At 40.0% G+C, this 142439-nt stretch overlaps 2 protein-coding genes across 3 annotated transcripts in view; one reads left to right on the top strand and one right to left on the bottom strand.

Annotated features, from left to right (window-relative positions):
* Nucleotides 1-31507: 31507 nt before the first annotated feature.
* On the bottom strand, nt 31508-116229 carry LOC128688723 (palmitoyltransferase ZDHHC16). Of its 2 annotated transcripts, none has more exons than XM_070084644.1 (10): nt 116180-116229; nt 90802-90877; nt 86947-87094; nt 81952-82143; nt 74099-74216; nt 71634-71887; nt 55431-55548; nt 52280-52401; nt 35060-35130; nt 31508-33904 (listed from the first exon to the last, which is right to left on the bottom strand). In XM_070084644.1, the coding sequence occupies exons 2-10, from the start codon at nt 90870-90872 to the stop codon at nt 33799-33801; spliced, it is 1200 nt and encodes a 399-aa protein (XP_069940745.1). In that variant the 5' UTR covers nt 90873-90877; nt 116180-116229; the 3' UTR covers nt 31508-33798. The 2 variants fall into 2 exon arrangements, with proteins under 2 accessions (XP_069940745.1, XP_069940744.1); XM_070084643.1 differs by having other exon boundaries at nt 31508-33907.
* A 21645-nt stretch (nt 116230-137874) lies between these two features.
* Arp3 (Actin-related protein 3) overlaps nt 137875-142439 on the top strand; it is a 115580-nt gene continuing 111015 nt past the window's right edge. Inside the window, exons 1-2 of the mRNA XM_070084645.1 lie at nt 137875-138032; nt 141576-141756. Of these exons, the coding sequence (XP_069940746.1) occupies nt 137989-138032; nt 141576-141756 (225 nt within the window). The 5' untranslated portion in view covers nt 137875-137988. The remainder of the gene's footprint in view (nt 138033-141575; nt 141757-142439) is intronic.

Genomic DNA, 142439 nt, shown 5'->3' on the forward strand with positions numbered 1-142439 from the left:
GAGCATGGACACGGGGGTCGTCCCACAGTTACTAAAAACAACAGACATAGCCCCACTCCACAAAGGGGGCAGTAAAGCAACAGCAAAGAACTACAGACCAATAGCACTAACATCCCATATCATAAAAATCTTTGAAAGGGTCCTAAGAAGCAAGATCACCACCCATCTAGAAACCCATCAGTTACACAACCCAGGGCAACATGGGTTTAGAACAGGTCGTTCCTGTCTGTCTCAACTATTGGATCACTACGACAAGGTCCTAAATGCACTAGAAGACAAAAAGAATGCAGATGTAATATACACAGACTTTGCAAAAGCCTTCGACAAGTGTGACCATGGCGTAATAGCGCACAAAATGCGTGCTAAAGGAATAACAGGAAAAGTCGGTCGATGGATCTATAATTTCCTCACTAACAGAACACAGAGAGTAGTCATCAACAGAGTAAAATCCGAGGCAGCTACGGTGAAAAGCTCTGTTCCACAAGGCACAGTACTTGCTCCCATCCTGTTCCTCATCCTCATATCCGACATAGACAAGGATGTCAGCCACAGCACCGTGTCTTCCTTTGCAGATGACACCCGAATCTGCATGACAGTGTCTTCCATTGCAAACACTGCAAGGCTCCAGGCGGACATCAACCAAATCTTTCAGTGGGCTGCAGAAAACAATATGAAGTTCAACGATGAGAAATTTCAATTACTCAGATATGGTAAACATGAGGAAATTAAATCTTCATCAGAGTACAAAACAAATTCTGGCCACAAAATAGAGCGAAACACCAACGTCAAAGACCTGGGAGTGATCATGTCGGAGGATCTCACCTTCAAGGACCATAACATTGTATCAATCGCATCTGCTAGAAAAATGACAGGATGGATAATGAGAACCTTCAAAACTAGGGAGGCCAAGCCCATGATGACACTCTTCAGGTCACTTGTTCTATCTAGGCTGGAATATTGCTGCACACTAACAGCACCTTTCAAGGCAGGTGAAATTGCCGACCTAGAAAATGTACAGAGAACTTTCACGGCACGCATAACGGAGATAAAACACCTCAATTACTGGGAGCGCTTGAGGTTCCTAAACCTGTATTCCCTGGAACGCAGGAGGGAGAGATACATGATTATATACACCTGGAAAATCCTAGAGGGACTAGTACCGAACTTGCACACGAAAATCACTCACTACGAAAGCAAAAGACTTGGCAGACGATGCACCATCCCCCCAATGAAAAGCAGGGGTGTCACTAACACGTTAAGAGACCATACAATAAGTGTCAGGGGCCCGAGACTGTTCAACTGCCTCCCAGCACACATAAGGGGGATTACCAACAGACCCCTGGCAGTCTTCAAGCTGGCACTGGACAAGCACCTAAAGTCAGTTCCTGATCAGCCGGGCTGTGGCTCGTACGTTGGTTTGCGTGCAGCCAGCAGCAACAGTCTGGTTGATCAGGCTCTGATCCACCAGGAGGCCTGGTCACAGACCGGGCCGCGGGGGCGTTGACCCCCGGAACTCTCTCCAGGTAAACTCCAGGTAAAACTCCCGTGGAAGCTGAACCATCCAGACCTACCAACTAATTACCGGGTGGCGTATGGACAATTAAAAGCTCAGCTCCGCGAACTGAGCAAGACACCAGAACTGTTGACTGCTTACGATGATATAATTAATGAGCAGTTAAATAATAAATTTATAGAAGAGGTACCTCCTGAGCAAGCCAAGATTTATGGTCACTACTTGCCACATCAAGGAGTGAAGAAGGATTCTAAGACCACTCCTCTGAGGATTGTGTATAATTGTCATGCCAGGAGTAACAAAAATGTACCTAGTTTGAATGATTGTTTAATGGCAGGTCCGTCGTTGATGGAAAAATTGGGAGACATTAAACTTCAGGGTTAAGAATTATGCCTTTACGGCAGACATAAGTAAAGCTTTTCTGAGAGTGGGTCTGCAAGAGGCAGACTGGGATTGCTCACCATGCTTATGGCTCGAGGATCCTAGTGACCCACTTAGTCCCCTGAAGACCTTTTGCTTCAGGAGTGTATTGTTTGGTACTACCTCCAGTCCGTTCCTACTCAATGCGATGATAAATGCACACCTTAAGCATACAGGTGGTCCACTGAGTGAAGTAATGGGTAAACAATTTTATGTGGACAATCTCCTGGGGATGACATATACATGCACACGAGCGCACAAATATATGCATACACACAAGCACACACACACACACACATACACACACACACACACACACAAACACACACACAAACACACACACACACACACACACACACACACACACACACACACACACACACACACACACACACACACACACACACACACACACACATACACACTTATAGAAGCTTTAGACCCTATTACCAATTTCTGCCAAACACACAAACACACACACATAAGCACACATATACACACATACACACACCTCTACTAGGCGAATACACACACACACACACACACACACACACACACACACACACACACACACACACACACATACATACATACACACATACACACACACCCTTACTAGGCGAGTATATACACACACACATACATACACATACACACATACACACACACACACACACACACACACACATGCACACACACACACACCTGTAAGGACTCCATTATCAAGCGGTCACTCTACCCTCAGCCTTCTTTCCCCTCCCCTCCCCTTCTAATCCCATCACACACACACACCTCCCCCACTTCTAAGGGTCACTCATCCTTCTCTCCCCCTCCCCCCTTAATCCCACCCCTCTCTCTCCCACACATGCACACACACATACACAAGCACACATACATGCGCATATATACACTTGACACAAACACGTACTCCCCTTCCCCTAACCACCTCTCCCCCTCCCCCTAGCCACCTGCCCCTTCCCCAAACCATCTAACCCCTCCCCCAAACCATCTAACCCCCTCCCCCAACCACCTCTCCCCCTCCAAAAACCATCCTCCCCTCCCCCATAACCATCCATCCCCACTCCCCCTAACCATTTATTCCCCACCCCCTAACCATCTCTCCCCTTTCCTTCTGTGGTGCAATGGGGCAACCTAGAACTAGGATGAGAACAAAGGGCCCGAAGGACGAATCTGGGAGGGAGGACTGGGAGGCAGAGCTCAAAAAAAGGGAGGAAGACTGGGGAAGGAGGCTAGATGAGCTTGCAAGGAAGATGGAGGAGAGGTTAGCAGCAGACTGCAGAAGGTGGGAGCAACATGCCACAGTAGCAGAAGCCAAGATACAGAGATTAGAAGAGGACCTGAGAAATCTGAAACAGCCTAGAGACAAAGATAATACAGAAGTAGCATCAGCAATGTTGACATCAGACACAGACAAAGGGTCTGAAGGGAGCATGAAAGCTAAACTGTATGCAGAGGTCCTGTCAAACTCACATGGGGCCAAAACAAAGACAGGGAGCACACTAGAACAAAAAGAGAGGTTGGAAGACATTGAAGGAACTAGGACATGTGCAGGGACCTTACCAGACACTTGTGGGGGCCAGGAACAGGTAAGCAGAAAGGACAAACCAATGAGCATAGGGGCCACAGCTAGGGAAGGGACTGAAGGAAGGAACACTCCATGGGAAGGAACTAAAACACCTCAGAGGATGCAGTGGGAGTCACAGTGGGAGGTGGAAAGGGAGAGATCAGTTTTTGTCTATGGGCTAGACGAAGCTGAAGGGAAAACTTATGATGAAAGAAAGCAGGAGGAGAAAAAAGCGATTGAAGTTATCATGAAGGCGATATGCGAGGGAGACATGACCCAGGTGGCAAATTTTTGGAGAATCGGGTGGGTCAAAAAGAAAAGAAATCGGCCTCTCAAAGTAATTTTCAAGGCAGAATCAACTCGAACCATGATCCTGCAGGAGAAAGCACAGCTGAGAGGCAAACAGGAGTTCATGAGTGTGTACCTCAATCGAGACAGAACACAGGAGAGGATGATACTGAAAGAGAGAGTGCAAAAACTAAAGGAGGAATGGGAGGAAATGAAAAAGGAGAGCAGAATAACCCAGGAACAGGTGGAAGAACAAGCACACCCCCCAGAAACACCTGCAGAAGGACTCCAGCCATGACACCCCCAAGGCAACTGAACAATCCAAACCAACCATCACACACGGATCCCTCTGTTCCCACCCCCCGCACCACGAACCCTACCCCTACAGCAACCCCCTATGGGAGCTCTTCCTCCACCTCCACTGCAACCCCCCACAGGCCCCCACCAGGGCTCCTGCTCTCCCAACCCCAGTATTCCCCCAGGACCACAGTTACAGTATTAGAACAGAAGTTGAAGGTTTGGTACACAAATGCAGATGGATTAACGAATAAATATGAGGAATGCAAGAAAGAATCAATGAGAAGTCCCCAGACATCATAGCAGTTACAGAAACAAAACTCATGGAGACAATAACAGATGCAATCTTCCCACCAGGATACCAGATCATGAGGAAATATAGAAGGAGCAGAGGGGGAGGAGGGGTTGCTCTGCTCGTAAAAAACTGATGGAAATTCGAGAAAATGGGAGGCATAGACGAAACAGGAGAAAGGGACTACAAAGTAGGTACACTTCAGTCTGGGGAGCACAAGGTGGTCATTGCAGTGATGTATAAGCCACCACAGAACTGCAGGAGGCCAAGAGAGGAATATGAAGAGAGCAACAGAGCAATGGTGGACACACTTGCTGAGGTGACAAGAAGAGCTCACTCCAGCAGAGCAAAGTTGCTGGTTATGGGGAATTTAAACCACAGGGAGATTGACTGGGAAAACCTGGAGCCGCATGGGGGTCCCGAAACATGGAGAGCCAAGATGTTGAATGTGGTGCTGGAAAACCTCATGCACCAACATGTTAAGGACACTACCAGAGTGAGAGGGGGGGATGAACCAGCAAGACTGGACCTTTTGTTCACCCTGGGCAGTTCAGACATTGAGGACATCACATATGAGAGTCCCCTAGGAGCTAGTGACCACGTGGTTCTGTGCTTTAAATACATAGTAGAGTTGCAAGCGAAGAGAGTAACAGGAGTTGAATGGGAAAAGCCAGACTATAAAAGAGGGGACTATATAAGGTTGAGGAACTTCCTGCAGGAGGTTCCGTGGGACAGAGAACTGGCAGGAAAGCCAGTAAATGAAATGATGGAATATGTAACAAAATGCAAGGAGGCAGTGGAAAGGTTTATTCCCAAGGGCAACAGAAACAATGGGAAGACCAGAACGAGCCCCTGGTTTACCCGACGGTGTAAAGAGGCAAAAAAAAGTGCAATAGAGAATGGAAAAAGTACAGAAGGCAGAGAACACATGAAAATAGGGAGATTAGTTGCAGAGCCAGGAACGAGAATGCACAGGTAAGGAGGGAGGCCCAGCGACAGTATGAAAATAACATAGCATCGAAAATCAAGACTGACCTGAAACTGTTGTATAGCCACATCAGGAGGAAGACAACAGTCAAAGACCAGGTGATCAGACTGAGGATAGAAGGTGGAGAACTTGCAAGAAATGATCAGGAGGTATGTGAGGAGCTAAACAGGAGATTTAAGGAAGTTTTTACAGTAGAGACAGGAGGGGCTCTGGGAAGACAGCACAGAAGGGAACATCAAGAGGGAATATACCAACAAGTGTTGGATGACATACGAACAACCAAGGAGGAGGTGCAGAAGCTGGTAAGTGACCTTGATACCTCAAAGGCGATGGGACCGGACATCTCCCCACGGGTCCTTAGAGAAGGAGCAGAGATGCTGTGCATGCCCCTAACCACAATCTTCAACACATCCCTTGAAACTGGGCAACTACCTGAGAAATGGAAGACAGCAAATGTAGTCCCCATATTTAAGAAAGGAAACAGAAACGAGGCACTAAACTACAGACCTGTGTCTCTGACATGTATTGTATGCAAAGTCATGGAGAAGATTATCAGGAGGAGAGTGGTGAAACACCTGGAATGGAACAAGATTATAAAAGAAAACCAGCATGGGTTCATGGAAGGCAAATCCTGTGTCACAAACCTTCTGGAGTTTTATGACAAGGTAACAGAAGTAAGACACGAGAGAGAGGGGTGGGTTGACTGCATTTTCCTAGACTACAGGAAGGCCTTTGACACAGTTCCCCACAAGAGATTAGTGCAGAAGCTGGAGGATGAGGCGCATATAACAGGGAGGGCACTGCAATGGATCAGGGAATACCTGACAGGGAGACAACAACGAGTCATGGTACGTGAAGAGGTATCGCAGTGGACCCCTGTGACGAGCGGGGTCCCACAGGGGTCAGTTCTAGGACCAGTGCTATTTTTGATATATGCAAACGACATGATGGAAGGAATAGACTCTGAAGTGTCCTTATTCGCAGATGATGTGAAGCTGATGAGAAGAATTAAATCGGATGAGGATGAGGCAGGACTGCAAAGAGACCTGGACAGGCTGGACATGTGGTCCAGAAACTGGCTTCTCGAATTCAACCCTGCCAAATGCAAAGTCATGAAGATTGGGGAGGGGCAAAGAAGACCGCAGACAGAGTATAGGCTAGGTGGACAAAGACTACAGACCTCAGGGAGAAAGACCTGAGCATAACACCGAGCACGTCACCGGAGGCACACATCAACCAAATAACTGCTGCAGCATACGGGCACCTGGCGAACCTGAGAATAGCATTCTGATACCTTAATAAAGAATCGTTCAAGACACTGTACACTGTGTATGTTAGGCCCATACTAGAGTATACAGTACCAGTCTAGAACCCACACCTGGTCAAGCACGTCAAGAAGTTAGAGAAAGTACAAAGGTTTGCAACAAGGCTAGTCCCAGAGCTCAGGGGAATGTCGTACGAGGAAAGGTTGAGGGAAATTGGACTGATGACATTGGAGGACAGAAGGGTCAGGGGAGACATGATAATGGCATACAAGATACTGCGGGGAATAGACAAGGTGGACAGAGATAGGATGTTCCAGAGAGGGGACACAGAAACAAGGGGTCACAACTGGAAGCTGAAGACTCAGACTAGTCACAGGGACGTTAGGAAGTATTTCTTCAGTCATAGAGTTGTCAGGAAGTCCAATAGCCTAGCAAGTGAAGTAGTGGAGGCAGGAACCATACATAGTTTTAAGAAGAGGTGTGACAAAGCTCAGGAAGCAGAGAAGGAGAGGACCTAGTAGAGATCAGTGAAGAGGTGGGGCCAGGAGCTGAGTCTCGACCCCTGCAACCACAATTAGGTGAGTACAATTAGGTGAGTACACACACACACACACACACACACACACACACACACACACAGTGTAGCGGGTCACAAGCGCTAGGCTCTGAGAATCTTAGTGTTTTTAGGGCATGCTTTAGCAGCTAGAAGCAACCAGTGTTAGTGGGAATGTCAGTGAACAACCCTACAAGTGATAACCAAAGTTATTAGTTAAAAAAAATAAAGAAAAGGCGAGAGAAAGCCTGAAATTATACAACAAAATTTCAAAGTGCCAGTTCGTCAGAGGCCTAGTTGGCACTTGTTGCCACATATGGAAAATACTGTATATATTTTCCAGAAATTCAGTATTTATATGTAAACAGATGGCCATACTGTATTTAATAATATTTATGTCATAGAAAACGGAAAGCCTGCGTCTGTGCAGACGAGACTCGCCATCTTGGTTTTGAATTTTGTACAAACGTTGGTGTAATGGGAAGAATTTTTCATGCTCTAGAGGTTAAAATTGTGTTGACACCTCTCAGATAGGAGGCAAAATTGGTGGATGTGCATTCTTGCATAACTTGAGATATCAGACGACTGGACAAGACAGCTCCAGGAACCTCAGATAAGCTCTCTAGATTTGTGTGTAATTCTGGCCAGCATTATTTTCATAGATTTAGTTAGAGTGAGGTTTTCTGAGTATGATACATATTAATCTCCAGTCAAATTGGTGAGTGATATTAAGATATATTTTCCTTCTGTTATGTAATTGTGTATATATATAACCATTTATTATTTTTAATATACAGTCCACAAAATTTATATATTTACCAGTATTCCTGGTGTATGTATATTTTATTTAATTAATAGGTCCAGAGCAACTTGTGGTTATGACAGTGGTAGGTATCGAAGGGGGACACTTTTTGCGACCTAGGTGTCCCAAATTCCTACTTGTCTAACTGATAAATAATAGTTATCATTGTTCATTTACTGTTATGTATATAATTATACATCCAAGTAAATGCAATTTTCCACATTTAATTAGCCCGTTGGTCCTTCTTGAACCGGAGGTAATTTGTGAAGCCATTAATTATTTAATTACTTAATAATTATATGTGAAATGACAGGAGGTGGATGTTAAATTCACAAATTTACTGAATGTGTAGTGGATTATAATTATTACAATATTAATTTTGATAAGACAATTCTGGCCAAGATTTATATCAGTGTATGTGTAATTGATAAGACAAGTGTGGATAAAGATTATATTGTGTATAATATTAATTTTGCTATGCCAAATTCTGGCAAGGATTTATATTTGTATAATATTAATTTGATAAGCCAATTTTGGCCAAGATTTATATCAGTGTATGTGTAATTGATAAGCCATGTGTACCTAATTATTAATGTGTATATTAAATTTGCTATGCCAAATTCTGGCAAGGATTTATTAATTTATATAATATTAATTTTGATGAGCCAAGTTTGTATTAATGTACATTTAAAATTTATATTATACATGTAATTGCTAAGCTCATGTAGCTAGGATTTATTCAAAGGTAAGTTGTATCAGTGTTGTAAGTTGTAATCAGTGTTATTAATAAAGTTGAATTTAATACATTGCATCATGGCTGAAAACGAGGAAATTAATATAGAAGACAAACATATCGAATATAGAGTAAAGAAAGCATCACTACAAGCTAGAAAAGGTCATGTAACCAAGGCATATAATAAGTGCTTGGAATTAATGAATCAAGAAACTGTGAATACTGATGATTTAAAATTGTATTTAGATGCTTTAGGTAATAGATATGATTCATACAAATTATATTACAACAAATATGAAGGAGATTTATTAGTAAACTGTGTAGATGAGACTGAAATAGATCTCATGATTAATCAGTATTATGAATTAGAGGAAAAGATTCTTTCTTGTAAAAGTCAGGCCTTGAATAAATTAAAATGTGTAAACCAGGCAGTTGGTCAGTCTGCTCCAACAAATAATATGTCTTTGCCAAAACTCCCAGAGCTATGTTTACCTGTGTTTAATCCTGGAGAAAACTGGGAGGAATTTTGGTCAATTTTTAAAGCAGCTGTGCATGACAGGAGTGACCTAGCCTGTGTAACTAAATTATTTTACCTAAAAGGACAAGTAAGAGGAGATGCTCACATACTCATACAAGCCTTTTCCAATGTAGATGACTCTTACAAGTAAGCAGTTGACTTGTTGAAGGTCACTTATGGTAATATAGAACAAAGTAGGTTGGATCTAGTGAATATCATTGTTAATTTAAAATCTCCAGATCACACTTACAAAGGTTTACAGCAGTTTAGAGTTAAACTGGAGAGCACTCTCAAAACTTTAAGTAATAAATATAATCTGAAGGAATCAGACTGGTTATTGAGTGCCATAGTACAGAATAAATTCAGCTGTAAAACACTTGAATGGGTCTCGAACAAGTATCACAAGAGTTATTTTGGTCTGGAGGAAATAAGACTAGGTCTACAAGAATTAATTGTGCAGTTGCAGACCAGCCAACCAACTCATTTTAAAGATGCAACACATAATAACTCTGAGATATCTGTCAAGTTTCACAAAGGAAAAAATTATCCCAGTGTTAATAATCAAGTAGCAAGAATCAGAAATAATGATTCTCCACAAGGTAAGAGGAATAAGTATCCTCCTAAGAGTAGCCCAGTTAATAAGAAACCAATCAAAGAAAAGAGAGATTGTATTTTCTGCAAGGGTACTCATTCTTCTAAGAATTGCAATGCATACAATTCATTGAATGATAAAGTTGAAAGATTGGAGGAACTTGACAAATGTATCAGGTGTTTAGGTAATCACAATGTAAAGGATTGTCATGCCAAATTAAACAACTGTTATCAATGTCACAAAGGAAGACACCATATAGTCATGTGTAAAGGTCTATATGTGGAAATTATTTAATTTCCGAAGCTATAGTGCCTAATAAGTGTTTAAAGTGTTGATTTGGGTCAAAATGTATTTGTATTTTGAATAGAACCAACCAGGTTCACCCTGCGCCTGCGCGGATGTGCGGGGGGGACAGATCGACTCAGGGCATGGGTTGGCGGCAGTGTTTTGAATGTAGTGAGGAGGCTGTGAAAACATGGCATCAGGAAATTAGCATTCACGGCGGCCTAAGGATTAATATAGGCCTCACTTCCTAATAGGAAGTGTCATAACTGTTCCTGGTGAAGAGTGAGGGAACGTGATTTACGTGACCACCGTAATAAAGTGGTAAAATGAGTGGATAATAGTAGGACCGGGGGTGACGGGTGCGCCGCCATGGAATGTGTCCAGGGGAAATTACCCGTGAGTTAATCCTCACTCATCGGTCTCAGATCTTAATGGAGTGACCTCTAATGTGTATAATAATTATGAGACGTTAAATCATCTTGTGAATGGTAATGTAATCAGTGATAATAACATTAAGTTAAGAGAATGCGGGAAGTGAAATAAATCACCCTGCTCCGAGTGAACGCGTGGTTCTCGTCCCGAGGATAGTGAAGTTTTATGGAATCACGACTTCTAAACTGGGACAAACCAACGGATACCTCGTCCTGCTGGAATAAGAACCGTGTCGGTGTAGCAGGACATCGAAATGAGATGGTGAATGGAGGAAATAAGGAGCATCAATCACCCACAGTTAAGTAACCTTTCTAGTTATAGCAGACTGATACTGGCCAGTTAGGTATGTTTTAATTGGATAGGTTATGGGTGATCCAGCCACATCAAGTGACCACCAGAGAATATCTGGTAAGTGGTGGGATTATGTACAAATGTTTTTCCTTGATGGATGTATCCATGTGTAACCTACCCCCCCTTATTCAGTTAAGCTAATATAATCTATACAGTCCACAATTAATTAGTAGCGCCGTACTTGAGGGTGCTATCCAATTTATACTGGTCTCGAATAGATATGGATAAGATTGTGAGGGTCGAGGGGCCACCTGCAGTGACCAGAGGTGGTTAAGTTTTCTCACATGTCTACACGGGTGACTACGGTAAACAATATAGTTGTTGTCTCCCAATGAGATTACTTGTATGCATGTAATGTTGAGGTATGTACAAGTAATCACCCCTATAAAATTTTCCATACTATATGATAATGTTGATAATAATGATAATGTTGACAATCCTGACACAACAGTGGCTAATGTAAAAATTGCTGCTAATGTTAATAATGATGGTTTTGCTGAAGTTGCCTTACCTGAGTTACAGGTAAAAATTGACGATAAAAGACATAAATCAAAAAATGTAACTGCATTATTGGACCTGGGATCCCAGCGTACTTTCATAAAACGTAAATGTCTTGATGGTATGAAAGTACAGATGGGAGATCCCACAACTTTAAAATTACAGTGGACCCCCGCATAGCGACCTTAATCCGTGCAAGAGGGCTGGCTGTTATGCGAAATGTTCGGTATGTGAATGAATTTTCCCCATAAGAAATAATGGAAATAAAATTAATCCGTGCAAGACACCCAAAAGTATGAAAAAATTTTTTTTTTACCACATGAAATGTTAATTTTAGTACACACAAACTGAAAAAGGCATGCACAATTACATGACACTTACTTTTATTGAAGATCTGGTGATGATTGATGGGATGGGAGGAGGGGAGAGAGAGTGTTAGTGTTTAGAAGGGGAATCCCCTTCCATTAAGACTTGAGGTGTCGAGTCCTTTTCTGGGGTTACTTCCCTTCTTCTTTTAATGCCACTAGGACCAGCTTCAGAGTCACTGGACTTCTTTCGCACAACATATCTGTCCATAGTGGCCTGTACCTCTCGTTCCTTTATGATTTGTCTAAAGTGGTTCACAACATTGTCATTGTAACAGTCACCAGCACGGCTTGCAATAGCTGTGTGAGGGTGATTTTCATCAAAAAAGGTTTGCACTTCAAGCCATTTTGCACACATTTCCTTAATCTTTGAAGTAGGCAATTCCTTCAATTTCTCTCTCCCCTCCTTTGAACCAGTTTCCCCAGGTCTGGCCTCTTGCTCTTGAAGTTGATCTATCAGCTCATCAGTGGTTAGTTCTTCATTGTCCTCCTCCACCAACTCTTCCACATCCTCCCCACTAACCTCCAACCCCAAGGACTTCCCCAATGCCACAATTGATTCCTCAACTGGTATACTCCTCTCAGGGTTAGCCTCAAACCCTTCAAAATCCCTTTTGTCTACACATTCTGGCCACAGTTTCTTCCAAGCAGAGTTCAAGGTCTTCTTAGTCACTCCCTCCCAAGCCTTACCTATAAGGTTTATACAATTGAGGATATTAAAGTGATCTCTCCAAAACTCTCTTAGAGTCAGTTGAGTTTCTGAGGTCACTACAAAGCACCTTTCAAACAGAGCTTTTGTGTACAGTTTTTTGAAGTTTGCAATAACCTGCTGGTCTATGGGCTGCAGGAGAGGAGTGGTATTAGGAGGCAAAAACGTCACCTTAATGAAGCTCATGTCCCCATAAAGTCGCTCTGCCACGTCTGTAGGATGACCAGGGGCATTGTCTAACACCAGGAGGCACTTAAGTTCTAATTTCTTTTCAGTTAGGTAATCTTTGACATTGGGGGCAAATGCATGGTGTAACCAGTTATAGAAAAAGTCCCTAGTGACCCATGCCTTACTGTTTGATCTCCACAGCACACACAAATTATCCTTGAGGACATTCTTTTGCCTGAACGCTCTGGGAGTTTCAGAGTGATACACTAATAAAGGCTTAACTTTGCAATCACCACTAGCATTGGAACACATCAACAAAGTAAGCCTGTCTTTCATAGGCTTATGTCCTGGGAGTGCCTTTTCTTCCTGAGTAATGTAGGTCCTGCTTGGCATTTTCTTCCAAAACAGGCCTGTTTCATCACAATTAAACACTTGTTCAGGTTTCAGTCCTTCAGTTTCTATGTACTCCTTGAATTCCTGCACATATTTTTCAGCCGCTTTGTGGTCCGAACTGGCAGCCTCACCATGCCGTATCACACTATGTATGCCACTACGCTTCTTAAATCTCTCAAACCAACCTTTGCTGGCCTTAAATTCACTCACATCATCACTAGTTGCAGGCCTTTTTTTAATTAAATCCTCATGCAACTTCCTAGCCTTTTCGCTTATGATTGCTTGAGAGACGCTATCTCCTGCTAGCTGTTTTTCATTTATCCACACCAATAAGAGTCTCTCAACATCTTCCATCACTTGCGATCTTTGTTTCGAAAACACAGTTAAACCTTTGGCAAGAACAGCTTCCTTGATTGCCTTTCTGTTGCCCACAATAGTAGAGATGGTTGATTTGGGTTTCTTGTACAACCTGACCAGGTCGGTGATACGCACTCCACTTTCATACTTATCAATGATCTCTTTCTTCATTTCTATTGGAATTCTAACCCTTATTGCTGTAGGGTTGGAACTAGAAGCTTTCTTGGGGCCCATGGTCACTTATTTTCCAGAAACAGCACCGAAAACACTGTAATAATACGAAATATTCCGATTGTATGCTTGAATGTTACCGCGGAGGCTGGCTGGTAAACAATGCCACCGGCGGAACATATGAGGCTGGCTCAGGCCGCACATTGGACGCGTCTCGGACGAAGGGCGCTGAGCGGGTTTTTGGGCGGTATGCGAGGCAAAATTTTAGCGATCAAAGCGTCCGGTATGCGGATTGTCCGTTATGCAAGGCGTCCGGTATGCGGGGGTCCACTGTACGTATCTGGTTTTCTCTCGGATAAAAGGGCTCAATTGTATGACACTGTTTATGTAACTGTCAGGTTGGGCAATGAGAAAAAACGTGTTAATGCAGTAATTGTAAATAGACTTCCAGAGAAAATATCTACAGTAGGGCTTAGTAAAGCTACAGAAAGACTTTCACATAATGTAAATTTAGCACCTTCTGGTGTAAGTGATGATTCTGTAGGCCCAATAAATATTTTGATAGGTAGTGACTATTATGCCTCCTTTGTAAAGGGTATGGTAGAGAAATGTGGTGTCACCCTTTTCAAGACTGCAGGAGGACATGTAATGTATGGTAGGATTCCTCATAATAATAATTCATGACTAGAGGAAACTACAAATACCGTAACTGTGTGTCTTACTCATGAAATCGTATCCCAGTATAATTCTTCCATAGAGGATGGTGTTGAGCCAGTGCATAAATTGTGGGAATTAGACAGCATTGGAATAAATGTAAATGAAGAAAGTCCAGACGATTCTTTTACTCAGGAGCAGTACCTGAAAGATGTAAAATTTGAATCTGGACAATACTGGGTACGACTTCCATGGAGACTGAACCATCCAGAGTTGCCCACTAATTACAGAATGGCATATGGACAATTAAAGGCTCAGCTCTGCGAACTGAGTAAGACACCAGAATTGTTAACTGCCTCCAGGTAAACTCCAGGTACATAATGATATAATTGCTGAGCAGTTAATTAATAAATTTAGAGAAACTGGGTACCTCCTGAGCAAGCCAAAATTTATGGTCACTATTTGCCACATCACGGAGTGAAGAAGGATTCTAAGACCACTCCTCTGAGAATTGTGTTTAATTGTAGTGCCAGGAGTAACAAAAATGTACCTAGTTTAAATGACTGTTTGATGACAGGTCCTTCGTTGACAGAAAAATTAGGAGATATCTTATTAAATTTCAGAGTGAAGCATTATGCCTTTACGGCTGACATAAGTAAAGCTTTCCTAAGAGTGGGTTTACAAGAGGCTGACCGGGATTGTACCCGCTTCTTATGGCCTGAGAATCCTATTGACCCACTTAGCCCTCTGAAAACCTTTCGCTTTAGGAGCGTATTATTTGGTGCTACATCCAGTCCGTTCCTACTTCAAGCGACGATAAATGCACACCTTAAACGTATGGAAAGTCCATTGAGTAAAGTAATGAGCAAACAATTTTATGTGGACAATTTCCTTTGTGTGACGTCAACTGAAGAGGAACTGTTAATGACTTATGGAGAGGCTAATAAAATAATGCAAAGTGCAAATATGCCTCTGAGGGAATGGAATAGTAATTCATCCAAATTAAAGGACAAAATAAGTAAAGATTACCCTGGAGATGAAGTGCCAAAATGTAGTAATGTATTGGGTTTAACTTGGGATACTGAGAGAGATTTGTTAATGTTAAAACCTAATAATTACAGTATGCCCAATAAATTAACTAAGAGAGTTTTGCTTGCTGAAGTTTCCAAATGTTTTGATCCACTAGGTTTAGTGTCACCCCTTACTATAAGAGGGAAATTATTAATTCAGGAAGCATGGAAACTTAAATGTGCTTGGGATGAAATTCTACCTGAGGAATTCATTAACAGGTGGGATGAATTAATTGGTGATTGTGAAAAAATTCCAATGTTGGAGATCCCATGCCAGGTGGCCAATCCAAATGGGAAAAATGTACTCCACATTTTTTGTGATGCTTCAAAATTGGCATATGGAGCAGTTGCTTACATTCAATGTAATAGTGTTATTTCTCTTGTTATGTCTAAGGCTAAAGTGTCTCCAATTAAATCACGTACCTTGCCTCAGTTGGAATTAACAGCCATTTATGAAGGTGTCAAATTAGCTAATTATATAAGAAATAAGTACAGGAGGAAATCTATGGAAATGAGATTAAGTAACCTTTCTAGTTATAGCAGATTGATACTGGCCAGTTAGGTATGTTATAATGGGACAGGAGTTGAGGGTGCTACAACGATCTCCAGTGACCACCAATGAAATTGGGTAAGTGGTAGTTTTGTGTTCCCATGTAACCCCTTCACCCCTGTTTTCTAATCAGTCCAATTTATCCATACAGTCCACAACTAATTAGTAGTGCCATACTTGTGGGTGCTATCCACTTGTAAGTTGTAGTACTGGTCTAGGACAGATGTGTTTAAGGTGTGGGATATCGAAGGAGCCCCTTGCAATGACCAGGGGTGGCTTAAGTTTTCTTACACGTCTACACGGGGTAACTACTGTAAACAATATATGGTTGTCACCTCCCAATGAGATTACATGTATGAATGTAATGTTGAGGTACATGCAGGTGATTTAATTTCCACAATATTCATACAATGGGGATGAAAAATGTGCATGCGTAATCAGATGGTAGTGGTGCCATGCGCATTGAGGCACCAGCAGTGGCCCATGCTGCTACCCACACCACTGAGTCAGCTCAGATACAACAAAGCCCACCCTCACCCACCACACCAACCCCCACAATCACAATCACCTGTCAATTTCCAGTATCCATCAGTAGACCGCACGTGGGATTGGCAGGAAGCTGCCAATTTTGTTCCCAATCTCCTCACTTTGATAAAAGTCAAAGTGGAATACGGCCATCTTGTACACTTGGGAACAATGCCAATGAACTAGAATGTTTCAAGTTATTCTTTGGCAAACCTCTAATGGAAATTATTGTCAGAGAAAGCAACACATACTAGGAGTACACCATGGCAAACACAATTCTTTCACCAAGATCACGTCTACACCAGTGAAAGGAGACAACTGTGGCTGAGATGTATCTTTTCTTTGCCACAATAATGCTTATGCCACATGTGTATAAGCACAGTGTCAAATCATACTGGTCGACAGACCGCCTGATTGCAACCCCAGCTATCAGTGATATACTAGTGAATCGATTTGGGCTATTATTATGTATGCTACACTTCTCAGACAAAATCAGGCCTGACAAAAAAGACAGGTTATATAAGATTAGGAATATGTTTATGTATCTGAAACAGAAATTCTCTATGTACGGTACTGAAAAACTACTTAAGTCCAGACAAGATAAGAGTGGTTATCTTGTTAATAAATCTTTATTTTATCTTAATACTAATGCTAGGTAGTTAAAGATGGAGGTTTATAAGAATAATAATCTTGAAGTTGCACATGACAAATTACAGTACAGTAAAACCCCGAGTTTCAGCTGTAATCCGTTCCAGGAGCTAGGCCTAAACTAGAAACAGCCGAAAGGTGAAGCAATATTTAGCATAAGAAATAATGTAAATAAAATTAATTCGTTCCAGACCCACAAAAAATATTCACAAAAAATACATTTTTTAAAGAATAACTGTAATTTTACATGCAGTAGGGCCCCACTTATACAGCAGGTTAGGTTCCAGGCTACTGCTGGAGAGCAGACTTCGCCAGAAAGCAGAACTCCATTTTTTCCATTTATAAATGCATTTAAATGCCAAATAACAAGTTTACACTAACATATTAAGTTAGCAATAGAACTAGGCATTAAAAAGTAAAATACACACACAGTACACTCATTATTTACCTCAAAATATTTGTAGTCTTAAAGTAGGGCAAAAGGTGAGTAGTATTTACTGTAAGAAGTCAGGTGTGGTAGCCCTCCTGGCCACCCCACCCACACATACTATACAACAATGCTTAAAGCTCCCTAGAGTGATAAAATGCATATACAGTACACTCATTACTTACCTTAATCCTTTGACTGTCGCAACCCCAAATCCTGAGGTGTCTCCTGGTGTCGCAAAATATTTGAAAAAAAAAAAAAAATTTTTCTTATGAAATGATAATCTTTTCCCGATGGTAATGACGCCAAAAGTACGAAATTTGATGGAAAACATGGAATTACGCTCTCGCAAAGTTAGCGACCTTGGCTACATTTACGAATTGGCGATTTTGCCCACTTTGAGCCCTATTTTCGGTCAATTCCATTGTTCCAGTCGACCAAACTCATACCTATTTCTTTAGAACTCCATTTATTCTATCGATTGAGTACAAGAAATGTCCCATTTACCAATTTCAACTACCCAATAAAGTGGTCAGAAATTTGCAATTTGGCCAATTTCATGCAAATTAAAAAATATGCCAGTTTCAAAATAGGGTCCAGAATGAACAAATCAGACATTCCTGGCTCTAAAATAACATTTTCTTTGTTCATCAGCCATGTCTCCAGGCCCCTCTTATATTACTCTTGCTTTCTATTTTGAATTTTTATTCAAACAAAAAATAGTAGATTTACTGTTATGCAGACTACTGCAGTATTGTAATAATTGTATAAATAATGTCAACCCATTCATGACTGCATATTAGAATGGCTAGCTGGACGTTTATTGGACAATGACATCATTTGTTTACTCTTGAACATTGGCAAAAATCAAACATTTCAACTACTTTGAGCTCCATCTCAAGGTCCTTTTCATAGTAAAACCAGTCAAAATCACCTCTATTTCTATAAAATGTTTTCCATTCTATCAAATGTGACTATGAAAATGAGAATATAACCATAAAAACTATACGAAAATACACCTCACAGTGATCATTGTTGTTATTATCATTGTTAATATGTCATCTTCAAGACTAATAAGACACTCTTAGTGATTTTAATGTGTACCTGCATGCCAGCACAGTGTATAAGTTTACTTAGGTACAGGTACACATAAGTATAATTATCAGTTATAATAATAATATAGGTATGTAGTCTGCCTGGGCTACATACCTATACCTACCTACATAGCTACACGATATTTAATGTTGCCCAGAGCCATGTTATTACCATCCACATACCATGTTCACTGAATTTAATCGTTTCTATCACTACCTTTAGATGCCATTGTAAACAAAGGGAGAAGTAATGAATAATGCATGCTGAGAATTGTAAACAAAAGCGTTATGTATGAAGGGGAGTGACATAATGTTTTCCCTCCGCCCGGCTACCACACCTCCATAGTACATAAACATAAAATGTTTATATACTATGTAACGTGTTTCATATATAATTTTGAAGAAAATATCATAGATGGATTAATGAAAAATGTCTATATTACGTAAAATAAGACATTTAATGTGCCCAAGAGTGATTATTATTACATAATATAGATATGTGCTCACGGAGAATGTAAACAAACCAGGTGGTGTGTGCCGCATTTGAAAGACTGCTCGCGCTCGCTGTATACAAAGTTTTGGTCATAATTTGAAATCGCCATATTGGCGGAACGCCGTAAGGTGAAACACCGTAAAGCGGGGCCCTACTGTACACACAACACAGATAAATAGATATACTAGTATACAATAGATAAATTAAAATATAAATAAACATTTAAAATAACATTTACTTACCTTTATTGAAGAGACTTGCTGGCATCTGGAAGATGACAGCACAGAACAAAAAAGTTAGCCTGTCTTTCATAGGCTTGTGTCCTGGCAGGACCTTTTCCTCCTGAGTAATGTAGGTCCTCTTTGGCATTTTGTTCCAAAACAGGCTGTTTTGTCACAAATGAACACTTGTTGGGCCTGAATTTTTCAGTCTCTACGTACCCCTTAAATTCATGCACAAATTTTTCAGCTGCCTGGCTGGCTGGTTGCCTGGCTGGCTGGTTGCCTGGCTGGCTGGTTGCCTGGCTGGCTGGATGCCTGGCTGGCTGGTTGCCTGGCTGGCTGGTTGCCTGGCTGGCTGGTTGCCTGGCTGGCTGGTTGCCTGGCTGGCTGGTTGCCTGGCTGGCTGGGTGCCTGGCTGGCTGGTTCCCTGGCTGGCTGCCTGCCTGGCTGGATGGATGGATGCCTGCCTGCCTGGCTGGCTGGCTGGATGGATGCCTGCCTGGCTGGCTGACTGGCTGAATGGATGCCTGCCTGGCTGGATGGCTTGCTGGCTGGATGGATGGATGCCTGCCTGGCTGGCTGGATGGATGGATGCATGCCTGGCTGGATGGATGGATGCATGCCTGGCTGGATGGCTTGCTGGCTGCCTGGCTGGCTGGATGCCTGGCTGGTTGGCTGCCTGGCTGGCTGGTTGCCTGGCTGGCTGGTTGCCTGGCTGGCTGGATGCCTGGCTGGCTGGTTGCCTGGCTGGCTGGATGCCTGGCTGGATGGCTGCCTGGCTGGCCAGTTGCCTGGCTTGCTGGATGCCTGGCTGGCTGGTTGCCTGGCTGGCTGGATGCCTGGCTGGCTGGTTGCCTGGCTGGCTGGATGCCTGGCTGGCTGGATGCCTGGCTGGCTAGATGGCTGCCTGGCTGGATGGCTGCCTGGTTGCCTGGATGGCTGGATGGCTGCCTGGTTGCCTGGATGGCTGGCTGGATGGATGGCTGCCTGGCTGGCAGGAGGAGCACACAGGGTAATGTTCACTCAAGGATAAACAACACTAGACTGGATCACGACACTGTGCAGGGAGGCACGCAAGCGCGGGCAGGCGGACAAGTCTGGTATGCTGGCCGAAACTCTGGGCAACGGCTGAAACTCAGGACAAAATTTGGCCGACAAGCGATCAAAACTCGAAGTGGCCAATACTCAGGGTGGCCGAAACTCGGGGTTCCACTGTATTACAAATAATGATTCGAACAGTACTATTTTGTTGATTGGCAAATGCTTTAATAGCCTAGATGTCGTATAATATTTGGGAGAGTTGCTTCAAATCGATTAGATGTTGTTTTGGTTGATTTGGTTAGGATTGAGAGATGAGATGATTTTTAAGCATAGCCCTAAATTTGTATGCAGTCAAGGGATCTTTTACTGGTTCAGGTAGTGAATTCCAGATCTTTAGGCCCTTTATGTTCATTGCATTTTTTGCATAGTGTGAGATTGATATGAGGGATGTCGAAGAGTGCTTTATGCCTTGTATTGTGACCGTGCATTCTGTTGTAGCTGTCAAGGAGAAATTTAAGCGGAGGGTTTATATTGGAGGTTAATGTTCTGTATGTATAGTAGGCACAAATAGTATGAATGTATGTCTCATATATTTAGTAGGTTCAAGATTTTGAAAAGTGGTGGGGTGTGCTGTCTGGCACAGGAGTTGGTGATCATCTGCACAGCAGCTTTTTGTTGGGTTATTAAAGGTTTAAGGTGGTTGGCTCTGGTTGATCCCAGGCACAAATACCATAGGTGAAGTAGGGATATATTAAAGAGTGGTATATGATAACGAATGTCATATGGGGGACCACAGTGCTATATCTTGGAAAGGATGCCTACTAATTTGGAAATTTTCTTGGATATAAGCTGGATGTGGGAATGAAATTTAAGATTATAGTCAAGGTGAAGACCTAGAAATTTACCCTCAGTGTGTCTTGTAATGGGGGGACCATTTACCAATATGTTAAGTTGGAATGACTGGTAAGTTGAAATGACTGGAACACAACTTATCCATATGTTGGGGATTCTGTGTTTGTAACTGAGCCATTCTTAATAGAGTAAACCTTCTATATATTAGACCATAACTGAGGGGAGCAGGTGGCCAGTAATGATGATTGTTGTGGATAAAAAAAAAATTGTTTTGCCATGATTGTAACAATAATTAACAGGTCTACAACTACAGGACTTTGTGCATTGGCTCCAAATTTGATGATCCAGGAGATTGTTCCATATTTCTGAAGTCTGTTGAATGGAGAATTTACCTAACTTCATCCTTGCTTATTTCTAGGTCTTTTGTTTTACATTACTGTACCTGAATCTCCTGATGTGGTGCAAATATCAGGTTTACACTTCATTATTTTCTAAACTGCTTGATTATTTTAGAATGCCTTTCAACTTCCATGTCCACCACACAGTGTCAGCACATTTATGCTGTATCAAATATTGTATAGTATGTACATCACACAGCATTGTACATGTATGCACCATTGCACAGTGTCAGCATATCTTTGTTCCATCGCATGTGCGTGCGCTCTAGCTCTCACTCTCACTTAAGGGAATTTAAATACTCAGCCTGATTCAGACTGACAGAAAGCTTTTATGTACATACTAGTTCTCTGTGTGAGAAATAAAAATGGTTGCACTTTAGCTTAATAATATGTATATGTATTGCTTTTCAGCCTTTTTGTGAATATAAGCAAGCCAATGCCATGAGATACACCTACAATGCTGGTCTTTGTTGTTGGAGGGGTGACTCCAGGAGAAGTATTTGAAATTCAACAAGTTGTAACAGCTGTGAATCCTCCTTGTGAAGTAATTGTGGCATCAACACATTTTGCACATCCCACTGATTCTGTTATTAATACTTTACAGCCCAATCCATTTCTTAGACGTGTTTAGCGTTTCTTCCTCATTTTACTCATAAGATTTATAATAATTTTCACATAAGTACTGTGCTAACCATTTAGAAAACTGCATTCCAAAACTAGTATTTTTATTTGTTTTAAGTGTTATAAACCCTGATAAAGGAAAAAGTAAATCCTACATGGACAGAAAATAAAATAGACTGAAAAGGATCTGTTTAGTTCAGCAGATTTAATTGAAATAAAAATATACTGATCCTTTCCAGTCTGCATTTTAATTTCTGTCCATGTGGGATTTAACTTTTCATATTGTTATATATTTATTATGTTTATGCTAAATAAATTATATGACTGGTACATTATATTACATTGCTCAGTACCAAGACTTCTTATTAGTTTAGCACTGGCTCCTACTTTTTCACTATACAGTACCTACGTTAAATATAATAATTTTTTTCAGTATTTAAGACTAGTCATTATTATTTTCATTGTTGTAGTAAAGGATGTTAACAACTCAGTAGTTTGTATGTATAACAGAGGCTTAAAGAAAAGACATGTTTCAGAGCAAGCACTTATTGGTACAATGTTTCACTTTGTTAAAGTTTTAACTAGTTGATATTATTATTATTATAATCAAAAAGAAGCACTAAGCCACAAGGGCTATACAGCTAACTAGTTGATAGGATAAATCTTTAACAAAGTAAAATGTTGTCCCAATAGAAATTGGTTCTGCAATGTGTGTTTTCTTCAGTATTGCTGGCAATATACCATTTGAATCCAACACAGGATTAAGGCAGCAAAATACTGAAGTCAAATACTCATGGTTAAAAAAACTTTACTAACATGACTGAGGAAATTTTTGACAGTGGATAAAATAAATTATATAGTGCTGTAGTTTATAATAAATAGCTGCTGATATTTCACATGCCTTCATATCTTTCTAGATTGTCTTATAATAATAATAATAATAATAATAATGATAATAATATCTTTATTTCTACACGTACAAGGTATACAGGCCTAGCGGACATCAGTGACATACAGTGGAACCTCAAATATCGAACTTAATCCGTTCCAGGAGTTAGTTCTAAATTCGAAAAGTCTGAAAAGCGAAGCAATATTTCCCATAAGAAGTAATGGAAATACAATTAATCTGTTCCAGAAACCCAAAAATATTCACACAAAAAAAATACATTTTATAGAGATTAATTATAGTTTTACATACACTCAACAAATATAGTGTTCAATTATGTATTAATAAATTTAAATAAACATATAAAATAGCATTTTACTTTCCTCTATTGAAGATTGGTGATGGCATCTGGAAGATAAGGAGGAGGAGAGAGGGAGTTGGTGTTAGTGTTTGGAAGGAGAATCCCCCTCCATGAGGACTTCAAGTATCAAAGCCCTCTCTGGGGTTACTTCCCTTCTCTGTCTTTTAATGCCACTAGGACCAGCTTGAGAGTCACTGGACCCCTGTCTCACAAAATATCTGTCGACAGTCCTCTGTTTCTGGTGCCTCTTTAAGATTTCCCTAAAATTGGACACGATTCTGTCACTGAACTTGTTGCAAAGATGGCTTGTTTCAGCTTGCTCAGGGTGGTACTTCTCCACAAACATTTGGACATCATTCCACTTCTGTATTATTTCCTTCACATTTATGGTGTTTCTCACTTTCTTTACCACAGGGTTACCACTAGCAATGTTCTTTGGGCCCATTGTAGTTTATTTCACAGTCCCACAAGCACTAAACACAATGAAATAATCGTAAAATGTTTGAATGAGAGCGCAGATTAGTGTTCACTCAATCATCATTATTATTATAATCAAGGGGGAAGCGCTAAACCCGGAGGATTATACAGCGCCTGGGGGGGGGGATGTGGAAGGCATTCAGGCTTAATTCGGGGAACTGGAGCACAGATCCAATTCTCTAAATCAAGAGCCCCTCACCAACATCAAGGAACCTTCCTTGAGGGGACTCAATCATCAACTAAACCAGACTGGCTCATGGCGCCTGCATGGGGACGCGGACAGAGCAGGCTGCCGGAAATGTCCAGTACCCGGCGGTTCAAAAATAGGGGCGAGTTCGATAATAGGGACGAAGTTGGTTCGAAAAAAAGTGTTCTATTTTCGAAGAGTTCGATAAGTGATTCGTTCGAAATTTGAGGTTCAACTGTACTACTATATAGAAAGCTGCTTTTTATGCAAAGCATTTTGAGCAAATTAGGTCATTTTTGTCCCAGGATGTGACCCACACCAGTCGACTAACTCCCAGGTTCCCATTTTACTGCTGGGGAACATAGACATCCGGTGTAAAGAAACATGCCCAATGTTTCTACCCTTGCTGGGAATCGAACCCAGACCCTCACCGTGTGAAGTGAGAGCTTTAGCCACCAGGCCACGGGGCACCTTAAATTTTCCTTGCCAGTAAGTTCATCACACTACATTTCCTTCTCATATATTTTTTTTATATTGTACAATATATTCTTTTCTTAACCCTTAAACGGTCCAAACATATATATACGTTCACCTGCGCAGCGCCCCGAATATTTTGAGAGAAAAAAAATCGTTTTTTTTTTAGGAAAAAAGAGCATGTGGTACCCAGGCATCCCCAATTTTTTCATATGGCACACACTGACTGTGCACACCCATTCTCTCATGTCTAGGCAACTCAGGCCTATCATGCCAATGTTGAATGAATGACAAATGAAACGTATATATACGTTTGGGGTGCTACACGAGAGAATGTATATATACATTTAGACCATTTAAGGGTTAATTAAACATATGAGGTGACTAACAAGATGTAGAGCATGGACAGTTTTGGCCATTTTTTTCAGATTAATAAAGTTCAAGCTCTTCTCTGATCATTAAATTGTAGAGGCACATACTTATGTAATATATTTTATGGTCCCCCCCCCAAAAAAAAAAAAAAAATTGTCTTAGTGGCATCAAACAATATTATGGGTCTACTACAGGACCAGATCCTCAGGAATAGGACACTTTATATGGCTGTTCTCAGGGAAAGTTCCTTCATGGTGGTGAGGGCTGCTTTACCCAAATTGGGCCTGATCTCCCCTTCCTTTGATTGCCTCCCATTTCCCTAAGTACTGTATAATTCCAACAGGCTTACCGCTCTTCCCATGACTATAGTAATGTACATGGCTGTCTTTCCTAATAATGTGATTCAGAGTCATCTCTCGGATTTAGTTAGTATCTTCACAGCATATCTTTGTATTATACAAATTTTGATTCATTTATAATTAATATTCTACTGTATAACTATGAAATAATTACTATCCTACTGTACAACTATGATATACTCCTTAGTATTAAGTAGACTGTAAGCCAATAATGTTAAGTTGGCCCATAATGCCTAGGTATAATAGAGGCTCTCTCTGCATTGCAACCCACTATTGTAAATACAAAATCTCGATGTACTGTTTGCAAAGACAAAATAAATAAATAAATAAATAAAGAAATAGTTGTATGCTAATCTTGCTGTTGGTATCCAGATTATTACTATGCCTCCCTCAGTGTTTGTCATAGACTTATTCTCAAAATTCAGATCTTTGATTCATCCTCATGGCATTCATAATCAATGTTGACTATATTGTATCTTAGTTTAGCACTTTCCCTAATGATAATTTATGATTGCTTTAGAGAATTGTGTTACTGTGTATTGTTATTGTGTGTGTGAAAACACAAAACTCAGACAATTTTTTATTACAGTATTAAATTATAAAATATTTAAAAATGTTACACAGAGGACTAGATCATTTTACTACATACACCTAGTAAACAATAGAACTTTGGTATTGTGAGCCACCAGAAGTAAAAAAAAATAAATTATTATTCAGCTTTGAAAGGTACATATACAGTACAATATGGCAAAATATTGCTTCTATTAGTAATGAATATACAGTTGGATTTTTTTTTTTTTAACACATGGCCATCTCTCACTATTCACTTATTCAAAACCTGTCCTGCCAGAAGTGTGCTGACATCACAATTCAAATGACCCTGTAAACTGCAATGTCCTGACCTCTCCAGAGTGTAGGTTCCTGGATAACCTGGTTCCCTGAATCCCTTCATGTTACCTTGCTCACACTTCAACTGAATAATGGATTTCTAAAATGTTTTCTATAGGTACAAAATGGACATAGTAAGGAAGGTCCTTACATTGAGCAAAATGATAAGTGTTCTATTTTTAAACTAGTTCATGGAACTCCTTTGTGTACATTATAAAGAGACATTAAGTAATTCTTAAATGTTATTTTTTCTGCCCAGACTATCATTTTTCATGAACCAAACATCAGCCATCATCAGGTTACGATTCAAGATTATCAAATTTTGCGGAGTCTGCAAATGAAAAACTCAATAGCCCTGCAGGCTGCAGGTAGCAATAACCTGGCTAATCACACAGTTACTAGGGAAGAAAATCTCTCAAAGCCCATCACAAGACACTTATTTTTTCCCCCCATATTTAAAACACAGCTTACTTGAAATCTTCTAAAACACAGCCTATATATGCATACTACACTCTAAAAAACACTCATATATTTTGGTCTTCAATTTTCACTAATAGCAAGCATTTTATATCAATACAGGTACAATTGTAGAGTCAATACTGTACCTAATAGTCACTGTTGACTTCTATTAAAATACTGTATCTGCAGACAATGGCAAACTTCCTCTCATGCACAAAATTTATAAACTAAATATTGTGTTATACATCCTAAGCCAAAACATTTTTACATTTTTTTTTTTTCAACAAGTCGGCCATCTCCCACCGAGGCAGGGTGACCCAAAAAGAAAGAAAATCCCCAAAAAGAAAATACTTTCATCATCATTCAACACTTTCACCTCACACACACATAATCACTGTTTTTGCAGAGGTGCTCAGAGCACAACAGTTTAGAAGCATATACGTATAAAGGTACACAACATATCCCTCCAAACTGCTAATATCCCAAAATCCCTCCTTTAGAGTGCAGGCATTGTACTTCCCATTTCCAGGACTCAAGTCCGGCTATATAAAATAACCGGTTTACCCGAATACCATTCGTCTCCATTCACTCCTATCGAACAAGCTCATGCACGCCTGCCCACAAAACCTCCCTCACCCCTTCCTTCCAACCTTTTCGAGGATGACCCCTACCCCGCCTTCCTTACCTGGAGATTACCTGGAGAGAGTTCCGGGGGTCAACGCTCCCGCGGCCCGGTCTGTGACCAGGCCTCCTTAGGTCAGTGTCCCAGGATGCGACCCACACCAGTCGACTAACACCCAGGTACCCATTTTACTGATGGGGAACATAGACAACAGGTGGAAAGAAACACGTCCAATGTTTCTACTCTGGCTGGGAATCGAACCCAGGCCCTCACCGTGTGAAGCGAGAGCGTTAACCACCAGGCCACCAGAGCCCCTACAGAGCCCCTTCTACAGATTTAAATGCTCTCCATGTCATTCTACTTTGATCCATTCTCTCTAAATGACCAAACCACCTCAACAACCCCTCTTCAGCCCTCTGATTAATACTTTTATTAACTCCACACCTTCTCCTAATTTCCACACTCCGAATTTTCTGCATAATATTTACACCACACATTGCCCTTAGACAGGACATCTCCACTGTCTCCAACCGCCTCCTCGCTGCTCCATTCACAACCCAAGCTTCACACCCATGTAAGAGTGTTGGTACTACTATACTTTCATACATTCCCTTCTTTGCCTCCATAGATAACGTTTTCTGACTCCACATATACCTCAATGCACCACTCACCTTTTTTCCTTCATCAATTCTATGATTAACCTCATCCTTCATAAATCAATCTGCCAACACGTCAACTCCCAAGTATCTGAAAACATTCACTTCTTCCATACTCCTCCTCTCCAATTTGATATCCAATTTTTCTTTATCTAAATCATTTGATACCCTTATCACCTTACTCTTTTCTATGTTCACTTTCAACTTTCTACCTTTACACACACTCCCAAACTCATCCACTAACCTTTGCAATTTTCCTTCAGAATCTCCCATGAGCACAGTATCATCAGCAAAAAGTAACTGTGTCAATTCCCATTTTGTATTTGATTCCCCATAATTTAATCCCACCCCTCTCCCGAACACCCTAGCATTTACTTCTTTTATGACCCCATCTATAAATATATTAAACAACCATGGTGACATTACATATCCCTGTCTAAGACCTACCTTTACTGGGAAGTAATCTCCCTCTCATCTACACACCCTAACCTGAGCCTCACTATCCTCATAAAAACTCTTTACAGCATTTAGTAACTTACCACCTATTCTATATACTTGCAACATCTGCCACATTGCTCTCCTATCCACTCTATCATATGCCTTTTCTAAATCCATAAATGCAATAAAAACTTCCCTACCTTCATCTAAATACTGTTCACATATATGCTTCAATGTAAACACTTGATCTACACATCCCCTACCCACTCTGAAACCTCCTTGCTCATCCACAATCCTACATTCTGTCTTACCTCTAATTCTTTCAATAATAACTCTACCGTACACTTTTCCTGGTATACTCGATAAACTTTTTTTTTTTATTATCACACTGGCCGATTCCCACCAACGCAGGGTGGCCCGAAAAAGAAAAACTTTCACCATCATTCACTCCATCACTGTCTTGCCAGAAGGGTGCTTTACACTACAGTTTTTAAACTGCAACATTAACACCCATCCTTCAGAGTGCAGGCACTGTACTTCCCATCTTCAGGACTCAAGTCCGGCCTGCCGGTTTCCCTGAACCCCTTCATAAATGTTACTTTGCTCACACTCCAACAGCACGTCAAGTATTAAAAACCATTTGTCTCCATTCACTCCTATCAAACACGCTCACGCATGCCTGCTGGAAGTCAAAGCCCCTCGCACACAAAACCTCCTTTACCCCCTCCCTCCAACCTTTCCTAGGCTGACCCCTACCCCGCCTTCCTTCCACTACAGACTGATACACTCTGTAAGTCATTCTGTTTCGCTCCATTCTCTCTACATGTCCGAACCACCTCAATAACCCTTCCTCAGCCCTCTGGACAACAGTTTTGGTAATCCCGCACCTCCTCCTAACTTCCAAACTATGAATTCTCTTCCTTATATTCACACCACACATTGCCCTCAGACATGGCATCTCCACTGCCTTCAGCCTTCTCCTCGCTGCAACATTCATCACCCATGCTTCACACCCATATAAGAGCGTTGGTAAAACTATACTCTCATACATTCCCCTCTTTGCCTCCAAGGACAAAGTTCTTTGTCTCCACAGACTCCTAAGTGCACCACTCACCCTTTTCCCCTCATCAATTCTATGATTTACCTCATCTTTCATAGACCCATCCGATGACACGTCCACTCCCAAATATCTGAATACATTCACCTCCTCCATACTCTCTCCCTCCAATCTGATATCCAATATTTCATCAATAAACTTATTCCTCTATAATTTTTACAATCTCTTTTGTCTCCCTTCCCTTTATATAAAGGGACTATACATGCTCTCTGCCAATCCCTAGGTACCTTCCCCTCTTTCATACATTTATTAAAGAAAGTACCAACCACTCCAACACTATATCCCCTCCTGCTTTTAACATTTCTGTCATGATCCCATCAGTTCCAGCTGCTTTAACCCCTTTCATTCTCCGTAATGCCTCACGTACCTCCCCCACACTTACATTCTGCTCTTCTTCACTCCTAAAAGATGGTATACCTCCCTGGCCAGTGCATGAAATTACCGCCTCCCTTTCTTCCTCAACATTTAAAAGTTCCTCAAAATATTCTCGCCATCTACCTAATACCTCCCTCTCCCCATCTACTAACTCCCCTACTCTGTTTTTAACTGACAAATCCATACGTTCCCTAGGCTTTCTTAACTTGTTTAACTCAATCCAAAATTTTTTCTTATTTTCATTAAAATTTCTTGACAGTGCCTCTCCCACTCTTTCATCTGCTCTCCTTTTGCACTCTCTCACCACTCTCTTCATCTTTCTTTTACTCTCCATATACTCTGCTCTTCTTATAACTTATAACACTTTTGCTTTGTAAAAACCTCTCGTAAGCTACCTTTTTCTCTTTTATCACACCCTATACTTCATCATTCCACCAATCACTCCTCTTTCCTCCTGCCCCCCACCCTCCTATAACCACAAACTTCTGCCCCACATTCTAATACTGCATTTTTAAAACTCATCCAACCCTCTTCAACCTCCCCCCACTACTCATCTTTGCACTAGCCCACCTTTCTGCCAATAGTCACTTATATCTCACCCGAACTTCCTCCTCCCTTAGTTTATACACTTTCACTTCCCTCCTACTTGTTGTTGCCACCTTCCTCTTGTCCCATCTACCTCTTACTCTAACTGTAGCTATAACTAAATAATGATCCGATATATCAGTTGCCCCTCTATAAACATGTACATCCTGGAGCCTACCCATTAACCTTTTATCCACCAATACATAATCTAACAAACTACACCTACCATCTGACTTACGACCTACTCGACTTACGACCGTGTTTTTTATACCAAATTTCTGGGAAATAAACAACTATTTGTGTTGTACACAGTGTTTATCCTAAACCTTACAGCATAAAATACGGTACTAACAGCATAAAAAGTAAAGTAAAACAAGAAATACCAAAATAAAACAATAAAATAAGGTCATTACAAAAATGTTACATTGATATTCAGTAGTAAAGTTTGACTTACGACCATTTCGACTTACGACCGGTTTCTCGGAACCGAACTCGGTCGTAAGTCGGATGGTAGGTGTACTTTCATTACGTGCTACATCATACCTTGTATATTTATTTATCCTCTTTTTCATAAAATATGTATTAGTTATTACCAAATCTCTTTCTACACATGGCTCAATTAAAGGCTCCCCATTTATATTTACCCCTGGCACCCCAAATTTACCTACTACTCTCTCCACAACATTTTTACCCACTAATAAATTTTGTTTCAATCCAGTTTAGAACATTCACTGTATGCCTAATATTTTTTTTTTTCAACAAACTGGTCATATCCCACCAAAGCAGGGTGGCCCAAACAGAAAAACGAAAATTTTTCTTTTTACATTTAGTATTTTATACAGGTGAATGGGTTACTAGGCCCTTGCTATGCCTAATATATCAGGTGTAAATCAATCCATTTGGATTTATATGAAATTTTTACTTGATTTTAAAATTTCCCTGCATGCAAATATTAAATATTTATAACTTAATAAATTAATGCACATTGTGTGTATGTTATAACCCCATTGCTAAAAAAGACTAGACAAAAAATCATGTACAATAAAAATTACATATTTCCACACTGACTAATATTATAAAATATTACATCATTAGTTAGCAACGAGTAATGCAACGTTACTTAAATATGTCTAAACCCTACAATTATAAGATATTCATTCTGCCATACATTTATTGAATACAAAGCGAAGTACCTGCATGATGAACAGTGTTGCATGATCTATATGGAATTTGCACTTGTGAATGTGCCAGTTCATTACAGACATTTTACAAAATCTGAATAAACTTACAAAGTATATATTAATATATTATTTCTGCTTATCTCAAGATGATAAAAATCTTTTAAATGTGGCAAAGTCTGCTAAAAGTTTATTCCTCTAAAAAACAATGACTAGTTGACTGCATCAGTGTCTTTACTAAAACAAAAATATACACTATTAAAATGTCTTGTTACATCGTTGAGGGATACCTGGTGTATAGCAAGATAGCTCAAGGAAATTAAACTAAGAACCTTGAACCATTTCTACAGATTCAGATTATAAAATTTTTTGAAAAGCTGAATAATTTTATAGTTTTTATATGGTAAGATATATGTTACTCATAAGTACTTGCCTACTTAACCCTTTGACTGTTTTGGTCGTATATATATGTCTTACAAGCCAGTGTTTCGGAAGTATATATACTCGATAATTCTAGCGGCTTCAAATCAAGCAGGAGAAAGCTGGTAGGCCCTCATGTGAGAGAATGGGTCTGTGTGGTCAGTGTGCACCACATAAAAAAAATCCTGCCGCACGCAGTGCATAATGAGAAAAAAAAACGGACTTTTTTTGGATTAAAACGCCAACTTTGAGGTGTATTTTCGTATAGTATTTATTGTTGTATTCTCATTTTCATGGTCTCAGGTGATAAAATGTAAAACATATTGCAGAAATAGAGATGATTTTGATTACTTTCACGATGAAAATGACCTTGAAATTCAGCTCAAAGTAGCAGAAATGTTCGATTTTTACCAATGTTCAAGAGTAAGCAAATCACACCACACGTCCAATACATGTCAACTGGGGAGTCTAATATTCTTTTGCTAGTGCACTGATATTATTTATACCATTTTTACAATAATGCAGTAGTCTGCATAACAGTAAATTTTGTATTTTTTGTATGAACAAAAGATCAAAATGGAAAGCAACAGTAATATAAGAGGGGCCTAGAGACGTGACTAATGAACAGAGGATATGTTATTTTAGTGCCAAGAATGTCTACATTGTTTATTCTGGACCCTATTTTGAAATTGGCATCTTTTTTAATTTGCATGATATTGGCCAAATTGCCAATTTCTGACCACTTTATTGAGTAGTTCAAATCGGTAAATGGGCAGTTTCTTGTACTCAGTTGATAGAAAAAAATGGAGTTCTAAAGAAATAGCTATGAGTTTGGTCAACTGGAACAACGGAATTGGCCAAAAACAAGGCTCAAAGTTGGCGAAATCGCCGATGTGTATATGTCGCCTAGACCGCTAACTTCGCGGGAGCATAATTCCGGGAGTTTTCGACCAAATTTTGTGCTTTTGGTGTCATTACCATCGGGTAAAGATTTTCTATCATTTCATAAGAATTTTTTTTTTTTTTTTCAAAAATGTTGCGACAGAATGACAGTTTCAGAAAGGGGCCTGCAACAGTCAAAGGGTTAATTTATAGCTATTCTCTCATTGTTATTGTGTGTGTGTCTGATCAGGAATATACACCCTACCCTACAGTGCTGTATGACCATAGTGGGTTTAGTGCTTAGTTATGATGGTAATAATAATAATCTCATTATTATTACACTCATGGGGAAACAATTAACCTGAAAACATAAACACATGTTTCCATTGCGTCGGTATTTTACACCATTTATTTTCAACAATTAACCTAAAGGGAGTCAGTGTCTGTCTGAGGGAATGGGCAGCAATAAGGCTCAATCTGAGGAAGGAGGGTCAGGTTCAATTCCTTGGATCAAGAGCCCCTTATTAGCATCAAGGAACACCTCCCATGAGGGGGCTCCATTCTCTCAGCATGTATCTGTGTTACTGTATGTCGCTACCTCTTCTCTTTCATCATTTATAAAATTAATACATCACTAATTATTTCTACAAGTTCACTAGTGAAATTTGATTTAAAAAAAAAACAGAGGAAGCTTTGTTTTCTCTGTATCTAATTGGAAGAAATTGATTAAAGCAGATGCTATAAAATGATAAATACAGCACCATTTTCTGGAAATGTAAGACAGTCTTCTGGTAAAAATACTGGCATTGGTTCCTGGAATGTATGAAAGTCTTGTGGCTAAAAGATATATGTAATAATTAACATTCTAGTTTAAAAGAACAAATAAGGTGTCTGTCATGCAGCTTTGTCGTGACTTGCAGCAGTGATGATAGCATTGGGCCAAGTTAATCCATTTCCATCAGGTAAGTGCCACGATGGAAGAAGAATGTGTCTCCATCCTCTGCTCGAATGGTAAAGAGAAAAACTACACAATTATACAAATATTAAGTTATATAATAGTAATACTGATTAGAATCAACACCACTTGGTGACTACTGTTTTGCCAAAATATACAATTTAATAAAGCCAAAAGTAAAATTTTAATTATTGGCACAGGTTACTACTTCATGTCCACTGCAACATTTATAGGACCTAGAGAACAACAAGTCACTGTCACTGTATATATAATCACTGATGTAACCACTAGCAGACAGATAAAGCACAAGGACCTCAGAATATGCCATTGTGCCACACTTAGTGAAACATTCATACAGTAACTTGATTCAGTCTAAATGAGTTGTCTCTCACATATTTGTGATGCATATTGCAAATGAAAGTAAATCATCATCATCTTTCAACAAACCGGACATATCCCACCGAGGCAGGATGACATGAAAAAAAAAAGTTTCTCTTTTTAACTTTAGTAATCTTTCTTTCAACACACCGGCCGTATCCCACCAAGGCGGGGTGGCCCAAAAAGAAAAACGAAAGTTTCTCTTTTAAATTTAGTAATTTATATGGGAGAAGGGGTTACTAGCCTCTTGCTCCCGGCATTTTAGTCGCCTCTTACAACATGCATGGCTTACGGAGAAAGAATTCTGTTCCACTTCCCCATGGAGAAAACTTTAGTAATGTATACAGGAAAAGGAGTTACTAGTCCCTTGCTTCTGGCATGTTAGTCGCCTCTAACGACATGCATGACTTAAAGAGGAAGAATTCTGTTCCACTTCCTCATGGAGATAAGAGGAAATAAACAAGAACAAGAAATAGTAAGAAAATACAGAGGAGTGTGTGTATATATATATGCTTGTAAATGCATGTGTAGTGTGACCTAAGTGTAAGTAGAAGTAGCAAGACATACCTGAAATCTTGCTTGTTTATGAGACAGAAAAAAAGACACCAGCAATCCTACCATCATGTAAAACAATTAAAGGCTTCTGTTTTACACTCACTTGGTAGGATAGTAGTACCTCCCTGGGTGGTTGCTATCAACCTACTACCTAGGATGAAAGTAAATATGCTCTAATTTACAGGTGGTAAATGGTACGGACATTACTGGCATAAAACTGATAAAAATTGAGAAAACTCACAACATACAAAAAAAAAAAAAACTTACCTGCCATGCGTTAAACCAAGAAAGAGTTTCCAATTCTCTGATGGTCCAAAATCATATGGATTCTTGTATTCCTGTTTAGAAAGTAATGTCAGTATTGATAGCAAAATATTTTGTAACATTCATGACAACATTTCTAGGAGCTGGGTTAATACAAATAATTTTTTTAACACTCCAACTGTCTCCCATCAAGGAAGGGCGACCCAATAAAGAAGAAAACACTTTCACTGACACTCAGTCAATCTCTGTCTTGCTAGAAGTGCTCCAGCATCACAGTTCAGATAGCCCTCGAAACCACAACATCCCCACCACACCTTCAGAGTGCAGGCACTGTACTTCCTACCTCCAGGATTCAAGTCTAGCTAATGGTTTTCCTGAATCCCTCCATAAATATTACCTTGCTCACACTCCAACAGCATGTCAGACATAAAAACCACTTGCCTCCAGTTTCTCCTGTCTAACACACTCATACAAGCTTGCTGCATGTACATCTCTCTTAATACTCAAGACCTCCTTTACCCCCTCTTCTCCAATCTTCCCTAGGATGACTCTTACCCCTTCTCTCCACCCAAGATTTATTCACTCTTCTAGTTATCCTACTTTTCTTTATCCTCTCTAAATGTCCAAACCACCCTGATAACCCTTCCTCGGCCCTCCACACCTCTTCCTAATCTTCAAATTCTGAATTCTCTGAATAATATTTACACCACTTACTGCCCTCAAACACGATATCTCTACTGCCCCCAACTACTTCCTCGCTGCAACTTTCAAAGCCTGAGATTCACACCCATAAAAACAATGTTGGTACCACTATTCTCTAATTCATTTACCTTTCTTGCTTCCATAAAGTTCTTTGTCCCAGCAGATTCCTCAATGCATCACCCACCTTTTTATCTTTGTTCACTTCACAGTTTGATACCCTCATCAGCTTACCCTTATTTATGTTCACTTTCAATTTCCTTCCTTTACACACCCTCCCAAACTCATCCGCTAACCTTTCCAACTTCTCTTCAGAATCTCTCAAAATCATAGTATCATCAGCAAAAAGTAACTATGTCAACTCCCATTTTGAATTAGAATCCATATATTTTAATCCCGTCCCTCTCTCCAACACCCGAACAAACACTACTTTTACAATCCCATCTATAAATATATTAAACAACCATGGTGATATCATGCATCCCTGTCTAAGACCTACTTTTACTGGAAAGTAATCTTCCTCTCTCTGAGCCTCACTGCCCTCATAAAAACTCTTTAAAACATTTACTAACTTACAATCTATTCCATACACTTGCAACATCTAAGACATTGCTCCCCCTATCCACCCTATCATATGCCTTTTCTAAAACAATAAAAGCAATGATAACTTTCCTACCTCTATCTAAATACTGTTTGCTTATGTGTGTTAACCCTTTCAGGGTCCGTGCTGTAGATCTACGGCTTTACGTTGCGGGTCAAAACCGAAAGTCTACGCCATGAGCTCAGCTCACTCTGATAAGCTGCGAGTGGTAAATTTGGGCCTAGATACGAGAGAATACATCTATGTGGTATGTGTGCACCACATAAAACAAATCCTGCAGCACACAGTGCATAATGAGAGAAAAAACCGAGACCATAATTTTCGATTAAAACAGCGACCTTGCAGTGTTTTTTCGTATATTTTTATAGTTGTATTTGCGATTTCTTGGTCTCATCTGATAGAATGGAAGATATATTACAGAAGTATAGATGATTTTGATTGGTTTTTAGTACTGAAAATGGCTTGAAACTGAGCTCAAAGTAGCAGAAATGTTAAATCTTCTATTTTTTGGTTTGAATAAAAATTCATTATGTGAATAAAAAATCAAAATGGAATTCATTTATAAAGCCTGAAAACATAACTAATGAACAGAGGAAATGTTAGTTTAGTGCCAGGAATGCCTGTATTGTTTATTCTGGACCCTATTATGAAATTGGAATATTTTGAACTTTGCATTAAATTGGCTAAATTACCAATTTCCAATCACTTTATTTTGTAGTTAAAACAATTGACTTGGTGATATCTTGTGCTCAGTCGACAGAATAGAAGGAATACTAGTGAAATAGCTAAGAATTTGGTCGACTGGAATAATGTAATTGGCCTAAAATGGGAGTCAAAGTTGGCAAAATTGCCAATGCGTAAATATTGCTGACACATCAAAATTCGCGAGAGCATAATTTCGTCAATTTTCCATCAAATTTCGTACTTTTTGTTTTATTACCTTCAGAAAAAGATTCTCATCCATTTCATAAGAAAAAATAACAAAATTATTTTTTGAAAATTCTTGGACCCTGGTGCACACTTTGAAATTTGGCCTCTGGACCCTGAAAGGGTTAATATAAACACTTGGTCTACACATTCCCTACCTTTTCTTAAGCCTCCCTGTTCATCTGCAATCCTCCTCTCTGTCTTGCCCTTAATTCTTTCATTAACCCCTTGACTCGCAACCCCAAATCCTGAGGTGTCTCCTGGTGTCGCAAAATTTCCAAAAAAAAAAAAAAAAAATTTCTTATGAAATGATAATCTTTGCCCAAATGTAATGACACCAAAAGAACGAAATTTAACGAAAAACTGATGGAATTACTCTCTTGCGAAATTAGGGACCTCGGTGATATTTACAAATCGGCAATTTCGCCCACTTTTAGCCCTATTTTCTGCTAATTCCATTGTTCCAGTCGACCAAACTCATAGCTATTTCTTTAGAATTCCATTTTTTTCTATCAATTGAGTACAAGAAACTGCCCATTTACCAATTTCAACCACCCAATAAAGTGGTCAGAAATTGGCAATTTGGCCAATTTCACAAAAATTAAAAAAATATGACAATTTCAAAATAGGGTCCAGAATGAACAATGCAGACATTCCTAGCTCTAAAATAACATTTTCTTTGTTCATCAGTCATGTCTCCAGGCCCCTCTGATATTACTCTTGCTTTCTATATTGAATTTTTATTCAAAAATAAATAGAAGATTTACTGTTATGCAGAATACTGCAATATTGTAATAATTGTATAAATAATGTCAACCCATTCATGACTGCATATTAGAATGGCTACTTGGACATTTATTGGAAAATGACATCATTTGTTTACTTATGAACATCAGCAAAAATCAAACATTTCCCCTACTTTGAGCTCCATTTCAAGGTTCTTTTCATAGTAAAACCAATCAAAATCACCTCTATTTCTACAACATGGTTTCCATTCTATCAAATGAGACCAAGAAAACGAGAATACAACCATAAATACTATACGAAAATAGACCACAAATTCGGCATTTTAATTAGAAAAAAAAAAACTCTGACCATTTTTTTATGCACTGCGTTATGCAGGATTTTTTTTATATGGTACACACTGACCACACAGACCCATTCTCTCACATGTGGGCCTACCAGCTTTCTCCTGCTTGACTTGAAGCCGCAAGAATTTATGAGTATATACGTGTAAGTCAAAAATGGTGGCTCGTAAGATGTATATATACAACCAAAACAGTCAAAGGGTTAATAACCCTACCATACATTTTACCTGGAATACTCAGTAGGCTTATTCCCATATAATTTTTACTCTCTTTTGTCCTCCTTCCCTTAATGTAAAGGAACTGTGCATGCTCTCTGCCAGTCCTTAGGTACCTTTTCCCCTTCAATACATTTAATGAACAAAAGAACCAACCACTCCAAAGCTATATCCTCACCTGCTTTTATTTTTCTCAACAAACCGGCCATATCCCACCGAGGCAGGGTGACCTAAACTGAAAAAAGCAGTTTCTCTTTTTTAAAATTAGTAATGTATACAGAATGGATTACTAGCCCCTTGCTTCTGGCTTTTAGTCATCTCTTACGACAAACATGGCTGATGGAGGAAGAATTCTGTTCCATTTTTCCATGGAGATAAGAAATAAACAAGAACAAGAAATAGTAAGAAAATAGAAGAAAACCCTTCTGGGTATATATGTACACACCCCAGAGGGGAGTGTATATATATACAGTGGAACCTCGTTTTTCAGCAGTAATCTGTTCCAGAAGGTCAGCCTAAATACAAAATGGCCGAAATTCAAAACAGTATGAAAATCATTAAAGTCACTAAGAGTGTCTTATTAGTCTTCAGGACGCCATATTAATAATGATAATAATAATACACAATAATAATCACTCTCAGGTGCATTAACCCTTTCAGGGTTGATGCCGTACTAGTACGCATAAATTCTAGTGCCTTCAAATCTAGCAAGGGAAAGCTGGTAGGCCTACATATGAAAGAATGGGTCTATGTGGTCAGTATGCACAGTATAAAAAAAATCCTGCAGCAAACTGTGCAAAATGAGAAAAAAAAAACTCCATGTTTTTGGTTTAAAACAGCGACTTTGCAGTGTATTTTTGTATGCTATTTATGGTTGTATTCTAGTTTTCCTGGTCTCATTTTATAGAATGGAAGATATATTACGGAAATTGAGATGATTTTAATTAGTTTCATAATGAAAAGTATCTTGAAATTGAGCTCAAAGTAGCATAAATGTTTGATTTTTGCCAAAGTTCAAAGGTAAACAAATCATGCCACACGTCCAATACACAACAACTGGCGAGTCTAATATTCTTTCACAAGTGTGCTCATAATATTTATACCATTTCTACATGAATGCAGTAGTCTGCATAACATAAATGTTCTATTCTTTGTGAGAATAAAAATTCAAAGTGGAAAGCAAAGGAAATGTAGCAGAGGCCTGGGGACGTGAGTAATCAACAGAGGAAGTGTTATTTTAGTGCCAGGAATGTCTGTCTCATTTATTCTGGACCCTATTTGGAAATTGGAATCTTTTGAAATTTGTGTGAAATTGACAAAATTGCCAATTTCTGACCACGTTGTTCATTAGTTGAAACTGGTAAATGGGTGGTTTCTTGTACTCATTCGATAGACAAGATGGAGTTCTAACAAAATAGGTATGATTTTTGTCGACTGGAACATTGGAATTGACCGATAATAGGGCTCAAAGTGGGCGAAATTGCCAATGCATAAACATCGTCAAGACCGCTAACTTTGCAATAGCATAATTCCGAAAGTTTTCCATCAAATTTCATACTTTTGGTGTCATTATGATCAGGAAAAGATTCTCTATCATTTCATCAGAAAAAATATTTTTTTTTTTTTTTTTTTAAAATTTCCGACCTTCAGAACAAGTTTAGGAGAGGGCCTGCCGACCCTGAAAGGGTTAAATGTCATACATGTATTTTTTTTTAACAAGTCAGCTGTCTCCCACCAAGGCAGGGTGACCCAAAAAGAAAGAAAATCCCCCCAAAAAAAACAATACTTTCATCATCATTCAACAATTTCACCTTACTCATACATAATCACTGTTTTTGCAGAGGTGCCCAGAACACAACAGTTTAGAAACATATACGTATAAAGATATACAACATATTCCTCCAAACTGCCACTATCCCAAACCCCTCCTTTAAAGTGCAGACACTGTACTTCACATTTCCAGCACTCAAGTCCAGCTATATAAAAATAACCGGTCTCCCTGAATCCCTTCACTAAATATTACCCTGCTCACGCTCCAACAGCTCGTCAGGTCTCAAATAACATTCATCTCCATTCACTCCTATCTAACACGCTCACACATGCTTGCTTGAAGTCCAAGCCCCTTGCACACAAAACCTCCTTTACCCCCTCCCTTCAACCTTTTTGAGGACGACCCCTACCCCGCCTTCCTTCCCCTACAGATTTATAAGCTCTCCATGTCATTATAATTTGATCCATTCTCTCTAAATGACTGAACCACCTCAACAAACCCTCTTCAGCCCTCTGACTAATACTTTTATTAACTCCACACTTCTCCTAATTTCCACGCTCTGAATTCTCTGCATAATATTTACACCACACATTGCCCTTAGGCAGGACATCTCCACCATCTCCAACTGCCTCCTCACTGCAGCATTTACAACCCAAGCTTCACACCCATATAAGACTGTTGGTATCCCTATACAGTGGACCCCCGCATAGCGATATTAATCCGTGCAAGAGAGCTCATTGTTATGCGAAATTATCGTTATGCGAATGAATTTTCCCCATAAGAAATAATGGAAATCAAATTAATCCGTGCAAGACACCCAAAAGTATGAAAAAAAAAATTTTACCACATGAAATATACATTTTCCTACACACAAAGAGAAGGATACATGCACAATAGTAGAGTAGTACATGCACAATATATATTGTGCATGTACTACTCTACTAAATGAAGAATAAATGACACTTACCTTTATTGAAGATGCAGCAATGACTGATGAGACACTGTGTCCTGGGAGTGCCTTTTCCTCCTGAGTACTGTAGGTCCTGTTTGGCATTTTCTTCCAGAACAGGCCTTATCACACTGTGTATGCCACTACGATTCTTAAATCTCTCAAACCAACCTTTGCTGGCTTTAAATTCACCAATATGAGCACCAGTTCCAGGCATTTTTCCCTGTTCACCTGGGTGTTAGTCGACTGGTGTGGGTTGCATCCTGGGAGACAAGATTAAGGACCCCAATGGAAATAAGTTAGACAGTCTTCGATGACACTGACTTTTTTGGGTTATCCTGGGTGGCAAATCCTCTGGGGTTAATTGTTTCTTGGTATTCTCAATAAGCCACACCAACAACAGTGCTACAGCAGCAGCAGCAGCAGCTGACAGTGCTACAGCAGCAGTAGCAGCTGACAGTGCTACAGCAGCAGCAGACGATGCTACAGCAGCAGCAGATGATGCTACAGCAGCAGCAGACGGTACTACAGCAGCAGCAGCAGCAGCAGCAGCAGCAGCAGCAGCTGACGGTGGTACAGCAGCAGCAGAAGCAGCTGACAGTGCTACAGCAGTAGCAGACGATGCTACAGCAGCAGCAGACGATGCTACAGCAGCAGCAGACGGTACTACAGCAGCAGCAGCAGCTGACGGTGGTACAGCAGCAGCAGCAGCAGCTGACAGTGCTACAGCAGCAGCAGACGATGCTACAGCAGCAGCAGACGATGCTACAGCAGCAGCAGACGGTACTACAGCAGCAGCAGACAGTGCTACAACAGCAGCAGCAGCAGCTGACGGTGGTACAACAGCAGCAGCAGCTGACAGTGCTACAGCAGCAGCAAACGATGCTACAGCAGCAGCAGACGGTACTACAGCCGCAGCAGCAGCTGATGGTGGTACAGCAGCAGCAGCAGCAGCAGCTGTACCACCAATAGTAGCGATGGTTGATTGGGGTTTATTATACAACCTGGCCAGCTCGGAGACACGCACTCCACTTTCATACTTATCAATGATCTTTTTCTTCATCTCTATAGTAATTCTCACCCTTATTGCTGTAGGGTTGGCACTAGAAGCTTTCTTGGGGCCCATGGTCACTTATTTTGCAGATAAAATCACCAAAAACACTGTAATAATACAAAATGTTCCGATTGTATGCTTGGATGTTACCGCGGAGGCTGGCTGGTAAACAATGCCACCGGCGGAACATGTGAGGCTGGCTAAGGGCGCACATTAAACGCGTCTCGGACGAACAGCGTTGAGCGGGTTTTTTAGCAGTATGCGAGGCAAAATCTTGGCAATAAAATGTAGCGGTATGCGGATTTAACGTTATGCAAGGCCAACGGTATGTGGGGGTCCACTGTACTTTTATACAGTGGACCCCAGGTTAACGATATTTTTTCATTCCAGAAGTATGTTCAGGTGCCAGTACTGACCGAATTTGTTCCCATAAGGAATATTGTGAAGTAGATTAGTCCATTTCAGACCCCCAAACATACACATACAAACGCACTTTCATAAATACACTTACATAATTGGTCGCATTGGGAGGTGATCGTTAAGCAGGGGTCCACTGTACATTCCCTTCTTTGCCTCCATAGATAATGTTTTTTGTCTCCACGTATACCTCAACGCACCACTCACCTTTTTTCCTTCATCAATTCTATGGTTAACCTCATCCTTCATAAATCCATCCGCTGACACATCAACTCCCAAATATCTGAAAACATTCACTTCTTCCATACCCCTCCTCTCCAATTTGATATCCAATTTTTCTTTATCTAAATCATTTGATACCCTCATCACTTTACTCTTTTCTATGTTCACTTTCAACTTTCTACCTTTACACACACTCCCAAACTCGTCCACTAACCTTTGCAACTTTTCTTTAGAATGTCCCATAAGCACAATATCATCAGCAAAAAGTGACTGTGTCAATTCCCATTTTGTATTTGCTTCCCCATAATTTAATCCCACCCCTCTCCTCAACACCCTAGCATTTACTTCTTTTACAACCCAATCTATAAATATGTTAAACAACCATGGTGACATTACACATCCCTGTCTAAGACCTACTTTTGCCGAGAAGTAGTCTCCCTCTCTTCTACACACCCTAACCTGAGCCTCACTATTCTCATAAAAACTCTTTACAGCATTTAGTAACTTACCACCTATTCCATATACTTGCAACATCTGCTACATTCCTCCTCTATCCACTCATCATATGCCTTTTCTAAATCCATAAATGCAATGAAAACTTCCCAACCTTTATCTAAATACTGTTCACATATATGCTTCAATGTAAACACTTGATCTACACATTCCCTACCCACTCTAAAACCTCCTTGCTCATCTGCAATCCTACATTTTGTCCTGTCTCTAATTCTTTCAATAATAACCCTACCGTACACTTTTCCTGGTATACTCAGTAAACTTGTTCTTCTATAATTTTTACAGTCTCTTTTGTCCCCTTCCCTTTATATAAAGGAATTATACATGCTCTCTGCCAATCCCTAGGTATCTTTCCCTCTTTAACCCTTAAATGGTCCAAATGTTTTTTTATAGAAAAAAGAGCACATTTTTTTAAGTGTTTTAGAATAAAAAAAAAATTAGGGTCAGTACTTACAGAGATATGAGGCCGAGAAGTTGGCACTGGATACTCACATGACAGCAACATTGAGTCCTGCCACTTGCAGAAGCGTTGCCGATATATCTTTTTTTCTATTTTTAATATTATTTTATATAATTTTTATGTCCTGATAATTAGAACTTATAGTAGTTCTTGTCATTTCATAACCAATCTTTGTTCTGACACTAGTATGAGGTACTGAAATTGTACTTAAATTGTCACAAACACACTGACAGGTGGACATTTGCACCTGCCTTGGTCATTTACTATTGTCTTGGAATATATACAAAGTATTTGTATGTCCCAGCAATGTTTTGGATATGTGGAAGAACTAGTAGCAGTAGTACTAGTAGTAGTAGTAGTAGTAGTATAGTAGTAGTAGTAGTAGTAGTAGTAGTACTAGTAATACTAGTAGTAGTAGTACTAGTAGTAGTAGTAGTACTAGTAGTAGTAGTACTAGTAGTAGTACTAGTAGTAGTACTAGTAGTAGTAGTACTAGTAGTAGTAGTACTAGTAGTAGTAGTACTAGCAGTAGTAATACTAGTAGTAGTAGTAGTAGTAGTAGTAGTATAGTAGTAGTAGTAGTAGTAGTACTAGCAGTAGTAGTACTAGTAGTAGTAGTAGTAGTAGTATAGTAGTAGTAGTACTAGTAGTAGTAGTACTAGTAGTAGTACTAGTAGTAGTACTAGTAGTAGTAGTACTAGTAGTAGTAGTACTAGTAGTACTAGCAGTAGTAGTACTAGTAGTAGTAGTAGTAGTAGTAGTATAGTAGTAGTAGTAGTACTAGTAGTACTAGTAGTAATACTAGTAGTAGTAGTACTAGTAGTAGTAGTACTAGTAGTACTAGCAGTAGTAGTACTAGTAGTAGTAGTACTAGTAGTAGTAGTACTAGTAGTAGTAGTACTAGTACTAGTAGTAGTAGTACTAGTACTAGTAGTAGTAGTACTAGTACTAGTAGTAGTAGTACTAGTAGTAGTACTAGTCATAGTAGTAGCACTAGTAGTACTAACAGTAGTACTAGTAGTAGTAGTAGTAGTAATAGTAGTAGTACTAGTAGTAGTACTAGTAGTAGTACTAGTAGTACTACTAGTAGTAGTAGTACTAGTAGTAGTAGTACTAGTAGTAGTATTAGTAGTAGTAGTACTATAGTACTAGTAATAGTAGTACTAGTAGTACTAGTAGAAAATAATGTATTTTCCGAAAAATCCAGCGTGTATTTTTTATGAAAATTAGTGTAATATGTACATTGTACATGTATTTAATAAAAATTAATTTGTAAATGAAAAAGAGAATGGAGAGGGAAGCTCTGCGCCTGCGCTGAGGAGCAGGGGGGAGTTGCCAATGTTTTTTGAATGTGGTACAGGCACGTTAATGAAATATGCTCAATTTTCGTCACTCTAGGGGTTATATTGGGCTTAAAACCTCTCAAATAGGAGCCGAAATTGTTGAATGTGTAGTCCTGCATAACTTGAATATTAAGTAGATGGGCAGGACAGCTCCAGGAACCCCAGCTAAGTGTCTATGTTTATGTTTAGAAGTTCTGGCCAGTAAATTCTTCATAAATGTATACAGGGGTGGTTTTGAGTATGATACACAGTAATCTCCAAACTAATTGGTGAGTGTTATGATTATAAATTCTCCTTCTGTTACATAAATGTGTATATGTAGACATTTATTAATTTTTATAGTCCACAAATTTATATTAAATTTTACCAGAATTCCTTGTAATGTACATTTCATTTGCAATTAACCTTTAAACGGTCCAAACGTATATATACGTTTTTTCAACATCTGAAAGTATGTAAAAATACTGTTCACTTATATGTTTCACTGTAAACACCTGGTCCACACACCCCCTACCTTTCCTAAAGCCTCCTTGTTCATCTGCTATCCTATTCTCCGTCTTACTCTTAATTCTTTCAATAATAACTCTACCATACACTTTACCAGGTATACTCAACAGACTTATCCCCCTATAATTTTTGCACTCTCTTTTGTCCCCTTTGCCTTTATACTTGTATACTTGTATTTATGTGTACCTGTGAGATAGAGATAGACAGAGACAGATTGAAAGAGACAGAGACAGAAACAGAGACAGATAGACAAAGGTAGACAAAGATACAGAAATACAGAGATAGACAGAGATCAACAGACCCTAAGCTTGGGGTTAACATCACTTTCCTCTTAAAAGAGGAGTGTTAATATGACATTACATCAGTGAATCCTTGGTGTTTGCTCTAGCTGGCACTCAATTTAACTAGCACTCCCACAAGGTACTAAGTGGTCCAAGATTTTTTTAATATGGTGCACACCGAGTGTTAAGACCCATTCTATGCTGACCAGGCATCTCAGGGCAATCGTGCCAAATTTGGAGGCAGGAAAATTACGCCATATATATATGTTTGGGGTGCACGTTTAGACTGTTTAGGGGTTAATACATTAAACAAAAATACCAACCTCTCCAACACTATATCCCCATCCCCCTGCTTTTAACATTTCTGTCATGATCCTGTCAGTTCCAGCTGCTTTACCCCCTTTCATTCTACATAATGCCTCATGTACCTCCCCCACACTCACATCCTGCTTCTGTTCACTCCTAAAAGATGGTGTACCTCCCTGGCCAGTGCATGAAATTACCGCTTCCCTTTCTTTGTCGACATTTAAAAGTTCCTCAAAATATTCCCGCCATTTACCCAATACCTCCATCTTCCCATCTACTAACTCCCCTACTTTGTTTTTAACTGACAAATCCATTCGTTCTTTAGGCTTTCTTAACTTGTTTATCTCCAAAATTTTTTCTTATTTTCATCAAAATTTCTTGACAGTGCCTCTCCCACTATCATCTGCTCTCCTTTTACACTCTCTCACCACTCTCTTCACCTTTCTTTTACTTTCCATATACTTTGCTCTTCTTATAAAACTACTGCTTTGTAAAAACCTCTCATAAGCTACCTTCTTCTCTTTTATCACACCCTTTACCTCATCATTCCACCAATCACTTCTCTTTCCTCCTGCACCCACCCTCCTATAGCCACAAACTTCTGCCTCACATTCTAATATTGAATTTTTAAAACTATTCCAACCCTCTTCAACCCCACCCACTAATCATACTTGCACTAGCCCACCTTTCTGCCAATAGTTGCTTATATCTCACCTGAACTTCTTCCTCCCTTAGTTTATACACTCTCACCTCTCTCTTACTTGTTGCCATTTTCCTTTTGTCCCATCTACCTCTTACTCTAACTGTAGCTACAACTAAATAATGATCCGATATATCAGTTGCCCCTCTATAAACATGTACATCTTGAAGCCTACCCATCAGCCTTTTATCCACCAATATATAATCTAACAAACTACTTTCATTATATGCTATATCATACCTTGTATATTTATTTTTTTCTCTTTTCATACAATATGTATTACTTATTACCAAACTTCTTTCTACACATAGCTCAATTAAAGGCTCCCCATTTTATTTACCTCTGGCACCCCAAATTTACTTATTACTCCCTCCACAACATTTTTACCCACTTAAGCATTGAAATCCCCAACCACAAGTACTCTCACATTTGGTTCACAACTCCCCACACACTCACTCAACATTTCCCAAAACCTCTCTCTCTACACTTCTCTCTTCTCCAGGTGCATATATGCTTACTATAACCCACTTTTCACATCCAACTTTTATTTTACTCCATATAATCCTTGTAGTAATACATTGATACTCCCTCTTTTCCTGCCATTGCTTATCCTTCAACATTATTGGTACTCCTTCTTTAGCTCTAACTCTATTTGAAACCCCTTACCTAATCCCATTTACTTCTCTCCATTGAAACTCTCCCACCCCCTTCAGCTTTGTTTCACTTAAAGCCAGGACATCCAGCTTCTTCTCATTTATAACGTCCACAATCATCTCTTTCTTATCATTTGCACAACATCTGCACACATTCAGACATCCCACTTTGACAATTTTCTTCTTCTTCTTATTTTTAGTAATCTGTACAGGAAAAGGGGTTACTAGCCCATTGTTCCGGGCATTTTAGTTGACTTTTACAACAATCATGGCTTACGGAGGAAAGATTCTTATTCCACTTCCTCATGGATATAAAAGGGAAAAGTAACAAGAACAAGAACTATTAAAATAAAATCAAAGAAAACTCAGATGAGTGTGTATAAATAAACATGTACATGTATGTGTAGTGTGACCTAAGTGTAAGTAGAAGTAGCAAGACGTACCTGTAATCTTGCATATTTATGAGACAGACAAAGGACACCAGCATTCCTACCATCATGTAAAACAATTACAGGCTCTTGTTTTACACTCACTTGGCAGGACAATAGTACCTCCCTGTGTGGGTGCTGTCTACCAACCTACTACCATGCCTGTATTATGTTAATATAAACATTTTCATTAATCCATCTATGATATTTTTGTCAAAATTATATAATGAACACGCTACATAACATATAAACATGATAAATACAACCCACAGTGGAAAAAATTAACAACCAAAACCAGACGCATTCGTCTGCTTGTTTACATAATTCTACGTCTCTCTCGTCTCTCATGTACTTGTTCTCTCTCTCTCTCATTTATTCGTTTTACCTCATTTACTCACCTCTCACCTTACATTAAGACTACAAATATTTTAAGGTGAGTAATGAATATACTGTACATGCATTTTATCGCTCTGGGGTGCTTTAAATGTCGAAGTATATTATGTATGGGTGGGGTGGGGTGGGGTAGGGTGGAATGGGGTGGCCTGGCTGGCTACCATACCTCCCACACCTGACTACTTACAATAAATACTACTCACCTCTCAACCTACATTAAGACTACAAATATTTTAAGGTAAGTTATGAATGTACTGTGTGTGTATTTTACTTTTCGTTGTTTTAATGCCTTGTTCTATTGCTAACTTAATATATGTTAGTGTAAATTTGCTATCTGGCATTTATATGCATTTATATGTGGAAAAAAATGGTGTTTTGCTTTCCGGTGATCTCCACTCTCTGGCGGTAGCCTGGAACCTAACCTGCCATATAAGTGGGGCCCTACTGGGTATTAGCTGACTGTTATGGGATCTAATCCAAAGGGAGAATATTAGTACAGTGGTCCCTCGTTGTTCGTAATTAATCTGTTCCTGGAGCCGTTACTATAAACGAAATTTACGATTTACGAATCAATTTTCCCCATAAGAAATAATGTAAATGCAATTAATCCGTTCCTGACACCCAGAAGTATTAAAACAAAAAAATTTTTAACATGGAATATACATGTAGTACATAAACAATACAATGGGAAATGATGAATGAAACATTAACAGCATAACACTTACCTTTATTGGAGATTCTTCTTAGTGTATGGGAGACTGGAGGAGGAGAGAGAGTGGATTGTTTATAGTTTGGAAGGGGAATCCCCTTCCATGAACACCTCAGGTACCATTTGCTTTTCTGGGGTTGCTTCTCTTCTCTGTTTCTTAATGCCACTAGGACCACCTTGAGAGTCACTGGAGTCCTGTCTCACAAAATAACTGTGGAGAGAGCTCTGTTTCTGGCGTCTCTTTAACACTTCCCTAAAATGGCCCAAGACTTTGTCACTGTACATGTTGCCAACCTGGCTTGCAACAACCTTGTTAGGGTGATGTTTCTCCATAAAGCTTTCCATCTTACCCCACATAGTAAAAATCTCTTTAATTTCTGAAGAAGGCACCTTCTTCCATCTCTCTTCCTCCTCCTCTGCAGCAAGATTCTGAGCTGCGATGTGTTGCTCTTCCTGCTGAAGCTCTTGCAGCTCCTCAGTGGTGAGCTCTTCATTGTGGTCTTCCACCAATTCTTCCACATCCTCCAAACTCACATCCAACCCCATGGAACTCCCCAGTGCCACAATTGATTTTACAACAGACATAGGCTCATTAGGGTCAGTCCCAAATCCTTCAAAATCCCTCTTGTCGACACACTCTGGCCACAATTTTCTCCAGGCAGAGCTCAAAGTCCTGGTAGTCACTCCCTCCCAAGCCATACCTATAAGGGTTATGCAGTGGAGGATGCTGAAGTGTTCTCTCCAAAATTCCCTTAGGGTCAAGTGAGTGTCTGTGGTCACAGTCAAGTACCTGTGAAACATTGCTTTTGTGTAGAGTTTTTTAAGGTTTGCAATAACCTGCTGGTCCATGGGTTGGAGGAGAGGAGCGGTATTCGGGGGCAAGAACTTTACTGTGATGAACCCAAACTCATCGAAAATTAGGTCATCCAAGTTTGGAGGATGAGCAGGTGCATTGTCCATTACTAGCACGCACTTGAGATCCAATTTCTTTTCCAGGAGATACTCCTTCACACTAGGGCCAAACACTTCATTGAACCACTCGACAAAAATTTCCCTCGTGACCCATGCCTTACTATTAGATTTCCAAAACACACACAATTTACTCTTCATAACATTGTTTTTCCTGAACACTCTGGGATTTTCAGAATGGTACACTAGTAATGGCTTCACTTTGAAATCCCCACTAGCATTAGCACAACATTAGCGTCAGCCTGTCTTTCATAGGCTTATGTCCTGGCATTGCCTTTTCCTCTTGTGTAATGAAAGTCCTCTTTGGCATTTTCTTCCAAAAGAGGTCTGTTTCGTCACAATTGAACACTTGTTCAGGTTTCAGTCCTTCAGCCTCTATGTACTCCTGGAATTTATGCACATATTTTTCAGCCACCTTGTGGTCCGAACTGGCAGCTTCACCATGCCTTACCACACTGTGTATGCCAGTACGGTTCTTAAATCTCTCAAACCAGCCTTTGCTGGCCTTAAATCCACTCACTTCACCACTATTTGCAGGCAATTTCTTTACCAAATCTTCATGCAACTGCCTAGCCTTTTCGCAAATAAACGAAGTCATAAGAGTATCTCCTGCTAATTGTTTCTCATTTATCCACACCAATAATAACTTCTCAACCTCTTCCAGTACTGGTGATCTCATTTTTGTCAGCATAGTTACTCCCTTTGCAACAACAGCATCCTTTATTTCATTTTTCTTGGCCACTATGGAACAAAAGGTTGTGTAGGGTTTCTTATACATCCTGGACAGTTCGGCCACACTTGTACCACTTTCATATTGTTCAATGATGGTTTTCTTAAATTCAATTGTATTTCTCACCTTCTTTACCACAGGCTTGGCACTAGGAGCTTTCTTTGAAGCCATGGTAGCTTATTTAGTACTTGCAAGCACTAAAATAAATGGAATATTATGAAATATTTCGCTGGAGCATGCGAGGGGACCTTCGCTCACTGGTAAACAATGCCAGACTGGGTGCCGCCCTGGCCCACGCCGTGCGTACGCGTCCCGGACGAACTACGACTCGCGAGTCAACCTATGAAAAGCGAGTCCATGTTTATACGAAAATACCCCTATGATTGGCGAATTTTACGATTGCCGGGAACTATGAAAAGCGGGGGACCACTGTACATATATCTTAGGACTGAGTTTAGAAATGAATCAAAGCAGGAAACAGTTCTGAGCCCATAAATTCAATGTAATTAAAAATTAAATGTCATAGGTAACATTTTCTTGTAAGAGGCCCAGAGGTTTTATTAAAATGCTCAAGGAAAAAGTTTGCACTGGTATGTAAGATGAACAGTGTAAAGGGTGAATGATGTTTACATTTAGAAATTTGAAAGCGGTATGTATTGTCTAAAATTACTGATTGATGTAGTTCAGAAGGCTGACTATTACTGTCTAATGTTTGGTTAGTGACAGTTTAGTGCTAGTAGCCCAAATACATATATGTATAACATATGGAAGATCTTGGCAGATAAATGCACACGAAAGGGTATGCAATGAAAAGTAAGGTAAGTAGTAGTGATCTTTAAAAGTTTAATGGATAAAACAGCTTTAACAATATTTTTAAGTACTGAATATGTGTAGTGAATCTTAATGTGTGACTCCCTATGCTATTACTTCTTTATTTTTTTTATTATTTATTATCACACTGGCCGATTCCCACTAAGGCAGGGTGGCCCGAAAAAGAAAAACTTTCACCATCATTCACTCCATCACTGTCTTGCCAGAAGGGTGCTTTACACTACAGTTTTTAAACTGCAACATTAACACCCCTCCTTCAGAGTGCAGGCACTGTACTTCCCATCTCCAGGACTCAAGTCCGGCCTGCCAGTTTCCCTGAACCCCTTTTACTTCTTATCTGTACCATTTATTTTAACTAAGGTTTATTTTGATAGTTGGTTTGCATGTCACCTACTGAAAAATTCAAACTTGACTGACTTAAAGCCAGTGGTGGTTTAATAAAGTTGTAATAACTAACTTGGTTGATTTTTGCTAATCTTTCAGTCTCCCTTTGGTTGATGTGAGCTTCAATACTGGTCTCTCCTCTTGATATTAGTCTTCCATGCCAAGTGGCCAGTCCACCAAGGGAGAAAAATGCACCTGTGAAAATGTTAAATGTATTAGAAAAACATAACACAAAGGTCTGGCTAAATGCACATCCTTTATATTCTGACACTATAGCATGACATAAATGCTAATAAAACATATGTAATTGTTACTGTACAACATAGATTTATTATAATATTACAATAATAATATTTCTTCAAATACTGAACAATAAAAATAAATCATCATCATCAAGATAATAGATAAAATTTCTCTCTCCTCTCTCTCTCTTTCTCTCTCTCTCTCTTCTCTCTCACTCTCTTCTCTCTCTCTCTCTCTTCTCTCTCTCTCTCTTCTCTCTCTCTTCTCTCTCTCCTCTCTCTCTTCTCTCTCTCTTCTCTCTCTCTCTTCTCTCTCTATCTCTCTCTCTCTCTCTCTCTCTCTTCTCTCACTCTCTCTCTTCTCTCTCTCTTCTCTCTCTCTTCTTTCTCTTTCTCTCTCTCTCTTCTCTCCTCTCTCTCTCTCTTCTCTCTCTCTCCTCTCTCTCTTCTCTCTCTCTCTCTCTCTCTTTCTCTCTCTCTCTCTCTCTTCTCTCTCTCTCTCTTCTCTCTCTCTCTCTCTCTCTCTCTCTCTCTCTCTCTCTCTCTCTCTGCCTGTCTCTCTGTCTCTCCTCTCTCTCGTCTCTCTCTCTCTCTCTTCTCTCTCTCTCTCTCTCTCTCTCTCTCTCTCTTTTCTCTCTCTCTCTCTCTTCTCTACACAGGGTTTGACAAGGTTAAGGATCCCTAGCTTTATTGACAGCTATATTACAGGTTAAGGATTCCTAACTTTATTGGCAAGCCAAGAGCTGTTACCTACATCAGCTCATTTGAAAGCATTTTTATTGTTATGAGACATACAAGTAGGGAACAGGATGAAGTTGGAGCCATCTGTGGGCCAGCATTTTCATTTGATCAACTGACTTTATCTCGTTGACATCATTATGCTGTACGAATGTGTTCCATACTCGAGTCATCCTGGGTATGTATGATCTCAGATGGAGTGATGTTCTGGAGAAGGGTACAGCCAGAGTGAAGTTGCTGCTTTCTACCCGTCTTGTGGCATAAAAGCTTGTTTCACGCTGTCCTCGAAGTGGATCCAAGTGTGGTATTTTGACAATATTGGCCTTGTACATAACAGTAAGGCCACCCACATCCCTCCTATGTTGAAGGCTCTGCTGAAATGACAGATCTATCCAGGATGGGTCCAGGCGAGAGATGAGACGTCTTGCTCTGTTCTCTACTCTGTCAAGCAGTCGCAGATGAGAGGGGGGGCAGGCAAACCAAGAAAGTGGAGCATACTCAAGGTGTGAGCGTACTTGTGCCTGGTACAGAATCTTGCAACCCCTACTGTCAAGCAGATGCGAGATACGGCGAAGTGCTGTAAGCTTCCTGGCTGCCTTGTTTGCAAGATTTACAACATGGTTCTTCATGGTTAGTTTGGAGTCAAATTTCACCCCAAGGATATCAACTTCTTCTCCAGGTGCCAACATCCTCCCATTCATCCTTACTACTGCACCAGCATTACCATCATGGTGCCTAGAGACGATCATCATTTGCGTTTTCTCAGGTGCAAATGTTACTTGCCATCTATTTCCCCAAGCTGATATAGCTCTCAGCTGGTGATTGATGTAGCTTAGAGCAGCTGGCATTTCTTCTCTTGGATAAGTGAATGTCAGTGTACAGTTGTCTGCATATGCATGTGATTCTGGGATGAGATGAAGAAGGTCGTTGAAGTAGACATTCCATAACAATGGACCCAGCACGCTTCCTTGTGGAACGCTTGCCCCAATAGGATGCCTTGCTGATTCCGTTCCATTGAGGACTACACTTAGAGATCTACCATGAAGGTAATCACTGAGGAGACATAGCGTAGAGCCTGCAATTCCCAGTGCTTGAAGTTTTGCTAAGAGGCCCTGGTGCCACACCCGGTCGAAAGCGCCAGCAATGTCCAGTGCTACCACACAGCTGACTTTGGATTCATCCAGTGACTGGTGCCACTTAGTGGAGAGGTTTAACAACAGATCAGCAGCAGAGTAACCTTTCCTGAAGCCATATTGACGATCACAAAGTAGTGAGTGGTAGTCAAAAAAATCTGTCATTTGTCTTGAGATTATTGTCTCAAGGATCTTACCAGTGATTGACAGGAGTGACACTGGTCTGTAGTTGCTGATTTCTGCTCTGCTCTTCTTTTTGTGAACAGGGACTACATTTGCCTCTTTCCATAGAGAGGGCCATTTACACTGTACTAGGCAGTGCTGAAAGATGCGAGTTAGAGGTGCTGCTAGCTGGTCTGCACATCTTCTCAACAATCTTGGGCTCAACTTGTCTGGGCCCACAGCCTTTTCTTGGTCAAGTGATTTAAGAAGGAAATGCACCTCCTCCTGCCTTATTGTCACCACTGACAGTTTTGACACAGTTCGTGCAGCTAGCCAAGGAGGGTCCCTTGCTGGATCAGGAACTTGCATTTTGGTAGTGCTCTCTCTCTCTCTCTCTCTCTCTATTCTCTCTCTCTTCTTTCTCTCTTCTCTCTCTCTCTCTTCTCTCTCTCTCTCTCTCTCTCTCTCTCTAAAAAAAAAAGAATGAACTACATATAAAAACCTTCAGAATTTAATAAATTAGCATATAAAGAAATTGTGAGAGGAAAAAATGGTTATATGCATGAATGATGGTATTGTAACTTCTTGATACTTTTTTCATTCTTCAACACTAAACTACAAGATATTCTCATGTATTAACTTTATATGTGCCAGTCTCACAGAAGAAAAATCATGAGTAGTAATATTTCTGAAGATAATCAGGAAAATGGGTTAGCTGGATTGGAGTTCCAGAAGGTAGGAAGTACAATGCCTGCACTCTGAAGGAGAGGAATGTTGCAATACAGAGGCTCATTTGAATTATAATGTATGTACACTTTGGCCTAGACACTTATTGAATGAATGCAATAGTGGTGAATGTACGTATTATTACCTTGATAGGAAATGGGCCAATGTGTTAAAAATTGTTGCTTTATGCAAATGTTAATAAATAACTTCCTAAAAAATTCACCTGTGGTTAACATTCCGGAGTACATGATGGAAAATCGATACCAATAGTTTCTTCTTTCGATATCCATTTCTTCTTCAGGTGGCTCAAGAAGAACCGGACTGCCAACTGTACCACCATACTGAGAAAATCATCACTTATTATAAAATATTTGCCCATGTATGATTATTCCACAACCAATTTACCATATTAGGGATGAATGGATATATCTTCAGTAGTATTATTAAAATATACACACACACACACACACACACTGTCATGCCCCTATGGTTAGCCTTTCTTTAATATTACATTGCGGTTATTTCCTTTAATAGCTAAATTGGAAATGAACGTCCTTGTATTATTAAGGCTAATTCTTATTAACAATTATTATAATTTATGTAACATGGCCATGATAAGTTTAATTGGAGGTATAGTAACATGCCTGCCACCCGGTGTGCTGGTGTATGGTTAGCTGTGATGTTCGATGGTTATACCTCCCTTCCCCCCCTTTATGTTCAACTACTCTACTGAGTGTTGGTGAGTCACGTCATGTGACCCACTTGACCTGTATGCTCAAGGTTGAGGGACGAGCAGTGAAGAAGTAGCAGCCAACGAGAACACTCCTGCTCGTCTCTGGTAACTGGCCAAGGTTCATTATCCGGCCTGGACATATTCTGTTTTATTCTGACTGCTTCCAATTGGGAAATAAGACTTTATACATTAAAGTAATCTCTGTATATATATATGTTATATCTAGGATCTCCTCCTAATCATGTGTTATGAAAGCCTTATATATTTTGGACAATATAGAATAAACATGCATTCTTAACTTACATACAATAATTCGTATATTATTATTTCTGGATTTTTGTTGTATCATGAATATACTTAATTAAAATTAGTCATTCCGGAGGATCACTATCATTACCCTAACCTCTCTGACCAAAGTTGTTATGCTCTAACCAGAAGGAAATAATGGTTACAATACTTGGAGTGTAACAAGTGGGGGCCTGTGTCCGGGAGCATAACATTGAATTTCGTTTAAAATGAATGTAGAGATGGCAGAGAGGTTTGAAGATATAACAAAGGAGAGATTACAGAATTTGAAGCTTCAATCTTGTTGGCAATTAGCACAAAGCTTGGGCATAAAATACGACAGGCATTTTACTGCCCAGACAGTCAGATGTATGATACAGAATGTCCTTTTTCCAGATGAGCAGGATCCAGAGACTGAGAATGGAGAAGCAGATATTCCTTCTTTTTTGAATTCTTTACTACAGACACCCGAGGCCGAAACTACGACACTAACAACCCCTACTGGAGACGACGGACATGAACTTCCCGATGCTCGGAAACACTACACTGCTACAACGACTCCAATTCCATCTCCAAGGACTATATGGGGAACAGAACTCCATCAGGCTAAAGAAACGGTTCCAGGTAAACCCTTTACAGATGTTTTTGAAACGAAACAAGAGAAAGTCGTATTGGATGATGAACACGTTCCACTTCAAATCTCTTTAGCCCTTTTGACTACTATTCAATCTAAGGAGAATTTCGAACGTCTAGAATGTATTTTATCACTTCAAACCTCCTTTGTAGAAGCCCAGAGAAAACTAAAAAGGAAGAATTTTGAACGCGAATCTTTGCTTTATGAACGGGAAATACTGAGGAAGAAAAGAGAATCAAGTAATATGTATACAATCCCTTCATTCGACCTTAGTAAAGCAGCCTCTTTGATGCCTAGATTTACTGAGGATAATTTAGATTCATTTTTCGAGGCATTCGAAAATCAGGCGAAGGTGATGCAATGGCCTCCTAAATATTGGGCTGCTTTAATACATTCATCTTTAATAGGAAAAGCTCAAACCATAACTGCAAACTTACCTTTTGAACAATATTCTGATTATACTCAGGTAAAAGATTGTCTTTTGAAAGCTTACAATTTATTACCTGTTAGTTACTTAAAGATGTTTAGAACTCTGAAGAAATATCCTCAGCAGTCTTGGGTGAACTTTGCCAGGGAAAAGCTCTCTGCTTTCGAGCGTTGGCGTAGGGCCGCGGGAGCCGCCTCAGTCGAGTCACTTTCCCAGCTGATATTGCATGAAGACCTTTTTAAATATTTTCCAGAGAGGATTTATACTTATCTTTTGACATTTCCTACTACTAACTTGTTAGATACTGCTGCCCATGCAGATCACTTTGAAATTTCCCATGCTATAACCGTAGAAATGTCTAAGACCCCGGAAAAGAAATCTACCTCCCAAGGTTTTAGTTCAAGATTGACTACTAGGAAAGCTCCAGCTGGCGAACCTTTGAAGGTGTTTTCAGAAAAAAAAACAGGTGACAAACGGCTCTTTCTCCAGGCATTACCCTAAAGATCAATTACCACTGTGCCTTTTTTGTAAAAAGTTAGGTCATAGACAGTTCCAGTGTTGGCATAAACAGTGGGAAGATAAAACCCAACCAAGAAGGAGATATCCTACTCAGGTAATAAATTCCTCTCGAAAGTATGAAACTCTGGATGATGAATCTTTACCTTTCCAGGCCTCGTCTAGCAGACCGTCTAATAGATGACTTTACCACGACAGTGCTTCAGAAGAAAAGGTCCGAGTAGCTATGGAACCCTACTTTTCCAAGGGGAAGTTCGGACTCTGTAAAGAGAGGTTAGTAAACATCACGACCTTTCGAGATACTGGCAGCTATCTCTCTTTATTAAGATCAAACTTGGTAAAGTTACTACTAGTAATAAACCCCAGCTAGGCGTATTATTAGAGGCTTATGGAGGCACAATAATAAAGGTCCCTATTATAAGGATTTATGTAGAACTGCCTGGATATGTAGGCTGGATCAATGTGGGACTTTCAGATAAACCTTTTCCCATTGCCGGCGTGGATCTATTAATCGGGAACGAAATTGATCAATTGGAGATACCCAGAGAGCCTCTGGTTTTAGATAATCCTTGTGATACAAATTATGCATTAGAAGCTTCTGAGGCAGGGCTAGATTTATTTCCCCTTAATGTGATCACCAGAGCCATGGCTAAGAACTCTAAAAATGTGGATATTCAACAGCCTTTAGAAATGACCAGTGAATTAGGTTTGAACTTCCTGTTTAGCGAAGCAATTCAGTCGAGACCCACAGGTGACAATGTTTTATCAGTCCCTGCGGACCTAGCTAGAAAATATAATAAAGAAGAATTTCTTATAGCTCTAAAGGATGATAAAAGTTTAACCAATAAGGATAAAGAGGAAGGTTACTTTTTATATGAAGACGGTTTTCTTTGGAAGAGAAATAATGATAATGACTCGAGTTCAAAGGGAAATTTCTTAGTGGTGCCATCGTCTTCACGTAATATGGTATTTGAACTAGCACATGATAATCCACTGGGAGGTCATTTAGGGTCTCATAAGACCGAGAAAAAGATTAGGAAATATTTTTTTGGCCTCAGATGAGGACTTATATTGCTGACAAACTATGGAAATGCCACGTTTGTCAAATAGGCAAAACGGCGCACAATCCCGCGTCTGCCCCTTTACTTCCAATAAAATGTCCTGAAGAACCTTTTGAAAGATTAGTTATTGATTGTGTAGGACTGTTGCCCCGCACAAAAAGGGGTAACCAGTATATCTTCACTATCATAGATATGGCAACACGGTATCCTGATGCTATCCCAATGTCCAAAATTAATTCCAGAAATATAGTAAGAGCTTTAATACGCTTCTTTGCTCAAGTAGGCATACCACGTGAAATTCAATCTGACCAAGGTTCTAATTTTACGTCGAAGGTTTTTAAAGAGGCTATGTCTCGATTAGGAGTAAGACAGATCCTCTCTACAGCATATCATCCCCAGTCACAAGGAGTGCTAGAAAGATTCCACCAAACCCTTAAACTTTACGTGCTTACTGTGAGCAATATTCTAGTGAATGGGACGAAGGTTTACCCTTTCTTCTCTTCGCCCTCCGTGAAGCTGAACAGGAAAGTACTAAATGCTCTCCATTTGACTTGATTTTTGGACATCAGGTGCGAGGACCCCTAGCCATATTACGAGATTCTTGGATAGGGAAGAGAGGACCTCTTCATCCCAGTCCTCTGCTTTGGAAAGAACCTCTCTCCAAATTAAAAAGCTTAGCTGCCGTGAATCTGACAGCTCAAGCCAAAATGAAGAAATCTTACGCCCAAAAGGCTAAATCTCGTTCATTCTCTCCAAATGAATTAGTGTTAGTTAAAAACTTAATTCCAGGACATTCTTTAAAACCTAGATATTTGGGGCCATAAGAAAATGAGGTGAATTATCTGGTCCGTGAACCAGGACGTCGTAAGAAAATTAAGAGGTATCACATAGATAACTTAAAGAAGTATGAGTCTAACCTTCTCCCTACTATTATTACCTCTATTCAACCTACATCCACTGAAATTAGGAATGACACTGTAAGGGAAGTAAGAGAATTTAGACTACATAATTCTGAAGTTTTAAAACAACTAGACCATTTCCTGGAAGTTCTTCCTACCTCCCAAAAATCTCAAATAAAAGAGTTAATCACTAAATATAACTCCATCTTCAAAGATATCCCTACTCCTTGTACCTTGGGTTTCCACGATATTGAATTGTTAGAAGATAGTCCAATAAAGCAATCCCCTTACTGGGTCTCTCCTGCTAAGCAAGAATTAATTCAGCAAGAAATAAATACATTACTGGAATATAATTTGATAGAACCCAGTTGGACACCATGGGCCTCTCCCTATTTATTGGTCCCAAAACCCGATGGTACCATACGCCTATGCACGGATTATCGTAAAGTAAATTCAGTCACCAAACCAGATGGGTTTCCATTACCCAGGATTGATGATTTAATAGATGCTGTGGCCGGTGCCAACTTTGTGACCAGATTAGACTTACTGAGAGGGTATTACCAGGTGCCGTTAACTCCTAGGGCCCAAAAGATTTCAGGGTTCATAGTTAAGAACGGACTATTTACATATAAGGTTATGCCTTTCGGCTTGTGTAATGCCGCCTCCACTTTCCAGAGAATTATGAACATTTTAGTCCAACCCTTATAAGGTGTAGAGGCATACTTAGACGACCTGGTGGTTTTTAGTGATGATTGGCAATCTCATTTAGAAAGATTAGAGCAACTACTGAAAGCATTGCAGAAATACAATTTCACTGTAAATTTACAAAAATGTGACTTTGGTAAAGCCCAGATTAAATATCTCAGTTTTAAACTAGGGAAGGGACTAGTAGCCCCTGACCAATTAAAGGTCCAAGCTATTTTAAATTTTCTGACGCCTCAGGACAGGAAAGCCCTCCAACGATTTTTGGGAATGGCTACTTATTACAGGCATTTTTGCCCAAAATTTGCTCAAGTTGCCTCCCCCCTTACTAGATTGACCAGTCCTAAATATAAATTTAATTGGGACGAGAAATGTGAACAAGCTTTTAAACGTTTAAAACGTTTCCTTTCCTCCACCCCAGTATTGTGTGCACCCAATTTCCAAATTCCTTTCACCCTCCATGTTGATGCCAGCGATGCAGCAATAGGTGCTGTCTTATTGCAATCTTTCCAAAACAGTAATATTCTACATCCAATATGTTATTTTTCCTATAAATTGAAAGAATATCAAAGATCTTATTCAACCATAGAAAAAGAAGCCCTGGCTTTAGTCTTGTCCTTGAAACACTTTGACGTATACCTCGGTTATACTCCTCATGTGATAAAAATTTACTCAGACCATAATCCTCTTACTTTCATAAATTGTATGAAATCAAAAAATGTTAGAATATTACGTTGGGCTTTAAGGATCCAACCTTACTGGATCTCAATATTTCACATAAAGGGTTCGAGCAACGTTTTAGCCGATGCTCTCTCTCGCTCCTAATATATTGCCTAACTACGGAAATTCTTTGCAGTCTAGCAGTGTTTCTGGTCCAGTTCTAGCAAGTGGATGACTGAGCTCGGAGAGATGTACCTCCATCCCCCTTCAGTCATCTTACACCAGCTGGATGGTTTCTTCCACACCATCAGCATCTTAAATGCCGAGATATTTGCTTGTGGGCCAGGGTGTCATGCCCCTATGGTTAACCTTTCTTTAATATTACATTGCGGTTATTTCCTTTAATAGCTAAATTGGAAATGAACGTCCTTGTATTATTAAGGCTAATTCTTATTAACAATTATTATAATTTATGTAACATGGCCATGATAAGTTTAATTGGAGGTATAGTAACATGCCTGCCACCCGGTGTGCCGGTGTATGGTTAGCCGTGATGTTCGATGGTTATACCCCCCTTCCCCCCCCCCTCCCTTATGTTCAACTACTCTACTGAGTGTTGGTGAGTCACGTCACGTGACCCACTTGACCTGTATGCTCAAGGTTGAGGGACGAGCAGTGAAGAAGTAGCAGCCAACGAGAACACTCCTGCTCGATCTGGTAACTGGCCAAGGTTCATTATCCGGCCTGGACATATTCTGTTTTATTCTGACTGCTTCCAATTGGGAAATAAGACTTCATACATTAAAGTAATCTCTGTATATATATATGTTATATCTAGGATCTCCTCCTAATCATGTGTTATGAAAGCCTTATATATTTTGGACAATATAGAACAAACATGCATTCTTAACTTATATACGATAATTCGTATATTATTATTTCTGGCTTTTTGTTGTATCATGAATATACTTAATTAAAATTAGTCATTCCAGAGGATCACTATTATTACCCTAACCTCTCTGACCAAAGTTGTTATGCTCTAACCAGAAGGAAATAGTGGTTACAATACTTGGAGTGTAACACACACACACACACATTTGAAGCCATGGCAAAAAAAAAAAAAAGTGCAAAAGAGGTGAAAAAGTGAGTACAGTGGACCCTCGAACAAATGGCTTTAATCCATTCCAGAAAGCTAGCCTTTGGTCGAATTAGCTGTTAGTCGAATTAATTTTCCCCATAAGAAATACATGTAATGGAAATAGAATTAATCCGTTCCAGACATCCAAAAGTATTAAACAAAATAATTTTTTTTTACATGAAATATACATTTCCCTACACAAAAATGAATAGGACATGCAAAATAAACAATAATTAAATGCCACTTACCTTTATTGTGGAGTTGATGAGTGATGTGCCAGCAGCAGGGGAGATTGAGGTTTTCTATTGTTTGGAAGGGGAAACCCCTTCCATAAAGACTTCAGGTACCAAGTCCTTTGGTGAGGTTACCTCCCTTCTTGGTTTTTTAATGCCACTAGAACCAGCTTGAGAGTCACTGGACCCCTGTCGCACCAAAAATCTGTCCAGAGAGCTCTGTTTCTCACGTGCCCTTAGGATTTCCCTAAAATGGGACACAAGAGTGTCATTGTACATGTTGCCAATACAGCTTGCAACAGCTGTGACAGGATAAAATTCATTGATAAATGCTTGCACTTTTGTAAACATTGTACACATTTCCTTAATCCTTGACAAAGGCTTCTTCCTCCGTCTCTCTTCCTCCTGCTCTGAAGAACATTCCTGAGCTGTGATCTGTTGCTGTTGCACCTAAAGCTCTTGCAGGTCTGCAGTGGTTAGTTCTTCATCATCATTCTGCACCAATTCTTCCACATCCTCGCCACAAACCTCCAACCCCAAGGACTTCCCCAATGACACAATAGCTTCCACTACTTGCATAGGCTCCTGAGGGTTAGCCCCAAACCTTTCAAAATCCCTCTCTTGTACACACTGTGGCCACAGTTTCTTCCAAGCAGAGTTCAAAGTCCTGCAAGTCACTCCCTCCCAAGCCTTACCTATAAGGTTTATGCAACTGAGGATATTGAAGTGATCTTTCCAAAGCTCTCTTAGGGTCAATTCAGTATGAGGTCACTTCAAAGCACTTTTGAAACATTGTTTGTGTGTAGAGTTTTTTGAAGTTTGAAATGACCTGCTGGTCCATGGGCTGGAGGAGAGGAGTTGTATTAGGAGTCAAAAACTTCACTTTAACAAAGCTAAACTCCCCTGCAATTTGCTCTTGCAAGTCGTGATGATGAGCAGGAGCATTGTCCAGTACCAGGAGGCACTTGAGTGACAATTTCTTTTCCAGGAGGTATTTTTTCACAGTGGGGCCAAACACACCACAAAACCAGTCCATGAAAAGTTCCCTAGTGACCCATGCCTTAGTGTTTGATCTCCACAGCACACACTAATTACCCTTGATGATATTGTTTTTCCTGAACACTCTGGGAGTTTCAGAGTAATATGCCAATAAAGGCTTCACTTTGCAATCACCACTAGCATTACTACACAACATTAATGTCACTGTCTTTCATAGGCTTATGTCCTGGAATAATACTGAACACAATATCGGGAGTTCACAAGCACCACTTAGAAAGGGTTTCTCTTAAATGAAGGCTTGTCTGTATATAATCTGCAGTGCTGTATGACTCCTATGGGTTTATCTCTTAGTTATGATATAATAATAATGTCTATATAGAAAACCAATCTATTCTAAAATAGATTGGTTTTCTATATAGACATTATTATTATATCATTCTCCACAAACAAACGGTGGTGTATCTAAGAGTACACAGTTTGCAATTTGTAGATTTTAGATCGTGCAATAAAGCACATTTATAAAACTTTCACAAGATTTGGATACACAAAAAACTCTATAAGTTGCTTTATATCCTTGGCACATTATTTTTATATTCATGGAGAAGCACTAGACCTGTAAAGGTTCATACAGCACTGGGGAAATAGGAGGCAATTGGGTTTGATGCAAGGAGAGCAGAGGATAGCTCCAATTCCTTGAATTATGAACCCTTCACAATGCCCTGACACAGAATCATGTAATATACTAGACTAAAGCATCCTCCAAGTAGCATGTATACTGCCTAAAGCACTTGCATTTCTGCATAATCTATGAAAAAGACAAAAATTAAATACCACATTAGTTGGTATAGGTATGGGAAGGCTTACATAACCTAACTTTATTAACCTACACCATAATTATGTACAATAGAATTAATCACCAATAACAAAATTACATGTAGGGGCAGTTTACATTTAGCAGTCAGAGATGTCTTTGTTTAAGTAATGTACAGCCTCTCCTCACTTAACGACGGAGTTCCGTTCCTAAGACCACGTCGGTAAACAAATTCATTGCTAAGTGAAGAGCATACTATAATGGTAATGGGTTAGTGTCAACCATCTTTGATATTGTTTTAATGTCACCTTTCACCATTTATAATATTTCTGGTATATTTTTTTTCATCCATGGGGAAGTGGAATAAGAATCTTTCCTCCGTAAGCCATGCGTGTTGTAAAAGTCAACTAAAATGCCGGGAACAATGGGCTAGTAACCCCTTTTCCTGTAATAATTACTAAAAAGAATAATTAGAAAATTGTTAAAGTGGGAAGTCTGAATGTGTGTGGATGTTGTGCAAATGATAAGAAAGAGATGATTGTGGATGTTATGAATGAGAAGAAGCTGGATGTCCTGGCTTTAAATGAAACAAAGCTGAAGGGGGGTGGGTGAGTTTCAGTGGAGAGGAATAAATAGGATTAGGTCAGGGGTTTCAAATAGAGTTAGAGCTAAAGAAGGAGTAGCAATAATGTTGAACGATATGCTATGGCAGGAAAGGAGGGAATATAAATGAATTAATTCAAGGATTATGTGGAGTAAAATAAAGGTTGGATGTGAGAAGTGGGTTATAGCAAGCGTATATGCACCTGGGGAAGAGAGAAGTATAGAGGAGAGAGAGAGATTTTGGGAAATGTTGAGTGAATGCGTGGGGAGTTTTGAACCAAGTGTAAGAGTACTTGTGGTTGGGGATTTTAATGCTAAAGTAGGTAAAAATGTTGTGGAGGGAGTAGTAGGTAAATTTGGGGTGCCAGGGGTAAATGAAAATGGGGAGCCTTTAATTGAGCTATGTGCAGAAAGAGGTTTGGTAATAAGTAATACATATTTTATGAAATAGAGGATAAATAAATATACAAGGTATGATATAGCATGAAATGAAAGTAGTAGTTTGTTAGATTATGTATTGGTGGATAAAATGTTGATGGGTAGGCTCCAGGATGTACACGTTTATAGAGGGGCAACTGATATATCGGATCATTATCTAGTTGTAGCTACAGTTAGAGTATGAGGTAGAAGGGATAAGAGGAAAATGGCAACAACAAGTAAAAGGGAGGTGAAAGTGTATAAACTAAGGGAGGAGGAAGTTCAGGTGAAATATAAGCACCTATTGGCAGAAAGGTGGGCTGGTGCAAGTATGAGTAGTGGGGGGGTTGAAGAGAGTTGGAATAGTTTTAAAAATTCATTATTAGAATGTGGGGCAGAAGTTTGTGGTTATAGGAGGGTAAGTGCAGGAGGAAAGAGGAGTGATTGGTGGAATGATGAAGTAAAGGGTGTGATAAAAGAGAAAAAGGTAGCTTATGAGAGGTATTTACAAAGCAGAAGTGTTATAAGAAGAGTAGAGTATATGGAGAGTAAAAGAAAGGTGGAGAGAGTGATGATAGAGTAGGAGAGGCACAGTCAAGAAATTTTTATGAAATTAAGAAAAAATTTTGGAGTCAAACAAGTTAAGAAAGCCTAGGGAACGAATACATTTGTCAGTTAAAAACAGAGTAGGGGAGTTAGTAGATAGGGAGATGCAGGTATTGGGTAGATGGCGAGAATATTTTGAGAAATTTTTAAATTTCGACGAAGAAAGGGAGACGGTAATTTCATGCACTGGCCAGGGAGGTATACCATCTTTTAGGAGTGAAGAAGAGCAGGATGTGAGTGTGGGGGAGGTGCATGAGGCATTACGTAGAATGAAAGGGGGTAAAGCAGCTGGAACTGATGGGATCATGACAGAAATGGTAAAAGCAGGGGGACACATAGGGTTGGAGTGGTTGGCATTTTTGTTTAATAAATGTATGAAAGAGAGGAAGGTACCTAGGGACTGGCGAAGAGCGTGTATAGCCCCTTTAAATAAAGGGAAGGGGGACAAAAGAGACTGTAAAAATTATAAGGGAATAAGTTTACTGAGTTCTAGGTAGTAGGTTGGTAGACAGCAACCGCCCAGGGAGGTACTACCGTCCTGCCAAGTGAGTGTAAAACTGAAGCCTGTAATTGTTTTACACGATGGTAAGATTGCTGGTGTCTTTTTTTATCTGTCTCATACACATGCAAGATTTTAGGTATGTCTTGCTACTTCTACTTACACTTAGGTCACACTACACATACATGTACAAGCATATATATACACACCCCTTTGGGTTTTCTTCTATTTTCTTTCTAGTTCTTGTTCTTGTTTATTTCCTCTTACCTCCATGGGGAAGTGGAACAGAATTCTTCCTCTGTAAGCCATGCGTGTTGTAAGAGGCGACTAAAATGCCGGGAGCAAGGAGCTAGTAACCTCTTCTCCTGTATATATTACTAAATGTAAAAGGAGAAACTTTCGTTTTTCCTTTTGAGCCACCCCGCCTCGGTGGGATACGGCCGGTGTGTTGAAAGAAAGAAGAAGTTTACTGAGTATACCAGGAAAAGTGTACAGTAGGGTTATTATTGAAAGCATTAGAGGTAAGACAGAATGTAGAATTGTGGATGAGCAAGGTTTTAGAGTGGGTAGGGGATGTGTAGATCATGTGTTTACATTGAAGCATATATGTAAACAGTATTTAGATAAAGGTAGGGAAGTTTTTATTGCATTTATGGATTTAGAAAAAGCATATGATAGAGTGGATAGGAGAGCAATGTGGCAGATGTTGCAAGTATATGGAATAGGTGGTAAGTTGTTAAATGCTGTAAAGAGTTTTTATGAGGACAGTGAGGCTCAGGTTAGGGTGTGTAGAAGAGACGGAGACTACTTCCCAGTAAAAGTAGGTCTTAGATAGGGATTTGTAATGTCACCATGGTTGTTTAATGTATTTATAGATGGGGTTGTAAAAGAAGTAAATGCTAGGGTGTTCGAGAGAGGGGTGGGATTAAATTATGGGGAATTAAATACAAAATGGGAAGTGACACAGTTACTTTTTGGTGATGATACTGTGCTTATGGGAGATTCTAAAGAAAAATTGCAAAGGTTAGTGGACAAATTTGGGAGTGTGTAAAGGTAGAAAGTTGAAAGCAAACATAGAAAAGTGTAAGGTGATGAGGGTATCAAATGATTTAGATAAATAAAAATTGGATATCAAATTGGGGAGGAGGGGTATGGAAGAAGTGAATGTTTTCAGATATTCGGGAGTTGACGTGTCAGCGGATGGATTTATGAAGGATGAGGCTAATCATAGAATTAATGAAGGAAAAAAGGTGAGCGCTGCATTGAGGTATATGTGGAGGCAAAAAATGTTATTTATGGAGGCAAAGAAGGGAATGTATGAAAGTATAGTAGTACCAACACTCTTATATGGGTGTGAAGCTTGGGTTGTAAATGCTGAAGTGAGGAGGCGGTTGGAGGCAGTGGAGATGCCCTGTCTAAGGGCAATGTGTGGTGTAAATATTATGCCGAAAATTCGGAGTGTGGAAATTAGGAGAAGGTGTGGAGTTAATAAAAGTATTAGTCAGACAGCTGAAGAGGGTTTGTTGAGGTGGTTTGGTCATTTAGAGAGAATGGATCAAAGTAGAATGACATGGAGAGTGTATAAATCTGTAGGGGAAGGAAGGCGGGGTAGGGGTCGTCCTCGAAAAGGTTGGAGGGAGGGGGTAAAAGAAGTGTTATGGGCAAGGGGTTTGGACTTCCAGCAAGCGTGCATGAGTGTGTTAGATAGGAATGAATGGAGACGAATGGTATTTGGGACCTGACGAGCTGTTGGAGTGTGAGCACGGTAATATTTAGTGAAGAGATTCAGGGAAACCAGTTATTTTATATAACCGGGCTTGAGTCCTGGAAATGGGAAGTAGTACAATGCCTGCACTCTAAAGGAGGGGTTTGGGATATTGGCAGTTTGGAGGGATATACGTTTTGTGTATTTTTATACGTATATACTTAACTGTTGTATTCTGGGCACCTCTGCAAAAACAGTGATTATGTGTGAGTGAGGTGAAAGTGTTGAATGATGATGAAAGTGTTTTCTTTTTTGGGGATTTTCTTTCTTTTTGGGTCACCCTGCCTCGGTGAGAGACGGCTGACTTGTTGAAAACAAAAAAAAGTTAAATGCTTATACAGTAGTGTACTGTATATTGTAATGAACAGAATAGAGGATATCAGCTCTAATATACATTATTTTGGTATGCATACTGGTCAGAGAGCCCGTTGTAAGTCCGAGTCGTCGATAAACGAGTACGTTGTTCAGTGAGGAGAGGCTGTACTGTAGCTGGAAACCTGAGCTCACTGCTTAAACTGAAAATGCATTGATTAACCAAACCTTAGTCTCATCAGCATAATAAATTTCATTTAAGTGTAATTCGTCCTCATAATTATAGTACATTACTCTTGTAATTTCTGCTTGAGAAGTCCAACACTGTTTATATCCACACTTAAGCCATCACCAACAATCTTCTATATTAATGTTAAACCTAAGTTAAAAATTTTCCAACCCAGTCATGGCTTGACTTGAAAAATATATAATGATATACATATCTGTAGAGTGCTGGGAATTCATAATTTGATATTTTAACCCTTTCAGGGTTAGTGCCATAGTTCTATGGCTTTGAGTTGTGGGTCCAAACCGTAGAACTATGCCAAAATTCTAGCGGCCTCAAATTTAGCTCGAGAAGGCTGGTAGGCCTACATCTAAGAGAATGGGTCTGGTACCATATGGTACCCTGCACCATATGGTATCCTGTACAATATGCTATCCTGCACCATATGGTATTCTGTACCATATGGTACCCTGTACCATATGGTACCGCACTAATATTTTCATCATTATTTCGTTTACAATAATTGTTTACAACAAAAAATGCAAAAATACTGTATACATATTAGTAATGTTCTATTATATATTTTTACATGTGTACAGCCACTGGACATGTTCCTAGAGATGGATGATGAAGCTCTTTGTCCTGGAAACTGCTGAGTAAGTGGCTTGTGTCCCACACTCGCTCACTCAGTCCTGGCTGGTGCCTTGTGGCACCAACACCACCTACTGGCCATGTGGTACAGGGTATCACATGTTACAGGGTACTATATAGTACCCTAGTACCATATGGTACTAGGAACATGTCCAGTGGCTGTACACATGTAAAAATATCTAATAAAAATTACTAATACATATACAACATTTTTGCATTTTTTTGTTGTACACAATTATTGTGTGATGAGTGGTTTAGAAAATCGACAAGTTGAAGAACTGAGACACTTATGCAACATATGGGAATCTTTGATGAAGAAACGTTTCGCTACACAGTGTCTTCATCAGTCTTATACAAAGCAGGAAGGTATAAGGAGAGGAGGAATTTGAGGTAATCAGTCCCTCAGCCTGGAGTCAATGTGTTCAGTCCATCAATCTTGTAGAAAGTACAGCAAAGGGCCGAAGCAGTGGCTTATACATGTATACTGTAGTCAGGTGAGGCGAAGCAGGAGGAGGCGAGGTCATAGTGGAACCATCCACTAGTCTAAGTAGGTCTTCATCCAAAGATTGGACAAGTTTTGAAGAATTCTTTGTATCAAGATACCATGATGATGCCATATCTGACAGATGTAAGATTCCCATATGTTGCATAAGTGTCTCAATTATTCAAACAATTATTGTAAACAAAATAATGATGAAAATATTAGTGTGGTTGTGTTGAATACAACAGTACCATACAGTACCATATGGTACAAAGGTACATGTTACAATGGTACCATATGGTACAATGGTGCATGTTACAATGGTACCATATGGTACATTGTACCATGTATCATTGTACCATATGGTACCACTGCACCATATGGTACCATTGTGCCATATGGTACCATTGTACCATATGGTACCATTGTATCATATGGTACCACTGTACCATATGGTACCACTGTAGCATATGGTACATTGTACCATGTGGTACCACTGTACCCTATGGTACAATTGTACAATATGGTACTACACGATACCGTTGTATTCAACACAACCGCACTAATATTTTTATCATTATTTTGTTTACATTAAACTTGTAAATGAGTTTTGTAAGCAATATAATGATAAACAAATTAGTGCAGTTACTGTGTTGAATACAATGAGTGTACATTTATACATTATACATTTTATTTTGTAGGTAGTAGGTTGGTAGACAGCAACCACCCAGGGAGGTACTACCGTCCTGCCAAGTGAGTGTAAAACGAAAACCTGCAATTGTTTTGCATGATGGTAGGATTGCTGGTGTCTTTTTTGTTGCTCCCATAAACATGCAAGATTTCAGGTACGTCTTGCTAATTCTACTTACACTTAGGTCACACTACACATACATGTACAAGCATATATTTACACACCTCTCTGGGTTTTCTTCTATTTTCTTTCTAGTTCTTGTTCTTGTTTATTTCCTCTTATCTCCATGGGGAAGTGGAACAGAATTCTTCCTCCGTAAGCAATGCGTGTTGTAAGAGGCGACTAAAATGCTGGGAGCAAGGGGCTAGTTAAAAAAAAAAAAAATATTTGTCTCACAGGCCACAAAAGTTACTGGAAAAAAATATCAGAAATGAAAAAAGAAACAAAAACCTAAAATAAAATAATGAGACTTTACGAGAGTCCCAGATGTTGCTGCCACCAGATCATTGAGGGTCAACTTCATGCCTTTATATCTCAGTAACTACTGATTGAAAAAAAAAAATTGTTTTATTACCTACAAAAAATTATTATCTTTAATTCTGTAAGAAAAAATAATTTTTTTTTTTTTTTTTTTTTAAATTCTTGGAACTTGGTGTACCCTTTGAGATTTGGCCTCTGGAGCCTGAAAGGGGTAAATCCAAACTTAAGTATAATATACAAGCTCTCCTCACTTAGTGACGTACTCATTTACTGATGGCTCAGACTTACGACGGGCTCTCTGACAAGTATGCATACCTAAATAATGCATATTAGAATGGATTTCCTGTAATCTGTTTATTACAATATACAGTACACTTCTGTACAATCATTTAAAAATACATGTATACTAAAAAAGTTATAAATGGTGCAGAGGTGACATTAAAACAATATCAAAGAAGGTTGATACAAACCTACTACCATTATAGTATGCTCCTTGCTTAGAGATGAATTCATTTACTGACATGGTGTTAGGAACGGAACTCTGTCATTAAGTGAGGAGAGGCTGTACTGTACTGCATTATAAAAAATACAACTCACCACAGGCATCATGTGAGTGCCGTTGATCCTTACTGGGTAGCCTTCTAACTCATCCTGTTCCTGGGGGGTACTGTCATTCATCACCAAATCCAGGGCATCACTTAATCCTACACCCATTTCTCCACCTAGCCATATCTCACTGTATGCTATTTCAAAACCAAGTGTTATGATGAAAATTGTCCCCAATGTCATATATACCATATACATATAGAAATAACGGTGGTTAAAGTGCCCCACACAGTTGTTGAGCCAAGCTGGGTTTTTATTTAAGGAATTTTATTAAATTAATTTCTACAATACAGAGAAAAGATTACTATTTAATTAACAGTGGAGTACTAAGAAAATACATGCAGAATACAGTGGAAGATATATTACAGAAATAGATATGATTTTGATTGCTTTCATGACAAAAAGTACCTTGAAATAGAGCTCAACCTAGGAGAAATGGTCCATTGCTTGGCTGTTTCAGAGTAAACATTCCAATATGCAGTCGTGAATGGGTTGACATTATTTATACAATTATTGCAATAAGGAATAACAGTAAATCTTATATTTTTTGTGTAGATAGGAGTGAATGGAGACGAATGGTACTTGGGACCTGACCATCTGTTGGAGTGTGAGCAGGGTAATATTTAGTGAAGGGATTCAGGGAAACCGGTTATTTTCATATAGTCGGACTTGAGTCCTGGAAATGGGAAGTACAATGCCTGCACTTTAAAGGAGGGGTTTGGGATATTGGCAGTTTGGAGGGATATGTTGTGTATCTTTATATGTGTATGCTTCTAAACTGTTGTATTCTGAGCACCTCTGCAAAAACAGTGATAATGTGTGAGTGTGGTGAAAGTGTTGAATGATGATGAAAGTATTTTCTTTTTGGGGATTTTCTTTCTTTTTTGGGTCACCCTGCCTCAGTGGGAGACGGCCGACTTGTTGAAAAAAAAAAAAATGTATAATATGTATAGTAATAATACGTATAATAATAATATAATGAAATAATAATAATAATAATATATGAATAATAATATATATAATAATAATGTACTACATATAATAATTATAATAATAGACGGCTTCAAAAGGCCGTCAGTAGATGGCAGTGTTTACCACAACAAAGAGGGAGCGGTTGTGGCCACCTCCACCTGTTGCATAATGACATATTTTATTCATTTTAGAATATATAACATATTTCTATGTTATTTATATTGTTTAGGTCATATTAGATGAACTGTGATATATAAATAAGCTGTATAGATGATATTAGCGAAATTATTCATGAAGTATTTTGCCCCCTCTCCAGACAAACTCTCGTCCACCGCCGACACTGCCCATACCACTACATGAATGACATATTTTATTCATTTTAGAGTATGTATCAGGTTTCTAGGTTATTTATATTGTTTATTATGTCATATTAGATGAAGTGAGATAGATAAATAAGCCATAGAGTTGATATTAGTGAAATTATTGAAGTACAGAATTGAACTGGAACGGATTAATTACATTTCAGTTAATTTAAATGAGGAAAATTGACTCTGCAAACGAGAAAATCTAGTTGCGAGCAAGGTCATGGAATGGATTAAACTCACAAGTAGAGGTTCCACTGTATATACAGAATATGCTTGGACATACAACAGGCATGTGTGAGTATGTTAGATTGGAGTGAGTGGAGACATGTGGATTTTGGGACTAGGTGAGTTGTTGGAGTGTGAGCAGGGTAATATTTTGTGGAGGGATTCAGGAAAACTGGTGAGCCAGCCTTGAATCCTGATGTGGGAAGTACAGTGCCTGTACTCTAAAGGAGGGCTTTGGGATATTTGCTATTTGGCGTGACATCTGAACTGTCGTATCTAAGCGCCTCTGCAGAGTGATTTATGTGTGAGAGATGGTGAAAGTATTTCTTTCTTTCTTTTTGGGGTCACCCTGCCTCAGTGGGAGATGGAAAGCGTGTTAAAAAAAAATGTATGGTACTGTAGGGCACCAACTTATAGTGCTAATTCATTCCTGAAAATTGTTCTTAGTCAGTTGTTCAGAACTCAGAATCTATTTTCATGCAAACACCCATCTTATAATTGGATGAATTCCCCAGCCATAATATTCTGTATTTAATTTTGCCTATTTTTTACTGACAATATCTACTTAATATTTTAGAGGTGGTACTGTTCATTTTCACTTACTAATAGTATTAAACAGTGATTAATAAACAGAACACAGCCACAATACAGTATTTAGTTAAGTACACTTTCTTGTAAGAGGGCCACACTCAAATTTCATTTCATTTGTATATGTACATTCTTTCTTATGAATAATATTTGAGACATTAGTGCAATAATTAAAGAGTTATGACCTCTGAAACACAAAAATGAGACCAAATATGAAGCAACATTTATTATATGGATACCAAAAATACTATACTAGCACACTAAATTAAAACACCCACATCAAATGGTGTGGCTTGAAAAGGATACGGCAGTGATGATCCATCTTGAGAATGCAGCGGTTACACACCGAGCAATGATGTGTGCGAGGTGACTTCGGTGCTATACATTTTTTACAAACACTTACTGCTTCACTGATTAAAATTCCCTGTAAATATTACCTCCTTAGTTAAAAGAAAGATGCATGAGCAACTGTAATTACTGACCTTGAATTAGTTACATCCTCTATGTAAAAAAAGTTATATTTATGGTTTTATATGCAGTAGTTACTGTATTTAATGACCGTTCATGCCGAGATACTTTATATGAGTTTCGTTACAAATGTAAACAGCTATAAAATGTAATATATTAAGTCTTTGGAATAAAATATTTGAATAAATGACTTGGTAAAAGATTAAAAAATTAACAGTTTTAAATAATCTAGATAATACACACAGGGACTACTAATTATAATATACATAATAATATTTTTAGAAAGGTATAATTTTGGTGAAAGTATGAAAAATTTCCTATATGCATAAAATTTACAAAACTGTATTTTATAAATATGTGCTTCTGTCTCAGTGAGAGCCCTTTAGTATATTTATACCCATCACTGTTCTACTCTTGAGTGAGGTACACAGGCACCTTCTTATATAGGAAAAGGATAGAAAAATTATCCTGAGGGAGAGAAAAGTAAGACATGTACACTAAGAGGTGGCAGTCGAGCTGGGCACATGCTCCAGCTGGCACTTGTGCATCAAATTAATAGGGCAACAATGTGTGATTATAGGTGAAGGAGGTTGAACTGGGCACAATGTTTAATTAAAGAGTATAACAGGGATAGGAGAGATAGGCATTAGGACGAGAACAGGTGTGGCACATTCCAGGTGGGCTCCCCAAGGTATCACACAGAAATACAATAAACATTAGTATATCTTTTAAATATGAACAACCAAAGTCAAAACTTAACTTAGAAATATCCAACATAATATTAACCCCTAAACGGTCCAAACGTATATATACGTTCTTACCGCTAGCACCCCAAATGTATTACCTGGAGTTTACCTGGAGAGAGTTCCGGGGGTCAATGCCCCCGCAGCCCGGTCCGTGACCAGGCCTCATGGTGGATCAGAGCCTGATCAACCAGGCTGTTACTGCTGGTTACACGCAATCCAACATACGAGCCACAGCCCAGCTGGTCAGGTACCGACTTAAGGTGCTTGTCCAGTGACTGCTTGAAGACAGCCAGGGGTCTATTGGTAATCCCCCTTATGTATGCTGGGAGGCAGTTGAACAGTCTCAGGCCCCTGACACTTATTGTACTGTCTCTTAACGTGCTAATGACACCCCTGCTTTTCATTGGGGGGATGTTGCAGCGTCTGCCTAGTCTTTTGCTTTCGTTGAGTGATTTTCGTATGCAAGTTCGGTATTAGTCCCTCTAAGATTTTCCAGGTGTATATAATCATGTATCTCTCCCGCCTGCATTCCAGGGAGTACAGGTTCAGGAACTTCAAGCGCTCCCAGTAATTGAGGTGTTTTATCTCCGTTATGCGTGCCGTGAAGGTTCTCTGTACATTTTCTAGGTCAGCAATTTCACCTGCCTTGAAAGGTGCTGTTAGTGTGCAGCAATATTCCAGCCTAGATAGAACAAGCGACCTGAAGAGTGTCATCATGGGCTTGGCATTCTTAGTTTTGAAGGTTCTCATTATCCATCTTATCATTTTTCTAGTAGATGCGATTTATACAATGTTATGGTCCTTGAAGGTGAGATCCTCCAACATGATCACTCCCAGGTCTCCCAGGTATATACATATATGTTTTATTTTTCCTGCCTCCAAATTTGGCATGATTGGCCTGAGATGCCTGGTCAGCATAGAATGGGTCTTAACACTCGGTTTACAGCATATTAAAAAAATCTGGGACCACTTAGTACTTTGTGGGAGCGCCAGTTAAAATGAGCACCAGCTAGAGCAAACAGTGCAGCAAACACCAAGGATTCACTGATGTAATGTCATATTAACACTCCCTTTTCAAGTGATGTTAACTGCAAGTTTAGGGTCTGTCTATCTGTCTCTATCTCTGTCTGTATGTCTGTCTGTCTGTCTATCTCTGTCTATCTGTCTCTGTCTCTTTTTATCTGTCTCACAGGTACACACAAATACAATTATACATAGTGTAAATTACCCAGGATAACCTAAAAAAATCTGAAGTGCTATACTGTGTTTGTAGATATAATGCATAAGAATACCTGTTGGTTCACAGTGGCTCTCTCTGAGACAGAGAGAGAGACAAGCAGAGAGACAGAAAGAGACAAGCAGATAGAGAGACAAGACAGAGAGACAGATAATCAGTGACAGAGAAACCAGCTCATCAAATGTCACCCCTTATCTCTGCACCCTTGCTGGTGCCAATCAAATGTCATCCCTTATCTCATCTTATCTCTGCACCCTTGCTGGCGCCCATCAAATGTCATGCTTATCTCATCTTATCACTGCCCTCCGATGCTTGTCACTGACTTGTCTTATGCATTGCTTCAGGGGAACTTCTTCCTTTTTCCTTCTTCTTCTTCTATACTCCAGTGTATCCAAAACATTGCTGGGACCTATAAATACTTTGTATGTACAGTGGAACCTCAAATTTCGAATGTATCGCTTATCGAACTCTTCAAAAATCGACCGCTTTTTTCTAACCAACTTTGTCCCTATTATCGAACTCGCCCCTATTTTCAAACCGCCAGGTACCGGACCTGTCCGCCAGCCCATTCTGTCCGCGTCCCTGTGTAGGTGCCGTGAACCAGTCTGGCTTTGTTGATGCTTGAGTGAACACTAACCTGCACTCTCATTCAAACATTTTACAATTAATTCATTATGTTTAGTGTTTGTGGGACCGTGAAATAAGCTACCATGGGCCCAAAGAAACTTGCTAGTGGTAACCCTGTGGTAAAGAAAGTGAGAAACACCATAGATGTGAAGAAGGAAATAATACAGAATTAGTATGAGAGTGGTGTGAAACTTGCTGAGCTTGCCAGGATGTATGGGAAAAACAAGTTGACCATCATTTCTATCCTGGCAAAGAAAGAACAAATGAAGGAAGCTGATGCTGCAAAAAGTGTTAACATGCTAACCAAAAAAAGACCACAGACAATCGATCAGGTTGAGAAGTTGTTGCTGGTGTGGATCAAGGATAAAGAGATGGCAGGTGATAGTGTTTCAGAGACGATTATTTGTGAAAAGGCAAGGAAGTTGCATGCTAATCTGGTACAGAAAACTCCTGGAACCAGTACTGATAGTGAATTTAAGGCCAGCAGAGGTTGGTTTGACAGATTTAAGAAGCGTAGTGGCATACACAATGTTGTAAGGCATGGTGAGGCAGCCAGTTCAGACAAACAGGCAGCTGAGAAGTTTGTACAGGTGTTTAAGGTTCTTGACAGGCTAACTCTTTTGTTCTGTGCTAATGCAAATAAGGCATGGGTCACAAGGCAAATTTTCAGAGTGGGTCCATGAAGTGTTTGGCCCCAGTGTGAGAAAATACCTCTTAGACAATAATTTGCCACTCAAGTGCCTCCTGTTAATGGACAATGCTCCTGCTCATCCTCCAAACTTAGTAGACCTCTTGTCTAGGGACTTCAGTTTTATAGCAGTGAAGTTCTTGCCTCCTAACACCACTCCTCTCCTCCAGCCCATGGACCAGCAGGTCATTTCTAACTTCAAAAAACTCTACACAAAAAGCAGTGTTTGAAAAGTGCTTTTAAGTGACCACAGACACTAAGTTGACCTTAAGAGAGTTCTGGAGGAATCATTTCAATATCTACAGTGCCATAAGCCTTATAGGTAAGGCTTGGGAAGGAGTGACTTCCAGGACTTTGAACTCTGCTTGGAGACAATTGTGGCCAGATTGTGTCCAAAAAAGGGATTTTGAAGGGTTTGAGGCTGACCCTGACCCTGACCCAGCTGACCCTCTGCCTGTTGTTGACTCTACTGTGGGACTGGGGAACACCCTGGGGCTGGAGGTTAGTGGCGAGGATGTGGAAGAGTTGGTGGAGGACCACAGAGAAGAGCTAACCACTGAAGAGCTAGAAAAGCTTCATTTGGAACAGTATCAGACCACAGCTCAGGAACTTGCTTCAGAGGAGGAAGAGGGAGTGGATGAGGTGCCTTCTTCAAAGATTAAGGAGATTTGCACCAAGTGGAACGATGTCCAAATGTTTGTGGAGAAGTACCACCCTGAGCAAGCTGAAACAAGCCATCTTTGCAACAAGTTAAGTGACAAAACCATGTCCCATTTTAGGGAAATCTTAAAGAGGCGCCAGAAACAGAGGACTGTGGACAGTTATTTTGTGAGACACAGGTCCAGTGACTCTCAAGCTGGTCCTAGTGGCATTAAAAGATAGAGAAGGGAAGTAACCCCAGAGAGGGCTTTGATACCTAAAGTCCTCATGGGGGGGGGATTCCCCTTCCAAACACTAACTTCAACTCCCTCTCTCCTCCTATCTTCCAGATACCATCACCAATCTTCAATAAAGGTAAGTAAAAATGTTATTTTATATGTTTATTTAAATTTATTAATACATAACTGTACACTATATTTGTTGTGTGTATGTAAAACTATAATTAATCTCTACAAAATGTTTTTTTTTTTTTGTGAATATTTTTGGGTTTCTGGAATGAATTAATTGTATTTTCATTATTTATGGGAAATACTGCTTCACTTTTCAAACTTTTCGAATTTAAAACTAGCTCCTGGAATGGATTAAGTTCGAAATTTGAGGTTCCACTGTATTTCCAGACAATAGTAAATGACCAAGGCAGGTGTAAATGTTCACCTTTCAATGTGTTTGTGGCAATTTGAGTACAATTTCAGTACTTAATATTAGTGTCAGAACAAAGATTGGTTATGAAATGACAAGAACTACAATAAATTGTAATTATCAGAACATAAAAATTATATAAAATAATATAAAAATGAGAAAAAATGCAGCAGCAAGGAGGTGGTTGGAGGCAGTGGAAATGTCCTGTCTAAGGGCAATGTGTGGTGTAAATATTATGCAGAAAATTCAGAGTGTGGAAATTAGAAGGTGTGGAGTTAATGAAAGTACTGTATTAGTAAGAGGGCTGAAGAGGGGCTGTTGAGGTGGTTTGGTCATTTAGAGAGAATGGATCAAAGTAGAATGACATTGAGAGTGTATAAATCTGTAGGGGAAGGAAGGCAGGGTAGGGTTCGTCCTTGAAAAGGTTGGAGGGAGGGGGTAAAGGAGGCATTGCAGACGAGGGGTTTGGACTTCCAGCAAGCGCCCATGAGCATATTAGATAGGAGTGAATGGAGACGAATGGTATTTGGGACCTGACGATCTGTTGGAGTGTGAACAGGGTAATATTTAGTGAAGGGATTCAGGGAAACCAGTTATTTTTATAGACTGACTTGAGTCCTGGAAATGGGAAGTACAATGCCTGCACTCTAAAGGAGGGGTTTGGGATATTGGCAGTTTGGAGGGATATGTTGTGTATCTTTACATTTATATAAACCATACCACGGGCGGGGATAGAACCAGCGATCAGAGAGTCTCAAAACTCCAGACCGCTGCGTTAGCCACTGGACCAGCTAGCTAACGTGATGGTCTGGAGTTTTGAGACTCTATGATCACGGGTTCTATCCCCGCCCGTGGTATGGTTTGTTTGCAATCATGTCATTACGATTTCGAGTCATGTTAACGGCTTTGAGGGGACTTGAGCTAGAGTTCGTCACGGCCACGCTAGCTGGAGATTCGTCTGTAAAAACTTGCATTTGTGGTCACAGTGGTGCCTATGCTAACCTTCCTATGGTGTAGAAATATACCTAGTTGGACGAATCTTATTGTGGCTAGCTGGTCCAGTGGCTAATGTGACGGTCTGGAGTTTTGAGACTCTCTGATTGTGGGTTCTATCCCCGCCCGTGGTATGGTTTGTTTGCAATTGTGTCATTACAATTTCGTGAATCATGTTAACGGATTTGAGGGGACTTGAGCTAGAGTTCGTCACGGCCACGCTAGCTGGAGATTCGTCTGTAAAAACTTGCATTTGTGGTCACAGTGGTGCCTATGCTAACCTTCCTATGGTGTAGAAATATACGTAGTTGGACAAATCTTATTGTGGCTAGCTGGTCCAGTGGCTAATGCGACGGTCTGGAGTTTTGAGACTCTCTGATCGCGGGTTCTATCCCCACCCATGGTATGGTTTGTTTGCAATCATGTCATTACGATTTTGTGAGTCATGTTAACGACTTTGAGGGGACTTGAGCTAGAGTTCATCACGGCCATGCTAGCTGGAGATTCGTCTGTAAAAACTTGCATCTGTGGTCACAGTGGTGCTTATGCTAACCTTCCTATGGTGTAGAAATATACCTAGTTGGACAAATCTTATTGTGGCTAGCTGGTCCAGTGGCTAACGCGACGGTCTGGAGTTTTGAGACTCTCTGATCGCAGGTTCTATCCCTGCCCGTGGTATGGTTTTTCTGCAATTGTGTCATTACGATTTCATGAGTCATGTTAACGACTTTGAGGGGACTTGAGCCAGAGTTCGTCACGGCCACGCTAGCTGGAGATTCGTCTGTAAAAACCTGCATTTGTGGTCACAGTGGTGCCTATGCTAACCTTCCTATGATGTAGAAATATACCTAGTTGAACGAATCTTATTGTGGCTAGCTGGTCCAGTGGTTAACGCGACGGTCTGGAGTTCTGAGACTCTCTGATCGCGGGTTCTATCCCCGCCCATGGTATGGTTTGTTTGCAATCATGTCATTACGATTTTGTGAGTCATGTTAACGGCTTTGTGGGGACTTGAGCTAAAGTTCGTCACAGTCATGCTAGCTGGAGATTCGTCTGTAAAAACTTGCATTTGTGGTCACAGTGGTGCCTATGCTAACCTTCCTATGGTGTAGAAATATACCTAGTTGAACGAATCTTATTGTGACTAGCTGGTCCAGTGGCTAATGCGACGGTCTGGAGTTTTGAGACTCTCTGATCGCGGGTTCTATCCCCGCCTGTGGTATGGTTTGTTTGCAATCGTGTCATTACGATTTCGTGAGTCATTTATACGTATATGTTTCTAAGCTGTTGTATTCTGGGAACCTCTGCAAAAACAGTGATTATGTGTGAGTGAGGTGAAAGTGTTGAATGATAATGAAAGTATTTTCTTTTTGGGGATTTTCTTTCTTTTTGGGTCACCCTGCCTTGGTGGGAGATGGCCAACTTGTTAAAAAACAAAAAAAAGGGATATCGGCAACACTTCTGCAAGCGGTAGGACTCGATGTTGCCGTCAGGTGAGCATTAAGTGCCAACTTTGCAGCCTCATATCTCAGTAAGTACTGACCCTAATTTTTTTATTTTAATCGTATAACACTTAGAAAAAAATTTTCTTTATTTCAATAAAAAAACAGATTTCTTTATTTTTCAAAATATTCGGGGACCTGGGCAAGAGTATGTATATATACATTTGGACCGTTTAGGGGTTAACATGGTTTTAATAGGTATTATTTGATACTCTATTAGAAGAACTAAAAGTTCTATAAATTTTATATATTCTATTTTATATGTATTCTATATCTATGTTAATGAGTAATTTTAAAGTAAATTTTCTAGGATTAGTTAATTTTGCTAAAAGATATGTATTCACAGGTAAATACTGCAGAAATGCATATTGAACTCTAATGGGTTCTAAGCAAATATATTTATAACATAAGTTATAAGTATATCTGCTTAGAACCCATCAAAGTTCAACATGCATTTGTGCAGTATTTACTTATGATGACATTTCTTTCAGTAAAATTAATTAATCCTAGAAATTTTGCCTTAAAATTATTCATTAACATGGATTACAGTACATACTGAATTTTATGTGGCACTATGAATTAAGCATAAATTAACTCACCTTTGGAGGTGTACCTGGGTCAGTAATTGCTGCCATTGTGAAGTGGAAGATGACATTTATTAACAACCAGTGTCCTAGTACAATTAGAAAACAGGTAAGTATCGGTGATTTCTGCCAATAGTAGGGTAGACCAATGATGTAAACTATAGAAACGACTGAGCTAGTTAACGTTATTACTCCCCCAACAAGGATCTGAAAACCAACAGATGTACAAACTCATTTTACCAATACTATACTGTACACACAACACATAAAATTACATGCTACAGTAAGTCCATACTCTTTTTCACATTTATATTCTTACTGAAATGCTGAAATGAGAAGAGCGTGAGGGGTCAAACATGGGCATATGATGATTGCTGATGTTATGTATAAAGGAGGAGGAAAGGCAAAACATGGTAAAATTTATATATAAAGTGCAAAGAAAAAATGTACAGTACAGTTTCAAAATCACCATTGCATATCAAGATCATCATACTTTTAGACATATACATATACTAAGTTCCTTTCATGAGCAGCCATGTTTACTTGTTGGAGGAGTGAAGCCTTCATAGCCACCAAGGGCTGCACTGGCTTACATTCCCATGCCAGTGTAGCTGCAGCTGTTGACACTAAGCACAGCCCCAATGTGCATAATGATCATGCATAATGATCTTCAAGACAGGAGATTCACCCTTGATTCACTTTAATCAATTGCTAATTTTTATTGTCTTTGGAAACTTTACTAACAAGGATCAAACAGGTTTTAGAGAAAATAAACCCACTTGGTTTCTTGTCTATTATAAGCCCATCTGAGAGCTAAATATGTACCACTTTCCTCTTCCTTGAAGATGAAAGATAACTGAAGGCATAACAGCTTATTTTGCAACTTCCACATCTCAATCCTTTGTGAGTACCTAATATCCTTCCAAGAAATGATGACAATATTATTTCAACATCTTCATTTGCATTTGTTCAGTATTCAACTTCTGTTTCTGGCCTTCACTTCTCCAATAATGCTTCACAATTCTGTGAACTAGATTTAATGTTCAAACTATACTACACTACACTGTAGATTACATTCCATAATTACTTAAGCCTCTCTCCTTCATGCCCATCATATTTCAATATGCTGTGGCTTTAGGTTTCATTTTTATCCACACCGGTTAAGTTGTTTGGTGATGTTAATTGCCATCATATTCTTTGAGGAGAAGTCTCATTGCAATTCTTTTAATGACCTGTCAGTCTTTTCTTACTCTTTTCATCTTCTCATGTCTTAAATACTGGGGCTTCAACCCTTTGCTCTAATATTAAATATAAACATGAAGATGAATTCAATTTAGCAGAGTTACTTCATTTCATACTAAAAGACAAATATGGGAAAGAAGGCAGCTTAGCAATTTATGTTACCTAGCATTAATGGAGAGCCTGTGCTCAGTACCTACATACATTTTTCCTGTGTTGCTCAAATATGGGGCATTCTATTTTGCTGAATTATACAAGAAAAGATAGATACACCACTGTTATAATTTAGAGATGAAACAAAGTTTCACTATTGCTTGTCTTTAACCCTTAAACGGTCCAAACAGATCGACGTTCAAATTCGTAGTGCTCCAAAAGTAGATCTACTTTTTTTTACATATTTTCAAATATAAAAAAAAAATGTAGATAAAAGTTTTTTTTACACGTTTTCAAATGTAAAACAAAAAAGAAGATCTACATTTTTTTTACATATTTTCAGATGTTGAAAAAACGTATATATACGTTTGGACCATTTAAGGGTTAACCAAACTTCCATCACATTTCCCCACAAAGTCACATCTTTCATCATGATAATCTAATACAAGGTGAGAGTTTTACATGTATGGACAGCCATTTTGCAAATGGAAATAAGTCACTTTGTCTGACATGTCTGGGTTATCCTAGGTAATTTACACTATGAATGATAATTGTACTTGTGTGTACCTGTGTGTAAATAAATTTACTTACTTAAACAGTTATTGTAATAACTTTATAAATATATTTAGAGTTAAGATAAGAAAAGATTTCATTTGGATTTTTAACCCCAGAGGGTTAGCCACCCAGGATAACCCACGAAAGTCAGTGCGTCATCGAAGACTGCCTAACTTATTTCCATTGGGGTACTCAATCTTGTCCCCCAGAATGTGACCCACACCAGTCGACTAACACCCAGGTACCTAATTGCTGCTAGGTGAACACGACAACAGGTGTAAGGAAATGCATTGAAATGTTTCTAACCCACCAGGAATCAAACCCGAGAGCTTTGCTAGCCAGGCTACGGGGTTATATTTACTTTTTTGAAAATTTGATTTTTTCCAAATACACACCCAATAACACACATTGCAAACAACTATATATTTACTTATCTCCATGGGGAAGTGGAACAGAATTCTTCCTCCGTAAGCCATGCATGTCATAAGAGACGACTAAAATGTCAGGAGCAAGGGGCTAATAACCACTTCTCCTGTATACATTACTAAAGTTAAAAAGAGAAACTTTTTTATTTATGGGCCACCCTGCTTTGGTGGGATACAGCAGTTTGTTGAAAGAAGAAAAAGATATTCACTTTTCTATCTTTCTTACTTTCTTCTACACTCTATTCCTTTCAATTAACACTAAATATGTTCATAAGAAAAGGAAAACTTGCCCATGTTCAGTAAAAGTTCAATTTTAATACAAGTACAACTACTTATTTCATGTTCAGTCTAAATTTCACTGAGCAATATGCTGAATTCAACCTTAAAATATATTAAATTGCTCTTTACCAGTGAGACAAATTATAGATTTTGTACTGAATAGTTCCAAGTACAGCTGTATATGTATGTGTTATTAGATTACTAAAGTACATATGACAAATAATGTATACACTATTCTAAAACAACCGAAAGGTTTATAAACCAACAAAATTTAGACAGCATTTAAAAACATGAGTGTGCTGGGGATTCATGATTAACCCTTTGACTGTTTCGGTCGAATACTATATACTACATTTCACGAGCCAATGTGTTTGCGTACTAATAGGCCAAAATTCTAGTGGCTTCAAATCAAGCAGGAGAAAGCTGGTAGGCCCACATGTGAGAGAATGGGTCTTCATGGTCAGTGTGTACAGTATAAAAAAAATTGGGGAGCCAGTGGTGCATTGTAGGAATGCCATTTCAGTAGTCCTTGTTCAGCATGCCTAGTGGTAAGAAATATGTGACTCCCTGGCAAATCTAGGACTCTTCTCTTCCCAAGTGATTGCTCTAACACAGATGGAAGTGTCAGTGAAGATGAATTTCATGTTTTTGAGGAGTTTGTGACTGAAAACAATGCCCAGGATACCAGAAGAAAGAAAGAAAGAGAAATAAAGAAAGATAAATAAAGAAAGAGAAATAAAGAAAGAGAAAGAAAGAAGGAGAAAAAAGGACAGAAAGATAAAGAAGGAAAGATAAGGAAAGGAACGAGAAAGAAAAAGAAAGAGGAAGAAAGAAAGAGAAAGAAAAAGAAAGAAAGAGAAAGAAAAATAAATAAAGAAGGAATGGTAGGTAGTTACAAAAGGAGGTGAGGAGGAAGGCATGGGATCCCATGGGTGTTGACAGGCAGTAATACGTCATTTTGACAGCTGCCATACCCTGACTCAGCACATTTAGGAGTTCATCCCCCCCCCACACACACACACAAAACACAAGCTTCCAGAAGATAATAATAGCAGTTCTATATAAGTGTCCAGTGACTATATATGTGTATATATATTATAGAAACCAGAAGGAAGGGAGGAATGAATGAAGAAACAATGAAGAAAGACTGAAAGAAAGAAAGAATGAAAGAAATAAAGAATGAGGAAAGAAAGAAAGATAGGTAGGTAGGTAGGAATGATGACACATGACCATTTACCTAGGATAACTACCTAACATGATGGTAGGATTGCTGCTGTCTTTTTTCTGTCTCTTAAACAAGCAAGATTTCAGGTACGTCTTGCTACTTCTACTTACACTTAGGTCACACTACACATACATGTAGTACAAGCATATATATACACACCTCTCTGGGTTTTCTTCTATTTTCTTTCTAGTTCTTGTTCTTGTTCTTGTTTATTTCCTCTTATCTCCATGGAGAAGTGGAACAGAATTCTTCCTCTGTAAGCCATGCGTGTTGTAAGAGGTGACTAAAATGCTGGGAACAAGGGCCTAGAAACCCCTTCTCCTGTATAAATTACTAAATTTAAAAAGAGAAACTTTCTTTTTTCTTTTTGGGCCACCCTGCCTTGGTGGGATATGGCCAGTTTGTTACACACACACACACACACACACACACACACACACACACACACAAAAAAAAAAAAAAAAAAAAAAAAAAAAAAAAAAAGCCCACAAAAACGCAGAGACACTCGTTTTAGGTGTGAGGAGTGTAAAACATCATTGTGCATACACCCATGTTTCAAAGAATTCCACAAGCTGCAGCAGTTTTAGGAAAGTGTCCAGTGATTGTACATTAGTATATATATATTACAGAACAATAGTAATAAAAAAAATTTTATATTGTTCGTTTGTGTAAACAAGTTTTGTAAACAATATAATGATACTAATATTTGTGCGATTATTGTGCTACATACAAGGAGTGTATATATGTACATTTCACCTTACTTTGGTCTCACAGGCCACCTAAGTTATGTGAAAAATAAAAAAGTGAAAAAAAAAAAAAACAAGGAACCTTCAAATGAAAGTAAACCAAAGTTTACTGGGTGAGCGGCATTCACCGCTGTTGCCATATGTGGCTCATTTTCTGCCAACCTTACTCCTCTATGTCTCTGTAAGTACTGATCACAATTTTTTTTTTTTTTTTTTGGGGGGGGAGGGCTTAAAACAATCAGAAAACTAATCTTAACATTTTGATAAGAAAAAAATAATTTTTTTTTTTTTAATATTTTCGACACCAGGAGACACTTCAGGATTTGGGGTTGCAACAGTCAAAGGGTTAAATAAATGTAAATATTACTTCAGTGCCAGTAATACTTACAGGTCCAAGAACCTTTGTGAAGTGGTCCACAATCCACACCATTGGCTCCATGAAAACTTCTAGTACGTATGACATATTAACGAATTCATTGTAGAATAATGCTTTCATTGTTAAAATGAACAGATCATACTTCCATCGCAGCCATTTCCTGGAAATTAAAAAAGTCTACTACACAAAGTAAAGGAACTTGCCAACCATTAAATAATAGATTTTGTTGTTAAAATGTATCGTAAGTTAAAACAGAATGACTGGCATGATAAAATGCAGAAATTATATCTTCAATGCATTTACTACTAAATTATTCAAACATTCAGGAAATAAGCACTAAACCTGTATGAGTCACAGAGTGACTCATACAGGTTTAGTCAATGAGTCACAGAGTGACTCATTTAGTAAATGAATCACAGGGTGACTCATTTAGTAAATGAGTCAGAGTGACTCATTTACTAAAATCAAGCATAAACTTAAATGCCCACTAGCATTCCAGTAGTGTTTCAATGCCATTTATTGTACAAGTACTTCTTATCTCTAACAGGAATTATTGCATAGAAATATAAGTTTGCAGTTATATATTTAGAAGAAAAAAAAGCAGACCAGGTAATGTACAGTACAGTAAGCCTTCAATTAACGGACCCCCATTGAATGGCTTTTGGATACTATGGATAAAAAAGCTGGCCAGATGAACATTAGAATCATCGGATAAAATGAAAAAGTCCACGGATTCCAGATTCTGTTCATAGCAATAGTGTCCAGTAGTCTTCTGAACCAAGTCTGATGGTTCCAACATTTGTTCAAAACAGGACAGTGTGTGCTCATCCAGGACCTGTCCATTTTCATAGTTCCCAGAGTCATGTGCAACCTGCATCAGTTTATTGTCTGTGCTCACTCAGCATACACTTGTCATTCAGTCTCCAATTCTCTCTGGATTTACAATGTTTTGCGTGACTATATTAACATATTAAGTAAAGTGCAATTAACCCTTCGACTGTCACAAGCCCCTTTCTGAAACTGTCATTCTATGTCGCAAAATTTTTGGAAAAAAAAAAAAAAGATTATTTTTTCTTATGAAATGATAGAATCTTTTCCCGATGGTAATGACACCAAAAGTATGATATTTGGTTGAAAACTCGCAAGGTTACACTCCTGCGAAGTTAGCGGTCTTGGCAACATATACGCATCGGTAATTTCGCCGACTTTGAGCCCTGTTTTTGGCAAATTACGTTTTTCCAGTTGACCAAACTCATAGCTATTGCTTTAGAACTCCATTTTTTCTATCAGTTGAGTACAAGAAACTGCCCATTTACCGATCTGAACTACCCAATAAAGTGGTCAGAAATTGGCAATTTGGCCAATTTCATGCAAATTTAAAAAGATGCCAATTTCAAAATAGGGTCCAGAATAAACAATGTAGACATTCTTGGCACTAAAATAACATATCCTCTGTTCATTAGTCACGTCCCTAGGCCCCTCTTATATTACTATTGCTTTCTATTCTGATTTTTTATTCATACAAAAAATAGAAGATTTACTGTTATGCAGACTACTGCATTATTGTAAAAATGGTATAAATAATATCAGTGCACTAGTGAAAGAATATTAGACTCCTCAGTTGATGTGTATTGGACGTGTGGTGTGATTTGCTTACTCCTGAACATTGGTAAAAATCAAACATTTCTGCTATTTTGAGCTCAATTTCAAGGTCGTTTTCATCGTGAAACTAATCAAAATCATCTCTATTTCTGTAATATGTTGTCCATTTTATCACACGAGACCATGAAAACGAGAATACAACCATAAATACCATACGAAAATATACCTCAAAGTCGGCACTTTCCATCCAAAAAAATGGTCAGTTTTTTTTTTCTCATTATGCACTGCCTGCTGCAGGACTTTTTTATGTGGTGCACACTGACCACACAGACCCATTCTCTCACATGTGGCCTACCAGCTTTCTCCTGCTTGATCTGAAGCCGCTAGAATTTATGCATATTAATACGTCCGAAACACTGGCTCGTAAGACGTCTATGTACGACCAAAATCAAACCGATGGTGGTTTGTTGTTCTGGAGCTTTCTTCCCATTCACAGACCGATCGAGTGGCGTGAGCACAACTCAAAGATGCTGCTGCAGTCAGGGGCTGGAGACTTGGTACCGGGTGAGCGATACGAGCCTCATAATAATAATAGATGGTTTAGAGGGTTAATGGTGTTTTCTAAAGTGGTGGTTCCCAGAGGATACATATAAATCTCAGTGCTAAGAAGAAACTTGAACTACTTAATAAGGAAGGTTCAGTGTTGTATCTCAGTGGCAAGGATCTGTGCCAGTTTACTGTATACTACTTCATCTCTCCACCTTAAAGTATAAGATAAGTAAAATTACTGTAAGTTACTGTAAAACTAGTATACATACTGAACATGTACAGTATTGTACAACAGTACTACAGCCACTCCTCACTGAGCGACGTACTTGTTAACCGACAACTCGGACCTAAGACAGGCTCTCTGACCAGTATGCATACCTAAATAATGTATATTAGAGCTGATTTCCTCTATTCTGTTTATTACAATATACAGTAAACTACTGTACAAACATTTAAAATTATACTAAAAATGTTATAAATGGTGCAAAGGTGAGATTAAAACAATATCAAAGATGGTTGACACAAACCCACTACCATTATAGTATGCTCCTTGCTTAGGGACAAATTTGTTTACCAACATGGTCTTAGGAACGGAACACCATCATTAAGTGAGGATTATTATTATTATAATCAAAAAGAAGTGCTAAACCACAAGGGCTATATAGCATTAAGTGAGGAGAGGCTGTATTATACTGTACAGTAGCACTGTACATGTATAGTACTATTGTACAGTACTTTAAACTTTATGTATTTTTATTTATGATACTTGCATAGTATTGTGTTCTTTTTACAGGGGTGTACATTATTGCCAGTTGTCCATAGATTCCAAGTTATGAAATTCATTTCATAACTTGGAATCTATGGACAACTGGCAATAATGTACACCCCTCCCATCGCTATTAGTCCATTAATTCAAGGGTTCACTGTACTGAAAAGCTGTTAGTCTGTACCCATAAGGGTCATACATTGCATGGGGAATGAGAGGTAATCAGGTTAACACCAGAAAATACAGTACTACCATTATGTGCTTTAAATTCCTTGGATCAAGTCCTTCTCTAGCATTAAGACACCCCCATGGAAAGAGAGAACAAAGAAAAATATGCTTTCAACATTAAAATACCCATACCTTACCACCATATACAAATACAATACTGTTTCATTTACCATAATATATTTTCCAGTTACATTAACCAGTTCAAACACAGGAACACTGGAGGGATTTGGATGTGTTTCAAGTATGGTATAGATTGGTCAATTCTAAGACTTAACTCTTATGAGTTTTGCTGTATTTTTCATAGTTTTTTTACGGTATTTTTTTAATGTAAGGCCAAACAGTCATTATTCCAACTTATGAGCAACTGAAAACCACTTGCTCCCATGTCTGGAACTACACAGCTTCACATCTCATCTCACTTCCCTTGGGAACTGAGATGAGATCTCATCTCACCTCCCCTTGGGAAGTGAGATGTATACATTTGGAAGGCACTTCATATATAAAGTGAGATGTATGCCTTGGGAAGGCATAAAAATTATCCGATTTGTTACATGAGGATGATAATTAGTTTCCCTATTAGTTAGAGGTAATTTCAACAATTTTATGCATCTAGACTGGGCTCTGGAGCCTTTCCACATATGGGTCCCTAATAACAATAGTAAATGAAAAATATATCTTTACTAATATAATTATACTGATTTCACAAGTACTTTTGCTCTTACCTTGTACTACATGGTAGGTTATATAGTCGTTGCAGTAACAACTGAACTCTCCTCCTCCAAAGAAACAGCATTTTGTCTGCAAGAATTTTTTTTTTAAATTTTGTGAACCAAGAAAAAAAAAAAAGGTTAGTAAATCTAGCCCCTTGTTCTGGCATTTTAGTTTCCTCTTATGACATGCATGGCTTATGGAGGTAGCATTCTGTGGTGTAATATACAGTAACTGTGTTATTTCTTTTCTTCGCCTTATTGTAAAATAATTAGAAAACAGAAAATGCCTGTGGGAGATAAAGATCTTGAACTGAAGTACAATTAATTACTATTTAAAGCCTTCCTCTTCCTAAACAGTGCTCCCTACCACCCAGATTATATCAGCCAAGATAACTGTAAAGTAGCCTAAATGGGAAAGAGGAGAATTCTTCCTTCATAAGCCATGTGTGTTGTATGAGGGGAATAAAATGCCAGGAGAAAGGAGCTGGTAACCCCTTCTGTATAAATTACTAAATGTATAAAGAAACTTTTCTTTCATTTTTTTTTCAGTCACCCCACTTGTGAGAATGAAAGCTATAACAAAGTCCTTTAATCATGGGACTATTCAGCACTGTATTAAAAAGACCTTGAAGAATAGATAAAGAAGATTCTTAATGACAGCAAGAGAGAGAACAAGAAGCCATAACTGCAAACTGAGGAAGAGGTCCTTGGCCCTCTTCTCTTTCTCGTTTACATAAATGACCTACCAAATGCATCGCAACTACTCAAACCCACACTATTTGCAGATGACACTACATTCTTCTTCTTTCACCCAAGCCCAGTCATGCTAGCCAATATTGTAAATACCGAATTACAGAAAATATCTACCTAGATGATGACTAACAAACTTACTCTCAACATTGAACAAACCTACTTCATTCAGTTTGGAAACAGAGATACAGATGTCCTTCTTAACATAATGATAAATGAATCACCTATCACAAAGCTCACAGAGGGAAAATTCTTAGGAATCCACCTTGATAATAACAAAGCTCACAGAGGGAAAATTCTTAGGAATCCACCTTGATAATAGACTCAAATTTCAAACACATGTACAACAAATTTCCAGGAAAATTTCAAAGATACGGTACTATGTTCCACAGTCAGCTCTCCTAGCCCTATATCACTCACTTATTTACCCCTATCTCACCTATGGAATTTGTGCATGGGGCTCAACAACAATAAACCATCTCAGACCATTAATTACCCAACAAAAGGCTGCAGTCAGAATGATAAATTCCCACTACAGGCAGCATACTCCACCAATATTCAAAACTCTAAACCTACTCACCATACAAAACATCCATACTTATTATTGTACCTACTACATACACAGAACACTTAACTCGGATATAAATCCTCCCCTCAAACGTCTCCTTACCAACCTCAACAGAACACATGACCATAACACAAGGCACAGATCACTCTGATGTTCCTCGTGTCCATCTCACACTAAGCAAAAACTCAATGCACATAAAAGGCCCAAAAATCTGGAATTCATTACTTGTGAATATAAAAGAAACACTGTCTGTTTATAAATTCAAGTCTCTTCTTAAATGTATAACCTGTGACCCTATCAAACTTTGTTTTTTTAATTACATTACCTAACAGAATACTCCATTCTATTGAATGCACAGCAACTCAGCAAATGGCCATATGACCTGTCTTTGAAATACTCATTTGTGCTTAATTGTTACTTGTTTACTATAATTTTTACCACTGAATATATCATTGCTTAGTTAATCTTAAGTTAATTTTCAGCCTGCCCATAATGTTCTGCATACAAGGGGCTTTTGGCATGTTACACTTAACCACTGTATTTCTTTGTACTTCTATGTATCATGTCCAAATTAATAATAAATAAATAAATAAATAAATAAAAGTAGCAAGTGCCATAACCATAAGATATAAAAAAAGACAATAAATTCTGAAATCAGGAGCACAATATTATTATTATTATTATTATTATTATTATTATTATTATTATTATTATTATTATTATTATTATTATTATTATTATTATTAATAATATTACATTCATGGGGAAAGCACTAAGTGAGCAGAAGTCATACACTGTTTGAGAAATGGGAGGCATTCTGATTCAATCCAAGGAAGAGGAACACAGGTCCATTTCCTTAGATAATGATCATCTGACTGGTATCAAGGAACCTTCCTTGAGGGAACAAGCCCAACAACATCACTCAGCTCCTGCAGATACAAATAGTTACTTATATGAGCCCTTGCTGAAGTCTAAATATTATTATACATTACTGTACTTACAAATTAGTATTTTTTTTTTTTACAACAGTGGCACTGAACACATTATAGGCTTATAATGTAATAAGTGGTGAGTACATAAACCTAGAACCCAATGAAGCTAAATAATTGTATTAATATTATTCAATTTATGGATGTGCCAAAGTATCAATATCATCTGATTTTGATGGTATCAGTATTACCCTAAAGTACAGTATCAATTTCAGTAACAGCTAATTTTGATGGTATTAGTATCAGTATCAGACAGTATCATCTAATTTTGATGGTATCTGTATCAACCCAAGATTGAACATTGGTAACGTTTTGGCAAAATTTTGCTATCATCCCAAAATTATCTTTACGATAATTCCAGCTGACATCATTGACATACTACTATACAGAAGCTGCTTGTTATGATGCGCATTTCCCACAAATTAGGTCAGTTTTTGTCCCAGGATGCGACCCACACCAGTCCACTAACACACAGGTACCCATTTTAAACTGATGGGTGAACAAGGACAGCAGGTGTCTTATGGAAACACGTCCTTAACCCTTTGATTGTTTTCGACGTATAAATACGTCTTACGAGTCAATGTTTCTGACGTATATATACTCAATAATTCTAGCGGCTTCAAATCAAGCGGGAGAAAGCTGGTAGGCCTACATGTGAGAGAATGGGTCTGTGTGGTCAGTGTGCACCACATAAAAAAAATCCTGCAGCACACATTGCGTAATGAGAAAAAAAAAAACATCGTTTTTTTGGAATAAAACGCCGACTTTGAGGTGTATTTTCGTATAGTATTTATCGTTGTATTCACGTTTTCATGGTCTTAGGTGATAAAATGGAAAACATATTACAGAAATAGAGATGATTTTCATTACTTTGATAATGAAAACGACCTTGAAACTGAGCTCAAAGTAGCAGAAATGTTCGATTTTTACCAATGTTCAGGAGTAAATAAATCACACCACACGTCCAATACACGTCAACTGGGGAGTCTAATATTCTTTCACTAGTGCACTGATATTATTTATACCATTTTTACAGTAATGCAGTAGTCTGCATAACAGTAAATTTTGTATTTTTTTGTATGAATAAAAAATCAAAATAGAAAGCAATAATAATAAAAGAGGAGCCTAGAGATGTGACTAATGAATAGAGCATATGTTATTTTAGTGCCACGAATGTCTACCTTGTTTATTCTGGACCCTATTTTGAAATTGGCATCTTTTTTAGTTTGTGTGAAATTGGCCAAATTGCCAATTTCTGACCACCATATTGGGTAGTCCAAATTAGTAAATGGGAGGTTTCTTGTACTCAGCTGATAGATAGAATGGAGTTCTAAAGAAATAGCTATGAGTTTGGTCAACTGGAACAATGGAATTGGCTGAAAATAGGGCTCAAAGTCGGCGAAATCGCCGATACGCATATGTCGCCGAGACCGCTAACTTCGCGGGAGCATAATTCCATAAGTTTTCGACCAAATTTCAAACTTTTGGTGCCATTACCATCGGGAAAAGATTCTCTATCATTTCATAAGAAAAAATAATTTTTTTTTTTCAAAAATTGAGCGACATTGTGGAGAAATTTTCTCCAGGAGGGGGGTATCAGCCCCCTTCAGCCCCTTCAGCCCCTTTCAGCCCTGAGGGGCCCATACCTCTCAGAAGGGGCAAGCGTCTTGTTTACTGCTACAGTGAGTAATTGATCACAGATGCCGTACGAGTATGCGACCTGTGGTCAACCGACCATTGCTCCTTGCAGTCGTGTTGCAGAGTGTATTTTAATAAGAGACAGTACATCTCTTACTTTAGCAGGACAATTAAGGAAAATCCTGCTCCCACTTCATTACCATAGTAAAGATAGTGGACATTGTTGTCTATGCTTAAGACAGCAAGAATCAAACCTTCTGCTTTGCTTCATCGAGGAAGTGGCAAGGAAGCAAAAAGTACTAGGTCAGCTTTTTTTTTGTGCAAGGGGCAGTGACGGCATGGGGCGCTGTGGCGTCTTCAGATTACTTTTGACTCTACTGAGAGTGACACTGACGCCAGGATAACCAACAAAGAACAACGATCTGTGCGTTAGTGTGAACAAAGTGTCTCATAAAACACAATAAACACTTAAGAGAAGTGTGATCAGCTTCTTCAGTGATAACATTGTGAACAATAAAGACAAATCTTGTGGAACATAGTGTGCGTTTCCTAGACAATGGAAGACGTGGACATCCAAGGACACTTCAGCTTCTATCAAGTCACCGATACCTGTCGAAGGTGTGAAGAACACCATAGCTCACGCTACAAGAGCAAGGTATGTTACGAATTTCTTGTAGAACGGGGGACTGCGCAGTTCTTGAGTCGCAAGGAGTTTGTAATCAACCTATAGTCGGCAGTAAGGTGTGGACTTTTGAGTCCAAACAAGTAAGTTGTCAGCCATCAGTGAATGAAATGCTGACATAACACCCCCTAGGGGTAATTTATAATCTTACAAATTATATTTCTTGACAGCCCGTTGTGAGATGGTTTCGACAGCTTCAAGACCTCGTCTGCAGGGGCGGCTGTGCAGGCGATGAGTTGTCTTTAAGTTAAGTGTTCACTGTTTAAACTTAGCTGGTAATGCCATTTCTCAACATAATTGGTCGTGCTCGAACTGGATAAAGGCCACACTGTGGTCCAAATATGTTGTACTACAGTGTACAAATAACCTATGAGCCAAGGTCCTTCGAAAAAAGCTGTAAAACTAATGTTTTACAATATAAATCAGTATAAATGAGTCCCTCCAGACTCAATCACAGAATGGGCAGCCAAAAGAAAACGGGCACTCCCCAAGCATTCACCCAAAGAAAACGGGAGCTGGGTGACTCACCCAACAAGAAAACGCGGGATGGTACCCGGCACCCACTGCTCCAATCTCGAAAATTGCTGACCAAGACAACAACAACCCAAGTGATGTTCAGTTTGTCTGAGTATATATACACATAGTGTTTATAATGTTTATAGACAGAAATTAAGAGACAAGAATGTGTTAAAGTTTGTTTCTTATAGATCTACCTCTTATATTAAAGGAACTTATATATAAAGTGTAAGCTTTCAAATATATATTAACAGTGACATTTATATATGTGTAAGTAATATTCACGTGTGATTTACAGTTATACAGTGACATTTATAGTGTATAGTGAATGAAGTGTATAACATCATTATTTACGATTAATCATCGTGGTCAGGCTGACACAGCAAACTCAAGCCATAAACACCAGCCACATGAACTCTGTACCCTTCATGGTCATTGACCCTGAGGTTAAGCTTAGTGGGTCAGTAGTGTCTGACTCGATTATTGCTGACTTAAGCACAACAAAAACTCAGCTGTTTATAGCAGTACAGTGGTGCTAGAATTTTCAATATACCATTAAAATGGCTTGTTTGAAAACTCAGTTTCAGTCTTTACAGACTAAGATTACACAATTAGAAAATCTAATTTCAGTCTGTATAGGATTAACTCAAGATACAAACATAGATTTTGATGATCTTGAGGTCAAATTTAAATTATTTACACGACGTCTGGAAATAATTAATTCAGACTATACACATTATGAAAATAAATTTCTTGAATCAGATCCATCTGAGGATGAAATTAAAAATGTTTTGGATACTTTTAGTAATCTACAATCAAGGTGGACAGGAGTACAGGCTATCTGCCGTAAAACTCTGTCACAGAGACCTACTGTAACTAGTGGTCAAACACCTGTTACACATGTAACAACAACAAGAGTCCCATTACCAAGCTTACCTACATTGTCATTACCTATTTTCCAAGGTCATAATTATGAAGAATTCATTAGTGGTTTTCAATCCATAGTAAATTCACGAACTGACATAGATGAGATTGGTAAGTTCAATTACCTTAAATGTCTTGTGAAGGGAGAACCCTATGAACTGATTAAGTCATTTCTGGTGGTTAAAGGTAATTATCAAATAGCCTTACGTGTCTTAGCAGACAATTACTTTGATGCTGACAAGGCCAGAGTTAGACATGCAGTCTTAATATCAAGCTTGAAGGCATTTAGAATCACATTAGACAATAGTCTCAGATCTCTAGATGCTAAATATGACCTAAGGCAATGTGATTGGTTTATCAGTGGTATTGTACAGGATAAGTTGTCACCACAAACTATTGAACGATTAAATATTATGTTCAATAAACGCTATTTCACTTGTGAGGAAATTAGCAATGGTTTACAAACAATAGTTTCATGCATGCAAGCAACGAGACAAGATGAAAAATCCACAAATCCAGTGGATAATAAACCTTCTACTCAGTATAAAAAGAGTATACCTACTCCCACTAAAACACAGAATGGGAAATCCCATATAGGCATTTATCAAGCTGTGAATACAACAGACAGTAAACAAACTGTCATACATAAACGTACTCCAAAATGTGTACTTTGTGATGGAACACATTGGGGACAGTATTGTATTCAATACACATCAATGGAGGCACGTAAACAACGTGTTCATCAGCTGAAAAGGTGCATCAAGTGTTTAGGTGAACACAAGGGAGGTAAATGCTCACTGAAGAAGTGTTTTAAATGCAAGGGTATGCATCATACCGCATTATGCCCAAATACTTTTGCTGAACAGCAGCAGACTTCCACAGAATCATGAAGTCAACAAGCAACATCATTAAATGTGCGAGATAAGTTTAAAGCAACTGCTCTCCCGATAGCTCGAATTGAGTTATCTAATAAATTACACAAAACCAATGTGCTAACACTATTTGATCAAGGCTCACAAAGGTCCTTCATAAGAAGATCAGTGTTGCAGAAACTGAATAAACAACCCTATGCCAAAATACAGTTAGATACAGCTGGTTTTTTCCACAATTCTGGTAAACAGACATATGACCTAGGCAGAATCACTGTTGGTCTAGGAAACAGGAAAAAGACAGTAGAAGCTGTGGTAGTAGATGATTTGCCTAAGACTGTGCAGATCCAGGGATTAAAAGAAACAGTTGCAGCACTGAAAGCAGCTAAGGTCAAGTTAGCCTGTCCTGACATACAGACGGACACTATTAGTCCAATTGATTTAATCATTGGAAGTGATTATTATCACTGTTTTGTGCAAAATATAGTAAGTAAACATGATGTTCACTTGCTGAAAACAGCAGGAGGCCACATGATATGTGGTCCCATTTCCTCTCAAAGTGGGAAAGAAACTGATATTGATTCAGTGGAAAATGTACTAGTTACGAGAATAACCGCTGATCATGTACCACAGCAAAAATTATCATTACTGGAAGAAATGAATGAACCAGTTGATAAGTTGTGGGATTTAGATGCGATAGGTATTGATGTAAATAAACCAAGCCCACAAGAGTCTCAGACTTATAACCAATATTTGGACACTGTCGAATATAAAGATGGACAGTATTGGGTTAGATTACCATGGAAATTAAATCCACCACATCTGCCTAGCAATTATCGCATGGCTTTCGGACAGATGAAAGCACAAATACATGAGCTCAGGAAGAATCCAGAGCTACTGACTGTTTATGATAATATCATACAAGAACAGTTGGACTATAAATTTATTGAGGAAATAGTCGAAGATAAGTTGAAGACAGAAGCTCATTATCTCCCGCACCATGGAGTCAGAAAAGATTCTGAAACCACTCCACTACGTGTTGTATATAATTGCAGCGCACGTGCAAATCAAGATGTAGCAAGTCTTAATGACTGTCTGATGACCGGACCCTCACTAACTGAGAAGCTTGGAGACGTGCTTATGAAATTTCGCACAAACCCATATGCCTACACGGCTGATATTTCCAAAGCTTTCTTAAGAGTAGGACTACAAGAAATAGATAGAGATTATACTCGATTCTTGTGGCCTGAAAATCCACATGATCCTCAAAGTCCTGTGAAAACTTATCGTTTCAAATCAATATTATTTGGTGCAACATCCTCTCCATTCTTACTAGAAGCTACTCTAAATACACATTTGAAGAAATCTGAAAGTCCCTTCAAAGAAATCTTAAAGAAAAGTTTCTATGTGGACAATCTTCAAGGTGCTGTGAATAAAGAGGAGGATTTGAAATCCTTATATAGAGAAGCTAACAAGGAGATGAAGGAAGCAAATATGCCTCTAAGGATGTGGAATACTAATTCAAAGCAATTAAGGGAACTTATCAAAGAAGATTTCCCTGAAGCTGAAATTCCTGATTGCAACAATATGCTGGGACTTAATTGGAACACACAGGAAGATACTTTGAGTCTCAAAAGGATAAACAATAAATCATGCAGTACACTCACTAAACGTAGTTTACTGTCAGAGGTATCAAAATGTTTTGATCCTCTAGGACTCGTCTCACCAATTACCATAAAGGGTAAAATGCTTATGCAAGACGCATGGAAGCTCAAAATTGGATGGGATAAAAAATTGCCTCTAGAAATGAGTCAAGCATGGGATGAAATATCCAGGGAGTTTAAGCAACTTCATCAAATTAAATTTCCCAGACAAATAGGTCAAGAGGGAAACAAGTACACATTACATGTGTCCTGTGATGCGTCAACCAGAGATTATGGCACTGTAGCTTACTTGAGTAATGCTGAAGGAAGTACACTAATTACTTCAAAGGCCAGGGTAGCACCCTTGAAGGTCAGAACAGTACCACAATTGGAACTGACAGCACTCTATGTAGGTACAAAATTAGCTGTCTATCTCAACAAAGTACTTGATCATCTCACTATTGAAAAAACCGTGATCTGGAGTGATAATGAAGCAGTTCTCCAGTGGTTAAGAAATAATAAGAGTAAGTTGGTCTATGTACAGAACAGAGTAGCAGAAATAAAAGAGATGCAGAGAGATTATCACTTTCTTCACGTCTCTACCCAAGAGAATCCAGCTGACATGTTGTCACGTAGTGTCCCACTTAAGAAATTTGTGGATAATAAATTATGGCTCCACGGACCGAACTGGCTCTCTAATGAAAATAACTGGCCTCAGCAAAAAGCTCACATTATGCCAGAAGAAACAGTCTGCTTGAACACAGCAGAAATAAGTTGTGTAAATACTGCAGACACAACAGAAATAGTCATTGATGGATCTAAATACTCATCTTTGGGTAAACTCTTAAGAGTTACAGCTCTTGTCTTTAAATTCATTAAAGGAATAAAACCTGATTATGAATGTTTTGAACCCATTAAATACTGGGTGAAACTAATACAGAAAGATGTTTTCTCTACAGAATATAAATTTCTGGAAGCACAAGATAAATCCCCAAAGAAACCTGTCATGATTAATTCTTTAGGACTTTATCTCGACTCAGAAAAGATTATAAGATGTCGAGGAAGAATTCATAATTCTTCACTACCTAAAGAAGCCATACATCCAATATTGATCCCCAAGAATCATTGGCTAACAAAACTGATTGTGCAAAACGCCCACAGTAACGTGTTACATGGTGGGGTAGCTGACACACTTTTTTTTATTTATTTATTTATTTATTTATTTATAATTTGAGCACACATACAGAGGTACAAAAAAATACAGATAAGAGCAGCATGCCAAAGCCACTTATACTATGCATAGCATTACGGGCTGGCTTAAAATTAACTTAAGATTAACTAAGCAATGATGAAATCAGTGATAAAACATTACGACAATCCTACTAGATACCTCAGGTCGACAAAGTGCGAAAAAGCAAATAAAGGACTGTATTACTTGTCGTCACTACGATATGCGAGTATGTCAGTATCCAGGTCCACCTCCATATCCCTCTGAAAGAGTTTGTCATACCACTCCATTTGGGGTGACAGGTGTAGATTACGCTGGACCAATAATTTTAACCAAAACAGTTGACAAAGTTCCCATCAAGGTGTACATCTGTTTGTTCACTTGTGCTACGACTAGAGCAGTACATCTAGAAGTAGCCACTGACATGTCTGCTGAAACCTTTATCAAATTATTCAGAAGGTTTGCAGCCAGAAGGGCATGTCCCAGACTGATGATTTCAGATAATGCAACGAACTTTGTTGCTGGTGCTGCTTATATAAGCAAGATCTTTGATCAACCAAAAGTACAACAGATGCTGAATCAACGCAGATGTCGTTGGAGATACATTCCTCCTAAATCTCCATGGCATGGCGGATTTTGAAAAAATGATCGGCATTGTAAAACGTTGTTTAAGGAAGACTCTTCATCGTCAAAGAATCGACTTAGAAGAATTCCGTACAGTTGTGACTGAAATAGAAAATAGAGTCAACAACAGACCTCTAACTTATGTTACCGATGATCTGGACAATTTAGAAGTGTTAAGTCCATCTCATTTACTCCATGGCAGAAGGATCGAACCTGTTCCTCCTATGAATGATAAAGAAATCATAGAGGATCCTACTTATTTCGAACCTGAGCAACTCAGACGTAAACTCAAACACCTTAATAAAGTGATTGAACGTTGGGAGAAAATTTGGCGAGAAGACTATCTCACCTCATTGAGAGAACACTTCTATGGAGCTGGTGTTCCTGAAAATCTTAAGTCCTTAAGACCAGGTGACATAGTGATTATTGACAATGATGGTCCGCGGTCCCAATGGCCACTTGGAAAAATTGTGACCATATATCCTGATGCAAATGGAATCATCAGGACAGTTTATGTTTTGAGCAAAGGTGTAGTGAATAAGCGGACAATAAATAAACTAGTGCCGTTAGAATTACACAATGTTGAAAACAAAATTAGTGTTTCTCCAGACACCACACAGACTAAAGCTGTTCAGAAAAGACAAGCAGCAGTGGTGGCGAGTGAGAAAATTAAATTAATGTTAAGTGATGAATAGTTCACCTGCAGCGAACCTCCGCCGCCCCCCAGTGTGGAGAAATTTTCTCCAGGAGGGGGGTATCAGCCCCCTTCAGCCCCTTCAGCCCCTTTCAGCCCTGAGGGGCCCAGACCTCTCAGAAGGGGCAAGCGTCTTGTTTACTGCTACAGTGAGTAATTGATCACAGATGCCGTATGAGTATGCGGCCTGTGGTCAACCGACCATTGCTCCTTGTAGTCCAGTGTTGCAGAGTGTATTTTAATAAGAGACAGTACATCTCTTACTTTAGCAGGACAATTAACCCTTTGACTGTCGCGGCCGTATATATACGTTTTACGAGGTGCCGTGTTTGACGTATATATACTCATAAATTCTAGCGGCTTCAAATCAAGCAGGAGAAAGCTGGTAGGCCCACATGTGGGAGAATGGGTCTGTGTGGTCAGTGTGCACCATATAAAAAAAATCCTGGAGCACGCAGTGCATAATGAGAAAAAAAAAACTCCGACCGTTTTTTTTAATTAAAATGCCGACTTTGTGGTCTATTTTCGTATAGTATTTATGGTTGTATTCTCGTTTTCTTGGTCTCATTTGATAGAATGGAAAACATATTACAGAAATAGAGGTGTTTTTGATTGATTTTACTATAAAAAGAACCTAGAAATGGAGCTCAAAGTAGGGGAAATGTTTGATTTTTGCCAATGTTCAAAAGTAAACAAATGATGCCATTGTCCAATAAATGTCCAACTACCCATACTAATATGCAGTCATGAATGAGTTGATGTTATTTATACAATTATTACAGTATTGCAGTAGTCTGCATAATAGTAAGTCTAATATTTTTTGTTTGAATAAAAATTCAAAATAGAAAGCAAGAGTAATATCAGAGGGGCCTGGAGACGTGACTGATGAACAAAGAAAACGTTATTTTAGAGCCTGGAATGTCTGCATTGTTCATTCTGGACCTTATTTTGAAATTGTCATATTTTTTAGTTTTCGTGAAATTGGCCAAATTGCAAATTTCTGACCACATTATTAGGTAGTTGAAATCAGTAAATGGGCAGTTTCTTGTACTCAATCGATAGAAAAAATGGAGTTTTTCTGAATTGGGCGACTGGAATAATGGAATTAGCCGAAAATAGGGCTCAAAGTGGGCGAAATTGCCGATTTGTAAACAGCGCCGAGGTCGCTAACTTCGCGAGAGCATAATTCCGTCAGTTTTCCATCAAATTTCGTTTTTTTGGTGTCATTACAATCGGGAAAAGATTCTCTATCATTTCATAAGAAAAAATATTTTTTTTTTTTTTTTAAATTTTGCGACACCAGGAGACACCTCAGGATTGGGGGTTGCGACAGTCAAAGGGTTAAGGAAAATCCTGCTCCCACTTCGTTACCATAGTAAAGATAGTGGACATTGTTGTCTATGCTTAAGACAGCAAGAATCAAACCTTCTGCTTTGCTTCATCGAGGAAGTGGCAAGGAAGCAAAAAGTACTAGGTCAGCTTTTTTTTTGTGCAAGGGGCAGTGACGGCATGGGGCGCCGTGGCGTCTTCAGATTACTTTTGACTCTACTGAGAGTGACACTGACGCCAGGATAACCAACAAAGAACAACGATCTGTGCGTTAGTGTGAACAAAGTGTCTCATAAAACACAATAAACACTTAAGAGAAGTGTGATCAGCTTCTTCAGTGATAACATTGTGAACAATAAAGACAAATCTTGTGGAACATAGTGTACCAATGTGCATTTCCTAGACAATGGAAGACGTGGACATCTAAGGACACTTCAGCTTCTATCAAGTCACCGATACCTGTCGAAGGTGTGAAGAACACCATAGCTCACGCTACAAGAGCAAGGTATGTTACGAATTTCTTGTAGAACGGGGGACTGCGCAGTTCTTGAGTCGCAAGGAGTTTGTAATCAACCTATAGTCGGCAGTAAGGTGTGGACTTTTGAGTCCAAACAAGTAAGTTGTCAGCCATCAGTGAATGAAATGCTGACATAACACCCCCTAGGGGTAATTTATAATCTTCCAAATTATATTTCTTGACAGCCCGTTGTGAGATGGTTTCGACAGCTTCTAGACCTCGTCTGCAGGGGCGGCTGTGCAGGCGATGAGTTGTCTTTAAGTTAAGTGTTCACTGTTTAAACTTAGCTGGTAATGCCATTTCTCAACAGACATAGAATGACAGTTTCAGAGAGGGGCCTGAAACAGTCAAAGGGTTAGTGATGTTTTCCAGCCGTACCGGAGATTCGATCACCGGACCTCAGAGTGTGAGCTGAGTGCACTAATGATCCAGCTACAATACACAAAAGCTAAAATATGGATAAAATTAACAGACAATATAAGCAATGGACAAACACTCAACACACACAAATACTTTCATACCAGGCTAATATTACAAGTGTTTTAACATAGGCTCTGGTGGCCTGGTGGCTAACGCTCTCGCTTCACACGGCGAGGGCCTGGGTTCGATTCCTAGCCAGAGTAGAAACATTGGGCATGTTTCTTTCCACCTGTTGTCTATGTTCCCCATCAGTAAAATGGGTACCTGGGTGTTAGTCGACTGGTGTGGGTCGCATCCTGGGACACTGACCTAATTTGCCCGAAATGCTCAGCATAACAAGCGGCTTTCTGTATAGTAGTATGTCATTGATGTCAGCTAGGACTGTATACCTTGTACATGTACTTGTAGTAAATAAAGATATTATTATTATAGTATTTCTTTTCTTTCTTTCTTTATTTATTTAATGTCTTTGCAAACAGTACATTGAGATTGTGTATATACAATAGTGGGTTGCAATGCAAAGAGAGCCTCTATTATGCCTAGGCATTATGGGCCAACTTAACATTATTGGCTTACATTCTACTTAATACTAAGGAGTAGTAGAACATAGTTGTACAGTAGGAAAGTAATTATATCATAGTTGTACAGTAGCATATTAATTATAAATGAATCAAAATTTGTATAATACAAAGATATATTTATATTCTAAAATGTTTTGTGAAAAACAATGATTCAATTATATTCCTGTCAACAATGGATAAAAGGTTCAATGTGATTGTTTCAGTTATGATGTGGGAGTACATAGGTGAGTAAATGTGTACTGAGTATTTAGCATTTAGTCTAGGGTGATTAAGTGGCTTTTGAGAAGAGTCTTAAATTGATTTTCAGACTGGGTTACTTTAATATCTTCTGGTAATGAATTCCATATTTTGGGGCCCTTTATGTGCATAGAGTTTTTACACAGTGTGATATGGACACGAGGTATATCAAAAAGAGATCTGTGTCTTGTGTTGTGGTCTTGTGTCCTGTTTAGGTTGGTGAGGAAAAGTTTGAGTGGCGGGGTTTATATTTGCGTGTATTGTTCTGTGTATGTAGTAGGCACATGAATAAGTATGGATGTTCTTAATGGTAAGCAGATTCAGACTTTTGAAAATTGGTGGAGTATGCTGGCGGGAGTGGAAATTTGTTATCATTCTTACTGCTGCCTTTTGCTGGGTTATTAGGGGCTTTAGGTGATTGGATGTTGTTGATTCCCATGCACCAATACCATATGTAAGATAAGGGTATATGAGTGAATGGTACAGTGCCAGGAGAGCTGATTGTGCAACGTAGTACCTTATCTTTAATAGTATGCCTACAGTCTTGGAGATTTTCTTGGTGATTTGTTGTATGTGTGTCTGGAACTTAAGGCTACTGTCAAGGTGGATACCTAGGAATTTTCCCTCTGTGAGTCTTGTGACTGATGATCCATTTAGCGTAATGTTAATAGGATCATTTGCAGCTTTGTTTACAAACTGAATGAAATAGGTTTTATCAGTGTTCAGGGTAAGTTTATTAGTCATCATCCAGGCAGATATTTTCTGTAATTCAGCATTGACTGTGTTTGGGTGGGAAAATACATATGTAGTGTCACCTGCAAATAATATGGGTTTGAGTAGCTGTGATGCATTTGGTAGATCATTGATGTAGATGAGAAAGAGGAGTGGTCCAAGGATGCTTCCTTGTGGGACTCCTACTGTGATTGGTTGGGTGGAGGAGTTTGCATCATTTGCATACACATATTGAGTTCTGTTACTGAGGTATGACTTTAGGTAGTTGAGGGAGTGGCCTCTGATACCATAGTGCATTAATTTGGAGTACAGTAGTTCATGGTCGACTGTATCGAAAGCTTTATGTAAATCAATGAAAATGCCTAGCGGGACTTCTTTCTTTTCAAGTGCGGTATATATTACTTCTAGCATGTTTATGATAGCGTCACTTGTGCTTTTATTATTCCTGAATTCAAACTGACAAGGGTTTAATATGTTGTGTGAAACGAGGTAGGAATAGATCCATCTATGAATTAATTTTTCAAAGATTTTAGAGAGCAGTGGTAAGTTAGACATTGGTCTATAGTTATTCAAGTCAGCTTGGTCACCTACTTTATGGATTGGAGTGACCCTCACTATTTTGAGGATTGTTGAGAAGGTAGATGATTCAATGGATTTGTTAAAGAGCGTTGCAATAATTGGTGACAATGCTTGAGAAGCTTTTTTGTACATTAAAAGCAGGCAAGTTGTTTATGTCTCCTGCCTTGTTTTCAAGGGTGTTTATGATGAGCATAACTTCGGTGGGGTTGGTTGGAGCTAGGAATAGCGTATTTGGGTAGGTTCCAACGAGGTAGTCTGATGGACGGGCGTTTGTGCTTGGTATTTTGTCTGCTAGATTTTTTCCTATGGTGGAGAAGAAAACATTAAGTCTGTTCGCTGTTTCGGTAGGAGTGAGTAGGAGTTCATCTGATTTTGTTAGTTTGATTGCTTTGTTTTTGGACAACATTTTAGTTCCAAGAATTTCAGATAGAGTTTTCCAGGTTTTTTTCATATCACCTTTGATGTTATGTAATCTATTTTCATAATACAATTTGTTTGACCTTCTTATTAGGCTGATAAGTGCTATTGGAGGATAGATGGGCTAATGAGAGCATAGGCAATGGGGTCGAAGAGGTATGGGGTAGGTTTAAAAATGTAGTGTTAGAGTGTTCAGCAGAAGTTTGTGGTTACAGGAAAGTGGGTGCGGGAGGGAAGAGGAGCGATTAGTGGAATGATGATGTAAAGAGAGTAGTAAGGGAGAAAAAGTTAGCATATGAGAAGTTTTTACAAAGTAGAAGTGATGCAAGGAGGGAAGAGTATATGGAGAAAAAGAGAGAGGTTAAGAGAGTGGTGAAGCAATGTAAAAAGAGAGCAAATGAGAGAGTGGGTGAGATGTTATCAACAAATTTTGTTGAAAATAAGAAAAAGTTTTGGAGTGAGATTAACAAGTTAAGAAAGCCTAGAGAACAAATGGATTTGTCAGTTAAAAATAGGAGAGGAGAGTTATTAAATGGAGAGTTAGAGGTATTGGGAAGATGGAGGGAATATTTTGAGGAATTGTTAAATGTTGATGAAGATAGGGAAGCTGTGATTTCGTGTATAGGGCAAGGAGGAATAACATCTTGTAGGAGTGAGGAAGAGCCAGTTGTGAGTGTGGGGGAAGTTCGTGAGGCAGTAGGTAAAATGAAAGGGGGAGGCAGCCGGGATTGATGGGATAAAGATAGAAATGTTAAAAGCAGGTGGGGATATAGTTTTGGAGTGGTTGGTGCAATTATTTAATAAATGTATGGAAGAGGGTAAGGTACCTAGGGATTGGCAGAGAGCATGCATAGTTCCTTTGTATAAAGGCAAAGGGGATAAAAGAGAGTGCAAAAATTATAGGGGGATAAGTCTGCTGAGTATAACTGGTAAAGTGTATGGTAGAGTTATTATTGAAAGAATTAAGAGTAAGACGGAGAATAGGATAGCAGATGAACAAGGAGGCTTTAGGAAAGGTAGGGGGTGTGTGGACCAGGTGTTTACAGTGAAACATATAAGTGAACAGTATTTAGATAAGGCTAAAGAGGTCTTTGTGGCATTTATGGATTTGGAAAAGGCGTATGACAGGGTGGATAGGGGGGCAATGTGGCAGATGTTGCAAGTGTACGGTGTAGGAGGTAGGTTACTGAAAGCAGTGAAGAGTTTTTACGAGGATAGTGAGGCTCAAGTTAGAGTATGTAGGAAAGAGGGAAATTATTTCCCAGTAAAAGTAGGCCTTAGACAAGGATGTGTGATGTCACCGTGGTTGTTTAATATATTTATAGATGGGGTTGTAAGAGAAGTAAATGCGAGGGTCTTGACAAGAGGCGTGGAGTTAAAAGATAAAGAATCACACACAAAGTGGGAGTTGTCACAGCTGCTCTTTGCTGATGACACTGTGCTCTTCGGAGATTCTGAAGAGAAGTTGCAGAGATTGGTGGATGAATTTGGTAGGGTGTGCAAAAGAAGAAAATTAAAGGTGAATACAGGAAAGAGTAAGGTTATGAGGATAACAAAAAGATTAGGTGATGAAAGATTGAATATCAGATTGGAGGGAGAGAGTATGGAGGAGGTGAATGTATTCAGATATTTGGGAGTGGACGTGTCAGCGGATGGGTCTATGAAAGATGAGGTGAATCATAGAATTGATGAGGGAAAAAGAGTGAGTGGTGCACTTAGGAGTCTGTGGAGACAAAGAACTTTGTCCTTGGAGGCAAAGAGGGGAATGTATGAGAGTATAGTTTTACCAACGCTCTTATATGGGTGTGAAGCATGGGTGATGAATGTTGCAGCGAGGAGAAGGCTGGAGGCAGTGGAGATGTCATGTCTGAGGGCAATGTGTGGTGTGAATATAATGCAGAGAATTTGTAGTTTGGAAGTTAGGAGGAGGTGCAGGATTACCAAAGCTGTTGTCCACAGGGCTGAGGAAGGGTTGTTGAGGTGGTTCGGACATGTAGAGAGAATGGAGCGAAACAGAATGACTTCAAGAGTGTACCAGTCTGTAGTGGAAGGAAGGCGGGGTAGGGGTCGGCCTAGGAAAGGTTGGAGAGAGGGGGTAAAGGAGGTTTTGTGTGCGAGGGGCTTGGACTTCCAGCAGGCATGCGTGAGCGTGTTTGATAGGAGTGAATGGAGACAAATGGTTTTTAATACTTGACGTGCTGTTGGAGTGTGAGCAAAATAACATTTATGAAGGGGTTCAGGGAAACCGGCAGGCCGGACTTGAGTCCTGGAGATGGGAAGTACAGTGCCTGCACTCTGAAGGAGGGGTGTTAATGTTGCAGTTTAAAAACTGTAGTGTAAAGCACCCTTCTGGCAAGACAGTGATGGAGTGAATGATGGTGAAAGTTTTTCTTTTTCGGGCCACCCTGCCTTGGTGGGAATCGGCCAGTGTGATAATAAAAAAAAATAAAAATAAGTGCTGACGAGTAATTTTTTGACTGTTCTCTGGTTATTTGACCCATTCTATACTGTTTTTCATATTTGTGCTTTGTGTTAATGGATTTGAGGATGCTTGGTGTTAGCCAGGGATTATTCAGTCTCTTTGCTGTGATCTGTTTAGTTTTTCTGGGACAATGTTTGTTGTAGAGGCTTTGGGCTTTTTTTAGAAAATTATTTATACATTCATTCATATCTGTATATGTTTCAAGTTCATTTTGCCAATCGATGTTATTTATAGCTCCTATAAAGTTGTTAACTGCTGTCTCATTATGTAGTCTGAAGGTTACTTTAGCAATGTCTTGTGGTAGTTTGCCCAGATTAGTTATGAGAAAGGTTGGGTAGTGGTCTGTAGTGTTGTCTGTGATTATGCCTGATTTTAAAGGGGATATGGTGTTTGTCCAGATGTGGTCTATGAAGGAGATGCTTGTCTCGGAGATTCTTGTAGGTTTAGATATTGCTGGTAGCAACAGGCAGTTACTCATTGTGTTTGTGAATTCGGTTACTTGTGGGTCCTGGTCGTGTAGTATGTTTATGTTGAAATCACCTGTTAGTAGTAGGTGGTCTTTATTCATATGTGCATCAGTAATCATGTTTCCTAGTTTTTCACTAAAGTGATAAATGTTTGACTGTGGTACTCTGTAGATGTTTATAACTGTGAGGGGTTTTTGCAGGTCTTTTGATTTAAATTTGGCTATGATATATTCTCCATGTTCATCCCTTGAGCAAGATTTATTGATACACTCGAGTTGATTTGAATAGTATACAGCTGTTACTCCCCTTTGTTGGTCTGTTCTACAGTTGTGTATGGCCATGTAGCCAGGAATGGTATAGAAATCTGTAATATCAGGCTTAAGCCAGGTTTCTGTGAGTGTGATGATTGATATATTGGAATGAAGGGAACTGAGTAATGCTGTGAGGTCATCATAATGTTTGCTCAAGGATCTGACATTGTAGTTAAAGATGGTTATGTTATTGTTTGCACTGAGTAATGTCTTTGCTTGGTCTGCTGTGTAGTAGTTTACCTGGAGTTTACCTGGAGAGAGCTCTGGGGGTCAACACTCCCGCGGCCCGGTCTGTGACCAGGCCTCCTGGTGGATCAGAGCCTGATCAACCAGGCTGTTACTGCTGGCTGCACACAAACCAACGTATGAGCCACAGCCAGGCTGGGCAGGTACCGACTTTAGGTGCTTGTCCAGTGCCAGCTTGAAGACTGCCAGGGGTCTATTGGTAATCCCCCTTATGTATGCTGGGAGGCAGTTGAACAGTCTCGGGCCCCTGACACTTATTGTATGGTCTCTTAACGTGCTAGTGACACCCCTGATTTTCATTGGGGGGATGTTGCATCGTCTGCCAAGTCTTTTGCTTTCGTTGTGAGTGATTTTCGTGTGCAAGTTCGGTACTAGTCCCTCTAGGATTTTCCAGGTGTATATAATCATGTATCTCTCCCACCTGCGTTCCAGGGAATACAGGTTCAGGAACCTCAAGCGCTCCCAGTAATTGAGGTGTTTTATCTCTGTTATGCGCACCGTGAAGGTTCTCTGTACATTTTCTAGGTCAGCAATTTCACCTGCCTTGAAAGGTGCTGTTAGTGTGCAGCAATATTCCAGCCTAGATAGAACAAGCGACCTGAAGAGTGTCATCATGGGCTTGGCATCCCTAGTTTTGAAGGTTCTCATTATCCATCCTGTCATTTTTCTAGCAGCTGCGATTAATACAATGTTATGGTCCTTGAAGGTGAGATCCTCCGACATGATCACTCCCAGGTCTTTGACGTTGGTGTTTCGCTCTATTTTGTGGCCAGAATTTGTTTTGTACTCTGATGAAGATTTAATTTCCTCATGTTTACCATATCTGAGTAATTGAAATTTCTCACCATTGAACTTCATATTGTTTTCTGCAGCCCACTGAAAAATTTGGTTGATGTCCGCCTGGAGCCTTGCAGTGTCTGCAATGGAAGACACTGTCATGCAGATTCGGGTGTCATCTGCAAAGGAAGACACGGTGCTGTGGCTGACATCCTTGTCTATGTCAGATATGAGGATGAGAAACAAGATGGGAGCGAGTACTGTGCCTTGTGGAACAGAGCTTTTCACCGTAGCTGCCTCGGACTTTACTCTGTTGACTACTACTCTTTGTGTTCTGTTTGTGAGGAAATTATAGATCCATCTACCAACTTTTCCTGTTATTCCTTTAGCACGCATTTTGTGCGCTATTACGCCATGGTCACACTTGTCGAAGGCTTTTGCAAAGTCTGTATATATTACATCTGCATTCTTTTTGTCTTCTAGTGCATCTATGACCTTGTCGTAGTGATCCAATAGTTGAGACAGACAGGAGCGACCTGTTCTAAACCCATGTTGCCCTGGGTTGTGCAATTGATGGGTTTCTAGATGGGTGGCAATCTTGCTTCTTAGGACCCTTTCAAAGATTTTTATGATATGGTTACTGCCCCCTTTGTGGAGTGGGGCTATGTCTGTTGTTTTTAGTAACTGTGGGACGACCCCCATGTCCATGCTCCCTCTCCATAGGATGGTAAAAGCTCATGATAAGGGCTTCTTGCAGTTCTTGATGAACATGGAGTTCCATGAGTCTGGCCCTGGGGCAGAGTGCATGGGCATGTCATTTATCGCCTGTTCGAAGTCATTTGGCATCAGGATAACATCAGATAGGCTTGTGTTAACCAAATTCTGTGGCTCTCTCATAAAAAATTCATTTTGATCTTCGACTCTCAGTCTGGTTAGCGGCTTGCTAAAAACTGAGTCATATTCGGACTTGAGTAGCTCACTCATTTCCTTGCTGTCATCTGTGTAGGACCCATCTTGTTTAAGAAGGGGCCCAATACTGGACGTTGTTCTCGACTGTAATTTGGCATAAGAAAAGAAATACTTTGGATTTCTTTCGATTTCATTTATGGCTTTTAGTTCTTCCCATGATTCCTGACTCCTATAAGATTCCTTTAGCTTAAGTTCGATGTTTGCTATTTCTCTGACCAGTGACTTCCTACGCATTTCAGATATATTGGCCTCTTTTAGCCGCTCTGTTATTCTTTTCCATCGCCTGTAAAGGGAGCGCCTGTCTCTTTCTATTTTACATCTACTCCTCCTTTTTCTTAGAGGAATAAGCCTTGTGCATACATCAAGTGCCACCGAGTTAATCTGTTCTAGGCATAAGTTGGGGTCTGTGTTGCTTAGTCTATCTTCCCAGCTTATATCGGTTAGGACTTGGTTTACTTGGTCCCACTTTATGTTTTTTGTTATTGAAGTTGAATTTGGTGAATGCTCCCTCGTGACTGATCTCATTATGCCGGTCTGGGGCTCCACGCATACATGTCTGAACCTCGATTAGGTTGTGATCTGAGTATACTGTTTTTGATATGGTGACATTTCGTATCAGATCATCATTGTTAGTGAAGATGAGGTCTAGTGTATTCTCCAGTCTAGTAGGCTCTATTATTTGCTGGTTTAAATTGAATTTTGTGCAGAGATTTAAAAGTTCATGCATGTGTGAGTTCTCGTCAGAGCTGCCTCCTGGTGTTATCACTGCAACAACATTATTTGCTATATTCCTCCATTTTAGGTGCCTTAAGTTGAAATCCCCCAGGAGCAAGATGTTGGGGGCAGGAGCTGGAAGATTTTCCAGACAGTGGTCAATTTTTAACAGCTGTTCCTGGAATTGCTGGGACGTTGCATCCGGAGGCTTGTTGACTACCACAATGACTAGGTTTTGGTTCTCGATCTTTACTGCTAAAACTTCCACTACATCATTTGAGGCATTAAGCAGTTCTGTGCAGACAAGTGACTCTGCGATGTACAGGCCAACATCCCCCTTTTGCTTGTTCACTCTGTCGCATCTGTATAGGTTGTAACCTGGGATCCATACTTCGTTGTCCAAGTGATCCTTTATGTGGGTCTCTGTGAAAGCCGCGAACATTGCATTTGCCTCTGCAAGCAGTCCACAGATGAAAGGTATTTTGTTGTTCGTTGCTGGCTTTAGGCCCTGTATATTTGCAAAGAAGAATGTCATCGGCCTGGTGGTATTGTTGGTACTGGGGGGGGGGATTTTTTTTCCGGCATTAATATCTGTATCTGTTGGTTTGGAGTGGAGGCCATCGACTGTGGTTCCACTCCAGGAATGACTGGATTTGGTGTACGATTTCCGCCATTTCCTGCCAGTTTTTTTTTCCTTCCTGGCACTAAAAAACCTCTCCCTTTTGAGTGGCTGTGGCTACCCAGGTTTTCCCATGGCCTGGATGTTTTGTATCTTTTTGTCCCCTTTAGATGGTGTGCTTGGCAATTTAAGTTATAGCACAGTCTTTCCTGTACTGAAGAGGGACACATTTCAGGTTGAAAAAGCTTACAGGAAGGGAGTTTGCATTTTGTCATATGGGCACGGCATTTTCTAGGGTGGTCATAGTTGCACGTCCCATCTGTTTTTCCAGATTTCCCATGCCTGCAGATACCAAGTGCATAGTATGTGCACAGGCTTGGTTTCCATTTGCCTTGGGTTTCTGTGACTGTATTCCCTGTTGGTGCATGTTTACCTGTCTTATTCCTATCCTCACAAGCACCAACAATGGAGCTCTCACCAGTTGTTTTTGGTAATATATCCTCACTATTGCTAGTGGAGTCCTCTTGTTTGCTATTTCCTGTGGTATTACTAGTTTGAAATATTGGTTTTATCTTATCTTTGACTACACTTGTTTCTCCACTACAGCTCCTGTCTCCCTCGAGGTCATTTATATGCATTCCCTCCTGCGTATATTTCCTGATTACCTGGACAAAATCTCCAGCTTCACCATTACTGTCTCCCAGGACAGCACTTCCAGCTTCACCATTACTGTCTCCCAGGACAGCACCTTCAGCTTCACCATTACTGTCTCCCAGGACAGCACCTTCAGCTTCACCATTACTGTCTCCCAGGACAGTACCTCCAGCTTCACCATTACTGTCTCCCAGGACAGCACCTCCAGCTTCACCATTACTGTCTCCCAGGCCAGCACCTCCAGCTTCACCATTACTGTCTCCCAGGACAGCACCTCCAGCTTCACCATTACTGTCTCCCAGGACAGCACCTCCAGTTTCACCATTACTGTCTCCCAGGACAGCACCTCCAGCTTCACCATTACTGTCTCCCAGGCCAGCACCTCCAGCTTCACCATTACTGTCTCCCAGGACAGCACCTCCAGCTTCACCATTACTGTCTCCCAGGACAGCACCTCCAGCTTCACCATTACTGTCTCCCAGGACAGCACCTCCAGCTTCACCATTACTGTCTCCCAGGACAGCACCTCCAGCTTCACCATTACTGTCTCCCAGGACAGCACCTCCAGCTTCACCATTACGGTCTCCCAGGACAGCACCTCCAGCTTCACCATTACGGTCTCCCAGGACAGCACCTCCAGCTTCACCATTACGGTCTCCCAGGACAGCACCTCCAGCTTCACCATTACGGTCTCCCAAGACAGCACCTCCAGCTTCACCATTACTGTCTCCCAGGACAGCACCTCCAGCTTCACCATTACGGTCTCCCAGGACAGCACCTCCAGCTTCACCATTACTGTCTCCCAGGACAGCACCTCCAGCTTCACCATTACTGTCTCCCAGGACAGCACCTCCAGCTTCACCATTACGGTCTCCCAGGACAGCACCTCCAGCTTCACCATTACTGTCTCCCAGGACAGCACCTCCAGCTTCACCATTACTGTCTCCCAGGACAGCACCTTCAGCTTCACCATTACTGTCTCCCAGGACAGCACCTCCAGCTTCACCATTACTGTCTCCCAGGACAGCACCTCCAGCTTCACCATTACTGTCACCCAGGACAGCACCTCCAGCTTCACCATTACTGTCTCCCAGGACAGCACCTCCAGCTTCACCATTACTGTCTCCCAGGACAGCACCTCCAGCTTCACCATTACTGTCTCCCAGGACAGCACCTCCAGCTTCACCATTACTGTCTCCCAGGACAGCACCTCCAGCTTCACCATTACTGTCTCCCAGGACAGCACCTCCAGCTTCACCATTACTGTCTCCCAGGACAGCACCTCCAGCTTCACCATTACTGTCTCCCAGGACAGCACCTCCAGCTTCACCATTACTGTCTCCCAGAACAGCACCTCCAGCCTCACCATTACTGTCTCCCAGGACAGCACCTCCAGCTTCACCATTACTGTCTCCCAGGACAGCACCTCCAGCCTCACCATTACTGTCTCCCATGACAGCACCTCCAGCTTCACCATTACTGTCTCCCAGGACAGCACCTCCAGCTTCACCATTACTTTCTCCCATGACAGCACCTCCAGCTTCACCATTACTGTCTCCCAGGACAGCACCTTCAGCTTCACCATTACTTTCTCCCAGGACAGCACCTCCAGCTTCACCATTACTTTCTCCCATGACAGCACCTCCAGCTTCACCATTACTGTCTCCCAGGACAGCACCTTCAGCTTCACCATTACTTTCTCCCAGGACAGCACCTCCAGCTTCACCATTACTGTCTCCCAGGACAGCACCTCCAGCCTTACAGTTTCTGACTACATGGCCAGTATCAAGGGCGATACCATCCAGCCCAGACATTTTATTTTCCCATCTGTTATAGAAAGCTTCCAGGTTTTCTATGAAAGCAGCTTTGCTGTTGTCCTCTTTTAATACCAATGTGATTTTAGTCCACAGATTTATCTCATTTGGGCATACCCAAAAACACTTCCCTGATTTAATACTGCTTGTAGATAATTCTTGGATATCTGCACAAGGGGCGTGACACCAATTTTCACATAAATGACATTTTATCCATGTGGAAGCCGGTTTGTTTGATGTACTGCAGACTACACAGAATTTCATAATGTGATTTGAATGGTTGATTTATTGTAATTCTACTAGTAACCTCTTGAATATTCTACTAATAACCTCCTTAAAGTGAAGCTCTAGCTATTTGTATTTCTATTTCTAACTGTACTTGCATATTAATACAGCTTACCGGAGTACGTTTGTTTTATATTTATTGTTTGTGTTTGATAAGGGCGCCTAGAACCCCGTCTGTTTACAGTATGCTTTATTGTCCAACATATCCGTTTGAAACCGGTCAAGGGTTCGGACCAGTCAAGGGTTCGGACCAGTCAAATAGCTTTGTACAAACCACCTCACCGTATATGCTACAAGTGTCAGCGCTGGGGTCACATTGCTTGGAAATGCCCAGCTAAGTCACACTGGTGTGTAGTGTGTGCCAAGGCCCATCCTTCTCACCAGTGCTATGATATGATCAAGAAACACCAGACCGTTGCATTACAATGTATCAATTGTAAGACTCCAGGAGTCACAGCTGCTCATGCTGACTGCAGAGTGAAAGCTGCTCTCATCGCAAGCTGCAGGGCTCCCGCCTCACCCATCACCTCCCATGATGAGACAGTAGGCCTACCAGATTCTTCATGTCTGAATACTGACCCATGCCTGATTTCAGACAATGTGGTTGAGCGAGTCACTCTGGGAGTACATCAACAGAGCACGATCACGTCTGCTATCAACACTAGTAATGCTGCTGGTGTTGACACCACCTGTCTGGCTGAGTCAGCTGTCAGTCAGCCACCTGGCTCAGCTGACTGGGACTTCATACCTCCAGATGAAGCTAGTCTTGCTGGGGTGGTACACAACATGCAGCTGCGCATAACAGTACTGGAGAAGCAACAATGGTGTTTGAAACAACTTGAGCACCACGAGGAAAAACTTACAGAGGTTGCAAATGAGTACATCAACCCAGAGATTGTCAGCCATTATGAAAATGAGTGTGGTGATGATGAACAAACTGATGAGTGCAGTGGTGTTAATAATTACAAAAATGATGAATCTGATAGTGGTGTTTACAATCACAGTGAAGATAAGGGCAGTGAAGACCATCATGATAGTCAAAATGATGAGTGTAATGTATTGATAGATACTGAGTGTGGAGATGACCCGGTTGTCGATAATGGTGTAGGTATCACTGGTCATAATGATGAGGGAAGTGGTACATGTGATGATAGTGATGAGTGTAATAAAAGTGGAGAGGTGAGTGCGAGGGATAGTGTCACCTTCCATACATTCACAGACAAAGAACGCCGCGCCCTCTGTAAACAAAGACTTCCAAGAGGTCTCCATAACGGAAGTCCACTTAGGAGACTCATGGATAAGGATAATACTGATGATATTGATATTGATTATGTCTGTTTGTTATTTAGTAAGTTTTTTCATTTTGCTGAGAAATTGAATTCTATCCCTGGACTTTTATAATGGAACCAAACTCGTATAAACTATCCATTTTAAGTTGGAATATTGCGTCACTTAGAAAAAGATTTTCTGACCTTCATTATAAACTAACCACTGAATCCATTGATATTGTGTCTACAAGAGTGCAGAGTCCCTGAAAAACCCCAACCCCCTAAATTGCCATCATTTGTCGCATATAACCTCAAATCTACTAACTCACTAAATCACTTCCACATCAGCTTCTTGCACATAAGAAAACAGAGGGGCTACAGTATCACGGTGTTAGGATTTATATTGGGAGCTCTGCTCTCAACATATTTAACTTGTACGCTCCTGCTGATAAGTTTAATTACTTGGAGCTCCCAACTTGTGCTCAGTCTGAGACTACTCTTATTATTGGTGATCATAATGCAAGACACAAAAGCATTGGAAACTCTCAATTTGGTAATCGTAATGGTAATCAACTGTTGTCACTCTTAAACAGTCATGATAATGTGCAAATTGTAGATGACCTTGAACCCACACATATCTATGGAGGCATCCTTGATCTGTGTTTTGGCTTCAACATTACTTCTGCCAGCTGTGAGTCTTCCATTGTAACAGATATAGCATCTGATCATTTCCCAAGGCTAACCTCGCTAGATATTGGTAATACTATCCTCCCTGGTGGGATATTCAAACGGAAACGTTTTAATGTTCCCCCTGATCAGCATGATGACTTTGTTGCACATGCGACTGACTGGTATAATTCCTATGAGTGTACCTCTGTCGAGACTTTTAACAATGACCTTGTGAGCAGTATTCAGAACTACTTAGAACCGCCTCTGAAACCTCCTACTACTCTAAATCCAAATGACTTCCATAATAATCATAAGTCTTATAAAAACCATACCTATTACAATGATTCTAAACTAAGAACATTGAAGCGTAATGCTCGCAGACTAGTTTCCACAGTACCCCTGAAATGCTGAGCCTCTTCCAAACTGCCCTTGTTGCTGCCAGAAAGCGTATGACAGAGCTGCGGCAAACAGACTGGGAACAATTTGTCAATGGTCTCAATGCTCACACCCCACTTAGCCGGGTATGGAGGAACATAAATAGAATTAAGGGTAACAGAACTGGGCAGATCGCGCACCCTCATCCCTTACATAGGGCGAATGAGTTAGTCAGTGCTTGGGCTGCTACATCTAGCTATGACAATCTTCCTAGTACCACAGAGGCGAAATTAATGGACAAATATGATGCAAGGGAGAGACTTCTTTGCTTTGTGCTCAGCAAGGCAGATGACTGCAACATTCCTTTCACTAATTATGAACTTGATGCAGCACTAAGGGCAACTCCACGTCGCCTGGTGAGGATGGTATTACTTACAACATACTCAGTTTGCTGTGTCGAGTACCAGGTAATCCATTACTTGAATTATATAACATGAGCTATGTCACTGGGAGCTCCCTAAATCATGGACCAACAGCCTCATTATTCCCATTCCGAAGCCTAATCAACAAAACTCATTTCGCCCAATATCCCTTACAAGCTGCTTGTGTAAAACATTCGAAAGGATGATTCTTAATCGTCTTATGCACAGAATTAAGCAATTCTTGTCTCCCCGGTTGCATGGCTTCATGCATGGAAGGAGTGTGCATCATTGCATTACCACCTTTCTCACCCTGCACACTGACAGCTCATACACTACCTTCCTTGACCTTAAATCAGCTTTTGATGTAGCCAACCGACATGTAATCATTAGTGAACTTGCCAGAATGGATGTTGGAGGATGGCTTCTCCGCTGGATTAAAGGTTACCTGTCCAACAGAAAGTCGTCTGTGTTGTTGCAGGAACATAGAAGTGTAACTAAAGACTGAATTTGAAACCCCACAGGGAGGTGTGCTTAGTCCCACCCTTTTCAATATTCTGATTAATGCCCTACTTAATGCTATTCCTAGCCAGCCCGATCATTATATGGTTAGTTTTGCTGATGATATAATGATTCACAACACCGGATTCTCCAACACCCAAAACATTCTTAATCATGTACTAACCTCGTGTCAGGACCTGGGGTTAATAATCTCAGGGGATAAAACAAAGATACTCAACAGGCGTCCTCCTCGACAGAGAGGCACAGTTCGTCAGATCCAGTTGCATGGTGGGTCTCTTCTAGAATATGTAAGCAGATACAGGTATCTAGGCTTTGAGGTTCCACTACTTGGACCTGTCGTAACGAGGCTTTGTCGCCAATACAAAGAAAGGCTGAGAGCACTTAGAGTTATGGCAGGTTTTCATCTCAGGCATGGAGCTAATGTTAAAATTGTAAAAATGATGTATCTTGCTTATATTAGTGTTGTGATAGAAACACAGGCCTTATCTCTAGGCTTTATTGAACATAGAAATAAGTCACTCTGTCTGACTTTTTTGGGTTATCCTAGGTTCTCTACACATATGCTGCTATGTATGATAATTCTATGTAACTGTATTGTGTATACCTGAATAAATTTACTTACTTACTTACTTACTAATCTTCATAGTACTTCTGCAACAACAAAATATAATGACTAGTACATCTAATAATGGCTTCTACAGGGATGGTAATGTCTTGCATATGTCAAGAGAAAAGTTATAACTACAGGCCACATATTTAAACTCACCATGTAATCTGCATCACTGATAAATGGATATAGTAGGAGAGAATCACACACCATGTGTTGGCGCCCATGACACACACCAAACTGTTGTTGTTGTTAAGGGCCCCAAGAGGTGGTGCAGTATTATCCTGCTGCTGCTCCCCACAGGACCAGTATCACTACAATCTCCCCCTTCTAAAATATCAGAGACAGTAATCTCCCAAACTGTTAGGTGGGCGACGTACACGTCCCGACCTTCGTAGCCCTTGAGCCTCTTCACCAGGTTCGATATTTTCCAGCGGGGTTTGATTAACTGCTGGAGCAGAATCCTCTATTTCCATAGGGGTAGTCTCAAGGGGCTTTCCAGGAGAAAACGAAGCATCTTTCACATCTATTGGTGTATCTTGAGATTCCACACTAATAGGGATTTCAATTGGGGCTAAATGTCTTGTAGATACTGTAGTCTCTTCACCATTTTGGTAGCGAATGTGGGCGTAATGTGGATTAGCTTGCAGGAGCTCTACCTCTTCCACTAAAGGATCCGTCTTGTTCATCCTACGGTGACTCTTCAGGAGAACGGGTCCAGGATGACATAACCAAGTGGGCACGGAGGCTCCCGTAGAGGAACGACGTGAATAGTTGAGGAGTCTTTCATGAGGGGTTGCGTTAGTAGCTGTGCACAGCAGTGATCTAATAGAGTGAAGAGCATCAGGTAGGACAGTTTGCCAGTGTTGAACAGGTAGATTGCGCGACTTCAATGTCATTGTAACTGCCTTCCATATAGTACCATTGAACCGCTCCACTTGACCATTGCCTTGAGGGTTGTAGCTTGTTGTTCTGCTGCAGGCAATACCTTTGCTAGCCAAAAACTCCTGAAGTTCGTTACTCATGAACGAGGATCCCCTGTCTGAATGGATATAAGCTGGCATACCAAAAATAGAGAACAACTGTGAAAGACAACTAATAACAGCCACAGCACCGTGTCTTCCTTTGCAGATGACACCCGAATCTGCATGACAGTGTCTTCCATTGCAGACACTGCAAAGCTCCAGGCAGACATCAACCAAATCTTTCAGTGGGCTGCAGAAAACAATATGAAGTTCAACGATGAGAAATTTCAATTACTCAGATATGGTAAACATGAGGAAATTAAATCTTCATCAGAGTACAAAACAAATTCTGGCCACAAAATAGAGCGAAACACCAACGTCAAAGACCTGGGAGTGATCATGTCGGAGGATCTCACCTTCAAGGACCATAACATTGTATCAATCGCATCTGCTAGAAAAATGACAGGATGGATAATGAGAACCTTCAAAACTAGGGAGGCCAAGCCCATGATGACACTCTTCAGGTCACTTGTTCTATCTAGGCTGGAATATTGCTGCACACTAACAGCACCTTTCAAGGCAGGTGAAATTGCCGACCTAGAAAATGTACAGAGAACTTTCACGGCGCGCATAACGGAGATAAAACACCTCAATTATTGGGAGCGCTTGAGGTTCCTAAACCTGTATTCCCTGGAACGCAGGAGGGAGAGATACATGATTATATACACCTGGAAAATCCTAGAGGGACTAGTACCGAACTTGCACACGAAAATCACTCACTACGAAAGCAAAAGACTTGGCAGACGATGCACCATCCCCCCAATGAAAAGCAGGGGTGTCACTAGCACGTTAAGAGACCATACAATAAGTGTCAGGGGCCCGAGACTGTTCAACTGCCTCCCAGCACACATAAGGGGGATTACCAACAGACCCCTGGCAGTCTTCAAGCTGGCACTGGACAAGCACCTAAAGTCAGTTCCGGATCAGCCGGGCTGTGGCTCGTATGTTGGTTTGCGTGCAGCCAGCAGCAACAGCCTGGTTGATCAGGCTCTGATCCACCAGGAGGCCTGGTCTCAGACCGGGCCGCGGGGGCGTTGACCCCCGGAACTCTCTCCAGGTAACTCCAGGTAAACAGTTGAAGCAGCCATATTTGCACAGGGGAATACAAAGGGAAACCTTGAATATTCATCTACTATGTTAAGGAAATACCTATTCTGATTTGTGCTTGGTAGAGGTCCTTTGAAATCTATATTCAATCTTTCGAAAGGCTGGGTGGATTTTATGAGATGAGTCTTCTCTGGCTGATGAAAGTTTGGCTTGCACTCTGCACATACTCTGTATGCTCTGATCACTTGTCGCACATCTTCCACTGAGTAGGGCATGTTCTTTGATTTGACAAAATGGTACAGGCGTGTAACTCCTGGGTGACACAAAGCCTTGTGGAGAGCTGAGAGTGATTGCAAATCATGACATGCTGCTCCACAGTGGGACCTAGAGAATGCATCAGGTGAGATGTTCTCTTGACCCGGTCGGTACAGAATATCAAAGTCATAACACGATAGTTCCATCCTCCAGCGTAATATCTTGTCATTCTTTATCCTACTTTTGTGCTTCTTGTCGAACATATACATCACGGACCGTTGGTCAGTCCTTATGGTGAAATGTCTACCAGTTAAATAATGCCTCCAGTGGCGAACTGCTTCTATGATGGCCTGGGCTTCCTTTTCTACAGCAGCATAACATTTCTCTGATCCTTGAAAAGTTCTCGAAAAGAAGGCTACTGGTCGTCCTGCCTGAGATAAGACTGCAGCAATGGCAATGTCAGATGCATCCGTTTCCACTTCGAATGGTAGGGACTCATCAATGGCTTGAACTACTGAGTTTTCAATGTCCTGTTTGAGAGTATGGAAAGCGGCTTCTGCTTCCTTTGTCACAGGAAATGTGGTAGCACTCAATGGGCGGACTTTACTTGAATAGTTGTAGATCCATTGTGAGTAATAAGCAAAGAGACCAAGAGTTCTTCGGAGTGACTTTTTGTCTTGAGGCATTGGAAGTTCCCGTAGAGGTCGTAGTCGTTCAGGGTCTGGGAATATTGAACCTCCTTCCACTACATAACCAAGGATGCTAAGCCTTTTAGTTGAAAAAGTTCACTTTTCCTCATTGTAACTGATATTTTTCTTCTTGGCGGCTTCCAAAAACTTATCAAGGTTTGCATCATGTTCCTCCTGGGTCTTGCCACAAATGGTAACATTATCTAAATACGCGTAAGTTCCCATGAGTTGCTCTTCCTGAATGAGTGAATCCATAATTCGTTGGAAGCAGGCTACCCCATTGGTGACTCCAAAAGGGACTCTGGTAAACTGATACAGGCCATCACTAGCCTGAAACGCTGTGTATGGTTTATCTTCATTCCTTATACTTATACTTATTCCTTATACTCACTTGTGCTTTATAGTAATCTGTTTACATTAATGTTTTATCACTGACTTCATCATTGCTTAGTTAATCTTAAGTTAATTTTAAGCCAGCCCGTAATGCTATGCATAGTATAAGTGGCTTTGGCATGCTGCTCTTATCTGCTCTTATCTTGATGATAGGCACTCTGTAGATCAATTGTGCTAAACACATAGTACTGAGCAATTTTGTTCACTGTATCATCAATTCGAGGTAGAGGGTACCCATCAAGAAGTGTAAATTTGTTGATTGTCTCAGAGTAATCGATAGCCAGTCTCCGTTTCCTATAACCATCTTTAACAACAACAACCTGTGCACGCCAAGGGGAATCACTCGGTTCTATAATACCCTCCTTCAGCAGCCTCTGAGTTTCTTTCTCAATGAACATCCGATCCTCATAAGAATAGCGGCGTGACTTAGCTGATATAGGATGGCAATCCGCGGTAAGATTTGCAAACAGCTTTGGTGGGTCTACCCTTAAAGTGCTAAGTCCACAGACAACAAGAGGAGGCAGTTCACCTCCATATGTTAAGGTGACACTACCATGCAGCTTCTGAAAGTCCTGACCAAGGATAACATCAGAGCACAGTTGTGGCAGAATAGCTAAATGTACATCTTGATAATCCTTTCCATTAACTCTGAGATTTACCTTACAAAACCCTAAGGTCTGAATAGAGAGAGATGTTGATGCCATGGAAACGGTACCTGATGAGTGATGTAGAGTCAAGGAGAGCCGTTTAACTAAGTCAAGGTTGATGAAACTCTCTGAGCTGCCACTATCAATAAGACCATCTACTTCTGTTCCTTTGATGAATACTTTCACAACTGCCTTTGACAGTGAATTTGGAGTAGCCGCAGAAGTCACTGTTGCTAGAGTCGCATGATCACTGGAATGTGTGGAGGCACTAGCTCTTGTTGATGCATTAGCACGACATACTTTAGCAAAGTGACCTTTCTTGTGGCATTTATGGCACATTGCTTCACGAGCAGGACACTTTGGACGTGGATGTCTTGAAAAACCACAAAAGAAACACACCGTACCTGCTGCTGCTGTCACTGAGGCAGGTTCCACAGTAACTTCATTGCAAGAGTCTTGGTCAGGAATTGCAGCACTTACCACTCGAGAAGGCTGAGTGGTACTGTATACTTCAGAATTCTTCTGGGCTGAATCTAGAGCTCTTGCCTGGTCAAAGGCAGCGGCTAAGTCGAGAGTTTTATTCTCCAATAAACGCTGCCTTATTATTGGTGATTGCAGGCCACTGATAAAAGCATCCCTGATGGACTCTTCACAATACTGAGCAGCTGTCACTGCTTGGAAGTGACAGTCCTTACCTAAAATTTTCAGTGCTTGAAAGTATTCCTCTAAGGATTCATCAATCTGCTGGCGGCGAGTTGCAAGGCGATAGCGTGCAAAGATTTCATTTGTAGGTTTAATATACTGAGACTTGAGGGTTTTGATAGCATCTTCGTAGGTATTACACTCAGAAATAGCCTCGTATATCTTAGGTGACACAAAATTGATGAGCAGACTTAGTTTATCTAGATCTTCTTTAGGAAGGGCTCCCAAGAAGTTTTCGAAAGTCTTAAACCAGTGCTTCCATTCCTGAGCAGCCGTTGATAAGCTGGGGTCACAGTCTAGCCTCTCAGGTTTCAGTAAACGCTCCATGTTGTGATGTAATCTAGCGCAGGATCACCACCAGGTAGCCCAGGATTCTATGTTCAATAAATTGTTGTGATAGAAACACAGGCCTTATCTCTAGGCTTTATTGAACATAGAATCTTCATAGTACTTCTGCAACAACAAAATATAATGACTAGTACATCTAATAATGGCTTCTACAGGGATGGTGATGTCTTGCATATGTCAAGAGAAAAGTTATAACTACAGGCCACATATTTAAACTCACCATGTAATCTGCATCACTGATAAATGGATATAGTAGGAGAGAATCACACACCATGTGTTGGCGCCCATGACATACACCAAACTGTTGTTGTTGTTAAGGGCCCCAAGAGGTGGTGCAGTATTATCCTGCTGCTGCTCCCCACAGGACCAGTATCACTACAATTAGATCATTGGTTGATTATGCGGCGCCACTACTTGCACTCGTGTCTGACTGGAAGCTTGGAGGGCTGGAAAAACTGCAAAACGAAGCAATGAGGATCATCCTTGGATGCCCTCGTACTGCCAAAATTTTAAATATGCGGAAAGAACTTAATATTCCAAGCATTAGAGATCGTGTTACTGAAAGAAATATCCTTATTGGGGTCAATATGCTTAGGTTAGCTCATTCAAACCCCTGCACAGAAGCCCTCCAAACTTTCCTCAGCACTGGTGAACATCCTTTCAGATGGAACGAAAAAACTGGAACCGACCTCCGCATGAACCAGCTACATGATCTATGTCAAGTTAGGCAACAGAGACACTTCCCTGCTCCATGGGATATTACCCCATTCCAAACTACCATTCCTCCATTTCCCCTCAAAACTCTTCTTAAATCACAACCAAAGCTTCGTCTTGAAGCCAAACATGATGCCTTAAGCTGTATAGATAACTTAGTCACACACAACACACTTTCACAAATTATTTACGTTGATGGTTCTGTTCACCAGTCCACTGGTGCAGCTGGTAGTGCTGCTGTTGTCATACAGAGTGATGGCTCTCATATTATTATTATAATCAAGAGGGAAGCGCTAAACCCGGAGGATTATACAGCGCCTGGGGGGGGGATGTGGAAGGCATTCAGGCTTAATTCGGGGAACTGGAGCACAGATCCAATTCCCTAAATCAAGAGCCCCTCACCAACATCAAGGAACCTTCCTTGAGGGGATGGCTCTCATAAAGAAATTGGAGCACGCATCAATAACTGGGCCTCTACCCTTCATGCCATACTCCTTGCACTCAAATGCGTCCATGTATCTAAGGTTGACACTTTAATTGTAACTGATTCTCTGTCATCCATAAATGCTCTCAACTCATTAAGTATAAATTGTGGCTTGCTTGTGTCAGAAGCCAGACATAGGTATGGTAAGATTGTGGACAGTGGAGTCAGAGTGCACATGCTGTGGATTCCATCTCACATTGGTCTTCAGATGCATGATAGAACTGATAAATTGGCTAAGCTGTATGCTTTCAAAGAGGGAATAGATTACAATCTTGGCTTGTCAGTTAGTAGTCTGAGAACAATAATACGAAAAGAACTTCAATTGAACTTTATTGATTTAAGACTTAGGGAGATTGACACAAGTCAGTCCATCTATCATCATTCCATCATGCAGGAGGAGCCACATGTCTGGTGCATCCAACAAAATAAGCAGACTCTTGGATGTCACTACTGCCCGGCTCCGGCTGGGTTACAAGTATCTTTGGCAGGCTAAATCACCACCACCAGATGCAGACCAAACGAAATGTAAACTGCCAGATGGACTATTGTCACACCTTGCGTCATTATGTACTGGAGTGCGATAAAATTAATGAATTTAGAGACAACTCACTCAGAAATGTTCAAGAAATGACCAAGTATTACAGAATGGGGTCTCCATATTACAGAATGGACATAAATTCGTTAGAAAACATTCAGCGTAGGATGACTAAATTAATACATAGCATTAGAAATCTTCCTTATGAAGAAAGATTGAAGACTCTTAAGTTACATTCACTTGTTAGACGAAGAATGAGGGGAGACCTGATCCTTTGGACGAAGACCTACTTCGACTAGTGGATGGTACCACTATGACCCCTCCTCCGCCTGCTTCACCTCACCTCACTACAGTATATAAGCCACGTCTACGGCCCTATGCTGTACATTCTACAAGATTGATGGACTGAACACATCGACTCCAGGTTGAGGGACAGATTACCTCATTCTCCTCCTCTCCTTACGCCTTCCTCTTTGTATTGGACTGATGAAGCCACTGTGTGGCGAAACGTTTCCTGAATAAAGATTCCCATATGCTGCATAAGTGTCTCAATCTTTAACTTGTCGGTTTTTCAAACCATTCATCACAAGATAGGTATTAATAAAGGGGATATTAACAAGGTCTCTCGAAGAGAGAACCCGCAGTAATGGATTTAAATTAGATAAGTTTAGATTTAGAAAGGACATAGGAAAGTATTGGTTTGGAAATAGGGTAGTTGATGAGTGGAACAGTCTACCTAGTTGGGTTATTGAGGCTAGGACTTTGGGTAGTTTCAAATTTAGGGAGGGGTTGGATTTGAGTGGGACTTGCACATCAGAGCTTATTTCTTGGGTGGCATTGAAAATTGGGTTGGTCAAATGTTTGTTAGTGGGATGAATTGTAAAGGACCTGCCTAGTATGGGCCAACAGGCCTGCTGCAGTGTTCCTCCTTTCTTATGTTCTTGTGTCTGTGCGTGCGGCCTCGTGTGTGTATGTGTGTGCGCGCGTGCTCGTGTGGGTGTATGACCCACTTAATATTTGTATTTATAACTCATTACAGTTGTGACCAGGTGTGGACGTATCAGTGGTTCATTACTTTGTAATTTGTTCATGACTGTAACCATGTATAGGAGTGAGGCTGATTCATTACCTCTGTAACTTGCCATGATTGTGACCAGATCTACCTGGAGTTCATTACCTTTGTAACTAGTTCAGCTATCATAACTTTGGGGTCCAGTCCCTGGACTCATTATGTACCTTTGTAATCTTTTGACTACCGCCCACAGGATGGGTATGGGGTGCATAATAAAGATATTAAACTAACACCAAAGTCTGACATTAATGACATCCTACTGTATAGAAAGCCCCTTGTTATGCAGAGCATTTTTCGCAAATTATGTCAGTTTTGTCCCTAGGAAGCGACCCCGAAATTTCTAGGTATGCTTGTGGCGTTCTTTGCAATCAATATTTTGTAATATGTAAACCACACATTATAAACTTTGTAAGGAAATAATCATTTTCATTTTCATTTTCACCCCCACCAGTCAACTAACACCCAGGTAACTATTTTACTGCTAGGTAAGACACATATGCAACAGTTAGGTATCTTTATTTCGAAATAAAGATACCTAACTTGCATATGTGTCTTACCTAACAACCTGTCGGTATTTTATACCATTTTAATGTTCAACTATTTTACTGATAGGTGAACATGGACAGCACGTGCCTTAAGAAAACACGTCCTAATGTTTCCACCCGTACCGGGGATCGACCCGCGGACCTCAATGTGTGAGCTGAGTACGTTAGCAATCGAGCTACGGGACACCTTAACCCACAGCCCGTTCTCTTAACGACAGACAGTATGGCACTGTTGTAAAAGCAGTCAAACGGGTGACTGTTGACGGTGATTTGAACAGTCGAGATATAATTTTTTCTACATTAGTGGCGCGTAGGGAGTACCCACTTTCTGTTCACCAAGCAGAGTTTTTAATCGGCTATTATTTTATATTCATAGTTTTCCGTTGTAACCTAATCTTATACATGTGCTGCAAACACTGAAAAATTGACATAATTGTTATGAGGATGGGTTGCAATCCAAGGAAGGGGAAGGCTAGAGAGCCTCATGTTGTGATAGAAACACAGGCCTTATCTCTAGGCTTTATTGAACATAGAATCTTCATAGTACTTCTGCAACAACAAAATATAATGACTAGTACATCTAATAATGGCTTCTACAGGGATGGTGATGTCTTGCATATGTCAAGAGAAAAGTTATAACTACAGGCCACATATTTAAACTCACCATGTAATCTGCATCACTGATAAATGGATATAGTAGGAGAGAATCACACACCATGTGTTGGCGCCCATGACACACACCAAACTGTTGTTGTTGTTAAGGGCCCCAAGAGGTGGTGCAGTATTATCCTGCTGCTGCTCCCCACAGGACCAGTATCACTACAATCTCCCCCTTCTAAAATATCAGAGACAGTAATCTCCCAAACTGTTAGGTGGGCGACGTACACGTCCCGACCTTCGTAGCCCTTGAGCCTCTTCACCAGGTTCGATATTTTCCAGCGGGGTTTGATTAACTGCTGGAGCAGAATCCTCTATTTCCATAGGGGTAGTCTCAAGGGGCTTTCCAGGAGAAAACGAAGCATCTTTCACATCTATTGGTGTATCTTGAGATTCCACACTAATAGGGATTTCAACTGGGGCTAAATGTCTTGTAGATACTGTAGTCTCTTCACCATTTTGGTAGCGAATGTGGGCGTAATGTGGATTAGCTTGCAGGAGCTCTACCTCTTCCACTAAAGGATCCGTCTTGTTCATCCTATGGTGACTCTTCAGGAGAACGGGTCCAGGATGACATAACCAAGTGGGCACGGAGGCTCCCGTAGAGGAACGACGTGAATAGTTGAGGAGTCTTTCATGAGGGGTTGCATTAGTAGCTGTGCACAGCAGTGATCTAATAGAGTGAAGAGCATCAGGTAGGACAGTTTGCCAGTGTTGAACAGGTAGATTGCGCCACTTCAATGTCATTGTAACTGCCTTCCATATAGTACCATTGAACCGCTCCACTTGACCATTGCCTTGAGGGTTGTAGCTTGTTGTTCTGCTGCAGGCAATACCTTTGCTAGCCAAAAACTCCTGAAGTTCGTTACTCATGAACGAGGATCCCCTGTCTGAATGGATATAAGCTGGCATACCAAAAATAGAGAACAACTGTGAAAGACAACTAATAACAGTTGAAGCAGCCATATTTGCACAGGGGAATACAAAGGGAAACCTTGAATATTCATCTACTATGTTAAGGAAATACCTATTCTGATTTGTGCTTGGTAGAGGTCCTTTGAAATCTATATTCAATCTTTCGAAAGGCTGGGTGGATTTTATGAGATGAGTCTTCTCTGGCTGATGAAAGTTTGGCTTGCACTCTGCACATACTCTGCATGCTCTGATCACTTGTCACACTGTTGTGATAGAAACACAGGCCTTATCTCTAGGCTTTATTGAACATAGAATCTTCATAGTACTTCTGCAACAACAAAATATAATGACTAGTACATCTAATAATAGCTTCTACAGGGATGGTGATGTCTTGCATATGTCAAGAGAAAAGTTATAACTACAGGCCACATATTTAAACTCACCATGTAATCTGCATCGCTGATAAATGGATAAAGTAGGAGAGAATCACACACCATGTGTTGGTGCCCATGACACACACCAAACTGTTGTTGTTGTTAAGGGCCCCTAGAGGTGGTGCAGTATTATCCTGCTGCTGCTCCCCACAGGACCAGTATCACTACAATCTCCCCCTTCTAAAATATCAGAGACAGTAATCTCCCAAACTGTTAGGTGGGCGACGTACACGTCCCGACCTTCGTAGCCCTTGAGCCTCTTCACCAGGTTCGATATTTTCCAGCGGGGTTTGATTAACTGCTGGAGCAGAATCCTCTATTTCCATAGGGGTAGTCTCAAGGGGCTTTCCAGGAGAAAACGAAGCATCTTTCACATCTATTGGTGTATCTTGAGATTCCACACTAATAGGGATTTCAACTGTGGCTAAATGTCTTGTAGATACTGTAGTCTCTTCACCATTTTGGTAGCGAATGTGGGCGTAATGTGGATTAGCTTGCAGGAGCTCTACCTCTTCCACTAAAGGATCCGTCTTGTTCATCCTACGGTGACTCTTCAGGAGAACGGGTCCAGGATGACATAACCAAGTGGGCACGGAGGCTCCCGTAGAGGAACGACGTGAATAGTTGAGGAGTCTTTCATGAGGGGTTGCATTAGTAGCTGTGCACAGCAGTGATCTAATAGAGTGAAGAGCATCAGGTAGGACAGTTTGCCAGTGTTGAACAGGTAGATTGCGCGACTTTAATGTCATTGTAACTGCCTTCCATATAGTACCATTGAACCGCTCCACTTGACCATTGCCTTGAGGGTTGTAGCTTGTTGTTCTGCTGCAGGCAATACCTTTGCTAGCCAAAAACTCCTGAAGTTCGTTACTCATGAACGAGGATCCCCTGTCTGAATGGATATAAGCTGGCATACCAAAAATAGAGAACAACTGTGAAAGACAACTAATAACAGTTGAAGCAGCCATATTTGCACAGGGGAATACAAAGGGAAACCTTGAATATTCATCTACTATGTTAAGGAAATACCTATTCTGATTTGTGCTTGGTAGAGGTCCTTTGAAATCTATATTCAGTCTTTCGAAAGGCTGGGTGGATTTTATGAGATGAGTCTTCTCTGGCTGATGAAAGTTTGGCTTGCACTCTGCACATACTCTGCATGCTCTGATCACTTGTCGCACATCTTCCACTGAGTAGGGCATGTTCTTTGATTTGACAAAATGGTACAGGCGTGTAACTCCTGGGTGACACAAAGCCTTGTGGAGAGCTGAGAGTGATTGCAAATCATGACATGCTGCTCCACAGTGGGACCTAGAGAATGCATCAGGTGAGATGTTCTCTTGACCCGGTCGGTACAGAATATCAAAGTCATAACACGATAGTTCCATCCTCCAGCGTAATATCTTGTCATTCTTTATCTTACTTTTGTGCCTCTTGTCGAACATATACATCACGGACCGTTGGTCAGTCCTTATGGTGAAATGTCTACCAGTTAAATAATGCCTCCAGTGGCGAACTGCTTCTATGATGGCCTGGGCTTCCTTTTCTACAGCAGCATAACATTTCTCTGATCCTTGAAAAGTTCTCGAAAAGAAGGCTACTGGTCGTCCTGCCTGAGATAAGACTGCAGCAATGGCAATGTCAGATGCATCCGTTTCCACTTCGAATGGTAGGGACTCATCAATGGCTTGAACTACTGAGTTTTCAATGTCCTGTTTGAGAGTATGGAAAGCGGCTTCTGCTTCCTTTGTCACAGGAAATGTGGTAGCACTCAATGGGCGGACTTTACTTGAATAGTTGTAGATCCATTGTGAGTAATAAGCAAAGAGACCAAGAGTTCTTCGGAGTGACTTTTTGTCTTGAGGCATTGGAAGTTCCCGTAGAGGTCGTAGTCGTTCAGGGTCTGGGAATATTGAACCTCCTTCCACTACATAACCAAGGATGCTAAGCCTTTTAGTTGAAAAAGTGCACTTTTCCTCATTGTAACTGATATTTTTCTTCTTGGCGGCTTCCAAAAACTTATCAAGGTTTGCATCATGTTCCTCCTGGGTCTTGCCACAAATGGTAACATTATCTAAATATGCGTAGGTTCCCATGAGTTGCTCTTCCTGAATGAGTGAATCCATAATTCGTTGGAAGCAGGCTACCCCATTGGTGACTCCAAAAGGGACTCTGGTAAACTGATACAGGCCATCACTAGCCTGAAACGCTGTGTATGGTTTATCTTCATTCCTTATAGGGACTTGATGATAGGCACTCTGCAGATCAGTTGTGCTAAACACGTAGTACTGAGCAATTTTGTTCACTGTATCGTCAATTCGAGGTAGAGGGTACCCATCAAGAAGTGTAAATTTGTTGATTGTCTCAGAGTAATCGATAGCCAGTCTCCGTTTCCTATAACCATCTTTAACAACAACAACCTGTGCACGCCAATGGGAATCACTCGGTTCTATAATACCCTCCTTCAGCAGCCTGTGAGTTTCTTTCTCAATGAACATCCGATCCTCATAAGAATAGCGGCGTGACTTAGCTGATATAGGATGGCAATCCGCGGTAAGATTTGCAAACAGCTTTGGTGGGTCTACCCTTAAAGTGCTAAGTCCACAGACAACAAGAGGAGGCAGTTCACCTCCATATGTTAAGGTGACACTACCATGCAGCTTCTGAAAGTCCTGACCAAGGATAACATCAGAGCACAGTTGTGGCAGAATAGCTAAATGTACATCTTGATAATCCTTTCCATTAACTCTGAGATTTACCTTACAAAACCCTAAGGTCTGAATAGAGAGAGATGTTGATGCCATGGAAACGGTACCTGATGAGTGATGTAGAGTCAAGGAGAGCCGTTTAACTAAGTCAAGGTTGATGAAACTCTCTGAGCTGCCACTATCAATAAGACCATCTACTTCTGTTCCTTTGATGAATACTTTCACAACTGCCTTTGACAGTGAATTTGGAGTAGCCGCAGAAGTCACTGTTGCTAGAGTCGCATGATCACTGGAATGTGTGGAGGCACTAGCTCTTGTTGATGCATTAGCACGACATACTTTAGCAAAGTGACCTTTCTTGTGGCATTTATGGCACATTGCTTCACGAGCAGGACACTTTGGACGTGGATGTCTTGAAAAACCACAAAAGAAACACACCGTACCTGCTGCTGCTGTCACTGAGGCAGGTTCCCCAGTAACTTCATTGCAAGAGTCTTGGTCAGGAATTGCAGCACTTACCACTCGAGAAGGCTGAGTGGTACTATATACTTCAGAATTCTTCTGGGCTGAATCTAGAGCTCTTGCCTGGTCAAAGGCAGCGGCTAAGTCGAGAGTTTTATTCTCCAATAAACGCTGCCTTATTATTGGTGATTGCAGGCCACTGATAAAAGCATCCCTGATGGACTCTTCACAATACTGAGCAGCTGTCACTGCTTGGAAGTGACAGTCCTTACCTAAAATTTTCAGTGCTTGAAAGTATTCCTCTAAGGACTCATCAATCTGCTGGCGGCGAGTTGCAAGGCGATAGCGTGCAAAGATTTCATTTGTAGGTTTAATATACTGAGACTTGAGGGTTTTGATAGCATCTTCGTAGGTATTACACTCAGAAATAGCCTCATATATCTTAGGTGACACAAAATTGATGAGCAGACTTAGTTTATCTAGATCTTCTTTAGGAAGGGCTCCCAAGAAGTTTTCGAAAGTCTTAAACCAGTGCTTCCATTCCTGAGCAGCCGTTGATAAGCTGGGGTCACAGTCTAGCCTCTCAGGTTTCAGTAAATGCTCCATGTTGTGATGTAGTCTAGCGCAGGATCACCACCAGGTAGCCCAGGATTCTATGTTCAATAAATTGTTGTGATAGAAACACAGGCCTTATCTCTAGGCTTTATTGAACATAGAATCTTCATAGTACTTCTGCAACAACAAAATATAATGACTAGTACATCTAATAATAGCTTCTACAGGGATGGTGATGTCTTGCATATGTCAAGAGAAAAGTTATAACTACAGGCCACATATTTAAACTCACCATGTAATCTGCATCGCTGATAAATGGATAAAGTAGAAGAGAATCACACACCATGTGTTGGTGCCCATGACACACACCAAACTGTTGTTGTTGTTAAGGGCCCCTAGAGGTGGTGCAGTATTATCCTGCTGCTGCTCCCCACAGGACCAGTATCACTACATAGGGCATGTTCTTTGATTTGACAAAATGGTACAGGCGTGTAACTCCTGGGTGACACAAAGCCTTGTGGAGAGCTGAGAGTGATTGCAAATCATGACATGCTGCTCCACAGTGGGACCTAGAGAATGCATCAGGTGAGATGTTCTCTTGACCCGGTCGGTACAGAATATCAAAGTCATAACACGATAGTTCCATCCTCCAGCGTAATATCTTGTCATTCTTTATCCTACTTTTGTGATTCTTGTCGAACATATACATCACGGACCGTTGGTCAGTCCTTATGGTGAAATGTCTACCAGTTAAATAATGCCTCCAGTGGCGAACTGCTTCTATGATGGCCTGGGCTTCCTTTTCTACAGCAGCATAACATTTCTCTGATCCTTGAAAAGTTCTCGAAAAAAAGGCTACTGGTCGTCCTGCCTGAGATAAGACTGCAGCGATGGCAATGTCAGATGCATCCGTTTCCACTTCGAATGGTAGGGACTCATCAATGGCTTGAACTACTGAGTTTTCAATGTCCTGTTTGAGAGTATGGAAAGCGGCTTCTGCTTCCTTTGTCACAGGAAATGTGGTAGCACTCAATGGGCGGACTTTACTTGAATAGTTGTAGATCCATTGTGAGTAATAAGCAAAGAGACCAAGAGTTCTTCGGAGTGACTTTTTGTCTTGAGGCATTGGAAGTTCCCGTAGAGGTCGTAGTCGTTCAGGGTCTGGGAATATTGAACCTCCTTCCACTACATAACCAAGGATGCTAAGCCTTTTAGTTGAAAAATTGCACTTTTCCTCATTGTAACTGATATTTTTCTTCTTGGCGGCTTCCAAAAACTTATCAAGGTTTGCATCATGTTCCTCCTGGGTCTTGCCACAAATGGTAACATTATCTAAATACGCGTAAGTTCCCATGAGTTGCTCTTCCTGAATGAGTGAATCCATAATTCGTTGGAAGCAGGCTACCCCATTGGTGACTCCAAAAGGGACTCTGGTAAACTGATACAGGCCATCACTAGCCTGAAACGCTGTGTATGGTTTATCTTCATTCCTTATAGGGACTTGATGATAGGCACTCTGTAGATCAATTGTGCTAAACACATAGTACTGAGCAATTTTGTTCACTGTATCGTCAATTCGAGGTAGAGGGTACCCATCAAGAAGTGTAAATTTGTTGATTGTCTCAGAGTAATCGATAGCCAGTCACCGTTTCCTATAACCATCTTTAACAACAACAGCTTGGAAGTGACAGTCCTTACCTAAAATTTTCAGTGCTTGAAAGTATTCCTCTAAGGATTCATCAATCTGCTGGCGGCGAGTTGCAAGGCGATAGCGTGCAAAGATTTCATTTGTAGGTTTAATATACTGAGACTTGAGGGTTTTGATAGCATCTTCGTAGGTATTACACTCAGAAATAGCCTCGTATATCTTAGGTGACACAAAATTGATGAGCAGACTTAGTTTATCTAGATCTTCTTTAGGAAGGGCTCCCAAGAAGTTTTCGAAAGTCTTAAACCAGTGCTTCCATTCCTGAGCAGCCGTTGATAAGCTGGGGTCACAGTCTAGCCTCTCAGGTTTCAGTAAACGCTCCATGTTGTGATGTAGTCTAGCTCAGGATCACCACCAGGTAGCCCAGGATTCTATGTTCAATAAATTGTTGTGATGGAAACACAGGCCTTATCTCTAGGCTTTATTGAACATAGAATCTTCATAGTACTTCTGCAACAACAAAATATAATGACTAGTACATCTAATAATGGCTTCTACAGGGATGGTGATGTCTTGCGTATGTCAAGAGAAAAGTTATAACTACAGGCCACATATTTAAACTCACCATGTAATCTGCATCACTGATAAATGGATATAGTAGGAGAGAATCACACACCATGTGTTGGCGCCCATGACACACACCAAACTGTTGTTGTTGTTAAGGGCCCCAAGAGGTGGTGCAGTATTATCCTGCTGCTGCTCCCCACAGGACCAGTATCACTACACCTCACCAGCGTCAGGGAGCCTACCTTGAGAGGACTTAGGTTACGTCAGGTAAGGTTTGTCAGGAAACAGAAGTGTTTCCTGAAGTGGGTTTTAGTCGTATTGTGACCCGCAGTTGGAACTTTTGATCATCTGACTGAGGCCTTCCACTGGCTTACCGGCTAATTCATTAAACAAAATTATGGTCATAATTATAGCCGTTAGATTTTTAATTGGTTCATAGGACAGTACCTTTCATGGCAGGCGAGAATGCTGACCTAGAAAGTTTACAACCCTCACGGCACACATAACTGCGATAAAACACCTCAGTTACTGGGAACGTTTGAAGTTGCTCAACCTGTACTCCCTGGAACGCTGGCGAGAGAGATAACATAACATTTTTTGTTTACTACCAGTACATGTACATGGTATACAGACCATAGCTTACATCAATGACATACTACTATAGAAAGCCACTTGTTATGCTGAGCATTTCGGGCAAATTAGGTCAGTGTCCCAGGATGCGACCCACACCAGTCGACTAACACCCAGGTACCCATTTTACTGATGGGGAACATAGACAGCAGGTGGAAAGAAACACGCCCAATGTTTCTACTCTGGCTGGGAATCGAACCCATGCCCTCGCCGTGTGAAGCGAGAACGTTAGCCACCAGGCCACCAAACTTGCACACGAAAATCACTCCCTATGAAAGAAAAAGACTCGGCAGACGATGCAACATTCCCCCAATGAAAAGCAGGGGTGTCACTAGCATGATAAGAGACAACACACTAAGTGTTAGGGACCTAAGACTGTTCAACTGCCTCCCAGCATACATAAAGGGGATTACCAATAGACCCCTGGTTGTCTTCAAGCAGGCGCTGGACTGGCACCTAAAGTCAGTACCTGACCAGCCTGGCTAAGTAAGTTTATTGAGGTATACACAAATACAGTTACATAGATTATCATACATAGCAGCATGTGTAGAGAACCTAGGATAGCCCCCCCCTAAAAAAAAAAAAAAAAAAAAAAATCAGACTTTTGTTCGTACGTCGGGTTGCGTGCGGCCAACAGTAACAGCCTGGTTGATCAGGCCCTGATCCACAGTGAGGCCTGGCCCCAGACCGGGCCGCGGGGGCGTTGACCCCCGAAACCCTCTCCAGGTATATTCCAGGTATACATTGATTAGAAAATTTAAATTTGGCGGGATTCCTGACGTCATAGAGACGTCACCAATAAAAGTGACGTCAGGACCAAGAAGCCAATAAGCAAGAAGTGTTGCGGCGACTTCAGATTTTAGTAGCGAATGATCATTGGGAGTTTTGTGACGTCAAAGGTGAGGAGCCAATAAAAATGTAGTGTTGTCCTGCAGTGAGAGGTGAGTGTTGACGCCGGCGGAAGTGTTTACACCCAGTGATAACACTGCCCAGCCTTATTACACTCCATCTCGCCCATCACTCACAATAAAAATGACGGGGAGGCTGCCTCCATGCATCGTTGATGTTGGTACAGGGTGAGTTACATCATGGCTGCTCTCACTCTCACACTTCTGAGCAAAGTTGAAGCCTGGGAATGGAAATATATATGTATGACATGTATATCAGTAGATATGTGGCAGCCACACCTGCAGGTGTCACTATCTTGTATTACTATTTTATTGGTCGAGTGTCAAATGCAGGAGTTGGAATAGAATTTTAATAACTATTTTTAATTAGTCATTATCCATTGGCCATAATGCTGTGCATATAAGGGACTTTTGGCATGTACACCTAATCACTATATTTCTTTGTACGTTTATGTATCATGTCCAAATTAAAAATAAATAGGTTATATTCTGCTGGTATTGCAAAGTAACATTGTCACTTTGCAATACCTGGCCTCACAAGGGTGTGCAACACTTTTTTAGGTCTATTTTACATTAATCCAACCAAGCCAAGTAATATGGTATATTTCGATTTCCTCGTTTAATTATTAGGTGGCTCAGTTGGTAGCGCACTGGACTGACTGAGGGACCGAGGCTCGATCTCAGGCATGGCTGAGAATTTTGGACTTGTTTCCATACAGGTGTTGAGCTAGCAGTAAGTAGGTACCTGGGTGTTAGTTGACTGGTCAGAGTCACACCCTGGGTGGGGGGGACAAGATTAAAGGACCCCAGTGAAAAGACAGTCCTTGATGATGCACTGATTTTCTTGGGTTACCCTGGGTGGCTAACCCCCCCTAGTTAAAAATCTGAACAAATCTTATCTTAACCCCTTCAGCAGTGATGTTGCCAAGGGAAGGGGACTTGGGGGAGGGGGCTTCAGCTCCCCAAAATTACACTAGCCTTTAAATATTACCTCAGCCCTCCAAGCTCTCTAAATAAAATAAATGAAATTGTTGCTTCAAAACAAGTCTGGGAGCCTCCCTCCCAACCAGATAGTCACCTCTAAGCCCTCAGATAGAGAAATTCTGGTGCCACTCCTGCCCTTCACATTAATAATCTGAACAAAATCTTATTTCTTAGCTTGAAATGAAGAGGACTTGGGATCTAACCATGTATGAGACAGGACATATTATCAAGTCCCTTGATACCTGAAGATGAAAGGATTATTAATCCTTTCATCTGCTATCTGTTAAGGTCCCATACTACTGTCCTGTCATGTGATTATAAAATGGAAGAATTTTAAATGTTTATTCTTCCGACATGATTGCCAGTCATTTCTTTGATTCCCAAATGTGTAATATCACAAGTGATTCTTAAAAGCTTTTGCTTACAGACAGTATACATGTTTTACCCTCCTGTCTTAAAATAGCCCCTGATACTGTAATATTTGATTTCCAGTGTAGGAGACTTGGTTTTGGACAGGGCTAGTGGTCCGTTTGACCCTTAGAATTATTAGCAGATTCGTATAACAGGACAACATCCGCAGCAAGTATGTGTAGGTATATCTACTTAATTACTCATAGGTGAACCATGGGTAGCAGTTGTGGACTTACTATATGTTGTCACACCTAGGAAGTGAACCTGGCCTTCATGGTAGTGAGCTGAATGCTGTACTGCTGAAAAATTGCCTGTTAATGCTTTTTGTGACTATATATGTACAATACTCTGCTAAAGTTCAGACATTTATTCACTATTGATCATTTTATGATTGATAAATATTTAATTTCAGACATATTCAGAATTCATACTTTTTTATTGTAAACTGCCTAGTCTTTTATGCTAGCCTTTTAGCATCAATGACAAATTTCTCGCATTTCCTTCCTATGGTGCTTGTCCTTATAATGTCTACTGGACGTTGAGTTGGGGATCCTTACGTCAGTGTCCTTCTTTTACTCTCGTGCTGATTTCTGTAACCATTATAGAAGCTGGTCAGTAGCTCAGATAGTGTGGGGGCTGAGGTTAAGGAAGGGGAGATCTAATTGGTAATGCTTATTCATATAGAGGACCAAAGAGAAGCTTCATTTCTATTTATTTTTGAAGAGCACCTTCATTCCCATTCTATTTCTGAAGAGCTTCTTTGCAGAGAACCTTTTCTCCCATTTCTGTTTCTGCAGAGAACTTTGTTTCTATTTATGAAGAGGCCTTCATTCTGATTTTTGAAGGGAACCTTCATTCCCATTTCTGTCTCTTAACAAGAGGGAACCTTTGTTACCTTTCCAATTACTGTCCAGATTTTGGCTATTTGTATTTTCTCCTTGGACATTGGGGGGGGGGGAGGGATCACTTTTAATTTCCTTCTTTTACATACTCTCTCAAATTCATCCAACCAACCTTTACAACTTGTCTTTAGGATCCTCCTAAAGAACTTGCCTGTATTATCAAAAACATTTAAGTACAGTATGTGATTCGCAAATGTGTAAATGGGAACACCATTTGAGCTTCATGTTGGATGTTCCAGTCTTATATTTCCTAGTTAAGGAGAGAGAGTATTTAAACTAAAGTTCCAATGCCTCGTACAGTACAGTACTGTATGCTTGAGACTACGAATGAAAGGTATAGCTACAAACAAAATTATATCTTGTAGTTGACATGTGAGACTCGAACTCTTGCCATTAGAATCTTTGATTTCAGCTGGGTTGAGAAGCTAGCTGTAAGGGTTAGTTTTTCACATTAGCTCTGAGACAATACTGTATGGCATCTTGCCTCAAAACAAGTACAATATGTATATATATAAATAACCAGCACTCTGGAGGGGACACTTTAGATTACATTTCATTCTGCCCTGGACCATTTTCAAATTGACTTGATAATGTTGCAAGATAGACAAAAATATCTAGTTTCCTTTCCAAAGTGTGGGTTCCTGCTACCAGCAGGTATCAGAAATGTTACTGGTACGTACAAGTGTAGTAATTTTCAAGAGTAACCTCTATCATTCCCTTTACCGAATGCCAGATGAACCAGGCAGTGATGGTTGTGTGAGCCAGTGGGCTGTAAACAATAACAGCCTGGTTGAATAGGCAACCAACAGAAAAACTGGGCCCCAGTGCAGGGTGTGAGAATAGAAAAACTCAAAACCAGTCACAGCTATAAGGTACTTGTGAATTGTTCCAATCGCAGTATTAAGACTCTTTCTTCTTGATTGGAAATAAATGGAGAATCAGAACTACAGCATAAATAAAATATAGCATACAGATGCTACTTGACTTATGTTGGGTCATGTTCCAGTGAACCCATGGTAAGTCAAAAGTATCGTAAGTCGAATGTGAATGATATACTAAATAAATAACTACTTTCACTGAATAAGTAAACAAATAATTACTGTAAGTAAATGCCAGTATTGAAAAGTAACTAAATGAATGTAAGTTATGGACTTGCTGCCTTCATGTTGGGTAATTATCTCAAGTTTCATCTTCAAAGTAATTGCTTTTGCACCATCATAAATTCGAACCATCGTAAGTTGAGTAGCACAGTATATCTACAGTATTTTGTTTTGAAATTGGCAACTAAAGTCCTATTTATGGTGAAACTAGACACTGGTGTTCATATTTACAAGTGATTGAAGTTATTGTTAATTATTAGATTCTAAATTGTGCTGTGAATTGTTCAATATAATTTTGTCAAATATATTTTCAGGTACACCAAACTGGGATTTGCAGGAAATCATGAACCCCAGATGATTATACCTTCTGCAGTTGCAATCAAGGAGACAGCCAAGGTGGGGGAACAGTCCCAGCGAAGATTATGTAAAGGTGTTGAAGATTTAGATTTTTTCATTGGGGATGAGGCTATGGATGCTACTGGATATGCTGTTAAGGTGAGAAGTTAAAATTTGGTGTCACCAAATTACCTCATTAATAAGATTGATTAAATATTAAAAGCTTTGGGCAGAGAAGGACCTAGGAGTCATCTTTGGCTAAAGTGTCACCAGTAGATCATATTAATGAAAGTGAAAATGTTTTTCAGATAAGTTATCCTTAAAAAGCTGGTTACAGACATAAGTTAGACCAAAATAGTAGAGCACCAGTTGTATGATCTCTGCACCTAAAAAGAAAAATATGTACAAGGAAGAAAAAGTAAGAAGATAACATGCACACCATGGTATGGGTGAGGTCAAGCTCATGGCAAGTTAGTCGTAAAACTCCAGGCCAGTGTGTAAGCCACTGGGCCAGCTGTTTACAATCATGTTATTACGATTTTGTTAGTCAAGATAATATACAAAATTACTCTCATAGCTGAATAAAAAAAATAAAGCTAAGAAGAAATGCTGAAAGTACATACGGTCGGCCATCACTAATCCGGCAATCAGTTATCCAGTTCCATCAATAATCTGGCACTAATTTCGGCTAGCATAATTTCAAATTTCATCATTATACTGACTCAGAAATTGTGCAGATGGTTGTAAATCCACAGCAGCAAGCCAGTGGAGGAGAAAGCAGTGATGAAAATGAGGAAAATGTAGCAGAAAGAGTATTCATAGGTTAACCCTTAAACGGTCCA

Source organism: Cherax quadricarinatus, chromosome 13 (assembly GCF_038502225.1).
Source record: "Cherax quadricarinatus isolate ZL_2023a chromosome 13, ASM3850222v1, whole genome shotgun sequence".
Classification (NCBI taxonomy): Eukaryota; Metazoa; Arthropoda; class Malacostraca; order Decapoda; family Parastacidae; genus Cherax; species Cherax quadricarinatus.

What these genes read in the sequence shown, in the direction of transcription:
- LOC128688723 (XM_070084643.1), bottom strand. Translation starts at nt 90,872, where the DNA reads ATGCTGTTTCTTTGGAGGAGGAGAGTTCAGTTGTTACTGCAACGACTA. An exon ending in GCACTCACATGATGCCTGTG is followed by an intron (nt 55,549 to 71,633) that starts GTGAGTTGTATT and finishes TGATTTTCTCAG; the next exon opens with TATGGTGGTACAGTTGGCAG. An exon ending in CTCCGGAATGTTAACCACAG is followed by an intron (nt 52,402 to 55,430) that starts GTGAATTTTTTA and finishes ACATTTTCACAG; the next exon opens with GTGCATTTTTCTCCCTTGGT.